At 43.3% G+C, this 122,379-nt stretch overlaps 2 protein-coding genes and 1 long non-coding RNA gene across 5 annotated transcripts; 1 reads left to right on the forward strand and 2 right to left on the reverse strand.

The window, feature by feature from the left end:
* Window positions 1-19,195: 19,195 nt before the first annotated feature.
* LOC141986762 (ADP-ribosyl cyclase/cyclic ADP-ribose hydrolase 1-like) lies at window positions 19,196-70,441 on the reverse strand. Of its 2 annotated transcripts, XM_074951655.1 has the most exons (9): window positions 70,366-70,441; window positions 57,895-58,113; window positions 32,286-32,415; window positions 31,383-31,518; window positions 29,460-29,542; window positions 26,981-27,057; window positions 26,111-26,203; window positions 21,786-21,872; window positions 19,196-19,605 (listed from the first exon to the last, which is right to left on the reverse strand). In XM_074951655.1, the coding sequence occupies exons 2-9, from the start codon at window positions 58,068-58,070 to the stop codon at window positions 19,530-19,532; spliced, it is 858 nt and encodes a 285-aa protein (XP_074807756.1). In that variant the 5' UTR covers window positions 58,071-58,113; window positions 70,366-70,441; the 3' UTR covers window positions 19,196-19,529. The 2 variants fall into 2 exon arrangements, with proteins under 2 accessions (XP_074807756.1, XP_074807755.1); XM_074951654.1 differs by lacking the exon at window positions 70,366-70,441 and having other exon boundaries at window positions 19,198-19,605; window positions 57,895-58,254.
* A 4,832-nt stretch (window positions 70,442-75,273) lies between these two features.
* On the forward strand, window positions 75,274-121,114 carry LOC141985966 (uncharacterized). Its single transcript, XR_012639078.1, has 3 exons — window positions 75,274-75,379; window positions 120,825-120,908; window positions 121,066-121,114. It is a non-coding gene; the product is annotated as an uncharacterized LOC141985966 (long non-coding RNA).
* Window positions 90,603-119,745, reverse strand: LOC141986763 (ADP-ribosyl cyclase/cyclic ADP-ribose hydrolase 2-like). 2 transcript variants are annotated; one of them, XM_074951657.1, is made up of 10 exons: window positions 119,362-119,745; window positions 107,464-107,593; window positions 106,067-106,202; window positions 105,414-105,496; window positions 103,876-103,952; window positions 99,758-99,850; window positions 97,647-97,733; window positions 97,035-97,094; window positions 92,119-92,244; window positions 90,603-90,742 (listed from the first exon to the last, which is right to left on the reverse strand). In XM_074951657.1, the coding sequence occupies exons 1-9, from the start codon at window positions 119,538-119,540 to the stop codon at window positions 92,124-92,126; spliced, it is 966 nt and encodes a 321-aa protein (XP_074807758.1). In that variant the 5' UTR covers window positions 119,541-119,745; the 3' UTR covers window positions 90,603-90,742; window positions 92,119-92,123. The 2 variants fall into 2 exon arrangements, with proteins under 2 accessions (XP_074807758.1, XP_074807759.1); XM_074951658.1 differs by having other exon boundaries at window positions 90,611-90,742; window positions 92,166-92,244.
* Window positions 121,115-122,379: the final 1,265 nt, after the last annotated feature.

Below are 122,379 nucleotides of genomic sequence, written 5' to 3' on the forward strand. Positions count from 1 at the left end.
AGCTTACATGCGAAGACAGTCCATAGAATTGTTGCTACGTGGCTGGTTTTTAACTGGGTCAGACTTTGATCATATCTATCACTGTGCAGTCATGATACATTTAATTAACCTGAAGTTTCCAGTCCACCATGGAAATCACAAACTGACTTACAGGTAGTAGACACCTCAAAAAGACTACGTGAAAGTCTGAAACATGTTCAAAACTGTTTATTTGTACCACAGCTCTGTGATGTGTTCACATGTGTCAGGCTGGAAAAGGGTTGCACCAGTAAGCCAGAATGGTTTAAACTAGATATTAAATGAAAACCCAGAAATTCTTTCTGTCAAATAGTATCTTTTAAAGGTGACATATTCTGTATTTCTATGATATTCAAACAGAGTGAGAGTAATAGGATATTATATATAAAAACTAAGATCAGGTAATAAGGTATTTGAGGTATGTGAAGGTAGAGGAGATGCTATAATTCTTTTTGCGGTGTGGTGCACTTTTAAATGTGAAGAGACTTCGTGCCTCTCTGCTGGGTTAGGTAAAACCATGAAGTGAATCAAGATGATGGTTTTTATAGGCTACTTTCTCTTCATGGGGTATTCTGGTGGTTTTGTTCTCTGTTGTTTTTTTCCCCGTGATCTGAAGTAAACCACCCCTGTGGAAAGTCACATTTTGGCTAAGAATCTGTGCTGTGCCTTCAGGAGGGGCAGCCTGGGGAGAGGAAAGGCAAAGGTGGCTTTAGGTCGCCCTTGTGCCTGTCCCATTCTGGGTTGCTATGGGGGTGCTGTGCCCCTGGCCAAGTCTAGGACTGCCTTTGGGCTATTCTGCAGGAGCTGAGAATACCCTCAGCTGTGGATGCTTTAGGAACTCCCCTCCTGCCCCTCGTCCAAAGGTTTATGAGATGGTATCCTGTGCAGTGCCTGCATTGGGGGAGTTGTCTCCTGGTCAGCTAAGGGACTTTGTACAACTGCAGCAGTGTACAATGGCTGTAGTAGGAGGGAGAATCCCACTCTTTGTGTATGGAAAGCATAGCAGTGTTAACATGCTGTACTGTGCATTCCAGGAAAGCTTTGAATTCACAAACTTTGCATTTCTTAAACCCTGTGCAAATGACACAGAAGCAAGATGATAATGATGGTGCCAGTTTATGGACAGGGGAAGCAGGAGGTTGACATTAGGATGTTAGAGTTCCATCCGATATAAAATGGAGTCCCTCTCTTCTGAATTGATACTGAATTGAGCTTCTGATACAGAAACAATTCTCTAGCACAGTGTTAGAAGGTCACACTGCTACAGACGGAGTCTTTTAGATAATGACATATAAAAAGCAAAGTATTGATGGAACTGTGGTTATCAGAGACCTCATGTTGCTAGCTTTGTCAGAGTAAAGAAGTTACCCTATGATGTCCTGGCCAAAGTCCAACTGGGTAATTACATCCTGCTAACTAAATTTCCCTTAGAGTTTCAGTTGCATTCTTCACTGCCTGTACTATTTTGTAGTGATGTGCTCTAACAGCTGACGCTTTTAAGCCCAGATGAGGGCAATTTACCACAGCCCATAAAGCTGAGGGAGGACCACCTATTTAGAAGGAATGAAAGAAGACAATAAAAGGAAGAAAGGTGTAAAAAGGAAGAAAAAAACCCAACCATGTGGTTAGAGGTCTTAATATTGTAAGCTAGAGTCACAATGTTGTCAACTTGCAATTTTCTTTCAAGTCTTGTCATCTTTGGTGTTTCTCTAAAAGGTCCAACTCCTGAAGTGCTGTGATTAGGGGAGAATTTACAAATTCAGTAAAATAAAGTAAGATTTTAGCTTTTATGATTAAACAGAAAAGCTGGAAAAGGTGACCAAATGCACCCTGTCGGCTCAAAAACCAGAAGGCAAATGAAAAGAAGTCCAAATCTATTCATTTTTTAAAATGGCATGATTTGTAAGCCAATCTCATGATTTCTGAGCATGTAGGATATGTCTACGCTACAGTGGGAGGTCTGGTTGCAACACATATAAGCTGGCTGTTCTAAAATTACCAGGTGAGGGCCACCTTCATGCCAAATAGACAGGGCTTCGAGCCCAAATACGTCCCTGGCTCGTGCCCCTCTCCACTCTCCAAAGTCCATGCCCTGGAGGCACTGTCAAGCTGGCAACTTGAGTATTCTGTCACCTCAGGCTTCTCCAGAAGAAGTGATTTCTTTCCAGTGAGGGCAGGAGAGGCACATCAAGAGGGCTTGTCTGACCATGGAATGTAACTATGGGGAAGAATCAACCTCCTCCGGCGCTAACAGACCGCACAGTGTTTTTAAGGTAATGACAGTTGTACAAATTAATGAACTGACATAACAAGCGTTAGTGGATTTGGGCTGTGATAAGGGAAGGCCTGTGAAAAGAGGAGGGGAATGGTGGGGGGGGGGGCGCTTCCAAGGTGGAACAATGGCCTCAGTTCCTGGACAGTAGAGTGGAGGGGGTTCTCCTCAAATTGATACTTCCCCTTCAGCACTGAGTTCAGGTTGGCAGCCTGCAGTGGAGCAATGGCCTTCACACAGTTGCTACTAGTACAGGAATGGCCAAACTGTGGCTCTTTTGTCATTAAAGTGCAGCTTGCAGAGCCCCCACTTCCACCCCCATTCTCCACCTAACAGAATGGGTGAGGGGAGCTCAGGACCTCTGCCTTGCAGTGTGGTGGTGGGGTAGGAGCTTCTGCCCAGCAGGGAGCGGGGTCTCAGGGCTTCAGCCCTGCAGGGTGCACCTGCCAGGGGTTGGGGCTTCAGCAGGAGCAGGGCCCCAGTCCTCGAACTTCTGAAGACTGTCATATGTGGTTCGAAGGGCCAGTAATTTTGGCCACCCTGTGCTAGTATATCACAATATCCTTCCTAATTTACATTCAGAAGCAGAGTTTGTTTGTATCAGGGTTCAGAAAGTTTGTTCCCATTAGACAGGTTTAAACCAGTCTAAATACATCATTTTGGTAGAGCAAACAGCAAGCAATCTTCTCCAATTGCAAGCTTTCACTGGCTTGTTACAATCACCTCACATTTCATCTGCCAATTGCAGGAGCATAGGAGATGACAGTTTAATCTCCTGATTGTTAGAAACACCTTGTGACTACAGCATTTGTTTGATGTATTGTTTCTCATGTGCTTGGGGTGATGTCCAATTCTGTGATTGGAAAAAGGTGCTTTTATCTTTTTATAGAGCCTGATTCAAAGCCTACATTGACGACAATGGTGCTTTGGATCAGGCCCATAGTGACTATAATATTTAATGAGTTTCTTCAAACAAGTCCAGTTGCAGAAGATCTAATCCTGGTCTCTAGGATCTGTGAAGGCCATATGAAAAATAAAGTGTATCCTTCTAAAATCCAGGAGGCTTTGAGCTTGATCCATCTGCTAGTGTAGTGCGAATGTTTGAGTTCTGTTGTTGTCTCTTCGAATGCTAGGAGCTCTCTGGAGCAGAGATCATCTCCTTATATAGTTCTAGAGCACCAAGCACACTGATGGTGCTCAATAAACAACAAATAATGGGCAGCTTTTGGAAGGTGCATTTTTGCATGCACAAAGCAGGAGTTTTCAGTGCTCAAGCTGGCGATGTGTAAAACCTCTCCTTGAAAAATCAGAGTAGGCAACATATCACTATGCCACGCTGGGAAAATATTATTAACATATCCTCTCCAAGATTACTTATCGCAAGTAGGGCATAAATTCAGCCAGAGCTGTCCGAAGCAGAGCTCTGGTAAATATTTTCAGACTCGCGGGAGCCAAGGCGTGCCCACAGGGCTGGAACTGTGGGGTTCCAGGAAATATTTAGTGATAATTTAAGCCCTGATTGCAAGCCAGATGCACCCCCTGTTGCCCATATTTTCAAAAATGTGCATACAGTATAACCGTAGAGGTATAAACACCTTGGGAATGCAGCTTGTTCGTAACTCTGAAATGTTCATAACTCTGAACAAAATGTTATAGTTGTTCTTTCAAAAGTTTACAACTGAACATTGACTTAAACTTTACTATTCAGAAGAAAAATGCTGATTTTAACCATCTTAACTTAAATGAAACAAGCACAGAAACAGTTTCCTTGCCTTGTCACATCTTTTTTTAAACTTTCCCTTTTTTTAGTAGTTTATGTTTAACACAGTACTGTACTGTATTTGCTTTTTTGTCGCTGCTGCTGCCTGACTCCGTATTTCTGGTTCCAAATGAGGGGTGTGGTTGACCAGTCAGTTCATAACTCTGCTGTTCATAACTCTGAGGTTCTACTGTATATTTACTAGAGCTGCGTGTGAAATTATTTTTGCATACATGGATTATTGCTGTTACATAGTTTTGAACATTTGGCCCTGTCTGTTATACTGTACTGTCTTACTCTGGCGCCATCATACAGAGTGGCACCTTCCAGGGAGGTGTACCAAAACACACCTTACTTCAGAGAAACTCTCAGCTAGGTAGGGGGAGCATGTCCACCATCATACTCTTTCAAGTTGGGCACAGATTGCTGCTGCAGCAGAGAGGACATGGTTTCCCTGGGTTCAGCTTTAAGACAGTCTGAGTATCAGACATACCACAGTTCATTCTCTACTGAAAATCTTATAATAAGAAATAACGGTGGCAACAGTGTGATACCTGTTGCCAAGTGTTGCATTTTCAATGGCAACCACTGTTAGTAGAAATGGGTCTGATTAGGAATTCAACATCCAAACAGCCAGCACTTTGGGGGAAGTTTAGATTCAAAGCCTAAAATTGCAAATCTAGCTCATCTCAAATGACAAAGCAATGGTTTTATTATAATTATTTATTATTTGTATTACTGCACTGCCAAAGAGCCCTAGTCATGGACCAGAACTGTGATGCTAGGTGCTGTACAAATAAGTACGTGCTGTCGTCTGAATTGCCTTTGGGCTCTACAAGGATGCACAGCAAACATATAGTGCACTGATGAATTTACAGTCTCCTCAGAACACAGTGACCCAAATTCTCATCTAATTCATGCCACTCACAGTTTGGATTAATGCCATTGCATAGTGTGCTTGTCTGGGTGGTGTTTGTCTTGTTGCCTGTAGATAATAGAAGAAAAGGCCCAGTTTCATCCTGAGACACACCTGTGTGAGACCAATGGAAGGACTAGTCCAAAACATAAAATGTTCCTTAGGCTTTACTGCTAATTTTATAGACAGAAACACCCCAAGAAACATGTTTGTTTTTTTCCAGTTGCAAGCAGACACTGGTGTTTCTGTTGCTAAGTGTGATGAGGCATTGCACCCATTACAGGGAAATAAAGTAGCTGTAATAATGTAAGAGTTGTACATGCTTGCCAAGACAGGCAGTCATTAAACCTAATTCTCATGCTAGTAGACTTTATTAAGGCATTCAATTCAGATTTAACTTCTAGATCTAGATTTAACTTAACATCAACATTCTGAGTGTCTCACAAATATCTCCAAGAATGTATGAAAAATGCTGAATTGTTACAAAACCACAAACCAGCCTGATCAGCTGAGCTCCTCAATCAGCCAAAAAGCCTGCAGGGTCATCGTAGCCATGTATATCATTCCCAGGATATGAAAGAGACAAGCTGGGAGAGGTAATATCTTTTATGGACCAACTTCTGTTGGAGCGAGGCAAGCTGCGATGCTCAGAGTACCTTTCCCAAACCTGAAGAAGAGCTCTGTGTGGCTCAAAAGCTTGTCTTTCTCACCAACAGCAGTTGGTCCAATAAAAGACAATTACCTCACCCACCTTGTCTCTCTACAGATTTTGTGGGCAGTTTTGCCTGATTAAGGTCTACATGATGAAACTCTACAGTTTATAAGGTTGCGCACTTATAAAAAACTTTCTAATGCTATATCTAGGACCTCTAAATCCTTACGGATATTGCCATTCCTAGTTTCCAACAATGGTATACAAAAATATATCAAAAGATGGCTGAAAATCCTGGTACAGATTTAATGGGAAAAATACAGTACTACCGCTACATTTTACTCCTCCATTTTCTGTCAATGTTGCAAACCACAAAAGGGCACTCAGGCTTTTCATTGCTGGAAAATAAAGGGCCAGATCCTCAGCTATGTTGCTGCACTATAGGAACCGTATGAGGCCACTGGAGGAGTTTCCAGCATAGGAAAAGCCAGGGTGGCTCCTATTTTGTCCCTTCTCACCCCCTGGATACCAGCACAGGTGGTGTAACCAGAGAAAAAGGGGCATGGTGAAGTAGGGTTGCCAACCCTCCCGGACTGGTCTGGTCACCCTAGGTGGGGGTAATTGGTGCCTATATAAGACAAAGCCCCAAATATCGGGACTGGCCCTATAAAATCAGGACATCTAGTCACCCTAGCTGGGGAGTGCGTCTCTCCCCTGGGCTGGCAGCGATCCATCTCATCCTGGGGGGGGGAACTGCGCAGGGCAGGATGAGCTGCTGTGGCTCCGTGGGTGTCCCGTCCCTGAGATCAGATGCTGTGCTAACTTCACCATGGTCCATTGGGCTGGCGGTGGTGCCTATTGGCGTGTGATCGGACCTGAGGGTTTGCTGCTGCTGTTGCCTCTCTGCACCCCAAGAGGTGGATTTTGGGGTACTACAGTTTTCCACCTATCTCCTCCTCTACTGCAGCTGTTGAACCAGCAGGCTGGGGGGTGAGTGAGCCAAGCATGAAAGCAGTACTGTGTTGCCATTTAGATTGTCATTTAACAACTTTGTTTGCCAGAAATGCTTGTTAATAATCCTGAATCCAATTTCAATATTTTTTTAAAAAAAATCCGTATCTTAGCCAAAAACAGAAAATTAAGTTGTTGACAATTATTTTTGACAAGTTTGGTTTGCAGCAGAGAGTGGGCCAGTTTTCATCAGAAAAACAAAAAATGTTGACTGGCTTTCCTATTGCCGTGTTACTGCTGAGTAGAGCCCTCCAACAACTGTAATATGCTCATCTCCTTACTAGTGTATAGAGTGATCATAGGGTGTACTCAGATTCTCTTACTTTTTTTCCCAGTGAGTCAGTATAGCTTTTGCCAGCCCAGAGGTTGGGCAGCCAACGTCTTACGTTTTCACAATATTTTTTTGTCCAACTTTCATAAAGTAAATACACGGTTAATATGAGTTTAAAAAGGCCAGGGACGCTTCCTTGTGAAGAATCTGTGCAGCAGATCATGCTAGAGCTGTGAAAATGTCAGTTTTTGATGGAACTTTAGAGGCAGCGATTTATCATGTATTTCCGGCCGTGCCCAAAATGTGCTGCTATTGCTAATGTCTTTCCAAACAAAAATAAGGCACAACAGGACTCCTGTCACATTTCTGTGCTGCCTTAATCGAGAGGAGATGATTCTGTGCTGACTTCATTTTGGTCACTTTGTGCTTTACCTAGGAGTAAAACTAGGGTTATATTTTGCCACTGTTTGGAAACCCAGCTTATTAAACTGGATAATGCCGTTGATCTATTTACAGTATAAGGTGGATATAGAGTTGTAACTAACATTAAGACTGATGCCCACTATACATTTAAAACTAAAAAGTGGCTTTGTAAAAATGACATGGGTTTCCAACTCTCAGTCAGGGTGGAGCACCTTGTGAGGTGTCTGCACACTAGCTCAAGGTCATAGACTCACGACTATCCTATATTAGTTATTTTAAATAATATTTCTGATAATCTGACAATTTAAACAGTTATTTCTTTAAAAAACACCCTTATAAGTTATGTCATATCGAAAACAACTTTCCGGGTCACAAAAAAGAAAAAGGAAGAATGAAATAGGATTAGGCTGTACAAGCACAGAAGGGTTCTATACTTAAGTTTGTACGTCATGAAAACAACGAAGTTGATCAAGATCATCAAGTAACTGCCGAAGAAAATTTTTATGCCGATGAAGCTCAAGAAATGTAACAACACACAGAACAATCATTTGAAACAGATGCAGACACAAAACAAGAAATTACAACAGTCGAAACTGTACTAGCATGGGATATAGATGACATTGGCACATGTCCGCAATCTTTAAACAACGAATTCTGTGCCATTATCCTTGAGAAAGGCCCTGGGAGAATAAAAGGTCTTGAATATCCTAAAGACATTAGAGGTAGGAAATTCACAGAAAACAATTACTACAAAGACTTTCTAATGGTGAAATTGTCAACAGACGGTGGCTTGTGTACTCTAAATGCAAGGATGCTATATTTTGTTTCCCATGCAAGCTTTTCAATAGTTGCAATTTTAAGATAGCAACCATGGGTATTAATGATTGGAAAAATCTTAGTCACATATTACCGCAACATGAAAAGGCACAACACCACATTGCAAGTATATCTATCAACAAACAATCTGGCTTTTAGAGGAAGCGTTTGGGCCTTGTACAACTGCTGCGAAAATTTGACACAGTGATGAGTGAACATCTCCGAAGAGTAACTGAAAATGAAATACATGACCACTATTTGGGATCAAGAATTCAAAATGAACTGATAATGCTAATGAGCGATAAAGTGAGAGACAAAATTGTTTCATTGGTTACTTTGGCAAAATATTTTGCCGTAATTCTAGATTGCACTCCTGACATAAGTCATCAAGAACAGATGTCATTAGTAGTGACATTTGTCGACATTAGTGATTCAGCACAGATTACAGTTAAGGAATCATTTATCACATTTTTAGAAGTAGAGGACACTACAGGTTTTGGACTTCTTCAAGCTCTCCTTGATGAACTAAAACGAATGGGATTGTCCGTAATGAACATTAGAGGACAAAGCTATGATAATGGTGCCAATATGAGAGGATGCATTTCTGGCATGCAAGCTAGATTCCTGGCAGAAAATCCACAAGCCTTTTTTGTTCCGTGTGCATGCCGCAACCTTAATTTGATTTTGTGTGATATGGCCAAGTCTTCTGTAGAAGCTATTTCTTTTTTTGGTTTGCTGCAACACATTTACATGCTCTTTTCAGCTTCCACTCAATGATGACAAATATTCAAAGCACATATCAATGGTATTACTGTTAAGCCTCTATCTGAGACACGCTGGGAAAGCAGAGTAGAAAGTGCAAAAACACTGAGATATCAGTCTGAGGAAGTTTACGAAGCACTGGTTGCTATTTTGGAAGAAGCCAGAGATCCAAAAGTGAAGCACAGTCATTGGCCTCTGAAATATCCAGCTTTAAGTTTCTAACATCTGTTGTAAGCTGGTATGAGATTCTTGTTAAAATCTCAAGTGTAAGCAAAATAATGCAGAGTCCAATGATGCAGCTTGATTCAACACATACCTTACTAAACAATACACGAGACTTTTTAGTGAAATACAGAGAAAATGGATTCAAAGAAGAACAGGTTACAGCAAGAGAGCTTGCACAGGCACTCGGTGTAGAACCAAAATTTCCATGTCTGAACGTGAAACGAGTTTCAAGGAAAAAACGGCAAGCGAAATATGAAGGTGCAGATGAGCCCATAGACAATCCAGAAAAGAAATTTGAGGTTGAATTTTTTAATGTTGTGATGGATAAAGCAATATCTGCCGTTGATGAAAGGTTTAATACCTTATGAGCACACCATGAACAGTTTGGATTTTTGTATGACTGTCATAAATATGAAGGGAAGGGTAAACACCTTTAAATCCCTCCTGGCCAGAGGAAAAACCCTTTCACCTGTAAAGGGTTAAGAAGCTAGGATAACCTCGCTGGCACCTGACCAAAATGACCAATGAGGAGACAAGGTACTTTCAAAGCTGGAGGGGGGGAGAAACAAAGGTTCTCTCGGTCTGTGTGTTGCTTTTGCCAGGACCAGAGCAGGAATGCAGGTCAGAACTCCTGTAAAGGGCTAATAAGCAATCTAGTTAGATATGCGTTAGATTCTGTTTTGTTTAAATGGCTGATAAAATAAGTTGTGCTGAATGGAATGTATATTCCTGTTTTTGTGTCTTTTTGTAACTTAAGGTTTTGCCTAGAGGGATTCTCTATGTTTTGAATCTGATTACCCTGTAAGGTATTTACCATCCTGATTTTACAGAGGTGATTCTTTTACTTTTTCTTCAATTAAAATTCTTCTTTTAAGAACCTGATTACTTTTTCATTGTTCTTAAGATCCAAGAGTTTGGGTCTGTGTTCACCTATGCAAATTGGTGAGGATTTTTATTAAGCCTTCCCCAGGAAAGGGGGTGTAGGGTTTGAGAGGATTTTGGGGGGAAAGACGTTTCCAAGCGGGCTCTTTCCCTGTTATATATTTCTTAGACGCTTGGTGGTGGGAGCAATAAAGTCCGGGGCAGAAGGTAAAATAGTTTGTACCTTGGGGAAGTTTTAACCTAAGCTTGTAAAAATAAGCTTAGGGGTTTTTTCATGCAGGTCCCCACATCTGTATCCTAGAGATCAGAGTGGGGAAGGAACCTTGACAATGACATAACTAAATTCAATGAAATAGGAAAACGAGCAGCAAATGACAAAGTGCAAGAACCTAGAGAGCCTCCTGAAGCACGGTGATAGTTTTGATTTAAATGGACTTGAACTGTACAAAGAATTGAGTACATTGTCATCAATGTAGCCACATGCAAAATCGGTGATGGACATTGTACAGTTTATTCATATCAGCAAACTTGTTGACATATATCCTAATGTGTACATTGCCACTCGTATTCTACTGACAATTCCTGTAACAGTAGCATCAGCAGAACGGAGTTTCTCAAAACTAAAGCTCATTAAAAACTATTTCCATTCTACAATGTGTCAGGAATGACTGACTGGTCTTTCACTCGATTCTTGCAATTGAACAAGACATCACTTTGTCTTTGTCATACGATGACATTATTACTGATTTTGCAGCCAAAAAAGCCAGAAAGGTCGCTTCTAATTAAAAACAAATCCTTGTTTCAATACCTCGTCATAGAAATTTCTAATAAAATGTTGACAAATTAAAAAAAAAATTATTTGCATCATTCTGTCAATAAATCAGAATTTTTTCTATAGCGTTACTTCTTTAGTGCTAGTCCATCAGCATTACAGTGTGCTTAATTAAGTGAAATGGTTTTTAATAAAGTGCATGTGACAAGTTTTCCGGTATTGTAAGCTTATGTTTGTGTTGCTAAGAGCAAGTCAGGCATAGGGGCACCAGTTTAATAATCCCGCCTAGGGCACCATAAATCCTAAGGATGGCCCTGCTTCCGAGAGACACCTGAGGTGAGCACTGCCCGGCCAGAGCCTGCTTCCCGCACCCCCTCCCACAGCCCAAACCCCAGTCCCAGCCCTGAGCCCCCTTCCATACCCAAACTCCCTCCCAGACCTTCCACCACTCACCTCCCCCCCACACCCTAACCCCCTGCCCCAGCCCTGAGCCCCCTCCACAAAACTACGCCGTCTGCTCAAGAAACTCCCTGAAAAAGCACAAGAACAAATCTGCACAGTCACACCCCTAGAACCCCAACCAGGGATATTCTATCTGCTACACAAGATCCATAAACCTGGAAATCCTGGACGCCCCATCATCTCAGGCATTGGCATCCTGACAGCAGGATTGTCTGGCTATGTAGACTCCCTCCTCAGGCCCTACGCTACCAGCACTCCCAGCTATCTTAGAGACACCACTGACTTCCTGAGGAAACTACAATCCAGCAGTGATCTTCCTGAAAACACCATCCTAGCCACTATGGATGTAGAAGCCCTCTATACCAACATTCCACACAAAGATGGACTACAAGCCGTCAGGAACAGTATCCCTGATAATGTCACGGCAAACCTGGTGGCTGAACTTTGTGACTTTGTCATCACCCATAACTATTTCACATTTTATGGCTGACTTAGAACAACGCTTCCTCAGCTCTCGTCCCCTAATACCCCTACTCTACTTGCGCTACACTGATGTCATCTTCATCATCTGGACCCATGGAAAAGAAGCCCTTGAGGAATTTCACCATGATTTCAACAATTTCCATCCCACCATCAACCTCAGCCTGGACCAGTCCACTTCCTGGACACAACGGTGCTAATAAGCGATGGTCACATAAACACCACCCTATACTGGAAACCTACTGACCGCTGTGCTTACCTACATGCCTCCAGCTTTCATCCAGACCACACACCATGATCCATTATCTACAGCCAAGCTCTTCAACACAAAAGCATTTGCTCCAACCCCTCAGACAGAGACAAACACCTACAAGATCTCTATCAAGCGTTTTTACAACTACAATACCCACCTGCTGAAGTGAAGAAACAGATTGACAGAGACAGAGCCAGAAGAGTACCCAGAAGTTACCTACTACAGGACAGGCCCAACAAAGAAAATAACAGAACGCCACTAATCATCACCTTCAGCCCCCAATTAAAACCTCTCCAACGCATCATCAAGAATCTACAACCTATCTTGAAGGATGACCCATCACTCTCACAGATCTTGGGAAACAGGCCAGACCTTGCTTACAGACAGTCCCCCAACCTGAAGTAAATACTCACCAGCAACCACCCACCACACAACGGAACCACTAACCCAGGAACCTATCCTTGCAACAAAGCCCGTTGCCAGCTGTGTCCACATATCTATTCAGAGGACACCATCATAGGGCCTAATCACATCAGCCACACTATCAGAGGCTCGTTCACCTGCACATCTACCAATGTGATATATGCCATCATGTGCCAGCAATGCCCCTCTGCCATGTACATTGGCCAAACTGGACAGTCTCTATGTAAAAGAATCAAAGGACACAAATCAGATGTCAAGAATTATAACATTCAAAAACCAGTCGGAGAACACTTCAGTCTCTTTGGTCACTCGATTACAGACCTAAAAGTGGCAATTCTTCAAAAACAGACTCCAATGAGAGACTGCTGAATTGGAATTAATTTGCAAACTGGATACAATTAACTTAGGCTTGAATAAAGACTGGGAGTGGATGTGTCATTACACAAAGTAAAACTATTTCCCCATGTTTATCCTCCCTCCCTCCCCCCACTGTTCCTCAGACATTCTTGTCAACTGCTGGAAATGGCCCACCTTGATTATCACTACAAAAGGTCCCCCCCACACCCTGCTCTCCTGCTGGTAATAGCTCACCTGTATATAAAATCTCCCCACTGTATTTTCCACTGCATGCATCCGATGAAGTGAGCTGTAGCTCACGAAAGCTTATGCTCAAATAAATTTGTTAGTCTCTAAGGTGCCACAAGTACTCCTTTTCTTTTTGCTGATATTTTTGCTCCTACACCCAAACTCACTCCCAGAGCTCGCACCACTCACCACCCACACCCCAACCCCCTGCCTCAGCCCTGAGCCCCCTCCTACATGCAAACTCCCTCCCAGAGCCCGCACCCCTTTCTGCACTCCAACCCCATGTCCCAGGCTCAGTCCAGAGCTCCCTCCCACACTTTGAATCCCTTGGCCTCACCCCCCAGCCTGCACCCCCTACTGCACCCCAACCTCCTTAGGGATCTGAGGGGAGAAAGGGGCAACACACTAATGTTTTGCTTAGGGTGGCAGATTGTTCTGAGCGACCTCTGTCTTAATGCTACCACCTTCATGAAATTTCAGTTCTAATCATCGGCTGGTGAAAATGTTAATGTTATTATAAGTCATTTCTCCCATTTCTGACTCACTGCATTAAGCATGACAGTGCTAAGAAACACCCAACATAACTTTGCCTAAGCCAATTGAACATAACATCAGTGAACACACTGGCAATTTTAGGAATGCAAAATGATGAATTTCTGCTATGACTGTACAATTTTCCGGATGTGGTAATTAGCTATTAAAAAGCACTTACCTTGCGGTCCTGACATATTTTGTGATGCTGTCCATCTGGGGATCAAATTCAACCAGAACCACACACAAAAAAAGGCCATTAACTTCTTTAAGATAAGGTTGTTATACTCTATATACCACCAGCCCAAACAGTAAAAAGCATGGGAATAAGCAATGAAATCATTCAGCTCCCCATCTACACTTTGCTGATCCATTCATTGGCTCAACCTCAACTGCTTTCCAGTATCCACAACCCACCTAGCTCCACCCGCCACCTGAACTCCCACTGGGCACCCTTGAACTCCAGACTTTGACGGGGGAAGGTGAGGAGGAAGCAGGAATTTGGTGTGGGCAGGTAGAGTAACTGAGGCAAACTCCTCAGGCCAAGTTTTGCCCATTCTTACATCTTTGAAGCCCCAATGAAATCAATGGAGTTGTGTAACTATTGGACCAAAGACCTCCAGAGCTGAAATATGCGTGTCTCGAGCTGGAGCTAAAGGACTAAATTCCATATGTGAGAGCTGTAGCATACTCGTATCCTCTGTAGATCAGGCAGAGAGAGGGATACATGATACACACTGAAGAATGGATTACAGGTACTCTGGTGTACCTGAGGAACAAATCTGGCCGCATCTTCACAGCTAACTCTGGTGGTTGAAGTATGTTACACAGGAGGTGTGAGTTGGCCAGAAAACAGGTGGATGGTCCTGATGCTGATCCCACTGAAGACAAACTCCCATCAAGTTCAGTGTGAGGCTGTATCTACATTTACATAGTCGGATGCCAGCAGGAGAGGGCTGCAAAGGGTGGTAGGCAGAAGTGACTCACCCAAAGGACAGAGTACTATTAAACCACTGCTTTCCTCCTTCTCATAAAGTTCCTGGTTCAGTGTTGGAAGAAAGTGACACTTTTGGTGATTTATTACTAGGGATGCATGACTTTCAATGGACATAGGACTGGGCTCTAGCATAAATGCTGTAAGTGCTAAAGTAGAGTAACGTGCCCCACATTATAATATGAGGGAGATTACAGTGGCTGCAAAGTTACTCCTGCACTGCTGGAACCCTCTGTTAATAAATCCACCATATTTCTCTTGGCAAACAGCTGTTCGCCAGTGGGTAAAGCATAGTGTGCAGTCAGGAGGTCTGGCTGCTATTGCCAGTTCTGTCACTGATTTGCAGCAGGGCCTTGGGCAAGGCATTTAACTGCCTTGCCGCGGATTTCCTGTCCGTGAAGCAGGATGCTTACTTTACATGCTTACCTGAATTGGCAGAGATTTGACAGGGATAAGAAGCAGTTTCCAGTCTTGTGTTCTGGGTAGGAGGTGCACAGCTGTGTAGGTGACTGGGACTGAAGGGCATCCAATGCACTGAAGCAGCAGTTTGTGGAGAGACCTTTAGGTAGCAATACCTCAGTGCAGAGACATTAATCTGCTCCAGTTTTGCTGAGTCAGCTCACCGGCACACAGAGGAAGCAGGCTGATGAACGAAGTATCTCTTCACCAAGGTGCCGGCACATCATGGGCTTCCTATGTAACTGGTGCACTGGGGAGCTAAGGCAACAGTGCTGTGGAGCCATTGATTCACAAGTTCTCCCCTAACCCATATCACCCACACAGTTCTGTTCCATCCTCTCTACAAAGCCCCACCAGCTACCCATGCCTCCTCCCCCCACCAGTCCCCTCCCCCTTGCCCCAGAGCTGCTGAACTCTATAAGAATGTTCAAACAATGTAATAAGAAAGGTCAGTCTGTCAGTACATTTCATCTGCATCTCAACCCATATTGTCAAAGGAATTGCTTCTGAGTTCAGCATCTTTTCATTCTCTCCCTGGCACAGTTTCCAACAAGGATGGGGCTTGCTGGTCTGATCTTCTTACTCCCTCTGTTGAACATTTTTGTGAGAGTAGGTTTGAGAGATGATTTTTTTGGATGCCCAGTGGAGCTTCTAGGGCCATGCATGGAGGGCATCCTGTGCCAACTGATCTGGGAGAAGGTTCTGCTTCTGTACCAGTCCCTGCTGCAGGTATGTGAGGAATCCCATTTATAATCCCCTGTTGTCAGTTGCTCATCACTATCTGAAAATCTCACGTTTTGGGGTGGAAAGTTTCTATACCTGGTCTCGGCCCAGTGGTGAATTCTTCTGAGTAACATTCAGTGAGTCATTATAGGTGAATATATACACACACATACACACACTTTCCCCATTTTAACTAATTTTACTGTTTTAGTTTCTGCTTGCACACAACTCAAAATAGCTAAGCCCTGACATGCCTACTCTGTGTTCCAGCCTGCCCAGTCTGCACCACATCCCCTTGGCAACACTGTCATTCTAAATATAAGATGAGACAGTAGGTGAATAGACCAAATCTCTCTGTGCTTCAGTTCCCTAAATGCAAAATGGGGATAATAGAACTTCTGTTTAGCTCAGGGCTCTTGTAAGGATAAATATATTAAAGATAGGGAGATGCTTAGTTGCTATGGTACTGGGGGGCCATATAAGTACCCTTGATAGGTTATATATGCTCCTGGGAGCTCAGGTGCATTATACCTCCCTCCTGCATGATCCTCCTAAGGTTTTTGAGTAATGCACCTCTGCACAACTCCCCATGTGGGGCTGAGACTTTGTCCCACAATCCAGCCTTGTTATCTTTAATATAATCTGTACAAATTACAAGAAGGATTAGTTTCAGTGTATTCAATGCATATGTAAAATACTGACTATACTTTGTACATGTTTTGAACTATATGAATATATGTTTCTCTATTTCAAAAGGGCAGTGGAATTTATGAATTATAGTACTAGATGGAGCAGACAAGTCAAATGTTTAATACTTTCATAATTTTATTTTGTTTTTCTGCCAAGTCTATCTGTAAATGATCCCTCTTAAAGAAATATTACTGATAGCACAATGGTATGCCTGACACCTGTGCCCAAAAGCTGTCATTAATTAAAGCACAGTTGTCAGAGTTAATTGTTCACTGTTGCCTTGAAATGTGTATTTCCTGATGAGTTTGCTCAACAGTTTGCTAGACAGGTTTTATTGTGTAATCAGTGATAACCACCATAAATCCTCCTCAGCTATTGTGAATAAGTGCTAATTATATAATCAGATTGTCCATGTGCCATCAAGGCTGGCTAACGGCAATGCACTTCATTCTGAGCAACACAAATGGCTGATCGACTGTCTGCAACAGGTGCAGAATTTGTCAGCAGATTTGTTTGGTGTAGAGAGAGGGGATTTGTGATGTGGTGCCTCTGCTAAATGCTCATGTGGGTATAAGTATAGTTTAATATTTTGAGAGGTTATGAGGTTTTCTTTTTCCAGAGTATTTAACACCAGGAAGAGATGCTAGACAGACAGTCCTGAAGAATAGAATCCTCTATCTACAGACCAGGTACATATAAGCAAGCTTCCCCACACTCTCTCATCACTATGCCTCAACCATGTTATAGAAGAGTGGTTCTCAAACTTTTGTATTGGTGACTCCTTTCACACCTCCCCTTATAAGTTAAAAACACATTTTTTAATATATTTAACACAATTACAAATGCTGAAAGCAAACTTTGGGGGGTGGAGGTTGACAGCTCATGATCCCGACATAATAACCTCATGACCTCCTGAGGGCTCACAACCCCCAGTTTGAGAAACTGTTCTAGAAGAGCCATCTGTAGGGTTGAGAGGGTAATTCACTCTTCATGGCCCAGTCAGTCCCTGGCTTCTCCACTAACATTCATCAAGGGTGCCAAATGTTGAAACTACTTCTAAGTGTTAAAGGGTTAAAAACTCAACAATGAAATAATGGTCTGAAAAATCTTTCACAATCTATTACTGCCACTTTTTGGGAAGTTTTCCCCAATGGAATAGTGTATCCTAGATACACAAATGTTTCAAATATCAAGAATGTGTTGCTATACTTAATGTAAATGTTATAGTAGAATAGTACAGTGGAGATGTAAGTCTGAGAGCTATATTTCACTTAAAGGGGGCAGCCATTGGGAAGGATGGCATGGTACAGAAATGCACCAACCCCATAAGAATTCTTGGACAGAATACACCCTAGACTCTTAATATGTAGCAGTGTGTAGGCAAAACTAAAGACAGAGAGACAACAATAGAAATCATTTGTTGAAAAAGAAAAGCAATTCTTGGCTCTGCTGATTTTCTTTCTCTTCCTTATTCTCACAATGCAAGTATGTTTTCATAGAGAAACACTTGTGATTATTCCACTTTTCTGACTATTCTAATCCACGTGAAAATCTCTTAATAGATGACTCATTTTAAGTATCCAGTCCATGATTAACCAATGTGTGTAATAGAATTAGGAACATTTGCCATCAGCAATTTTATTGTACATTACCATTTTGTATTATGACATAATATGTACAAAAGCCAATATCATATTAAACTCTCCAACTCTCTTGTCAGAAATAACTGAATTAAAGTTATTGATGTAAGTCTGAGTTAATTGCAGTAACTACATACCAGAGTCCATATTCAGGAAACTCCAGCTCTCTTCCTATGTGTTATCAGAGTAGCTCAAAGGGAAGAGAGCCAAGGCCACCCTCTAGCCCTAAGTCTTCAGTTTCATATAGTTACTCCTGAATCTGAGTATCATGACAGCAAAAAAGAAATATAAGAAAACTCTTACCGTTTATGGTACTATGGTATGTGTGCTTGGAAATTGTATGCTACAAAGAAGTCACCGTCAACTTCAGAAGCTAAAGCAGCGACTACTTATTTGGGATCTTCCTGTCTGTCTCTCTCAGTGGTGTCCAAGCTGTGGCGTGGAGGCCACTTTGTAGACTGTGAGGGTGACTGTTTGCGAAGAAGAACATTTTATATTTGATTCTGAACTGAAAACGTGGTCCCTGAGCTGTGCCTGGTGACTTTTAAATGGAAGAGTTGGAATCGGCCCTGTTGCTGCCTCTTCCCCAGCTACCTCCCACCGCCTCTCCTGCAGCCTCAGAAGTAGGTCTGGGGGGAGCTGGAAGTGCTCTGAGAGCTGCTATCTCTTGCCTGCTTCAGCTGCTAAGCAGCTTCCCTGCTGGCCACCTGCTGCAATGCTGGGTAGGGCAATGAGCGTAGTTCTGGCTTTTCTGGTGCAGGCTTCCCTTCCAGGCTCTGAGAGAACAGGAGAGAAGCTCAGCTGGCTGTGCCAGAGCCTCAGGAAGTGCCTAGCAATGGAAAACTTCCCTCCCTCCCTCACACAACCAGACAGGGCAGCCTGAGAGAGGGAGAAACAGAGGAGAAGCTGTAACTGATTGATTGTGTGTCCCTGCCCTGGTACACTTCAGAGTACCTTGTGGGCTGCTGTAATTTGTATCATTTGGCAGCTGTCTTCTAAGAAACACATTCCCACTGGGGATAGCCAGAGCACAGCTGTTCCAGCCACTTTCCCTTCCCTCCTCCCACACTCCCCTGTGTGCCAGGAAGAAATGGCTATGGCTCTATGGCTTCTACTCCAGGGAATCCCCAGCAGGGGACTTGCAGGTGGCTTCTGTTCCCTTTGCACCACCTGCGCTGGTTAAAGGGAGCGGAGCCGGGCTGAGAATCTGACCCAAAAAATGTATTGTGGCCCTCTTGACCTTTCTGAAACAATATGTTTGGCCGTCAGGCTGAAGAGGTGGGAAGCCAGTGTGGGCAGTATGTGTGTTTGTGTACAGTAACCGCACCTAAAATATCATCTCCTTTCTTTCATTTATTAGTGTAACAGCCACAGCAAGGTTTTTTGGTAACAGAGAGTGTTTGTAGACACATTTATACTATATAGTACTCTATACAGTATATACACATACTCTTGTTCAGTATCATACACAGTTAAGGAATGATTTAAGCAATGTGGCGTATTGTGTGTTTCACTGTACACTATTGGGGCAAAGTGTGCAGTCTGCATGGTCAGGATCACTTGCACACTGAAGCAGCTGAACTGGCCTGTGATAAGACAAAAAAGAAACCCAAACATAAGTGGCTGTTTTGGATGTATGGTGTCATAACTCTATTGATCATTAAAAGCAGTTATCAAGTGCCACATGAAAGTCAAAGTACACATTACATAGTTCTGAGTCCATGAGATCTCCTTTCTTAAGGTGATATAAGTTTCTGCACAGACACAGCTAGGATGTTTTCTCCCTACTGCAGTCTACCACTGATGCTTTTTCAGTAACACATCTGAATAAATTTCAAACATACTTAGACTTGTGGGTTTGAAATTTCTTCACTGAACCAATTTTTTGAGTTATTAACAGAACATCATGTTGACTGGCTGACAAAAATAAGAATCATCCATCCATGCTATACTTGCTGTAAGTTATGAAAAGCCAAATGTGCAGCTGATTTAAATCAGCATAGCTCCATTTACAGTGGCTTCAGTGGAGCAATGCTGATTGCCAGCAGCTGAATATCTGGTCTGAAGAGTTTTACTGTACATTGAAAATACTACTACTTGCCCCCATTTCACCTAAAGTGGTCTAGTTAATTGTCGGTGTTGCTTTGGGCAGCTGGTTATTATTGATTGAGCTCTGACAGAAGCCCTAAATCATTATTGTCTTCCACCTTGGGGGGCCACTTCTGTAACCCACCAGTGAGTGTGTTACAGGTCCTCCTCTCCGCAAAGGATATGAGTTGTTACAGCCCCCAACTACAGATCCTTGTTCTGTTAGCTCCAGCCATTGTAGGTTTAATCCCCGGTGTTGGCCAGGGTTAGATTTACATGGGAACAAAGTGGATGCAAAATACCAAGACTCTCATTTGGCAGCATTTTACATCACAACAGTATAAATGACTCCACAAGGTGCTTATGAATCAGCCCCAGTAATGCATATTACAAAGAGGAAGAAATGGCTTTGTCTTCCAGAACGTTAAAATCTTAGTGCCAGATGATGCATTTGTCCAGTCATCCTCCTTTGCAAGTCAGTTAAAGATGACTAAAATTTAAATTATAAAACTCCCAATGGTTTATTGAAATGATTGTTTACTCAGGAAATATTCTTATCAATATACAAGTTCTGCTCTAAGGAAAGTTGTTCTCGATAAATAAGAATTATTCTTGTTCCTAGTTAACAACTTCACTCCCAGGACAGCACTGTCACTACCAAAACTTATTTCCTCCATTTGGATGAAACTGAATCAATATTAGAGAGTCTTAGCCTCTCTTTTTTCCCCCACCATCGCCATGAGCCCCTGAAAATGGATACCAGATTACTTCCATATTCTTCATCATGGCAACTGGAAGCGATGCCCTAATAAATGCCATTCCTTGCCAGTAGCCAGCTTGATGACTTGCAGGAATTGCCTATAATTATTCCTCAAGCTCATGATAAGCATGGGAGAGGATCACTACAGGTAGAAAAAACTGTAGGACCCCGATGCATTCCCACCCTAATATGCACACACTGCAAACATTCTGTTGTGTCTGCAAGTGAAGTGATCACGTGGCTCTTGGAAATTCTCCCACCTTCCCTCCATAATTCCATGTAGTTGGTTGCAAGCAGCTGCGATGTTCAGGCAGCAGCAGCTTTGAGTGGTGCCCATGGGTCCCCGCCCCCAGCATGCAGCCTTCTTCTGAGTAAGGGAATGGAGAGGGCAATCATAATAATTAATAATACTTAGCACTTCCAGCTATTGTTTCTCAGGCAAACCCTCACCAAATAGATGGGCCATATAGCAGGTCCAGAAGGTCAACCAGCAATAAAGGAAGCAAATTCCACAGTCAGAGGCCAGCCCCTGAAAATGCAATGCCCCCAGCAGATCAAATCTAGGCATTATGACAAGTGGGAGTGCATGTCTTGTTCTCTACTGCCACGGCAGAGCGTTAGGAGAGGGATTGACTTTAGTAGCGAGGACTGAACCACAGAGGACTTGAAAGAGGAGCACCAGCAGCTTGAATTTGCCTAGAAGTGGATCGGAAACGAGGGCAGTCTTTGGAGCAGAAGTGTAATATGAGTACTATTATGACATCAAACTTATGCCACTGATGTCATTTTCACAATGGCCACTGATACATTAGCATAATAAAACATGACCTATTTCCTTCAAAAAATATTCTGATTAGGAGGAAAACTGCCTCATTTTATACAAGTAGACTCCAACTCAAACCCAAAGCAGATAATTACCTATAATTGTCCTCACAGGAGACACTCAAGTTTCGTTCCTCTAAGATGCTTTTTAACCTTGTTATAGAGCGACCCGTGCAGGACTCACTGAAAAGAAAAACCTCAGGTTGTTACGTGTATCCTGCATGTGTATGAAGTTCACAACTGGCAGACACAGGTGGATTTTACACTATGCTGCCTCATGCTGTCTGACCACACATTTGGTTAAATGTACCTCACTCCTGCCAGCTAATCTGTGCCAGGGAGCCCCAGTGCCTCTGTGAAGTCCAGTGGCGTCAATGGAGCTCCGGGTGGTGGTGGGGTCTGACCACATGGATCAGGGCCTTACTGAGTAGAATTCTAGGGTGACCATCACTCTCTCCTGCAAAAAGTCTTTGCATGGGGAGCTAACTGTGTTGTGAGAAATAATTCAGTCCTTTTACACACCGGCAGGGCATGAGGGCTGCAGAACTTGCCCATTCACAGCTGCTATTCTAGACCCTGTGCCCTACAGCCTCAGTGGGCCTGATCTAAGGCTCACTGAAGTCAATGGAAAGCAACGTGATCAGTTCCTGTGTGCGTACAGTGGAGAAGGGAGACTGGCCATATATTCATGGATGTAGGTCCCTACTCCAGATCCCTCTCCTGCAGTTGGTCATTCCATCTACAGCTCCCTCTGTGTATCCCTCCCAAAGAGTTTAAGTCGTGTGGAGGACCCTGTGCTGCTCCTCTTCATCAAGGTGAATTTCTGCCTGTCTGAATAAATTCCATTGCTAATTGTTAAATGCTATCCAACACCGGGATTGGTGCTAATTTCCAGTGTGATGTGTTCAGAGCCCACTGATGCATACAACACAAGGCCAAACTGAAAATAAACCAAAACAGATGTCTGGGTTGGTCCACAAAATACACAAGTGCAGCTATAAATTAACATTTTTTTCCATCACAAACCATGTAATCAGCACTTGTCTGCACATCTGTCAATATATGTTTAGCAGGCAGTTTGCACATTTGCACCTGTGTGTGTATATTTTGCAGGTATAACTTAGTTGTCAGTTTCATGAAATTTGGTATGTAAGGAATTCAGAATTCATAGCCAGTGAGGACTGTTCTGATCTAGACTGGCCTCCTATACAGCACAGGCCATAGAATTTCATTTTGCAATCCCTGCATGAAGTCCATGATCTAAGGGTGAGTTTCCCATTTGTTAAAACTGGAAAAAACAGGTTTCCTCTTGTGAGTCCTACGCACCGTTTGGGAGTTGTCTAGACCAAAGTATTAGCAGCTAACACAGCTATTAGTGCAGCAAAGCACAGCAAGAGCAGGGATTAGAAAAGCCCGGGAAGGAGACAGGGAGAAGCAAAGTGGTGCTGGCTGCCTCACACGTTCCCGGTCTGTAGCAGCACAGTTAGCCCTCCTGCTCATTTAAGGCTCCAGTGATGTGGAAGTGAAGAAAGTGTGTGTGGGGGGGGAAAGCCCCTGAGTGGAAGGAGATGCAAACTGTAATAAAAAACCATCAATCCCAGTGGCCCAGCATGTGAGACAGATCAGTGAGGTAGGAAGTCATGGGGGCAAATGCAGGACTGCCCCACAAAACACAGGCCAGTTGACAAACAGAAACAATCCTCCTCATTCATAAGAGTTTCCTGAAGCTGTGGGCTGACACAACATGTAATGTGAATCAAATCAACATTCAGAGCTGATGTGCCAGAGATGTTAATTGGATAGTGAAGGGGAAACTGCTGTGAGGGTGTTGGAGGGGCCTCAGCACAGGAGGAAAGTGTGGGTCCAGAGGGACTGAGCAGGCTGCCAGAGCATGAGGTAAGAGCTGCTCGGTCTCTGCTGAGGAGGGAAATGTGGGTCATTCTGCTGCTGGGATGCCTCTAGAGAAGGGAGCAAAAACTATGCTGGTACCAAGTAAGTGTGGACAGTGACCAGTACGATGGGGGAGGGGCATTCAGGGAGGCTGTGTGTCTCTGTCAAAGTGGTCATCAAGCAGTTAACTGGGTGACTTCATCCCGTGCTCCACCCCTCCTTTACTTCCTGTTTGGTCAGTGGGGAAGTCCCCTGCCTTCTCCTCCGTTGTGATGCTGTTGAGCAAAAGCAGCAAGTTTCTAGCCTGCAGTCCTGTCAGGAGACTTTTTGTCGCACTACTAAGTGGTACCTTTACAAAGGCTGGGTGTGGGGAGAGGCAGCAGCATTGGGAGGGGTGAAGGGTGTGTGTAAGGAGGGGTCAGTGCAGATGTAGAGATATGCTGTTGTGGTTTATGTAGGGTTACCAACCCTGCCGGTGTCGCTGGGAGTCTCCTGGAATCAGGCCCTATCTCTTGGAGGCTACTGATGCCAAACAGGGATATTTTAGGATGCTAAAAGTCCAGTGGCACAGCAGGGGTAAGGCAGGCTCCTTGTCTGCCCTGGCCCTGGGCCACTCCCGGAAGCAGCTGACATGTCTCTGATCCCTGGTGGGGGAGGAAGGGGAAAGCAGGGGGTCTCAGCACTTGGGGGGTGGGCAGTGCACAGACTCCACAACTCTCATTGGCCGGGAACTGCAGCCAATGGAAGCTCCAAGGGCGCCACTTGCAGTGCACGGAGCCCCCTTCCCCAGGAGCTGCAGGTTGGAGCCACCCCAGGTAAGCACCTCCTGGCTGGAGCCTGAACCCCTTTCTGTGCTCCAGCCCTGAGCCCTCTCCCACACCCAACTCCCTCCCACAGCTTGCACCCCAAACCTCCTCCTGTACCCCAATCCCCTGTCCCAGCCCTGAGCCCCCCCCACACCCAAACTCCCTCCCATAGTTTGCACCCTGCACCCCTCCTGCACCCCAACCCAGGCTCAGCCTGGAGCCCCCTCCCACAGTCCAAACCCCTTGGCCCCAGCCCAGAGCCTGGACCCCAACCCCGTGTCCCAGCCCGGTGAAAGTGAGTGAGGGTGGGAGAGAGCGAGCAACGGCGGGAGGGGGGATGGAGTGAATGGGGTGGTGCCTCGGAGAAGGCGTGGGGCAGGGGTGGGGCAACAGTGTTTGGGTCTGTGTGATCCCACAGTTGGCAACCCTTGGTTTATGGAGTCTCTAGAGCCCCTCTACGGAATTTGTCTGTCCTGTGTGTCACTTGCCCCTCGTGGTTTGATTTTAGAAATCTGGATGTTTTGGGTTCTCTTAAAATAATGTTTATCTTGCTTTGGGGCTGAGCCCTTTGTGACCAGATGAATTCATTTGTTAGAATGCTTCCTGCTTATTCCCAGTCACGTCTCCCAGTTAATGGCCAGACACTCTAGTGGACTTAAGTAGTAAGCAGAGGTCCTCAACTGGTGGAAAGGCTTCCAAGGCTCAATTCTGATCTGTGTACTACTGGTGCAAATCAGGAGTAAGTAAATGGAGTTACTCTGTATTTACACCAGAGCAATTGAGATCAGAGGGCCAGATTCAGACACATTGCAGGCATGCTTTGCCAGTGCATCAGTGCAAAGTGTACACTCAAGGATCCATGTAGAAGATCCCCCTTGCCTACAGAGGACCCTCACAGATTGCATCACCTTCCACTCTAAGTGCAAGGTGCATTTCTTGACTGCCTTCTCTAACATAAACTTACAGGAATGTGTGTAATATAAAATTAAAATTCCAAAACAAAACACTCTGTTGTACGTACTTCTCCCCCTGTGGAGAGGATGAGAGAGCAGATGCGTGACAGATGTTAGTCATGTCACTTAATGCACTACTGGAAGGTGCTCAGATACTATGGTGATGAGCTCTTTATAAAACCTATATAGAATAGAAATTCTCTGGTGACTTATGAGCACTGTCTGGTATGAATAGTTAAAAATAAACATTTAAATTGTGGTTCTGTTGTTAAAGATTACTTGGAAAAACATGGCTTCATGGTTACTGTGCATTGATTGCCTCTCAGTGACCTGCATAGCATATTTGCTCGGTTTCCATGTAAAAAGATGCTTTCCAACTGCACAGATCTGCTAACTCAGCCAAACTGTGCTCTTTATGTCTGAGCACTACACAGATCTGTTGGGCCTCCGTAGGATTGCACAGACGTAAAGAGGAACAGAATTTGAAGACAAGAGGGTTGCGGAGATAACTATATCCAATTGCAAGGCTAACAGAAAGGAAACAGTTTTGCTCTTCCAGAGCTGTATTGGCTCAGCAGAGCTGGCAGTAATAATAATAATTTCATAAAAAGTGGTAAAAATCTTATTTCTACTCAAGTAAGTAGCTAATTGCATTCAAGGAGCAAAGTTGATGGGTAAGAGCGTGCTATTTTTAGTCATGTTTCAGAATTGCACTGCACTTTAAATTATAGAAACAAAGCATCTCACGCTATTTTGTACTAGCAAACTTTACCTTGGAGGTCCACCGATGTTCTGCATAAGCCAAATCTGCACTGTAGAAACTTTGTCTGGGTCTAAGTTAAAGATCTCAACGCTTCCAAAAATGCTGTAAGAATGGGAGCATGAAAAAGCAACACATCTTAGCTTTAGAACAAGATAAACAAAGTGTTTTCCAGTCACTACTACATACTCATATGAGTTATCATTATTCCCAGTGGAGAGAACGTGTAATTTTCCCATGGGATTTTCACAGACTATTTAATTTGTGGTAAAGGAATTTCCCCCCATTTTCATTCAGCTCTATTGAGAGCCTTTGGAGCTGTTTGCAGAATGAAACAGTCTGAGGTTCTTTCATTCCTAATGATTTTTCTCTTGTCTGGATTAACAGTGCCTCCCACTGCTAAAGGGAAAAAGAAACTTTCTGCTTGTGCTAACCACAAGTTTCTTCATCCCACAGAATTAGCAGAGGCAGCACCTCCTGTCAGTCACTGAAAGTATGTACTATCTCTGGGGGAGCATAACCCAAGAAATCCACTCTGAGGGTAGTTATATGTGTCGGTTATGTGAGTGTAATATAGCGGAGGAGTTCATTTTGGGCTTACTGCATAAAGTTCTGTGGATTGTGGCCATTTTCAGAAAAAAATCCAAATCAAATGCATCAGAAGATGCATAATAGAATGGGCTAGATCCTCAGCAAGTGTAAATTAGCATAGCTCCATAGAAGTCAACAGAGCAACACTGATTTAGCAAAGCTGAAGAAGATCTGGCCCTATAAGTCTCCAGTCTTCCACTGGGATTTACTATCACAGACACCGGCACCAGTACATATTCCCGAAGTGAGTAGTAAGACAGAGCCACAGGCAGTGACCGATTAAGTAGATACCTGTTACTTCTGAATGCTCCAGCATCGATTGATCCATTGAGCATCACTTGAACCACACCACATGCTCCTTCTGCAAACTAAACAAAGCAAATGTACATTGTACTTTAGCATTACATGAAACACAGGGTCAGATCCTTAGCTAGAGTAAATCAGCATAGCTCTTTTGACTTCAGTACAGCTGCACAAATGTTTACCAGCTCAGGATCTGGGTTCACTATTTTACCAGAAGATTCCAGTGAAAATAAAAGGCCACATCTTCTGTCACTGGTGCAAAGTTACCTAAAAGCTACGTTGACCAACCGCAACTGGATAACCCCATGTAGGGAGATCCTGTGATGGTGTAAAGTTGGCATAACAGCTCCTGTGCCACAGTTTTGCTGGCTGCTGGTGTAGAGGACATTGCTGCGACTTCCCTGAGCCCTGGCTTCTGTGTCAGACCATGGGTCTACTGGCAGCCAGTGCAAATTAGAGCAGCCCTCAGGCTGCTTAATTTATGCTGGGGAACTAACTGTGACCAACTGTGACCTGAATACCAACTGGCAAAGGGTTCACTGTTCTGTAGTAGCAACTTCTGTCAGGCCTGACAAACTGACTACACGAAACACACGATCCTTTTTGGATAAATACTGTGAAAGCAGTGTGAAATATCTAATAATGAGGTATCTTATGCCATACTGAACCACATAACTCTTGAGGGATGGATGGATGAATGATATGTAAGCAGTTGTATATATGTACTGAAAATATATTTTTAGAGTCTGTGTCCCAGGTAGCGTTGACAAACCAGTTTTGCTAGACACCTGTCTGCCGAGGTCCTTATATAGATTAAGCATTATAAGCCAACACAATAGAAGCCTGGTTTGAATATGGAGTCAACACAAGTCTGTGAGGGCAACTTGGAGCCAGCACACTAGGAAAGGAATCATAGGGGCCATCCTGACTCTGGGGACAAAACAAGAAGTTTGGGGAAATATAAGGAGACTTTGGTATGCATCATTGAGCGAGCAAGAAGGACAGTGTCTTTTGCATTTGTGAAAGGTGTATCCCAGCTACGCTGGTTGGTGATGCTGGGAGATTGCCTTCGGTGAGAAATTACTTGAGACAAGGATTTTAGCCTGTTAAAGGTTAAGTATAGTCTCTAAGACGGGTGTTATACTTTTTGTTTTACATATAACCATTTTTGTTTCTAATATCCTTACTCAGTGTCTCCTAAATCTTCAGATTTGATGATAAATTTAAATTACCTTTGATTTAGCCGGAAGAACCGCAACAGAATAGAGTTAAATAAGCATTCTGTAAGGCCCCAATTCAGCAAGGTACTGAAGCACATGCATCACTTTAAGCATATGGAGTCTCATTGAAGTCAATGGGGCTACTCATGTGCTTCAAGTTAGGCACCTACCTGTACACCTTGCTGAATCAGGGCTTCACAGAGGAGTTCTTCTCGTTATGTTAAAAAGGTACAAGGAGGCGCTCATTCTCTCAGTCAAGCTCTACAACAGTTTTCAGCATGCTTTTAGCATTCAGAGGTTTAAAAAGTCATTCATTTTAGCAATTGTGATCTTGTGTATTTGTATGAGGGAATGATTCCTATGATTACATTATGGTTGGTTAATGTTTGTTAAGCACTAATTGTGCTTGGTGCTGTTTGACACAAATATCAAGATGATCACTGATGGAGGGACGCATTCAAGTAAGAATAAGAGTGCCCAAATTATTGTGACATTAAATGTTGTGTGAAACATGAGACCTTGTGAAAGTCTTGGGAAACCTGTATTTCCAAAAACACATGGCACAACTTTCAATTCATAATAGTCTAATCGGTGTTCAAATTTGACCCATTCAACGTCTTTGGTGAAACCTGAGAGGAAAATGGCTTTTTGAGTAATTTGTGACATCACTCCTAACAGTTTGGGAGGAATTCACATCAGACCACTGAGCTGATCAGACTGTGTTCAAAGGTTTAACTGTTAACCACTTTTTCCTTTGCTGTATTTCTTTCATTGTTATAAACATGAATATTTTGATTAAAATTATTGTTCCAGGATGTAACTGATTATGATAAAAATATAGGGGAAAAAAAAGAGCACTGGCCATTAAAGTGGGGAGCCGTGGTTAATAGTTAAGGCCCCAATCCTGCAATTGGATCTGTGCAGGCAGCCTTCTGTGTCTGCACAGAGTCCCACTGAAGTCAATGCATCTTACAAAGGCTCAGGGATTCACACGCATGGATTTGGTTGTGGGATCAAAGTCTTTGTTTTCTAGCTAATGGAACAGACATACCAGACAAATTTGGATGTTCAGCATTTTAGCCCCAGATTTCCACAGTCTGGGTGAAACCCTGTCCCACTTAAGTCTATTGGAGTTTTACCACTGACTTGCTTGGGGCCAAGTTTTTACTCTCTTTCAACATCCCCAACCCCCAAAGGATAAATAAATTCTAACTGTGATCCTGGAGAAGTTGCTATATAATCCTTACCATTTTGGATGCCATTTTCCAGTACACAGAACTAGGGTTGCTCTCACATTCACTCCATTTTGGACAAGATTCATAGTTAATTCCTAAATAAATATATGATGCAGAATAACTAAGATTAGAGAAGAAATTGTCAGACACTTTAATACTGCCTGCAGTGCTGAATAAGAATGGCAAAAATAAACATTGCACCCAATGATGAGCTGCCAAAATCTTAACAACGGGTTCCCTCCTCACACCACGAGGGGGTCATTGCCCACCCCCGCAACCTGGGACTCCTGCCCCATCCAACCCCCCCCCCGGTGTTCCTTGACGCTCCCCCCCCCCCCCAGGACCCCTGCTCCATCCACCCCTGTCCCCTGACTGCCCCCAGAACCGGGCAGGAGGTCTTGTGGGCCACCGTAGTGGGTGCCCACCCCAACCCACCTCTAAGAGCCAGAGGCACCTGCTGGTGGGTGAGGTGGGGAGTCCTGGAGGTGCTTACCTGGGGCAGCTCCCAGGAAGCATCCGGCAGGTCCCTCTGGCTCCAAGGGGCAGGGGAGTGTAGCTGGGGGGGAGCAGGGGAAGCGGCCACTCCCCCACTGATCACGTCAAAAGCGGTGCCTTAGGCGCCGACTCCCTGGGTGCTCCGGGGCTGGAGCACCCACGGGGAAAAATTGGTGGGTGCAGAGCTCCCTGCCCAGCCCCAACTCACCTCACCTCCGCTCCGCCGCCTCCCCTGAACACGCCACCCTGCTCTGCTTCTCCGCCCCCACCCCCAGCTTCCTGCAAATCAGCTGTTCGGTGGGAAGCCGGGGAGGGCTGAGAAGCAGCCACGGCTTCCCACACAGGCCGAGGGTGGCGGAGGTGAGCTGGGGCGGGGAGCGATTCCCCTGCGCGCCCCCCCCTCCCCGGGTTACCTGCTGCGGCACGGGCGGCCCTCCTCGTGACCCCCTGCGGCAGCTCACCTCCACCTCCCTGGGCCTGAGCGGGAAGCCGCGGCCTGCTTCTCGGCCTGCCCCAGCTTCCCGTGCGAACAGCTGATTCGCGGGAAGCCTGGGGGGGGTGGGGGGGTGGAGAAGCAGAGCGGGGCGGCGCATTCAGGGGGAGGAGGCGGAGCAGAGGTGAGCTGGGACCGGTGGGGTGGGGAGCTGCTGGTGGGTGCTCTGCACCCACCAAATTTTCCCCTTGGATGCTCCAGGGCTGGAGCACCCATGGAGTCGGTGCCTAAGGCGCCACTTTTGGCTGGTTAAATTTAGAAGGCCTTTTAACCAGTTCTGAAAGGGCTTCTAAATTTAACAACCGGTTCTAGCGAACCGGTGTGAACCAGCTCCAGCTCACCACTGATTGCACCCCATCACAGCAACAGGCTTAGGTGACACTTCCCACATAATTTTTATTTTGTTTTTTATAAGTTTCCCTCAAATTTGGGGAGAGATTCTTACGTCTCTAGTCATTCTTAGACCCTTAGCCTGAACAGGCAACCCCCTTATATCTACATGGGGCCCCAATGACTTCTGTGCAAGTGCAGGAGTCTGCCTGAATGGAGCATATTGCAGGACTGGGGCCTTAGTTTACAAGTGGTCCCACTGGAATCACAGTAGGTTGCTGATTACTGTAAATAAGGGGGGCAATATGTGGCCTTTAGCTAGACGTGAGCACTAGTCACATGCCAAGTTTGATGTCCCTAGACTGAGCTCTCTTTGTGCTACTGGGAGCTAAGAAGTGTTGATAAAATTAAGCTGAAAATGGGTGTGTGTTTTTACTTTTCCATAACTGAGGCAGGGTAGAAAGGATCAACAGTTGTTTTGGGCTGAAACCAACAATCAAAAGTATCCTCTCCAAAAGAGATTTTCTTATTTTAGAAATTTGTGGCTGAAAGAGAACCTGGAGTTATAATCATTATATTAATTTTGTTTGTTTTGTTTTTTAAAAAGGAATCCTTACCTGGACTAGAAGGGTTTCCACACCATGAGACCCCGTCAGCCATATAGCCCAGCAAGGTGTCCTCCAGAGTGAGGAAGTTGTGATTGTTTTTTGTATAACGATGAACAAGGTCATTTGTCTTGCTCCAAAATAATGACTGTGAGGGAAAGGATGGTGTTTAAGAAATGGCATTGATATGAGAGCTGGTCAGGAAATTTTTTTGTTTGTTTTTTCCTGAAAAAGTTTTGATGATGAAAATGTTTGTTTTCATTTATATTTTGTGGGTTTTTTGTCAAAAGACCAAAATATGAATATTTTAAAATATATAAAAATTCCAGTGGGATTTCTAAGGAAAATAGAAATTTTCAGGGAAAAAAAATTAATTTGGTTGGGGAAAACAATTTTCCACTGAAAAAACATTTTGAAGGAAACTTTTTAACCAGCTCTAATTGCTGTCACTCCTCCATTTCTGCATGCATTTCAACCGCACCTGAGCAATAAAAAGCCGTGTGCCTCTAACTGCATGGCTGTTCTGACACAGAGCTTCACTTCTAAATAGCAATAACGGCCACAATGATTTTCCCATCATGGCCCAAAAATTTTTCCCTAGAAGGAATGCTCTGTGATCTTCATCACTGACCTATAATGAACAGGATTCTCTTGTTCTAAAAGAAGTAGCTTTGGGAGTAATGTTATCTCAAGCCTGCAGTCAGAGTACCTGTAGGTATTTGAGGGTTACTCATGACTGCCATCATTATTATTATTTGTGTTACCATAGTGCCTAGCAGCCTTAGTATTGGCCCAGGACCCCGTTGTGCTAAGGCACTTTACAAACACAGAACAAAACAAAGAATCTTCATTGTACTAGCATGTACAGACAAGCAGTCCCTACCCAGACAGCTCATCACACACAAATCTTGTTACCTTGTTACAGGGGATAGTATGATTCGCCAAATCCAGTAACGGCTGATAATCTTCTGTTGTAATATTACATGGGTTCTTGTAAATAAATGCCTTTTGCATTGTTTCCCATATTTTTTGGCAATCTTTGTCTCTGTCAAAAGGTTAAAATATAGTTAATGGGAGATCAACCGTTTAAAAAACAGGTAATCATCCAGAATCATCGTTCTATTTCTGTGAGTTGCTACTGTGTTACAAAGAGAAAATAAATAGTGGGGGAGGGGCTTACGAAAGGATTCCCTCCTTTCTGGTGTGTTTAGAAAGTCTGGCCGACAGTGCCTAAAGTGCTTCTCTCTCATTTAGGCACCAAAATAAATAGCCAGATTTTCAACAACAACAAAACCCCTCAGCATGTTGAGTATATGCTGGATGCTGAGTAATTTTGAAAATCAGCCCCTCTCTCTGTCTCCCCGTTTTAGGGATTTTATGCTGCGGCCCATCACTGTAGTCACTGAGCACCTTCCATGCTTCGCTGCCTAGAAGGGAGTGGAATTCTTTTGAAAATTTGGCCCCAGTTGTCAGTGCTGCGCACTTGAACATTTGGTCCTGAGTACTTTCAAATATCTGACTCCACACAAATAGAGGGTCCATATTCTACCCTCCTCATTCCTGCTGAGTAGTGCTGTGAGTTGTCCCACTGCAGTCAGTTGGACCGGTCACAAGGTCAGTGACTGCTCATCCTGAGCAGCAAGGGTGGCAGAATCTAGCCTGGAGATTGAACACTTTGTGGTACAGAGAAGTTGAATAATATTGCCGGTGTAGATATGTCAGTGGTGTCCAAAGCTTTTGTCATGCCCCCCTTACCAGTAATGTAATCTGTCTGTGCCCCACCCCCTCCATTACTGCACAGCTGGTTCAGCAGAAGAGGGTGGGCTGGGGGCTGAACTGGGGAAGGGGGAAGAGCTGGGACTAGAGGCAGAGCTGGGCTGGGGGTGGAGGGGGAATGAGGGCAGAGCTGGGCTGAGGGCAGAATGGGGCTGCAGCTGGGCTGGAGCTGAGGAGGGGATAGAGTGGAGCCAGGGGTGCTGGAACAATTGTTATAGTGGAGGTGCTGAGAGCCTTTGAACCAAACTGTCAACCCTGTATATAATGGAAACCACTTCAAGCCAGGGTGTGTGGCAGCACCCCCTGTACCCCTAGTTCCAGCACCTCTGAGTGGAGCTGCGGCTGGGGCCGGGCAGGATGCGGCGCTGCGGCTGGGGCCGGAGCAGGGCTTGGCGGCGCTCCCTCTCCATCTCCCGTGGGAGCTGACCTGGGCCCTGCCATGTGTGCGCCCCTTCCCCCAAATGTTCCTCCATGTCCCCCAGTTTGGGGATCAATGAGATATGTAGATCTTCTGTTAATCTGAAAATCAGCCTGTGAACCTTCCCAAGAGGAGACCTACATAGGTAGCATCAGTAATTTTATCCCCCAAAAAAGGAAGAAAACTTATAAGTATTTAGGGCCTGATTCTAATAACACACCAATTTTACAATGGTTTTATACCTGTTTACTTCAGTGGAATTACATGAGTTACTTGTTCTCCAACTTTTCAGCATCCTTTTACCTGCAGTACTGATTCTGGCCTTCTTGTTTGCACTGAAGTCAGGACTAACTCCACTGAAGTGAATGGAATTACACTGATGTAAAACTGATACATGCGGGAGCGTGCACAACCAAGTTGTCTGTGTCTAGCTTTGTTGCTTAAGCCATTGGCCCATCAGCTAAGTCATCAGTATGGGAAACACAACAAGTGAATGCTGACAGGTGCTGAGAGTTTCTCCTGTATTGCTAAATGGTAATTCATTGCACTGTGCCAGGCTGAGGGCATTTTTCAATATGTAGGCTTGGAGTGACATTTCTGAGACTTTTGTTGAGCTCCAGTGAAATGCTACTCTGTTCCATTTCTAAATCTTCACTATGTGAGTCTTGCTGATACTCTTGAGACTAATCAGCACCATCTGTTCTGTTGTATTTGAGGTATTGAATTAAGCTAATTAATTAAGCTAACACTTGTGGACAAACATCAACTCTCAATTCTTGTCCATCTAGTATATTTTTTCCATGTTGTCCCTGGTGGATGGAATACCCTTCCTTCTCTGCTCTGCCAAGGCACCAGCCCCTTGACATTTAAATTCCTTCTTGAAAACTCACCTCTTTCGTGCTGTTCATCATATGTTAGTCAGTAATAGTCACAATGTGGTAGCTTTATGTTGGTGCTTTTTATGAAAATTAAAAAACACCTGAATTGAGTCACCTTGAGATAAGCATGTCCAAACTGAGCAACTGCATAACTGTAACACTGTGACCTTTATCCTTTCCTGACTCATCCCTTCCCCATTATTTCTCACCACCACTCAGTGTCCCCCATGCAAAAGCTCTTTTAAGAAGGACTGGTTGTATATTTCCCCCACCACCATCACTTCTGTGAAGTGCCTAGTACTCCTCTGGGCAGTATAAAATTATACTGGCTGGTTAACTTGGAGAGGTGCCATTTATTTTAAGGAACTTGCACCACCGACAGCTTTACAGCATTGTTACCAGCGGATATCATGGGGACTATGCAGTTTGGTATTTGGTCATGGTGTGATTGTCAAAAATAGTCCTAAGTGGCCTAAGGAATGTAACACCATGATACTTTTCATCCAAGGATTTCAAAGCACTTTACAAACACACTATTGAATTAAGCTAAACAACAGCTCTGTGATGTAGGGAAGAATTATCGCTATTTCCCAAGTCAATCTAGGCTTTTATATGGTGCCGATCTGAGTATTAGATGGGCAAACTGAGACACAGTGTTGATTTCCGCAAGAACACACACTACCTCATTTCTGTGCTCTTTACACTAGACAGCACTGCCTCCATACCATTTGAAAAATAGATATATAGTCAGTTCACAGTCAATAGCACAATCTGTGGAAAAAACGTAGCCAGCAAGGACAGGGGAAGAGACCAAAGGACAGCAGTATTGGGTACATGATTCCATCCAAAGCCAACGGCAATTTGGAGAAATGCACTAGTAAATTTTGGGCTAAGCACCAATAACTTACAATTTGCTGTCCCCCACATGCTATACACTCTGCAGCAGCCTTAGGAGAATAAAATTCCCCCAAGCAAGCCACTAACCTTCAGTTTCTCCATCTGGAAAATGGGGATAATACTAAGATACTTATCTCAGAAATTACCTACCCGTTGCCCATCAATATAAAGAAAGCCTGATGTAGAAATCAAACGTTTGTAGTGTTGTTGTAGCCACACTGTTATCAAGATATGAGAGAGAAAAGGTAGGTGTGGGAATATCCTTTATTGGATCAAATCCTGTTGTGGAAGGTACAGGCTTTCAAACTTCACAGAGCTGAAAGAAGAGCTCTGTGAAGCTCAAAAGCTTGTACCTTCCACTCAGTTATTGCCTCATCTACTTTGTGTCTCTTATAGAAATTAGAGACATATTGAAACTACTCCAAAGCTGAAGCACTCGCATAACAGCTGGAGGGTGATAACCTAAACAGTTTCCAGTCCTGACTTTCTTCAGTGCAGCAGAAGTTGCCTTGTCTTCATGTGCACGCAATGGTTATCCCAAACTGAAAGGCACACAGTTAGACATACCGGAGGAGGGGAAATGCAGATGATTGCTTAAGTCCAGTTCCTATTGGAAACTTAAAAAGAAAAGGAGTACTTGTGGCACCTTAGAGACTAACAAGTTTATTAGAGCATAAGCTTTCATGAGCTACAGCTCACTTCACCGGATGCATACAGTGGAAAACATAGTGGGGAGATTTTATATACACAGAGAACATGAAACAATGGGTGTTACCATACGACTGTAACACGATCCTGTTACACGTGTAGACGATCCATTGTCTACAGCCAAGCTCTATGGAACAACCGCATTTGCTCCAACCCCTCAGACAGAGACAAACACCTACAAGATCTCTATCAAGTGTCCTTACAACTACAATACCCACCTGCTGAAGTGAAGAAACAGATTGACAGAGCCCGAAGAGTACCCAGAAGTTACCTACTACAGGACAGACCAAACAAAGAAAAGAACAGAACGCCACTAGCCATCACCTTCAGCCCCCAACTAAAACCTCTCCAACGCATCATCAAGAATCTACAACCTATCCTGAAGGAGGACCCATTACTCTCACAGATCTTGGGAGACAGGCCAGTCCTTGCTTACAGACAGCCCCCCACCCTGAAGCAAATACACACCAGCAACCACCCACCACACAACAAAAACACTAACCCAGGAACCTATCCTTGCAACAAAACACGTTGCCAACTGTGTCCACATATCTATTCAGGGGACACCATCATAGGGCCTAATCACATCAGCCACACTATCAGAGGCTCGTTCACCTGCACATCTACCAATGTGATATATGCCATCATGTGCCAGCAATGCCCCTCTGCCATGTACATTGGCCAAACTGGACAGTCTCTACGTAAAAGAATCAATGGACACAAATCAGACGTCAAGAATTATAACATTCAAAAACCAGACAGAGAACACTTCAATCTCTCTGGTCATTCGATTACGGACCTAAAAGTGGCAATATTACAACAAAAAACCTTGAAAAACAGACTCCAATGAGAGACTGCTGAATTGGAATTAATTTGCAAACTGGATACAATTAACTTAGGCTTGAATAAAGACTGGGAGTGGATGTGTCATTACACAAAGGAAAACTATTTCCCCTCCTACTGTTCTTGTAAAGTGCTGGAAATGGCCCACCTTGATTATCACTACAAAAGGTTCCCCTTCCCCCCCCCCCCCCCCGCTGATAATAGCTCACCTTTCCCGATCACTCGTGTTACAGTCTGTATGGTAACACCCATTGTTTCATGTTCTCTGTGTATATTAAAATTTCCCCACTATATTTTCCACTGTATGCATCCGATGAAGTGAGCTATAGCGCACAAAAGCTTATGCGCTAATAAACTTGTTAGTCTCTAAGGTGCCACAAGTACTCCTTTTCTTTTTACAGATACAGACTAACACGGCTGCTACTCTGAAACCTATTGGAAACTTGACACATTGCACAATCCATCAATACAAATGGCATTAACTAGCCACCCCTATTTTCAGCAGTCTCAGCAGAAAGGCTAATAGGTATGAAGGCTGAGACTTATACTATTGCATTGTTGAGAAAGTGTGGGGAAAGCTTAAACTATCATTACTCAGACTGTCTCTCTCCAATGGAGGATCTAAGGGTGTGTTTAGACTAAGGGTTTGATCCTGATCTCCTAGAATTCAATGGCAAATCTCACACTGACTTTACCATTGCTGAATGTTAATGAAAGCAGGACAGAAGTCCCATCTAGTGTGTCGGTGAGATCCTTCACTGTAGTGCTACACAGTGCAAGAAGGAAACTTTCTCCCTCATTGCCAAAAGAATTATTCATATTCATGAGACATATTCTGAATAAGAAATGTGTTCAGAAAACTTCATTGAGGGCTCTGTATTGTAGAGACACACTGTACTGGTATGTTTGCCCCAGCCTGGACAAGACTGTATTTAAAGTCTAGTGGGACTGAGAGCATTAGCTGAGAGCATCTTGTTTGACTGCTCCAAATCAAACTACCACTAATACTCCTGCAAAAGAGGAGAAAGTAGGTAACACCAGCTGCTCAGCATCAGAATGAGTTCTGAGAGCCGTATTTAACATAGCTGCTGGCAGCAGCATGCATGCCAAAGACGACAGCCACTGTACTGGCGTGTTTCCAGCTATACTGGAATAAGCGTGAGTTACTTCGCTACTTTGCTGACTGTCCAGTATGGACGGGAGGGTCCCAAGTTTAGACACTTATCCCAGGAACAAACATTGTGTCCAAGCCAGTTCCTAGGGCTCCCATGATAAAAGAGCAGATGTGCAGAGATAAGCGGTTGCACTGGAGGCTGGAAACTGTCGCTGAGGCACAGTCTGGCAAAGACCCTGTTTTACAGCTGACTCTGCTTCGCCCCCCACACTTGATGATCGTTGCTGCCCAGCTGAATTTTCTTCCCCTGCCCTCCTTGGTGCAGTTCACCTGCTGAAACTCCTGGTAGCACTTGTGGGAAGAGGGCCAGATCGTTTAGGAAATGCTGAATGAGAGAGAGAGATCTCGGGACAGCTCCTTCCCACCCATCTCGTGATGACTCAGACTGACCTGCAGTGGAATAGCAGGCTGGGAAGAAGGGGATTTGAGTGAGGGAAGGAGGGTCCAGTGGTTTCGATGCTAGCGTGGAACTTGGGAGGCATGGGTTCGGACTTATTGTATGATCTTGGCCATATCACTTTAGCCTCTCTGTGCCTCAGTTCCTCACCTGTAAAATGGGGATAATAGCACCGCACTACATTCCAGGATAAATACATCAAAGATTACTATGGGAATGAGGGTCATATAAGTACCTTAGCTTTCTAGAAGATAGATGACGTGCTACAGCTCGCAGACATATGATGCCAGCTGATCTACGTGCAATTGTTCAGGAGGAGAGGGGATGAGCCTTACAGCTGAGGAGTGGACCAGTGCTTTGGAACTCTGCCATAGAAGTAGAGACAGTGTCTATACCACTGTGGTCAACAAGATTGTCAGCCTGAAAGTGTCAGGGTCACACCCACCAGGTCGAAGGCATTCTAGCAGTGTGGCCCAGTATGGTAGCAATTTATTGGTTTGATATTACATCATCCCATCATGACGTAACATTACACCATGATCATGTTGAATCAGCCCATACCGTTTAAAGGGTAACATTCCATAATGGGCACATGGACCCTTTTTACTGCAGGTGTCAACTGTTTCGTGAAAGAGACTTGTGGGGATAGGATTAAAATATTGTTACATGGAAAAGATCATGTGGATGGCTTACTATTTCTAACTTGGGAAATCTTTGTCCTTCTAAGGGGTCCTTATTTTTTAAAGCTATGCCTCAAATCCCTTATATATCATACAGTGAAGTAACCTGCCATCCTTGAAATCCGATTAACATTATGGCTGAGTTCAAAAACAAATGTTTGTGATTGCAAAATGAAAATGACCAGGAGACCAAAGTTGTGGAGGGTCTCTCACTGATTAAGATGAAAACCTGATTTTTATTTCCAAAATGGGGAGTTAACAATAGATTCAATCCAGAGCATTCCTGCTACCAGACTGTGGCTGTGATCACAATTATTAGAGAGATGAAGCAACAGCCATCAGGATGCTTAGTCTTTTAAAATATTAGAAAACCAAAAGTCAAGTTCTGCCTGCAGCTGTGTTTGTGCAAATCCCACTAACATCAGGCAGAACTGTGCATATTTGGGATCAGGTGGGAAGGAGGCAGAACTTAAACTGTAAACTCTTTGGGGTAGTGACTGTCTTTTCGTTCTGTGTTGTACAGTGCCCAGCACAATGGAGTCCTGGTCCATGACTGGGACCCTACAACAATACAAATAATAAGTAGTAATGATAATTGAACTGTAAATATTTAAAATCATTGAAGAGGTAGGATTTAGATGTCCACATCTGTGGAACATTCCTGCTTCTTTTACTATGAAGCAGCCACTCTATTGGGTGGCAAATAAAAATGAGACACCAGAATGGGTATTTTAGAAATAAGATCATGTCAATACAGTATTTTTAAAAAAGGAAAAACCCGGACCCTCAACATGCAAATAGATCCAGCCGGCTATAAAATATGTTTCAGTCTATAAAAGGATAACTCAGTCTATAAAACTGAGCAACAAAATTATTTCATTGGTTTGCTTTGAGAAGGACTATCTTACTTTGAATCAACTCTCTTGTGGAACACAGATTCTACCTCAAATCCTTTTTAAAAAACAAAAAACTGTACATTACATGGGATTGTATTTATAGTTGGCATATACAAATCATGTAGTTAAAAATCAATTTTTTCAAAGATAATCTAGATAAGCCCCAACTCCTAGAATATCTAGAATTCCTAGGAGTCCTGCTATTGACCTTGAAGTTCTGAACTACATAGGCGTTCTGAAGCCTTCCTTTGTACCGCACAGAAGGTAACTGCTATCTACTGTGAGGTGCTCATTGACTAAAATTAGAGAAGATAGAACTAGAAACTTGGGACATGATATAGATGAAATGGTGATAACACGCACAAAAAGAAAACTGTAAAATCTACTAAAGACTTAAAACTTGAGTCGTGATTCTGCAGGCCTGTCTCTCTCTCTTAAAGGTTGTAGAATTGGGCTCTTTGACTTACTGTACAGAGTACAACATCAAACAAGAGCTAGCTAGAAATTGGTAACTGTCCAATTAAATGGAGTAGGTACTGTAAGTATATTTTCAGATTGTCCTTATGTCTGTGCAATTTGGGGGAAAGCATTAGCTTATATTTGGTCATGAATTTGGATATTTCTAGTCATCCACATTTTTAAAAGATTTTAGTAATACGCCATATCTAAATTAGAGCCAAGAACATTTCAAGTAGGAGCTATTTTAGTGGCCAGATGTAATACGCACTTTAGAAAAATGGAAAGCCTCTGGAACATTGTATATTGCAAATCTGTATGGGAGTCTGATTGAACTGGCTAAGCTTGAAAGGGTATCTCTTCATTTGAAGAACAGCAAGAGCAATTTTAGGAGGTGGTGGTCTGGAGGCTCATGATTAATATAGTTCTTGGTATTTTTTTCACTTAAACTGAACATACAGAACCAAATTCATCCCTAGTGTAATTAAATTGATTTTAAAAGTAGTTACACCAAGGATGAATTTGGCCTTGTAGGGTTTCATTTGCTTCATGAAAAGTCTGCAGTTTTAAACGCAGCTTTGGAAAATGCATTTTTAGGGCATCGTGCTGTCAGGTGCTGAGTGCCCCCTGTCAGGCAGAGAGCATCCTCCCCTCCTGCTGACAGCGGTTTTGCTGATTACACTGTAAAAATGTTATGGCAATGGAACTGAGTTTAAATTCACAACAAACAGTGAAAGTGCTCCTGTGCCCAGCATGTCTGGTTTCATTATGAGGATTTCACTCCCCTCTGATGGGGTGGCTGCAATGACTCAACATAGCATAAGGACCTTCTTAACTGGGGGGCCTGTGACTTTGGACTGCTCTCCTCCATGCTCAGCAGAGACTTCCAGCAAGGCTAACAACTTCTTTCCTTTGTCATACTCACTGATAGCAAAAGGCCAAATTTTATTTTAATTGTGGTCCCTGGGAGAGAGCTACAAAGTAGCAGCCATAAAGAATCCCCACTGTCAGTGGGTGGTTTACCAACATGTCAAAGGTAGAATATGGACCATTTGTAGTTACTAAACTTTCAGGGCCAGATCCTCATGTGGTTTAAGCTGGTGAAGGGCCATTGTAGAGGATCTGGCCTTCAGTTAGTAGAGCTGCTGTTGCATTTGGTATCACTTTGGGGGGGAGGAGGAAAGGGGGAAAATAACGCTTGATGCTTTTAGGGGCACTCATTTATGCTCTTTGTTTATCTGGTCCTTTGTGCATGCATTTATCCAACTTGCCTTCTCAACCACTGTCATTGGTCACCAAAATTAGAAATGCAGTTGTGCATCTTTGTTATTTGGAAATCTGGCCCATAAAGAGCCATCATTAGGCTTCAGAATAAATCCATGATTTTGATGAATGGGAGCAGTTCACACCTCTCTAAGAACTTTAGTTTACTGTCAGAGTTATTTGCACAGCCAGAAGAGTGAGAACCACATATATATATATATATATAATTATATAATTTTTTTAAAGGAAAAATTGTACCCTAAAAGGTCTTAATCCATCATGAGCTAGGATTTCTACATCACATGGACCCCATCTGGTCCAGGGGCTCAGTTTGTCAACCTTCTATTAATTATTATTATTTGTTATGGTAATCCTGAAGGGCTATCCAAGAATGGGCCCCATTGTGCGAGGCACTGTACAAACAGAAACAATGAGGAGTACTTGTGGCACCTTCGAGACTAACAAATTTATTTGGGCATAAGCTTTTGTGGGCTAGAACCCACTTCATCAGATGCATGGAGTGGAAAGTACAGTAGCAGGTATAAATACACAGCACATACCTGCTACTGTACTTTCCACTCCATGCATCTGATGAAGTGGGTTCTAGCCCACAAAAGCTTATGCCCAAATAAATGTGTTCGTCTCGAAGGTGCCACAAGTACTCCTCATTGTTTTTGCTGATACAGACTAACACGGCTACAACTCTGAAACCCATACAAACAGAGTAGTAGATGGTTCATGCCCTGAAGGGCTTACAATCTAAATAGACAGGACAGGCACATGGTGGAAGAATGGAGGTAACCCACAAGCAGAGGGAACAATGTGATGGCAGCAAACATCATGTTAGTACCACAGTAATTTTTTATGAGGAGGGGTATTTAGGAGAGGATCAGCTGAAGGGAAGGGAGTCCAGGGGACAGGGCAGAGGAGAAGAGGGTAAGGGGGCAGGTGGGGACTGAAGGTGAGATGAAGGTAACGTGAGGGAGTGGAGGGGCGGGGAGGGTCAGAGCAAACAGCCAATCAGCACAAGGCAGAGAAAGTCCAGTCAAAACTGTAGAAAATTTTCTGAATGCCCAGAGACACCTCCTTTGTGCTGGAGTCTCTGGCTGGCTCCTCTCTGCAGCTTTCCCCTAAGGCCACAGGAGAGAGGGAGGGGAGGCACCACCTCAATCCCAGTGCCCCTAGAGTGTGCAAGGGGTTCCCTTACACAGTTCTGGGTCCAGGAGGATGCTGGGGGAGAGGTGGCCCTAGCTGGGCCCCAATTTACCCCGGCTCCCCAGTGCAGCAGTCCCTGCTTTTGGCTGCTTCCGCTTCTACTGGCTGGAGACTCACCCTGCTTTAGGTGCTTGTACTGCTGTGGTTGTGGGTTAATAGTGGACTTTTATACCAGATTCGTGTTCTTTTTAAACTTTGGCCTGATGAGTTGGTGTCTGGGTATGAGATGCTCAGAAACTATAAAATGCATTTTTAAAGTACCATTAGTCTTTACATCTTACATTGGAGCACTCTCTAGCCTGCACACTAACTGTTGCTTTTTTTTCTATGGACTGTTAAACTTTTTATTTTCTTTCACCACACCTTCACCCTTCAGGACCTGCTCTGTCTCATCACTCTGGGGCAGTCTCAAAACCCAGCCACAGTGTAGGTGTATTTTAGTTTTTCTATGCTCTATTTTAAAGGTTTACAGACATTAGAGCTGAATTTAAGGTGAAGACTGCCACCTTGTGGGAGAAGTGAGGGATCCTAAGGAGGAGAAGTACAGAAGGGACAATTAAGCTGTATTATGTGTATGGAATGTTATATGGAAGTCAAAAGAAAACACTCTAGAGAACTTTGCTTATCTTCGTTGACACTATCACAAAAATGGGTACGTGCACACAACGGTTTATTTGAGAGTTCATTCAATATGTGTATGAATGTAGCGCCTAAAAGCCTCAGTCAGGAGTAGGATGTCATTGTGCTAGGGACTGTACAAATGGATATGAAGAGTGGCCAGCCAATACTTTTCATCACTGAATATACAAGGAGGCTTATATCACTTAGGGCACGTCTACACTGGCAAAGTTAAAGCACCAGCAGCTACAGCGCCGCTCAGAGAGCACTGAAGGGAAACCACTGTTATGTGTTCAACTGCCTGCACAATAGTGGGTTCACACTTGCAGCAGTATTCGGAGCAGTGCACTCTAGGTAGCTATCCCACAGAGCACCTCTTTCTCTTCTGCTGCTAAGACATGGGAAGGCAGAGGGGGTTGCGGTGCATCCTGGGTCCTGTCCCAATGACCCAGGATACACTGCTTCACATCCCAGCAATCCCTGTGCTTCCGTCCGCATTTGGCGCCATCTTTCAACCGTTTGTGTACTGTGTGCCCTGCCTCTTTGGGCTGCAGGAATGGATCCCAAACTGCTGACCAGTATGCTGCTCGCTCTGACCAACACGTCACGAGTGGCAGTGGAGTTATTCCTTAAACTACAAAGGCAAGAGGAGTGCGACCTTGATCTCGCCTTGCGTAGTAGCTATGACACGAGATTGCTTGTGACATTCACAGAGGTGCTGACCGCGGTGGAACGCGACTTTTGGGCTCGGGAAACAAGCACTGAGTGGTGGGATCACATCGTCCTGCACGTCTGGGATGACGAGCAGAGGCTGCAGAATTTTCAGATGTGAAAAACCACATTCATGGGACTGTGTGATAAGCTCGCCGCAGCCCTGCAGCGCAAGGACACAAGAATGAGAGCTGCCCTGTCACTGGAGAAGCGCGTGGCGATTGCACTGTGGAAGCCGGCTACTCCAGACTGCTACCGATCGGTCGCTAACCAGTTCTGAGTGGGGAAAGTTGATGGTTGGACTAGTGTTGATGGAAGTGTGCAGGGCCATTAATCGCATCCTGCTCTGAAAGACCACGCATGTTGCCCAGAGTCATGACCTTGTAGATGGCTTTGCACAAATGGGCTTCCCTAACTGCAGAGGAGTGATAGATGGCACGTATATTCCAATTCTGGCCCCAGACCACCTAGCGACAGAGTACATTAATCACAAGGGGTATTTCTCAATGGTTCTCCAGGTGCTTGTGGTTCACCATGGGCATTTCACAGACATTAACGCAGGCTGTTCTGGAAAGGTGCATGACGCATGCATCTTCAAGAAGCTGCAAGCAGGGACTTTCTTCTGGACCAGAAGATGACTGTAGGGGAAGTCAAAATACCCACTGTGATCCTGGGAGACCCCGCCTACCCCTTAATGCATTGGCTTGCGAAGCCATAGAATCATAGAATATCAGGGTTGGAAGGGACCTCAGGAGGTCATCTAGTCCAACCCCCTGCTCAAAGCAGGACCAATCCCCAATTAAATCATCCCAGCCAGGGCTTTGTCAAGCCTGACCTTAAAAACTTCTAAGGAAGGAGATTCTACCACCTCCCTAGGTAACGCATTCCAGTGTTTCACCACCCTCTTGGTGAAAAAGTTTTTCCTAATATCCAACCTAAACCTCCCCCACTGCAACTTGAGACCATTACTCCTTGTCCTATCCTCTTCTACCACTGAGAATAGTCTAGAACCATCCTCTCTGGAACCACCTCTCAGGTAGTTGAAAGTAGCTATCAAATCCCCCCTCATTCTTCTCTTCTGCAGACTAAACAATCCCCAGTTCCCTCAGCCTCTCCTCATAAGTCATGTGTTCCAGACCCCTAATCATTTTTGTTGCCCTTCGCTGGACTCTCTCCAATTTATACACATCCTTCTTGTAGTGTGGGGCCCAAAACTCGACACAGTACTCCAGATGAGGCCTCACCAATGTCGAATAGAGGGGAACGATCACGTCCCTCGATCTGCTGGCTATGCCCCTACTTATACATCCCAAAATGCCATTGGCCTTCTTGGCAACAAGGGCACACTGCTGACTCATATCCAGCTTCTCGTCCACTGTAACCCCTAGGTCCTTTTCCGCAGAACTGCTGCCTAGCCATTCGGTCCCTAGTCTGTAGCGGTGCATTGGGTTCTTCCGTCCTAAGTGCAGGACCCTGCACTTATCCTTATTGAACCTCATCAGATTTCTTTTGGCCCAATCCTCCAATTTGTCTAGGTCCCTCTGTATCCTATCCCTGCCCTCCAGCATATCTACCACTCCTCCCAGTTTAGTATCATCCGCAGACTTGCTGAGGGTGCAATCCACACCATCCTCCAGATCATTTATGAAGATATTGAACAAAACCGGCCCCAGGACCGACCCCTGGGGCACTCCACTTGACACCGGCTGCCAACTAGACATGGAGCCATTGATCACTACCCGTTGAGCCCGACAATCTAGCCAACTTTCTATCCACCTTATAGTGCATTCATCCAGACCATACTTCTTTAACTTGCTGACAAGAATACTGTGGGAGACCGTGTCAAAAGCTTTGCTAAAGTCAAGAAACAATACATCCACTGCTTTCCCTTCATCCACAGAACCAGTAATCTCATCATAGAAGGCGATTAGATTAGTCAGGCATGACCTTCCCTTGGTGAATCCATGCTGACTGTTCCTGATCACTTTCCTCTCATGTAAGTGCTTCAGGATTGATTCTTTGAGGACCTGCTCCATGATTTTTCCAGGGACTGAGGTGAGGCTGACTGGCCTGTAGTTCTCAGGATCCTCCTTCTTCCCTTTTTTAAAGATTGGCACTACATTAGCCTTTTTCCAGTCATCCGGGACTTCCCCCGTTCGCCACGAGTTTTCAAAGATAACGGCCAATGGTTCTGCAATCACAGCCGCCAATTCCTTTAGCGCTCTCGGATGCAACTCGTCCGGCCCCATGGACTTGTGCACGTCCAGCTTTTCTAAATAGTCCTTAACCACCTCTTTCTCCACTGAGGGCTGGCCATCTACTCCCCATGCTGTGATGCCCAGCGCAGCAGTCTGGGAGCTGACCTTGTTCGTGAAGACAGAGGCAAAAAAAGCATTGAGTACATTAGCTTTTTCCACATCCTCTGTCACTAGGTTGCCTCCCTCATTCAGTAAGGGGCCCACACTTTCCTTGGCTTTGTTCTTGTTGCCAACATATCTGAAGAAACCCTTCTTGTTACTCTTGACATCTCTTGCTAGCTGCAGCTTCAGGTGCGATTTGGCCCTCCTGATTTCATTCCTACATGCCCGAGCAATATTTTTATACTCATCCCTGGTCATATGTCCAACCTTCCACTTCTTGTAAGCTTCTTTTTTATGTTTAAGATCCGCTAGGATTTCACTGTTAAGCCAAGCTGGTCGCCTGCCCTATTTACTATTCTTTCGACTCATCGGGATGGTTTGTCCCTGTAACCTCAACAGGGATTCCTTGAAATACAGCCAGCTCTCCTGGACTCCTTTCCCCTTCATGTTAGTCCCCCAGGGGATCCTACCCATCCGTTCCCTGAGGGAGTCGAAGTCTGCTTTCCTGAAGTCCAGGGTCCGTATCCTGCTGCTTACCTTTCTTCCCTGCGTCAGGATCCTGAACTCAACCAACTCATGGTCACTGCCCCCCAGATTCCCATCCACTTTTGCTTCCCCCACTAATTCTTCCTGGTTTGTGAGCAGCAGGTCAAGAAAAGCTCCCCCCCTAGTTGGGTCCTCTAGCACTTGCACCAGGAAATTGTCCCCTACGCTTTCCAAAAACTTCCTGGATTGTCTATGCACCGCTGTATTGCTCTCCCAGCAGATATCAGGAAAATTAAAGTCACCCATGAGAACCAGGGCGTGCGAGCTAGTAGCTTCTGCGAGTTGCTGGAAGAAAGCCTCATCCACCTCATCCCCCTGGTCCGGTGGTCTGTAGCAGACTCCCACCACTACATCACTCTTGTTGCTCACACTTCTAAACTTAATCCATAGACGCTCAGGTTTTACTGCAGTTTCGTACCAGAGCTCTGAGCATTCATACTGCTCCCTTACATACAGTGGTACTCCCCCACCTTTTCTGCCCTGCCTGTTCTTCCTGAACAGTTTATAACCATCCATGACAGTACTCCAGTCATACACGGGGCAACTTGAGAGCAACAAGTAGCTGTTTAATAACAGACTGAGCAAGTGAAAAACAACTGCTGAGTGTGCTTTTTGGCCATTTTAAAGGCCCGCTGGCACTGCCTATATGGGACGCTGGACCTGGCCAATGACCACATTCCTAGGCTGATATCCACGTGCTGTACCCTCCATAATATTTGTGAAGGGAAGGGTGAAAGCTTCACTCAGGGCTGGACCACAGAGGCTCAGTGCCTGGAGGCTGAGTTTGAACAGCCGGAGACCAGGGCTATTAGAGGGGCACAGCACAGGTCCTTAAGGATCAAGGATGCCTTGAGGCAGCAATTTGAAGCTGAAAGCCCCTAATATTTGTTGCTGTGCTCAGGATTGCAGTCCTTGTAATGCTAGGAGGTGATTGGTGCACATGATGCAATAATTGTATGTTGCTTTGCAGGGCTCTTTTTGCTTACAAGATCTTCCACGATCTTCCTGCTAGCCTGCAGGGGGCGGGCATTAGGGTGTCTGTCTGTTTGCGTCAGGGAAGCCTGGCTGTTTAAAAATAGCCAGAGCCTCGCGAACCAGCTGAGCGGCAGCGAACCAGCTGAGCAGCGGGGACAGCAGAGCAGCTCACAGCAGGAGTTTGCCTGGGAGTTCGCCTGGAGTGAGCCCAGTGAGGCTTACGTCTTGCAAACGTCTCTGAGGAAGCTCATAGTAGGTAGGTGATATGGAAGGGGGGGGTTCAGCTGTTGTGACCTGCACTGGATGTGCCATGTTTGTCTTTCTTCCACAGGACAGAAGCGGCTTTGTCTGTACAAAGTGCAAGCTGGTCTCCATATTGGAAGAGAAGATTGAAGGTCTGGAACAACAGATAACGACCCTGCGTTGTATACGAGAAACTGAGGATTTTCTGGACAAAACACAGGATAGGCTTCTAGGGGCACAAAGCTCTAAAGATATAGAGCAGGTTGCACAGAGGAGCCAAGAGGCCAGTGAAGAAGCTTGGCAACATGTGACCTCCAGAAGAGGTAAGCGGAATGTCCGGGTTCCAGTAACACAGACACAGGTAACCAACCGCTTTCATGTTCTCCTCACAGGTACCATTGCGGAGAGTGGACCAGATGATATGTCTGGGGGGAGAAAGCAGAAGGAGACTCCGCTGGTTGGAAGGCATGAGATGCGATGTCCTGAGGTTGGGGGTTCCACGACCACCACTCCCAAGAGGAGAAGGCGGGTGCTGGTGGTCGGGGACTCTCTCCTCCGGGGGACTGAGTCATCTATCTGCCGCCCTGACCGGGAAAACCGAGAAGTCTGCTGCTTGCCAGGGGCTAAGATTCGCGATGTGACGGAGAGACTGCCGAGACTCATCAAGCCCTCGGATCGCTACCCCTTCCTGCTTCTCCACGTGGGCACCAATGATACTGCCAAGAATGACCTTGAGCGGATCACTGCGGACTACGTGGCTCTAGGAAGAAGGATAAAGGAGTTGGAGGCGCAAGTGGTCTTCTCGTCCATCCTCCCCGTGGAAGGAAAAGGCCTGGGTAGGGACCGTCGAATCGTGGAAGTCAACGAATGGCTACGCAGGTGGTGTCGGAGAGAAGGCTTTGGATTCTTTGACCATGGGATGGTGTTCCATGAAGGAGGAGTGCTGGGCAGAGACAGGCTCCATCTTACGAAGAGAGGGAAGAGCATCTTTGCCAGCAGGCTGGCTAACCTAGTGAGGAGGGCTTTAAACTAGGTTCACCGGGGGAAGGAGACCAAAGCCCTGAGGTAAGTGGGAAAGCGGGATACCGGGAGGAAGCACAGGCAGGAATGTCTGTGAGGGGAGGGCTCCTGCCTCATACTGGGAATGAGGGGCGATCAACAGGTTATCTCAAGTGCTTATATACAAATGCACAAAGCCTTGGAAACAAGCATGGAGAACTGGAGGTCCTGGTGATGTCAAGGAACTATGACGTGATTGGAATAACAGAGACTTGGTGGGATAACTCACATGACTGGAGTACAGTCATGGATGGTTATAAACTGTTCAGGAAGGACAGGCAGGGCAGAAAAGGTGGGGGAGTAGCACTGTATGTAAGGGAGCAGTATGACTGCTCAGAGCTCCGGTACGAAACTGTGGAAAAACCTGAGTGTCTCTGGATTAAGTTTAGAAGTGTGTGCAACAAGAGTGATGTAGTGGTGGGAGTCTGCTATAGACCACCGGACCAGGGGGATGAGGTGGATGAGGCTTTCTTCCGGCAACTCACGGAAGCTACTAGATCGCATGCCCTGATTCTCATGGGTGACTTTAATTTTCCTGATATCTGCTGGGAGAGCAATACAGCGGTGCATAGACAATCCAGGAAGTTTTTGGAAAGCGTAGGGGACAATTTCCTGGCGCAAGTGCTAGGGGAGCCAACTAGGGGGGGCGCTTTTCTTGACCTGCTGCTCACAAACCGGGTAGAATTAGTGGGGGAAGCAAAAGTGGATGGGAATCTGGGAGGCAGTGACCATGAGTTGGTTGAGTTCAGGATCCTGACGCAGGGAAGAAAGGTAAGCAGCAGGATACGGACCCTGGACTTCAGGAAAGCAGACTTCGACTCCCTCAGGGAACAGATGGCCAGGATCCCCTGGAGGACTAACATGAAGGGGAAGGGAGTCCAGGAGAGCTGGCTGTATTTCAAGGAATCCCTGTTGAGGTTACAGGGACAAACCATCCCGATGAGTCGAAAGAATAGTAAACATGGCAAGCGACCAGCTTGGCTTAATGGTGAAATCCTAGCGGATCTTAAACATAAAAAAGAAGCTTACAAGAAGTGGAAGGTTGGACATATGACCAGGGATGAGTATAAAAATATTGCTCGGGCATGTAGGAAAGATATCAGGAGGGCCAAATCGCACCTGGAGCTGCAGCTAGCAAGAGATGTCAAGAGTAACAAGAAGGGTTTCTTCAGGTATGTTGGCAACAAGAAGAAAGCCAAGGAAAGTGTGGGCCCCTTACTGAATGAGGGAGGCAACCTAGTGACAGAGGATGTGGAAAAAGCTAATGTACTCAATGCTTTTTTTGCCTCTGTTTTCACTAACAAGGTCAGCTCCCAGACTGCTGCGCTGGGCATCACAGAATGGGGAAGAGATGGCCAGCCCTCTGTGGAGATAGAGGTGGTTAGGGACTATTTAGAAAAGCTGGACGTGCACAAGTCCATGGGGCCGGACGAGTTACATCCGAGAGTGCTGAAGGAATTGGCGGCTGTGATTGCAGAGCCCTTGGCCATTATCTTTGAAAACTCGTTGCGAACGGGGGAAGTCCCGGATGACTGGAAAAAGGCTAATGTAGTGCCAATCTTTAAAAAAGGGAAGAAGGAGGATCCTGGGAACTACAGGCCAGTCAGCCTCACCTCAGTCCCTGGAAAAATCATGGAGCAGGTCCTCAAAGAATCAATCCTGAAGCACTTACATGAGAGGAAAGTGATCAGGAACAGTCAGCATGGATTCACCAAGGGAAGGTCATGCCTGACTAATCTAATCGCCTTTTATGATGAGATTACTGGTTCTGTGGATGAAGGGAAAGCAGTGGATGTATTGTTTCTTGACTTTAGCAAAGCTTTTGACACGGTCTCCCACAGTATTCTTGTCAGCAAGTTAAGGAAGTATGGGCTAGATGAATGCACTATAAGGTGGGTAGAAAGCTGGCTAGATTGTCGGGCTCAACGGGTAGTGATCAATGGCTCCATGTCTAGTTGGCAGCCGGTGTCAAGTGGAGTGCCCCAGGGGTCGGTCCTGGGGCCGGTTTTGTTCAATATCTTCATAAATGATCTGGAGGATGGTGTGGATTGCACTCTCAGCAAATTTGCAGATGATACTAAACTGGGAGGAGTGGTAGATACGCTGGAGGGGAGGGATAGGATACAGAAGGACCTAGACAAATTGGAGGATTGGGCCAAAAGAAATCTGATGAGGTTCAATAAGGATAAGTGCAGGGTCCTGCACTTAGGATGGAAGAATCCAATGCACCGCTACAGACTAGGGACCGAATGGCTAGGCAGCAGTTCTGCGGAAAAGGACCTAGGGGTGACAGTGGACGAGAAGCTGGATATGAGTCAACAGTGTGCCCTTGTTGCCAAGAAGGCCAATGGCATTTTGGGATGTATAAGTAGGGGCATAGCCAGCAGATCGAGGGATGTGATCGTTCCCCTCTATTCGACACTGGTGAGGCCTCATCTGGAGTACTGTGTCCAGTTTTGGGCCCCACACTACAAGAAGGATGTGGATAAATTGGAGAGAGTCCAGCGAAGGGCAACAAAAATGATTAGGGGTCTAGAGCACGTGACTTATGAAGAGAGGCTGAGGGAGCTGGGATTGTTTAGTCTGCAGAAGAGAAGAATGAGGGGGGATTTGATAGCTGCTTTCAACTACCTGAAAGGGGGTTCCAAAGAGGATGGCTCTAGACTGTTCTCAATGGTAGCAGATGACAGAACGAGGAGTAATGGTCTCAAGTTGCAATGGGGGAGGTTTAGATTGGATATTAGGAAAAACTTTTTCACTAAGAGGGTGGTGAAACACTGGAATGCGTTACCTAGGGAGGTGGTAGAATCTCCTTCCTTAGAGGTTTTTAAGGTCAGGCTTGACAAAGCCCTAGCTGGGATGATTTAACTGGGAATTGGTCCTGCTTCGAGCAGGGGGTTGGACTAGATGACCTTCTGGGGTCCCTTCCAACCCTGATATTCTATGATTCTATGATTCTATGATCTCTATCAAGCATTCTTACAACTACAATACCCACCTGCGGAAGTGAAGAAACAGATTGATAGAGCCAGAAGAGTTCCCAGAAGTCACCTACTACAGGACAGGCCTAACAAAGAAAATAACAGAACGCCACTAGCCGTCACCTTCAGCCCCCAACTAAAACCCCTCCAACGCATTATTAAGGATCTACAACCTATCCTGAAGGATGACCCAACACTCTCACAAATCTTGGGAGAAAGGCCAGTCCTTGCCTACAGACAGCCCCCCAACCTGAAGCGAATACTCACCAACAACCACATACCACACAACAGAACCACTAACCCAGGAACCTATCCTTGCAACAAAGCCTGTTGCCAACTGTGCCCACATATCTATTCAGGGGACACCATCACAGGGCCTAATCACATCAGCCACACTATCAGAGGCTCGTTCACCTGCACATCCACCAATGTGATATGTGCCAGCAATGCCCCTCTGCCATGTACATTGGTCAAACTGGACAGTCTCTACGTAAAAGAATAAATGGACACAAATCAGATGTTAAGAATTATAACATTCATAAACCAGTCGGAGAACACTTCAATCTCTCTGGTCACGCAATCACAGACATGAGGGTCGCTATCTTAAAGCAAAAAAACTTCAAATCCAGACTCCAGCGAGAAACTGCTGGAATGGAATTCATTTGCAAATTGGATACTATTAATTTGGGCTTGAATAGAGACTGGGAGTGGCTAAGTCATTATGCAAGGTAGCCTATCTCCCCTTGTTTTTTTCCTACAAAACCCCCCCCAAGACGTTCTGGTTAAACTTGGATTATTGCTGTGCACATTGTAAGATGAGCTATTGCCAGCAGGAGAGTGAGTTTGTGTGTGTGGTTTTTGGAGGGGGGTGTGGGGGGGTGTGTGTGAGAAAACCTGGATTAGTGCTGGAAATGACCCACCTTGATTATCATGCGCATTATAAAGAGAGGTTTCAAAGAGGGATGGGCTATTACCAGCAGGAGAGTGAGTTTGTATGTGTGTATGTGGGGGGGGGGGGGAAGGGTGAGAGAACCTGGATTTGTGCTGGAAATGGCCCTACTTGAAGATCACTTTAGATAAGCTGTTACCAGCAGGAGAGTGGGGTGGGAGGAAGTTTTGTTTCATGGTCTCTGTGTGTATATAATGTCTTCTGCAGTTTCCACGATATGCTATGCATCCGATGAAGTGAGCTGTAGCTCACGAAAGCTCATGCTCAAATAAACTGGTTAGTCTCTAAGGTGCCACAAGTACTCCTTTTCTTTTTTCTTTTTACGAATACAGACTAACACGGCTGTTACTCTGAAACCTGGAATAAATATTGCTTTCAAACCAACACAATTCTTTTATTAAAAAACAACAACCGGAGGGGAGAGTCACACAAATCTTTAGCCGTCCCAGAACCCCTCCTCCTCTTGGGACCTTCCCTTCCCCCATTCGCCTCCCTGCTGATGTATTTTTTTGTTTATGTCCAGGGATTGTCTCCAACCTTCTTCTCTGGAGTACAATGCAGCGGGTGCTTGTGCTTCAGCAGGACCAAACTGCAGAGGGATGGGTGTTGAATGCAGTAGGTAGTGGGAGTCCACAGTGCTGGACTGTGAGGCAGGGAGGAGTGGAATGCCGCAGGTAGAGACTGGAGCCAGGAGGTTGATAAGAGAGTGTGTTGGCGGTGTCTGCGGGGTGCATGGGAAAGAGTTTTTTGCAATAGTTTGGAGGAGATGGCGGGCATGGAGTTCCTCAGTTTGAAGAGCTTGTATCACCTGGAGCGTGTCTGCTTGGCGCTCCATAACGTTTAAGAGCTGCTCCATGGCTTCACTCTGGCATGCCGCGTTCTCCTTTCGGTCCCACTTCTTGCTGTCCCGCCACTCCTTCAGTTCCTGTTTCTCAGCAGCAGAGTGCATCATAACATGAGGCAGAAAGTCCTCCTTAGTTCTTCTTGGCAGCTTTCTAATTCTGTGCAGCCATTCAGCCTCCGATAACAAAGAGGGAGGATGGGCTCCCAAGGTCATCTCTGTAAAGTTTAAATGCAACATTTTACAGAAGCAGTATTGTTTGCAACACAGAGAACACTGATTCGGTGCTTTAAAACACAGCCAGTACTCACACACCTGTCACTAACTGGCTGACCCCAGGCAATCACACATGAGCCACAAGACCCCCAAAATGGTAAGTAGCCACAGGGGCAGGGTAAATCATTCTTACCAGACCCTGCTGTACACTGGGCATGTGGCTCTTGCGGAGAGCCAGCACTGTAGGGGGGGCCTGCTAATCATTCCTGTCCCCACACTTTCCACAGGATGTGATCTTTATTGAAGGTATCTCGCTGCCGAGGATGAGCAGGGAATCAAGGGAGGGTCATCAAGGAGGGTCTTCTCCAGGACTGTGGCTTCCACTCTGGCCGCTCTTCTCTTCCCCCCACCCGCCCCCGTGACAGCAGAGTGACATGGGAAGGTTTCTGTTAATGGGGCAAGAAACAAAGCAGCTCTGCCGAAGAACCTGTGGCAGCAGATTGCCCAGTATCTCCACAAGAGTTTCCTGGAGATCTGAGGGAGGTTCCCGTGAAGTGAGGGAGTCAACCAACAGCCTATTCCACCGCTCAGACTAAGCATGCGGTGGGAGACCAGCCTTATTTCTGCAATCCTCCTGCCCCCAACAACTCACTTCAGCAAGTCTGAAGATCAGATCCACATACCAGGGGCCTCTTCTGTTTGCGCCTCGCCAGTCTTCAACAGTTGTGACTGGCTAGGCTCTTCTGGGGTAGAAAAGAGCTCCTGACTGCATGCATCTCTGGCCTCTGAGCCATCTTCTGCCTCTGGGTCCCCCTCCCCCTCCTCATCCAAGATTTCCTCCTCCAGGCTCAGTCCACTCTCGACTGGCATGCAAGCCAATGACGTATCCACAGGGGCCTTCACAGTGGAGGTGGGGTCGCTGCCGAGTATCGCGTCCAGCTCTTTGTAGAACCAGCAGCTAGTGGGCGCAGCACTGGAGTGGCAGTTTGCCTCCTGCACTTTGTGGTAGGCATTCCGCAGCTTCTTCACTTTGACCCTACGTTGCAGTGTGTCCCGGTCATGGCTCCTTTCTGTCATGCATCGTGAAATCTGTCTGTAGGTATCATAATTCCTACAGCTGGAGCACAGCTGGGACCGGACAGCCTCCTCCTCCCCAAATGTTGTTGAGGTCCAGCAGCTCGGCACTGCTCCAAGCGGGGGATCGCCTGGTGCGTGGAGCAGGCATGGCCACCTGGAAAGGTGTGCTGAGACCACTGCACGCATCACCGAGCAAACAGGAAAGGGACTTGCAAAATTCCAAAGGAATTTACAGGGTGGGGATGACAGTTGGTCACCTGAGTGCAGGGCAGTAGAGTTCAAACCGATGACCAGAGAGGCAAGAACAGGCATTGTGGGACACCTCCCAGAGGCCAATCACAGCACTGTAATCGACCAGGGTGTATATGCTGGCACTGCAGCACTGTAGCCCCGGCACAGAAAGCTGTACGTATTTCATTGGGGTGGGTTTTTTAAAGCACTACAGCTGTGCAGTTTTTGCGCACTAAGTGGCTTGGCAGTGTGTACACCTCAGGAGTTACAACACAGAAAGCTGCTTTACTGCACAGAAACTTGCAAGTGTAGACAGGGCCTCACAGTGTTAACACACAACAGCGGTTTTCCTTCAGCACCCTCTGAGTGGCGCTGTAACTCTGCCAGTGCAGACATGCCCTGACTGTACACTTTCAGTGCCCTTATTAAAAAGTAAGTAAATAATATACCTATTGAAAAGACTGTTAGGTTTTAAAAGTTATTTCAGTTTAATAATTGAATGTGTTTTTAGTAACATTGGCAAGGAAGCTTTTTTTCTTTCCTTTTTTACTAGGATGTCCTGATCCTGCAAACACTTGGCTTAATTTTACACATCTGAATAGCTTCGTTGACTTCAGTGATACTACTCACATGCTTAAAATTAAGCTTATGCTTAAATTTTCACGAGATCAGGGTCAAGGCTTTTTATCATGACAGTTTCCCTTCAAATACTGCAGATTTTAGATTGTTTATACAGTAGTCTCAGCACTGGACAGAAGAAGGCAAGATTTGTTGATTGCTGCAATCTAGCAGGAAACTAGTTAATATTTTGCTAGGTTTAAATTATGTCCGTGCCATTATGGAGCAGGGGCAGGCACATAAGTTAAACATGACAGCACTTCCGTGGGAAAATGTTGACTCTGTGGGTGTAAGGGTGGAACTGTACTGTGTAGAGAGACTGTCCTGCCTCAGCCCTGCTCCCTCCCACAATACAGTGACCAATCCATGTTGAATTCCGGGGGGTGGGGTATTTTGCAGGGCCTGGGAAAAGGCAGGATGATGCTTCCCTTGCCAGACTCCCTCTCCAACAAGGAATCTCTGGGTTTTCAACCTCTGTCTCCATGGAGGAAGAGAAGTTGCGTCGTCCTCCCCTTCAAGACTCTGCACAGCTCTGTCCTGGACTACAGTCTCTGCTTTCATATCCTTCTTTCATGTTCCCCCTTCTGCTGCAAGAGCTGTTCCCAGCTGCTTCTCTAAATGCCACTTCTATATCTTCTCCCACTTTTGTCTGTGCCCCTTCAGTGCAAGCCTTTACACTTGAAATGCCCTCTCCAATATGCTTTAAGTAACCTTTCCCTTCATTCAAATCCTAAGCTCCTTAGGGTAGGAATTGTTTCATCTTCTGTATAATGTACAGCACCAAGCACACTAATGGAGTTCAGTAAATGTGTACAGAAGATTTTGCAGCACATCCCCCGCACTAATCCTATGACCAGCTGCAATCAATCTTTTTACACAAGCCTGAAAGCCCCATGTGCTTACAGTGAACCTGGGCAAGTCTTCTGACCCACATTACCACAACATGTGTTTTACATATTTTAAAGGAATTTCTCAATGTTCTTCTCATTCCCAGAAGGAAAAAAGTAGCTGAATAGCAATATCTGTCTTAAAAATGACTTCCCAGCCTCCTGCTGTCTCTTTCACATACACTCACATACTTGGTTATATGGGTTAAATGTTATAGGGTACATAGTTCTTCACGGATTGCAGTTAAACTTCGCTGCGGTCACATCCACATATTAAAACTTACTAGACTCTGACCCAGAGTTTAGATGTTTAGTTCTATGAGATTTCTGAAGGAGTTGCACATTTATATGTGTGGGCAGAACTTGGTCCCAAATTACAGTTGTTTCACACTCTCATTTGCTGTGCTGTTTTGCGCACCCTCAATCCTCTCCCAAAAATGTTGTGGCCAATTTTAAATCTGACTTTATATGTTTTGCTCCAAAATACTTACAGGAAGTTCTAATTCCTGTTTTCCTTGTTCAGCTGATAACACGGGATATTGTTTCAGTTGACTTAGTACCAGGCTCTTTGCCGTTACACACTATTATGCATGACCATAATTATTACTCACCTCAGCTCCGGGTTCACTGTTGTGATGTAGTTATAACACCTCCCAAGGATGACTTCTCGCAGATTTTTAGTGGTCCCTCTGCCTTTCCACTGTAGCAGCTGCATGCTAGTCTCTTTCCTTCCATTTGCCAGCAGCACAGCTGCCAGCACAGCAACAATTGTCAGTATCAGGACCATGATGCCCACTAAAAGGATGGTACTCTGCCGCGTCCTGGAGGACCTGGTTTGGAAGGGCATCGTAGAGAAAGTTAGTGAACAGCAGCAGCAACTGCTCTCCTGGTCATGACAGAAAAGTAGCTTTTTTTTATGTGCCAAACAGCACTCCCCGCCCTGCCCCCGCGCTCTGCCTTCACACACTGACTGATTTGGAAGCTAACCGTGACCTGCTGCTTGCTGGGTTGAAATACCACAGAGGAAAAAGGAACAGCCCTATTGATTCAGACTGGAGCACAAAATTTACACAAAGCAGTGGGACGGTTTATGCACATTTGCGATCTTATTAGCAGCATCTGTGAAATTAAAGGGTGTTGCAGTGATAGGATAGTGTCACAGGAGTTTCCTTGCCTAAATAGATTAATGGGTTGCGTAGTGTGAAAGACCCGCCTCTGATAGTAGCCTGTCCCTGATGCTTCAGAGGAAGGCCATCTCCCGCCCATCCCCTCTCTATAACCTCCCAGCTCCCCACCATACATGCAGTACTGCGGGCAGACTGAGCAAAAAAAAGTGGAAATTATTTTGTGCCTTGAAGCGGGAGGATTTGCCCGTCTTGTAACTTTTTTATTCTAGCTATTACAAAGTGATTGCAGAGTAACAGCCGTGTTAGTCTGTATTCGCAAAAAGAAAAGGAGTACTTGTGGCATCTTAGAGACTAACCAATTTATTTGAGCATGAGCTTTCGTGAGCTACAGCTTTGTAGCTCACGAAAGCTCATGCTCAAAGTGGTTGCAGATACTTTTGTTGCTCTTCTGTGTTTTAATCCTCTCTGAAGCAGAACCCTGTTAATTGTGAAGTGCTATGGCTATGCTAGAAAAGCTGATAGGGTGCAAACTGTTCTCTCTAAGGTTGAAATTGGTTTCTTATCCACAGTTCCCTATTCAAAGGCTAAAAAATTTTAAAAATCATCAATGCAAGATTTTTTTTAAAAAAAATTACACTAAAATGTGATTGCATTTTATTGCCATTTATATTAGTAATTAACTATAGATTAACGAATACATATTTATGTATGCAGTTCAGTTGCAGCCATGTCGGTCCCGGGATATTAGAGAGACAAGGTGTCTGAGGTAATATCTTTTATTGGATCAACTTCTGTTAGTGAGAGAGACAAGCTTTCCAGCTACATGGAGCTCTTCTTCATGCAGGGGAAAGGAACTCTGACTCACAGCAAAATGCAAAGGTGGAAGAAATTGTTTAGCATAAGTAGTTAGCACATATTGTAAGGGGCCATTCAAGGTACAGTGGCCCATTAACACCCCTCAGTCATAGGACAAAAAGGAGGGGGTTAGTGGGTAAGCCATAAATCCAGTGTCTCTGTTCAGTCCATGATTTTTGGTGTCTTAACAGAGTAAAAAGCTTATGCTCAAATAAATGTGTTAGTCTCTAAGGTGCCACAAGTACTCCTTTTCTTTTTGCGAATACAGACTAACACGGCTGCTACTCTGAAACTTAACAGAGTAATGAATTTAAGCTCCTAGGCTCATCTTTTGAAAGCGTTATGCAGGTTTCCTGTGAGGATGAGGACTGAAAGCTCAGATATAGAGTTCAGAGTAACAGCCGTGTTAGTCTGTATGCGCAAAAAGAAAAGGAGTACTTGTGGCACCTTAGAGACTAACCAATTTATTTATGAAGTGAGCTGTAGCTCACGAAAGCTTATGCTCAGATAAATTGGTTAGTCTCTAAGGTGCCACAAGTACTCCTTTTCTTTTTGCAGATATAGAGTGATCACTTTGTGAAAAGTGTTCACCCCTCAGGTGATGGGATATTTTTGTCTAATCATTTTCCTGTGCGAGTTCATTTGAGAGCAGAGTGAGGGTCTGGTTTCACCCACATACTTGTTGTTAGGGCATTTAATACACTACACTCAGGAATGAACTATATGTGCTAACTACTCTCTCTCTCCAACAGAAGTTGGTCCAATAAAAGATATTACCTCACTCTCTCTAGTACAGGGGTGGGCAAACTTTTTGGCCCGAGGGCTACATCAGGGTGAAAAACTGTATGGAGGGCCGGGTAGGGAAGGCTGTACCCCCGCAAACAGCCTGGCCCCCATGCCCTATCCACCCCCACCCACTTCCCACCCACTGACTGCCCCCTCCCCAACTCATCCAACCTCCTCCCCCCCCCCCGCTCCCTGTCACCTGACTGCCCAGACCCGTATCCACACCCCGCCCCCTGACAGGCCCCCTGGGACTCCCACGCTCTGTCCAAACCCCCCAACCCCGTTCCCTAACCCCTGACCGCCCCATCCCAGAACCTCCACCCCATCCAACCGCTCCCTGCTCCCTGTCCCTTACCATGCCATTCAGAGCAGCAGGAGCTCGCAAGAAGTATATTGTCACACAAAGCCAGTCAAAAGCCTAGTTCCTTACTAGAGGCATTATTAATTAATTATGTATATAAATTATTATAGAATTCAACCACATTTATTTTGATGACATTTCTAAACATTTTATCTTCTGTTGATAAATTTTTGAAAAACGTTGACCTTTTGAATATGGAACTGGGAACAGTAAATAAGGAACCATCTTCAGCCTCATCTGTTTTCCCAGTTATGTCAGACGTCTTACTTCAGGAGTTTTGATCAACTAGTTTGATCGAGTCTCTGTGGAGGGTGGGGAGCATTACTTATGGTCTAATCTTTAGAGGAGCTGAGTACCTGTAGCTACCCTTGAAGTCAGCAGGAGATACCCCATGCTCAGAAAATCAGATCCATAGTAGGTTTGGAGGCAAATTGACTTATGTAGGCACTCCTGCTGAAAGCAATGTAATCCTGGTTTTTAGCAATGTGCTTTGTAGTCTTCTAATTTACAACTAGAAAACGGAACAATGTTCTCTGTATAATCATAGGAATGCTGGAATTGCCATAGTAGGTAAGGCTGATAGCCCACTTTATCTGGTATCTTGTCTCCCAACAGTGGCCGGTATCTGATGCTTCAGAGGAAGGAAACCCCTTCATAGACAATTAAGGGATAACTGGCCCATAAGGAAAGCTTTTCCTACCCCCTCTCAGTTAGCAACTGGCTAATGTCCTGAAGAATGAGGATAAATGTCCCCTATTTGTATCTTATTCTAATAAATACTCTCATTTAACCACATTCATGTCTAATCTGTTGGTTTTTTGGTTTTTTTACTAAATTCATGGTCATAATGATATCTTGTGAATTAATTTTACTGGTTCCTAATCATTTGAGGATTTTTTTTTTATTTAAGTATTTTCTTTTTTATCAGCTTTAAACTTGTTACCTTTCAGTTTCAGTAAATAAAAGACCCAAGACAAGTAAACAAACCACACTAGGTCATTTCCAGCATTTGAGTTTTGCAAATTGTCAGGGCCGGCCCTAGACCAAATAGTGCCCCAGGCAAGGAGTGTCTTCGGTGCCCTCCCATCCATTTGCTAAACTTTTGAATACCTTATTTTTATTGTATTTGTAGCCCATTTCATGACTTTGATGCATGATTTGCCTGAATGATTTATCCCTGTCATATAAGAGGATAAATTTACATACTCGTAAATCTGCTAGTATTCATAATATTCATGCCATACATAAGCAAATAAAAAATTGTTTCCTCTAAGCTAATAGAAACTCTTTTTAATTTAAGAATAACTGAAATGTACTAACATCAAGAAATTGAACTCTGCACCAACATTGGGTGGACCAATATTAAATAGTGTTAAAGTAGATGACAGCCTTAGAATGTTAACCGTAGTCCTTTAGTTCAAAAGTCACTTTTCTCACTGATCCCTTGTGAACTGAAGCAGAATGTCAGAGAGTCGCTACTTACAATGTTCGTCTTAAATGGCAGGTACACTTTCATAATAAAACAAGGTTCACAATACCACAGCTGAACTCTCACTTCACTTTAGTTCATTCTTTTGTCTCATTGACTGACTGGTGATGCTCCACCCCTTATATACCCTCAGGGGCATGGCTGACAACATTCTTGGAGGTTCAAGGAAAATGTAGTTCTCAGAAAGTCTGGAGGGTTCCGCAAGAGTCTACAAAGGTCCAGAACATTCTAGGAGGTTATTAAAAAATGAATCCACACATGGAATACCTGAATCATAGAATATCAGGGTTGGAAGGGACCTCAGGAGGTCATCTAGTCCAACCCCCTGCTCAAAGCAGGACTGATCCCCAACTAAATCATCCCAGCCAGGGCTTTGTCAAGCCTGACCTTAAAAACTTCTAAGGAAGAAGATTCCACCACCGCCCTAGGTAATGCATTCCAGTGTTTCACCACCCTCCTAGTGAAAAAGTTTTTCCTAATATCCAACCTAAACCTCCCCCACTGCAACTTGAGACCATTACTCCTTGTTCTGTCATCTGCTACCACTGAGAACAGTCTAGAGCCATCCTCTTTGGAACCCCCTTTCAGGTAGTTGAAAGCAGCTATCAAATCCCCCCTCATTCTTCTCTTCCGCAGACTAAACAATCCCAATTCCCTCAACCTCTCCTCATAAGTCATATGTTCCAGTCCCCTAATCATTTTTGTTGCCCTCCGCTGGACGTTTTCCAATTTTTCCACATCCTTCTTGTAGTGTGGGGCCCAAAACTAGACACAGTACTCCAGATGAGGCCTCACCAATGTCGAATAGAGGGGAACAATCACGTCCCTCGATCTGCTGGCAATGCCCCTACTTATACATCCCAAAATGCCATTGGCCTTCTTGGCAACAAGGGCACACTGTTGACTCATATCCAGCTTCTCATCCACTGTGTAACCCCTAGGTCCTTTTCTGCAGAACTGCTGCCTAGCCATTCAGTCCCTAGTCTGTAGCAGTGCATGGGATTCTTCCATCCAAAGTGCAGGACTCTGCACTTGTCCTTGTTGAACCTCATCAGATTTCTTTTGGCCCAATCCTCTAATTTGTCTAGGTCCCTCTGTATCCTATCCCTACCCTCCAGCGTATCTACCTCTCCTCCCAGTTTAGTGTCATCTGCAAATTTGATGAGGGTGCAATCCACACCATCCTCCAGATCATTTATGAAGATATTGAACAAAACCGGCCCCAGAACCGACCCTTGGGGCACTCTACTTGATACCGGCTGCCAACTAGACATGGAGCCATTGATCACTACCCATTGAGCCGGACAATCTAGCCAACTTTCTATCCACCTTATTGTCCATTCATCCAGCCACTACTTCTTTAACTTGCTGGCAAGAATACTGTGGGAGACCGTGTCAAAAGCTTTGCTAAAGTCAAGGAACAACACGTCCACCGCTTTCCCCTCATCCACAGAGCCAGTTATCTCGTCATAGAAGGCAATTAGATTAGTCAGGCATGAATTGCCCTTGGTGAATCCATGGTGACTGTTCCTGATCACTTTCCTCTCGTGTAAGTGCTTCACAATTGATTCCTTGAGGACCTGTTCCATGATTTTTCCAGGGACTGAGGTGAGGCTGACTGGCCTGTAGTTCCCAGGATCCTCCTCCTTCCCTTTTTTAAAGATGGGCACTACATTAGCCTTTTTCCAGTCATCCGGGACTTCCCCTGATCGCCATGAGTTTTCAAAGATAATGGCCAATGGCTCTGCAATCACATCCGCCAACTCCTTTAGCACTCTTGGATGCAACGCATCCAGCCTCATGGACTTGTGCTCGTCCAGCTTTTCTAAATAGTCCCGAACCACTTCTTTCTCCACAGAGGGCTGGTCATCTCCTCCCCATGCTGTGCTGCCCAGTGCAGCAGTCTGGGAGCTGACCTTGTTTGTGAAGACAGAGGCAAAAAAAGCATTGAGTACATTAGCTTTTTCCACATCCTCTGTCACTAGATTGCCTCCCTCGTTCAGTAAGGGGCCCACACTTTCCTTGACTTTCTTCTTGTTGCTAACATACCTGAAGAAACCGTTCTCGTTACTCTTAACATCTCTTGCTAGCTGCAACTCCAGGTGTGATTTGGCCTTCCTGATTTCACTCCTGCATGCCCGAGCAATATTTTTATCCTCTTCCCTGGTCATTTGTCCAGTCTTCCACTTCTGAAACATGTTGATTCAAACATTCTGTTTTCCCTTTTGTCACTAACAGAAACAGCACCCTGAGCCTGGTGCTCCCCAAGCCCAGCACGCTAAAAGGTCACCTGGATTGTCTGCCCCTAAATCCGGCCCTGCAACTTGTAACCTACTGCCTGTCATGCTGTCAGCAAAATGGCAAACTTTGCCTACTCTGGATGTTGAAGAAATCTGTCTCCAGTAGGTGTACATTGCCCTAACCCTTAGACAGGAGAAAATCTCCAAAGAGGTCAAGATGGAAAGTATTCAGATATTCGTAAAAACACAGATCTTGATGCTGAAAAGAGCTTCAGTTCTGCACAGGATACCAGCACTACTCCATTTAAAAAAGATAATAACACCAGTACAGAATCAATTTGGAATGAACACAGAATAGCCAAACTGGGTCAGACCAGTGATCCATCTAGTCTAGTACCCTGCCTTCCGACAGTGTTCAGTGCCACGTGCTTCAGAGGGAATGAACAGAACAGGCAATTTTGAGTGATCCATCCCCTGTCGTCCAGTCCCAGCATCTGGCAGTCAAAGGCTTAGGAACACCCGCAGCATGGGGTTTAGTCCCTGACCAGTAGCCATTGATGGACCTATCCTCCATTGAGCTTATCCAATTCGTTTTTGAATCCAGTTATACTTTGAGCCTTCACAACATCCCCTATCACTTTCATTGGGTAACCCCTAGGTGTTCACTGTGTCATGTGAAAGTGAATAGGGAAGTGCTGTTTATCCTTTGTCCACACCTTTCATGGTACAGACCTCCATCATATCCTCCCCTAAGTTATCTCTTTTTCTAAAATGAAGAGTCTTTTTAATCTCTCCTTTTCAATCTCTTTAAGACGTCCCATACTCCTGAACGCTTTTGTTGCCCTTTTCTGTATTTTTATTTTTTTTAATTCTAAAATATCTTATTTTTTTAAATGGGGCAACCAGAACGGCACGTGGTATTCAAAGTGTAGGTGTGTTATGGACTTATATAGTGGAATCATGATAGTTTCTATTTTAATATCTATCCTTTTCCTAATGGTCCCTAACATTCTGGTGTTTTTTTGTTTTGTTTTGACTGCCACTAAACATTGAGCAGATGTTTTCGGAGAACTATCCATGTTGACTCCAAGATATTTCTTTTTTCTCAAGTGGTAACAGCTAATTTAGACCCCATCATTTTGTATGTATAGTTGGGATTATGTTTTCCAATGTGCATTACTTTTCCCCTGTCCACATTGAATTTCATCTGCTGTTTTGCTTTCTGCAAGTCCAAGTACATTACATTGACTGGTCACCCTGGTCCACATGCTTGTTGACCCCTCAAAGAATTCTAATAGATTGATGAGGCATGATATCCCTTTACAATGCCATGGTGACTCTTCCCCCAACAGATAATTCTGCTCTTTACAGTAGTTTTGATCAAATTGCATGGTAATGAAGTTAGATTTAGCAGGGTGTAATTGCCGCGATCGCCTCTGGAGTCTTTTTTTTTTTAAATTCAGTGTTATATTAGCTAGCCTCCACTCATCTGGTACAGGGGCTGATTTAAGCAATAGGTTACAAACCACAGTTAGAGTCCTGCAATTTCATGTACGAGTTCCTTCAGAACTCTTGGGGGAAGACCATCTGGTCCTGGTGACTTATTACGGTTTAATTTATCAATTTGTTCCAAAACCTCCTCTACTGACACCTCTATCGGGGACAGTGCCTCAGGGCTTGTCTACACAGGCACTTTACAGGACTGCAACTTTCTCACTCAGGGTTGTGAAAAAACACCCTCCTGAGAGCAGCAAGTTTCAGCGCTGTAAAGCACCAGTGTAGACAGTGCACCTGCACTGGTAGCTAAGCCCCACGTGGAGCTTGGTGGGTTTTTTTGTTTTTTTTTTGTTTGTTTTTTTTTTAAGAGCACCGAGAGAGCTCTCTCCCAGAGCTCACGCTCTGCTGAGACCATACAAGCCATGTGCAGTGCTTTAACATTGCCAGTGTAGACTAGCCCTCATATTTGTCGCCTAAAAAGAACGGCTCAGGAGTGTGAAGACTGATGCAAAGAATTCATTTAGCTTCTCCACAATGGCCTAGTCTTCACTGAGTGCTCCTTTAGCACCTCCATTGTCCAGTGGCCCCGCTGATTGTTTATCAGGCTTCCTGCTTCTGATGTACTTTAAAAAAAAAAAAAAAATTACTGTTAGTTTTTGTGTCTCTTGAGAATTGTTCTTCAAATTCTTTCTTGACCTGCCTAATTATACTTTTACACTTGACTTGTATGCTCCTTTCTATTTTCCTCACTAGGATTTAACTGCCAATTTTTAAAGGATGCCTTTTTGCCTCTAACTTGCCTCCTTTACTTTGCTGTTTAGCCATGGTGGCACTGTTTGGTCCTCTTACTGTTTTGTTTTATTTGGAGTATGTGATGTTGGCAAACCAAGGGCCAGCTTATGCCAAGGTGCCTGTGCCTCCTGTGAATATTGACAAACACATAGCTGGAATCAGTCTGGTTCACTTGTGTGTTTAGTATTGTTAAAATAGATATTTGAATTATAAAAATGGGCTTAGTGTTTAGACTTTATTAAATGCCTGTAAGTTGTTGCATGCATTAATCTCACTTATAACATCTATATCCCATATTGTAAGGCAGTGGTTCTCAACCTTTACTCATTGAGGACCCCTAAAAATTTTCAAATGGAGGTGCAGCCTGCTTTGGAAATCTGTTGTCTGTATATAGTTGAATTCTGTTCAGTCAGTTTTCAGTCAATCTTTCATTGACCCCTTAAACATAGTCCGTGGACCCGTGGACCCCCAGGGGTCTGTGGACCACAGGTTGAGAATCACTGTTGTAAGGAGTACTTGTGGCACCTTAGAGACTAACTAATTTATTTGAGCATAAGCTGTAGCTCACGAAAGCTTATGCTCAGATAAATTGGTTAGTCTCTAAGGTGCCACAAGTACTCCTTTTCTTTTTGCGAATACAGACTAACACGGCTGTTACTCTGAAAACTGTTGTAAGGCAACATTTAATGGTTTGTATTATACGGCTATGGCTACACGAGAGAACTTAGTGGTGCAGCTGTACTGATGCAACTGTGCTGCTATAAGCTCTCTGTGTAGCCACTCTAAGCTGATGAGAGAGAGCTCTCCCATTGCCTTAATTACTTTAGCCCCTGCGAGTAGGGGTAGCTATGTCTCCTGCTGACATAGTGCTGTTCACACTAGGCTTAAGTCATAGAAGCTTCTATTACTTTTTGAAACTTAGATTGGAACTCATTTGTGTGTATATATGTCCACCTGTGTTAACCTTGTCAATAACTCTCGTTTCCTTTTCCTATATAATAAATCTTAAAATAGTTTATTATAGGATTGACTGCAAGCATTATCTTTGATATGAGATTTAAGGTGCAATTGACCTAGGGTAAGTGACTGGTCCTTTGGGACTAGGAGTAACCTGAATATTGCTGTGATCTTTGGTGGAAGCAACCATCCATCACAAAGGCAAGCTTACCTGGGTGGCAAGACAGATTGGAGTACCTCAGGGGACTGTCTGTGACTCCATGTTCAAGATGTTATAGTGCCTGAGGAGTTTACATTTAATAATTGGCTAGTGAAATTGAAGTATAGAACTCACAGCCAATTTGGGGTTTGTGCTCTGTTTCCTAACAGACTGGCCTGAGTTTGATACCCATGCTCTTGAGCCACTGGAGGACAGCTTGATAGGGTACACATTTAGTTTGAACCTCTATGATGGTCTTTTTAAAATAGTCTCCATGCAGCTTGCAGGTATTTTAATTTGTGACTATTCCTTTTAATTTCCATTTAACTAGCTTCCTCATTTTGTGTAGTTCCCCTTTTTGAAGTGAAATGCTACTGTGATGGGTTTTTTGGCATTTTCCCCATACAAAGATGGTAAATTTAATTACATTATGGTCACTATTGCCAAGCAGTTCAGCTATTACCTCTTGTGGTGATGTACACCATTTAGGAGTAAATCAAGAATTGCCTCTCCCCAAGACAATCTGCTCCAAGAAGCAGTCATTTGTGATGTCTAGAAATTTTCTCTCTACATCCATTCCTGAGGTGACATGTACCCAGTCAATATGAGGATAGTTGAAATCCCCCATTGTTGTTGGGCTTTCGGCTTTTGTAGCCTCTCTAATCTTCCTGAGCATATCACAATCACTGTCAACATCCTGGTCAGGTGGTCAGTAGTATATTCCTACCGCTACACTCTTATTGTTCAAATACGGAATTTCTATCCATAGAGATTCTATGGCACAGTTTGATTCATTTAAGATTTTTACTTTGACTTTGCTTTCTTTCACATATAGTGTCACTCCCCCACCAATATGACCTACTCTGACATTACTATATATTTTGTATCCTGGTATTATCATGTCCTATTGATTATCCTCTTTCCACTAAGTTTCCGTAATGCCTTGTATGTCAATATCCTCATTTGATGGGAGGCACTCTCATTCACCCATCTTAGTTTTTAGACATCTAGCATGATTTGTACATTTTGTCAATATTCAGTTGTTTGCCTTCATATGTTATATTTAAATGGGACACTCTTATGTTTGACTGTTCCTCATTAGCTCCTACCTGTACTTTACCAACTTCTTTCCTATTCTGAATCATGTGCTCTTCCACACCTGTCAGCTTTTCCCCAGCCCTTAGTTTAAAAACTCCTCCACAATCTTTTAAATTTTACATGCCAGCAATCTGGTTCCTTATTTGTTTAGGTGGAGCTCATCCTTCCTCTGTAGGCTCCTCCTTTCCCAAAAGATTCCCCAGTTCCTAATAAAACCTAAAACCCTCCTCCTTATGCCATAGTCTTAACCATGCATTGAGACCCTGCAGTTCTGACTGTCTTTCTGGCCCTGCACGTGGAACTGGGAGCATTTCAGAAAATGCTACCATGGAGCTCCTGGACTTTCATTTCTTACCTAGCAGCCTAAATTTGGCATCTCTCTTACCTTTTCCTATGTCATTGATACCTACATGTATCACAATCCCTGGCTCCTCCAGCAGCGCACATAAGTCTGTCCTAGATGTCTCATGAGATCTGCCACCTTTGCGCCCATCAGGCAATATACCATGTGGGTTCTCCTGGTCATCATAAACCCAACTATCTATCTTTCTAATAATCAGATCGCCCATTATTATTATTATCTGTGTCTTCCTAATAACTGGGTTCCCCCTTCCCACAAGGGTATATTCAATGCAAGAGGATACCATGACCTCATCTGGAAGGAGGCTCCCAACTATGGGACTGTTTCCTTCTGCTCCAGCTTGAAGTTCTCCTTCTGTAAGATTGTCATTCTCCTTAACAGCACAGAAACTGTCAGACTGGGGGTGGGACCGCTCTATTGTGTCCCTGAAAGTCTTCTCCATGTACCTCTGTCTTCCTTAGCTTCTCCAGTTCAGCCACTCTGCCCTCAGGAGCCTGTATTGTGTCTCTGAGAGCCACTGAGTTGCTTGTACCATATGCGCACATTCTCCACCTGTCCACAAACCAGTAATCATACATGCTACATTCAGTGCAACAAACTGGATAGCCCCACTCTGCTGCTAGACTCTCTGCATTATTTTTATTCTTGCAGGGTTTGTTGTTGTTTGGGGGTATTTTGCGGGGGGGAGAGGGTTGCTTTTTTTTCTTTCTCTCACTATCTCTCTCCCTCCTTTTTTCTTTTTCTTTTTTTTATTTTTGGTAGGGACTTTTCTGGTGCCCTTCCAGTAATTAGGTTATAGTTCCTCAGCCACCTTCTCCCCCTGCCACTGAACCCTCAGTGCAACCAAACTCTCCTAACCTTGGTAGCTCACTCAGTCGAGTGCTCTCCCCCTCTGCTCGATAACTGAACCTGGAAGGAATGCCTCTCACACTCCCTCTCTAAACTCCCCTGTTTGCTGCTGCTGGTTACTTAGGAGCTGGATTTTTAAACGCCTGTTCTCCCAGAGTTAGCCTGGCCTCCTTGTCAAGGGACCCTAAAGGGGTTATGGATCAAGGGATAGCAGGCTAGAGCCTGGCTAGTGTAAACTCAGCCTAGCCAACCACCTGGCTCAGCACACAGCCCCTAAACCAGAGCACACTACAATCTTCAGTCAAGCAGGCACACAGCAAGCAAACCAGCACACAACAAACAAACTAACAGGCAAATAAAGTTAAGAGACAAGGTGAGTGAAGTAAAACACTATACCATACAATTCTGTGTAACTTAAAACCTTGTCTCTTTCACCAACAGAACTTGGTCCAATAAAAGATATTAACTCACCCACTGTGTCTCTCTAGGATCCTGGGACCTGCACAGTTACAACAAACAGACAGCCTCACCCCAAGGATCACATATTTTCTCCTGACTCCTCCCTCACCTGGAGAAGTTCCTCATAAAACTCCCTTGTTTATTGTGCCTGTTCACCAGTGAATAGTTAATTCTGTAGTACCTTAGCATTGTGCTAGGTGCTTTTCAAAACAACTGATAAGACTCCTGCCCCCAAGAGTTTACAGTCTAATCTTAAATGTGACACATGAGTAAGGATAACAAAAGGGGGTTGTGGCAGAGGGTGATGAAGGTATCACTTAGATCAAAGGGATTCTCTGTTTAAGAATGTGATGATTCTGCTCTTGATTTAATTCACACATACTCACCACTTCTTGAAGTGAGTGCTCTGGCAGAAGGGAATTTTAGGAGGGAACTGAATAAGGAGAAGATAGTGGTTCAGAATCAGCAAGCAGGGAGAGGGAAGTATTTCATGGGCAGGAAAAGCATGGAAGTGGGACAAAAAAATAAAGAGGGGGTTAATTGTGTTTTTTCTTGTAAGGCTCACAGATACTAGAATAACTTGTGGATACCTAGGTATTCCCTGCCCCTTTTCTAAACAAAACAAAACAAAACAAAAATAAATAAAATATTGGGCAAGGTCAAACAACTCAAACACAAGAGTAGAGTGTTGCATTTTCAGATTATCTACTTCCCGATAACAAAACTCCTGGGAGGGGCCACCCAGAAACTCAACTGGTTGGAACAGAAACAGGCAACTGTAGCAGCTACAAGGAAGCAGGGAGCTGAGACCCAACCAGAGTTACCCCTCCCCTCGAGCATCCTGGACCCAGAACTCTGCAGGGGAGAGCCCCACTCTGGGGACACCAAGGCCATGTGGTGGCTGCTCCCCACCATGTGAGCTCAAGAAAGAGAGAAACCGCTGGGAGGCCAGGCCTCATCCAGATACGCAGCCAGGAGGAGCAGCTGCAGCATGGACTGGGTGTATCATCAGTGCCCAACTGCTTTCCTTCCTCTGTTCCCTTCCACTCACTCATGCCCCTTCCTTCATGGTCTCTCCATGTCAGTCTCACGGCACCAGCCTTCCATGCGCCAAGTTCCTCTTGTCCCTACTTTCTCTCTATTTAGCTACTCCCCTCCCCATAAAACCTCACCCCAAACTGTAAAAGTAAAAAGAAACCAATGAAAAAATTTATGGCACGAAAATTGTGTTTACCAACCACCACATAGTTCACTTGTTTGGTTGCTATATCCCTTCCCCCCCATCCCTTCGTTTCTCTTATCTATACAGGCCGTGTCTACACTGCAAACTTATGTCAAGACAAATTACGTCAGCATACAACTGTCGCAGTTAGTACATCACTTGTGTGCATGCATATGTGGCTCCTTGTGTCGGCAGTGCATGCCCTCATCAGGAGTTCTTGTATCGATGCAGAGTGCAGTTCATCATGGAGAGAGATCCCACTGTGCAACTTGCCATCATCCAGTGTACGTCCAGGGTTGAATTGAGTTGCGTGGGGTGACTGGGAGCATGGGGTTTCCAGTTTTCAGCTGTCTCCATCACATGTTATCTGTGTCCCATAATTTTTGCACCTTTTTTCAAAATCCCACAAACCTGTGTGGCTCTCCTCGCTGTCCACCATCTCTGACAGGAGCATGGATCATGCACAGTTCTGCACTAGTGTCATGAGCCTTGTAAGCACAGAGCACACAGTCCTGGAGTATTTGCAGAGCCACAAGAAGAACTGAATCAGTGGAGAACATGATGATTCCTTGGAGAAGAAATCGCTGTGGGACATAGCGAGAACCAATCAAGGTTGTTGGTGGCATTCAAGGAGCAGCTGCAGATGGGGAGAAACAAGCACTGACTGGTCAGGTCACATTGTAATGCCGGTTTGGGATGATGAGCAGTGATTGCAGAACTTTTGGATGCGCAAGGCCACATTCCTGGATCTGTGTGCTGAGCTTGCCCCAGCCCTTGAGTGCAGGGACACCAAAATGGGAGCTGCACTTGTGACAGATTTGTTACAATCTGCCTGAGGGGGCCATTGCGTTGTGACACACTGACAGTGGAGAAGTGAGTGGAGATCACACTGTGGAAACTTGCAACACTAGATTGCTACCAGTCAGTCAGGAGTCAGTTTCAAGTCAGAAAATCCACTGTGGGGGCCATTGTAATGCAAGTTTGCAGGGTCCTTAACCTTCAGCAGTGTAATGGATGGATTTGTAGCAGCACTGTTCCCAAACTGTAGTGGAGTGATAGATGGCATGCATAGCTCTATTTTTGCACCAGAGTACATCAACAGAAAAGACTACTTTTCTGTGGTTATGCAAGCATTGGTAGATCACCAGGGATGCTTCACTGACACCAATGTGGGCTGGTCGGGGAGGGTGCAAGGCACTCACATCTTTAAAACAGTTTTTGAAAGCTTGTCTCTTTCACCAGCAGAAGTTGGTGTAATGCTCACCCACCTTGTCTCTATATTTTCAGAGGCATTTTCAAAGGTCATTTTATTTGGGTATTGGTTCTGAATATCTGATCAGACAGATATGTGCACAGACACTGGTGTATGTGTGTGGTCAGAATCTGAACACAGAGTACACGTGTGCACACCTGTCTGTGTGTATGCTTTACTGGGGTTTCAGAAGGGTTTGTGGATGTTGTGTGCACCTTTGAAATGCTTTTGTGCAGTCTTGTATCAGTCTTGTTGTTATATGTAGGTAAGGTTCCTGCACTTCTCATGGACGTTTCAGTGCTACAATGCTTTTTATTTTATAAACAGGTGGTACTATGACAAATATAACATTGCATGTGCTGATGATTTTCCTGACTTCTGATTTGTGGCTCTAACAAAGACTGGAGGGCCTGTGGCTAATCAACCCTGGGTACACCTGGATTGGATCATATGCTTCCTTGTAAAGAGCAACAAGGAAGCTGCAGAGAATGAGAAGGGTTTTTTGTAGGCAATACCTAGGGCATTTGGGAGCGAGAGTTGGAAGGCTGAGCTCCAGCCAAGTAAAACCTGAGAGTGGTAGTTGAAACCGAGGAGGGACGACAGGCAGGAAAGAAGAGCTAGGCCTGGCTGGGCCCAGTTTAAAAACGAGTTAAATACTTTGTTTGTGTTTGTTTTTGTGGTAGTAGGGAGAGACTGCACTGAGTTTTCTACATGACCGACTTTGTGGCCAACCTGAGTGGAACTGGTGAAGGGTGAATCAAAGGGACCAGGGAGAAGAATAGCCCAAGTTCCAGAAGGAGGGCTGTGGGGTTCCCTTAGTCAAGAGAGGGTTTGGCCTATTGGGCCACTGGGGACTATGTGCAAGACTAAATAAACTAGACCCCATCCAGAAGGGGTAATTTTGTTTGAAATACTGTGGACTGTGCAGTTCTTAAGGGGCCTTGAAGAGAAGGAAATGGGGGCAAGAGTGCTGCAGAGTGATCTCTGCCCATGAGGGGGTGCTCAGGAGGGTACTGGCCCTGGTACAGGGCTTAAGATATTTGTGTTTACATACCTATTCATCTTTGAAAATCCAGGCCAGAATCCTCAGTTCCAGTGAGAGAGAGGTGCCACCACAGGGGCTGATGGAGGTTACGGTGCAACAGTATCAGGTTTGGTTTCAATTATTGAATTTGTCTTTGATAATTCTCATCTTTCTGGTCTCACTGTCATGACCTGCTTAGAGTGGGCACCATCACTTGGGTCTGAACTGCTTTGTCTGTGTCTAACCTCATTTGAAAGCTCCTTGGGATAGGGCCCAGGACTTTGGTTGTCAGCCGAGTTTGAATTTAGGTCCTTCAGTGCTAAGGGTGTGAGCTGCTTGAACCGAAAGAGTAACTCCATTAGCTGAAAGCTATAATAAATTTTTATCCCCATATGTGGATTAGCCGCTAGAAGGGGACAAAGACATACTGTGTTCTACTTTGGGTTACACACAAGCACAATGCTGACTGAACAAATAATAAACCCAATACTCTTCCACCCACTCTTATTTTGATAGTCCTATATATTAACCTCTTCATGTTTTTTCTTTAAGATGCTCATTTAAATAAAAATGAAATCTAAAAGAGAAATTTTCCACTCCCTACTAAGAGAGAACAGGATACCAAATATTGCAATGCTGAAGCAAAATGCTATGTTGTGTAAATAAAAGCACATACAGTAAGGTTATGCTATCTATTTCCTTGAAACAAAAGATTCCTTGTGAAGTAAAATATATAAATGTTTGTAGATTAACAAGGCAGTTGGGTTTGATGGCCTTGTTCACTAATCGGGCATTGCAGTGTTTCATCACTTTATGCCTTTGTCATGTAATTTGTTTTGTTTTTAATTCTTGGAAAACATACTTAAGCATTTTACCTATTTGCTTGATTGTAACGAAGAAGCTGGCTGGGTAATTGCAAATCTGGCCTAGCTTTTTTAGCAAGGTTTGAATACTAAATAAGTGACACTTGTTGTTATTGGCAACAAACGACAAAAACGGTATTTGTGAAATCACACGCCAGGAATAGAAATCAACTTTGCTTCCTTTGCAGCTGAGGTTCTTGAAACTGTGCCTTTTTTCTTAGAACCTTGATTTCAGCTTTTACTGTGCTCTTTGGAGAGTAACTTGTTTTGTGTCTGATTTATATCTAGTTAATTATTTATGAAACAACAGCGGCTACTATAGTAGTTAAGGTTTTGTGAACATTTCCATTGTAACCTTCTGTTTTTGAGTCACCTTCAACTTTCTATGACTGTCACATTTCAGGTTTTGGGGCGGGGGGGGTGGGTCTATGCTTTCAGGTGACTTATTGTGGAAAGGTTGTACAAAATCAGTTCAGCAGCAGTGTTTTGGAGTAGGAGGATGGTGGGGTGAGGAGGGGCGGCGGGAAGAAGAAATAGAGTTCCCCATTCAAAAAAATCTCGGACAGCGCTACAGCTGAAAGAGTGAGGAGTATTAAGCTATAGCTTCTATAGCTATAGAAATAGTACCCGCTGAAGAGATGCCTTGGAATGTTGTAGTAAAAATGGTAAGTCTTTGATTTGACAGAGTTATGAACCTATTAAATAACTGTGGTGCCAACACTTGTGATTTTATCATGAGTTCCACAATATCTGGTGTTTTGCTCCAATCTCCAGCTCCTGGAATCATATTATACACAAATCGCAGCTTGCTTTTTTTTTTTTTTTTCAATTAATATTTTCATAAGTTATTCCTGATTTAGATTGCAATAAGTGAGAGGAGAATAAGACATGATGTTTGAATATAGGGTATGTTCCATCAGCAACATGATAAAATACAAGGTTCCCAGCCGTACACGCCACCATTACTCAGTGATGATAATTCTTTGATAATTCTTGCAGCGTGCTGGCAATGTCATGCAGACTGCTCCAAGCCCCAGTCTTGAGACAGAATTGTTAGAATGTAGGTTAGAATGTGCTTGAGTGGTGAGTCAAAAACTGGTGTAGCTTAGGTCTTAGGCCATGTCTACGCTATAGTACTACACAGCATAGCTTAGCTGTGGCACCGTAGCTATGCCAATGTAAGCCTATAGTGTAGACAGTACACAGACTATGGTGATGGAAGGAGTTTTTTCCATCACTGTAGGAACTCCACCTCCCTGAGTGACAGCGTCTACACTTAAAGCTGGATTTTTCACACCCCTGAGCCCGATAGCTATGCTGACCTCAGCTTTAGCTTGCCAGACTAAAGCCTGATCTAAGTCTATGTTCAGAAGGCTACAATCCCCAGATGTCACAAATATAATTAAATTGTAAAATGGCAGCACAAACTTATTATTTGCACTTCCCACAGTACAAGCCATAATATTTGCTTCTGAGATAGTTACACAATTTTTTCCCCCATTCATCCTGGTTCCTTTTGAGAAGCCTGACCTTAGATATGAAAGATCTACATACTAATTCGTGCACTGCCAGTGTTTAAGACAGAGGAGGTGGTTTGAGAATGTAGACAAGCAGGAAGCCTACCTTTTTTTCAGTAAAATGTTGACTGTTTTGATTGCAGTGTGCTACCCTTTTCTATGCATTCTGCTACATTGTGGGGAAAGCGTGAAAGGAGCAAAGACAAATAATGTTACCATTTTCCTCTCATGGTGGCAGCGACCTTTTCATTGTCCTGCATACATTCTTAGATGGGGCGTGTGGGTGGGGAAAAGAGAACCTAACCTAACTTCTTTCTTTAGCAGTGTCACGTGAGAGAACAAATGGTTGGAAAAAAATAATTTGGGTAAAGTCTATTAAATTAAATAGAGCAGTGTTTCTGTTGCGTAAATAATTGTCAGCCATGCATGTTCTGAGGGCCTGGCTCTGATTTCAATATTGTTAATTTTATACACGTATAATTCCATTGGCTTCAGTGGAGCTACTCCTGATTTACATTGATGTCCTGAGCGCAGAATCTACTCCTGAGTGTTTACATTGACAATGTTTTTGAACGTGTAATTATTTGGGGAAGAAAACACTTTAAAAGAAAAAAAGTTATTGTGTCACTTACAAGAGAGTGGTGTATTTTTACATTGCACATAGTACTATTATTACTCTGGTTAGTCTGCCAGGAACACTAAGATGATCTTCTTAGGGTAAAACCCCTGAAAAATCCAGGCATTTTTAAGGCATAGAAAAATGTTTATTAGATAGGGCTGCCAACCGTCCCGGTTTTGCTGGGAGTCTCCTGGGATAAGACCCTATCTCCTGGCAGGAGATTTTAGGCTGCTAAAAGTCTGGCGCCGCAGTGGGGCTAAGGCAGGCTCCCTGAGCCCCTTCCTGCACTCAAACTCCCTCCCAGAACCCGCACCCACTCCTGCATCCCAACCCCCTGCCCCAGCGCTAAGCCCCCTCCAGCACCCAAATTCCTTCCCAGAGCTTGCACCCTGTACCCCAACCCCCTGCTCCAGCCTGGTGAAAGTGAGTGAGGGTGGGGAAGGGGGCAGTATGCAGAGCCACCTTCTGCCCAGGGGCCACAGAGACGTGCCAGCAGCCAGCCACTTCTGGGAGCGGCATGGGGCCAGGGCAGGCAGGCAACCTGCACCTCCGGACTTTCAGCAGCTGGAGATTGCGATCAACTGGCAGAGGCTCCAGGATCGACCAGTCAATTGCGATTGATCGGTTAGTTACCACTGCTGTAACTCTTCTTAGGGTTACAGGATATGCTGGGAAACTGAGCAAAGGCAGTAGGCAACTTGTATTAGAAAAGGGATTTTGATCTAATGTACAAGTGCAAAGCCTGCAGTTGTCTGTTTATTTTCTGTGTAACCTGTATGTGTTTGCTTTTCCACAGTATTTCATCTTTGAATCTGTGGCTTTTCTATTAAAGAAACCTTTTTTTTTTATTTTTACCCCAAGCAGGTCCCTATTGTGCAAACTGTGTGCAGTGTTTGTCCCAATGTGAATTGATAACTGGGGAGCAGTTCTACGGAGGTGATGAACCAGAGTGGGAAAGTCCAAGTGTCTGGTATTCAAAAACGCGGGATAGATGGATTTGGGGGAGGCTCAGGACCGGAAGGGTTGTGGAGGTTATCCTCTAAGGAGTAACTAGGCTGGTGGTAACCAGGGTGAGATCTTTCTGCTTATAGGCTGGCTACTGGTGTCAGGGCTTTGAGCCATAGCAGCATAGCATTGAGGTACCCAAGATTACAGGGCAGATGGTGGCGGAACCCCTTACTGGTGTGAGTGATCTCCACAACATTACCAACGTAATTCACCAGTTGGGCCTATGAATGCAGTGACCTTTCCTTTCATGCGCTGGTAATGGGCTACACCGAAATGAAGACTGGACAATGGGATAGAAGACAACTTGTATTAAGAGTACTGCAGTGTCTATAATGAAAAATTCCAAACCGTATTGTTCTGTATTTTCCTCCCTACAAACTATATCTAATAATAGGGATGCCAACTGTCTAACCACACAAACCCAAATACCCTTCCCCTCCCTGCTCACTCCATCCCCACTCCCTCCATTGCTCCCTCCATTGCTCAAACAGCAGGAGAGTGAGTTTGTGTGTGTGTGGGGGGGGGGGGGGTGAGAAAACCTGGATCTGTGCTGGAAATGGCCCACCTTGATTATCATACACATTGTAAGGAGAGTGATCACTTTAGATAAGCTATTACCAGCAGGAGAGTGGGGTGGGAGGAGGTATTTTTTCATGCTTTGTGTGTATATAATAAGATCTTCTAAACTTTCCACAGTATGCATCCGATGAAGTGAGCTGTAGCTCAGGAAACCTTATGCTCAAATAAATTGGTTAGTCTCTAAGGTGCCACAAGTACTCCTTTTCTTTTTGCTTCATTTCTTAGTTTTCCACAACAGAGGTTTTCTCTTTGAAGTTGTTGGGTGTTCTCCCATTATCTTTAATGGCCTATCATTTCTTTTCCTGGGTTGTGCAATGCTAGGTACTTACAGTTAGTCTCCTCTGGGAGGAGAGGCAGCTCCTCCCTGCCTGGCTGACCACCTTCCTGTTATGAGATGGAGCAGCTGAATGTGGCAGCACAAATTATGAGCATAGTTTTATATTTATACAAATACATAAATGTATAACCACAGACTCGATACATCTCTTAATGACCATCAGGTTCAGAACATTACGAGCTTTCATAAAAGACTTTACTTGACATATCTTTATACCTGTATACCACCAATTGATTCAGTTGCTTATTCTTTGGGGTTCAGATCTCCTGTTTTCCCCCTGGGGTATCTGGACCCTGAGTGTCACAGCCATTGACCTTGTATTGAGTTATTTTAGTGTGACTTTGGCCTGTACAGGTGTTATACCAAAAAAATAAAAACCAGCAGGATCTTATTAAAGGGAAAAAGGCAAAATACCACATTTATTGTGAATACAGAAAGAATCATAGTAAGCAGTTAGTTATAGCTATAACATTCCATTCAATCTCATATTTATTCACACATTCATTCATACAAACACACACACACAGGTTCTGCAAGGTTGTTATCATAGTTACCAGCCTTAGAGTTGCTCATGTCAAGCCACTGGCCAGGTGGCCTGGACATGAGGAGGGAGCAGGGCCTTGTCAGATGCTCATCTGATGCTCCTGGAAGTTGGTTTGCAGAATCAGACCCCAAAGTTCTCACTTTTTAAAGTCTATTTTTATAGGAATTTCTTCCTATGCCAGTCTATGGGAATTGCTGCTTCATGCTGTTGCTGAATCAGTGTGCTATCTGCTGATTCCTGACGGCTCCGTGCTGCTAGATGTTATCTTGTTCTTTGGTTCTCCCATTCTTGAGGCTGTTGGGTGGATTCCAGTCTGCCCTCCGGGGGTCCTCTGGTTATTTCCACTTGACGCCTTCTTCCGCCAATGGACACTGGATTCTTAGGCTGGCACCTCCCTGATCATTCAGTTATTATCCACACCAAGCATCCATCCACATACATCCTCTATCTCTATTTTAATCACAATTGTTAATACAACAAAAGGGCGGGGAGTCTCTGGGTGCTGTTTCTGTTGTTAGAGTATTGCTTTGAGTCTCTCTCTCTGTGAATTGCTTTGAGAACAGACTCTGTCTTAGAATGTACTAACACAATTAGCAGCTTGCAAGTTTCACACATAGAGGGAGAGAAACCGTACCAAAAACCAAGAGACCTCTTAATTAGTAATACCCTGGAATTTAAACTATGGGGAATCAAACTCATTTGTGATTTTAATACAGAACTTCTTTAATATGATCCAACACAGGGTTCCCCAAACTTTCAGAGTTAGTGCCCCTCTTATAGATTGACATGTTTTGTTTGCTGCTCCCCAAGACCTCTACCCCTAATCATGAACAGATGGAATTACCAGAAATTACCAGCTATGAATTGGTGAAAAGTGAACTTTAATAAGGAAGGAAATGTAGAATATGACACATGCCTGCCAACCACCTGCATGGAGGCAGCCGCATCCAGTATTTCCATTCTTTTGGACCTTTGGAGCATAACCTCTCTGGTTTGATTGACTGCTCCACAGAACAGCTATTGAGCCTTTGGATGAGCCAGAGCTTTTTGGGAGACGTCATTATTGCACAAAAAGGCCTGTCTCAAAGTGCTCTGGTGCATCTTTTATATCAGGGTTTCTGAAGCTGTCCCACCAGCCATCTCGAAAACATTCAAAAATGATTTAAGCTTCTCCAGACATAAATACTTCTGAAGAAAGTAGGAGGATTTTCTCCTAAGGAGAAGAATAACATAATGCAGTTCAGCATGTTTTTTACAGAAGGGGAAGTTTCTGGTCCAGAAACTTCCCCTTCTGTAAAAAACATGCTTTGTGCCTCTAGCAGTGCAAAGAAGCCTTAAAGCTGGCAGAACTGGCTCTACGGTGATTCTCCTGGCATAGGGGTTGTGGCTGAAGAGGGGAATGGTATGTACTGATGCAGTGATATATGCTGGCAATCTTTGGCTGAGGAATGGCCGCTTGGTGAAGGGCCACTACAGTTGGGTATAGTTTTGGAATAGGTCTGACACTGCTCTAAATCATGCTGGGAATTGAACAGGCTCCCACAGTGGTTCTCAACCTATTTACCATTGTGGGCCACATATATGGGCCGCATCCAATACTACCTCTGTGGCCCTGAGGATGTCACATCGGCCACAGCTCTCTGCTGATTGGGCCGCAGGTTGAGAACCACTGTGGCCTAGCCCTAAGGATCAACGAAGTGCAAAGGTGGCTTAGAACCACCGTTCCTGCCATCCTAGCTGTGCTGAACATAATTATGACATACTTGAAAATCTGCTGCAAGCACTGGGCAGCCTGTTAACTTGTCTGCTTTATTAGGTCTCTTCCACCTAGGACTTAGCAGAAGCAGAACAGGCTGGAATATTCGGTGCCCTTTGAGTCCTAAATGATCAGAACTGAGATCTTCCCCTCTACCCCCCCATGTCTTTACTTCAACCTCAAATGGGAGGTCAAAAGCAGAGAAACTAAAGTTAGATGAAAAGTGTCTTTACTTCTCATCAAGATTTTTGCTTGACGCCCAGGGACACAATTTCATTTTCATCATCAGTTGCTGAACTTTCCTGGCTGATCTAGAGCCTTCCTACTCCTTACGTTGTTGGTAGGTTGTTCAGCGTTGTGTTTTTTATGGAAGAATATTGCTGTCCACCTACTTGACTTAAGAACCATGACAGCACTGCACAGCAATGTCTGCAGTGATATTTTGAAATACTTCTCCTTGGTAAAAGTGGTATTTATCACTTTTTCTCTAAGCCTGCTTGATCAGGGACATCTTACCAAATCCTGTGCACAATTCTAGTGTGTTTACATTTCTGTGTTTCACAATGGATTGCAGATGGTGCGATGGGATTGATAACCCAAAACTTTAATTAATGCACTCACTTGATAGGCTTAAAGGAGTGCCCTGTCTTTTTCTTGTGCTGTGTTCCTGAAAGGGCACTGGGGTAGCTTCAGACCTTAAATTATACATTTAGGGGAAATGATTTCGTGAACTGGTCAGGTTAACGTGACAGTAATGAGCATCAGATGAAATTTGCTAACTAGATACATGCCAAATACTCTGATTTTTGTCAGAAGTCATGTGACCTATTCTGCAGCTCATATGTCCCAACCACCCACAAGACCTCTTTTGCTAGTTTCTGCCCAGCTCTGTGCTTATGTAGGGCCTGATTCTGTCACCCTTGCTGACACTGATAGCACCTCACTGAGAGAGCAGTCCCATTTTACTGGAAGCATGATGTACTTCTGAATGTGAGCAAGGGTGACAGACTGACTTTTACATAAGTCTGCAACCAAAACCTCTGAACAAACTTTCCAGAGTTGCAGATATCCGCTTCCCTCTTTCCCACCCAGTTCCCTAGCTGGTCCTCTGGAGTGTCAGAAATGGCCTTTGCTGTGTCCAGTTCAGCAATGTGCAACCAGACACTTAGAGAGGTGTCTAGAATCCTTTGTGCTGCTTATTGAATTCACTGCTGTCACTGCTAGCCCTCTGTACCTTTCAGATGTTCCTTCCTGTCCTGTGTAAGGGACAAATGCTATCTCCTCCCCTGTACAAGATACTGGCTGCAGCACAACTGGAACGTGTGTGAGAAAATGGAGTCCTGGCAGGGGTCTGCACACCTTGTGTACCACTGTGCATAGCGCTTGGGGTGGGGGTGGGGGGCTTGCTGCATATAAACATGAGGGAGGCTTGGGGGTGGGAGCTAGTCAGTACATAGAGGCTGAGCAGGAGCCTTGAAACAGGTGGAGGGAGGATTCCATTTCTCCCTGTCACCTGACCATGCCATTCCCTGATACCTCCCCATGTCTAGAGCATTTTTTCAGGTTCAGTGCAGGGTGGAAGGTTTAGTCCTAAGAGCAGATGGAATGGTCATGAACGATAAGTGTAAAACTAGACAACAGCCCTTGGAAAGTGTGTTTTTGTTTTTCAGATCAGTCCCATCCCTGGAGTCATTTTAAAGACTAGATTAGGCAAAGAATGAAGAGTGTAAGTGTCTCAGAGCCGTGCCAGTGTCTACCTTTTAAGTCTGTATGATACTTAGCACTGTGGTGTTTCTGGGTGCTACTGAAACAGAATCCTGAACTAGAAAAATTATAGACTAGAGGACCTAACAGGTCTCTTCCCAGCTCTAACTTTTTACCATAAATTGTTACATAGATTGTATACTTGATTTATTCTTGAAAATATAAGCCAAATCATATAAGGCAAGACTGGAGGGGACCTTGAGAGGTCATCTAGTCCAGTCCCCTGGACTCATAGCAAGGACTAAGTATTCTCTAGACCATCCCTGACAGGTGTATGTCTAACCTGCTCTTAAAAATCTCCAATGATGGAGATTCCACAACCTTCCTGGGTATTTTATTCCAGTGCTTAACCACCCTGACAGGAAGTTTTTCCTAATGTCCAACCTAAACCTCCCTTGCTGCAATTTAAGCCCATTGCTTCTTGTCCTATCCTCAGAGGTTAAGGAGAACAATTTTTCTCTCTCCTCCTTGTAACCTTTTATGTACTTGAAAACTGTTATCATGTCCCCTTTCAGTCTTCTCTTCTCCAGACTAAACAAACCCAATTTTTTCCATCTTCCCTCATAGGTCATGTTTTCTAGACCTTTACTCATTTTTGTTGCTCTTCTCTGGACTTTCTCCAGTTTGTCCACATCTTTCCAAAAATGTGGTGTCCAGAACTGGACACAATACTCCAGTTGAGGCCTAATCAGTGTGGAGTAGAGCAGAAGAATTACTACTTGTGTCTTGCTTACAACACTCCTGCAAATACATCCCAGAATGATGTTTGCTTTTTTTGCAACAGTGTTACACTGTTGACTCATATTTAGCTTGTGATCCACTATGACTGTGAGATGTTATGGGCCAGCTCCTCAGCCAGTGTAACTTGACTTCAGTGGAGCTATGCCAACTTACAGCCATTGAGAATTTTGCCCATATTTCAGAATATAGTGAGAAAGGCAATACAAAAAGGATTTTCTTCAGTTATTTTGGCTGTGTTTTGAAGGATACAAGTGTTAGACTTCAGACCGCTGTTTACTCAGGAGTTACAGATCACATGAGTAATTGTTCCTATTGCAGTAGTCATTGAGATTTCAAATGGTTTGACATGTGTATGAAAATGCTTTCTCTTCAAACCCAGGCACAGGGGTGGGGTTTGGGCCTGGCTTATCTGAATGTATTGTAGGATTTTTAAGCAGACTCATGGAGAAGCTTCAGCGGGTATAACTTGAAGCGCACAGGCTTAGGAATCTGATTTCTCTGCCCTGAGGCATCTTGAGGTGTCATGGCTATAAAGTTATAGCTTGTTGTTTGCTCCAAAACAATGTCTAGTGTCTGGCAGATTGGTCCTGGTTATGGAGAAACAGACAGAAAGAGATTTTTAAGGTCAGATCTTCCAGAAGAACTCCATCCCCCAATGGTTGTGGAAACACTGTTAGCAAAAACGTGGTATAAAGAAAATGGGAGATCTGTATTTTTTTAATAAATACTGTGGATACCTATCTTTATTTGACTATGATCATTCTGTCTGCCATATGGTGCAAAGAATTGACTCAGTCTTGGGTGTGTTTTACAGGTCCACAGGAAGCAAAGTCAGTTGTAGATAGACCAATTACTGGTGCTTAACTGACAATACACTTGTCGGTTCCTGTTAATGCCCCACACCAAGCTCTGATCATCTGGCTGATGACCCGGAGGAGAGAGAAGGGGGAAATCCAAACAGGGAAAAAAGGAAATAAAGGTTGAGGGGTTAAAATCCGTGTTCGTAAAATGTAAGAGGGAAACAGAAGGGGATAGTGACTTCTGGGGAGACAATGACCCTCCCATCTCAGATGTCAGGGTACCTGGCATAAGCTGGGCCTATGTAAGTCTTGAAGGAAAGGCTACATTTTATGTGAAATAATATGCATGTAGGCCCTTCTGTTTTAACCCTTTCCCTCTGTTTATGTGTCTATGGATAAATAATACTTTGTTTGGAAGAAGTTGTTCTGAGTCACTGCATCTTCATACTGTTCACAGGCCGCAAAGGAAAGTATCTGGCAGGTCCCAAACTCAGGCTTGCTAAGGCAACATAGTTGGTAAACAGAGGCTCTGTAAGCTGGAGACCCAGTCTAAGAGTGGGGGTGAATTGCAGGATTCCACCCTGAGAGAAGTACAAGTCCTGACACTTGGAAAGGGTGCCCACAGGAAAACTGAGTGAAGGGTTATAATACAACTTATGTAACCCATGACACCTGGCAAAGGAGATTTCCCATCTTCACCTGCATAAAATAAACCTTTGTGTGTATGTTTAAATATTTGCGCAGTCTGCTGCTCTGAGTCACACTTACTCTTAACCTCTCTTCCATATGACACATCATATAGTTTGCTTGTCTTTGCTTTTCTTAAAAAAACATCCTAGCAGCTATTTGCTTATTCAACCCAATGCAGGTGAGTGGTACTGAGAGGGCCTTGAAAGCAAGCTCACAATGGGAGTCCAGAGAATTCATCTTTCTTTCTGGAAATATCAGCATCAGTCAGAGAGCAGAATGCATTGAGGATTCAAGGAGGGAAGGCAGCTGGTTGGAGTGAAAGGGATGCTTGGCTGTTGCCACTTTTCACTAAAAGTTAGGAAAAATAAAACTCTTGAAGAAAGGCGGCCCATGACGTCAATATGGGAATATTCCAGAAACTAAGCAAATAGCAGCACATTCAAGGGTTTGGATTTTTTGAGATTGAAGTTCCCCAAAATAGTGATTCTCTGCATGTTTTCTTGTCAGTCTTCAGCTGACGTGTTGGAAGTTACGCAGCCAGCTGCAGTTCATGTCACCGTCTCTCTCTATAATAGACAGTATGGGGCACTCTGTATTTCATTAACTACTGCTACTGGTTTGCTGTACCTCGGCAAAACACACCATCCCACAGAACTGGTGACTGGGACCATGCTGTCTATATGTACTGTGAGATGCCTAGATAGTCTTTGGCATAGTACAAATAATCTCAGTCTCCAGAGATCAGGATAACTACTATACTTCAAAGTCTGTTTTTTAAATTCAGTGTATATTATTAAATATAACCTACTGTGTGTTTTCCCTTCTGTAAAATTCCAGCTTTCATTATGCTGGTGTAAATGTTGAGGAACTGGTTTGAAGTGAATAGTATTACATCAGTGTAGAACTGATGTGAGAGGAGAAGCTCTGTAAAGGAAAGCCATATAGGCTTTCCTTTACAACTGATTTCAGTGGGGATTGCATGAGCGTAATTGAGGGAGAATCTGATGGATCAAATTAGTCCTGCTCTTAGAAGAAAGGCCAGGTTTAGGAATGGGAGTTTCTCAAACTGAGGCTGCACAAAAACTGGAATTAGGAAACACCTGTAAACCAGAAAAACTTGTAAACTGCGAGAACCACCCTGGAATCTGCCTAAACTAAGATGCAGCACCCTTATCTCAGCTTACACCAACTATGACTAAAGCAGAACAAATCTGAATTATTTTTGGCAAGCCACCTCAATAAAAAATGCCTTTTATTCTAACAGTGTCTATCCTATCCCTTCTTGCTCAGTTCAGCTGCAAGTTTCAGTGCATTGGAGGTTGAGACACCCACGCGTCACTTCACTGACTGTACATCTCTCCAAAGCCAATGTGATGATAATAAACTTTAGCTGCATATAAAGTACAGGAAGGTTGATAAACTGTCCTTGCTTTTTGGCCTCCTGCTTGTATGGTTTCCTCATCTTATTGGTTATACTTAACAGCAGACAGAAATGCGTGTGGTGGAAGAATCAGTTCCACTTTTATTAAATATGAAAGTAGTAATTTAGTAACGTATTAAATAGAAAAATGTAGGATTAAGAGAGAGGGTGACTAATCTCTTTCATTATAAGAGATTAATAAATGGGTAGAGATGGGAGACATGACAGATATTGCAACCCCCCCCCCCCAAGAAGTGGGTATAACTAGGGTACTAGACCAATATCCTAGGGGGACCCACAGCTTATTCCCTGGATGGCATTTCTGCTATTACCTTTACTAATTTTACATTTCAACTTTTCATATAATAAACATTCTGCTAACAAGCCAGCATACATCATTCATAAATTTGTACAGTTGTTTGACGACCATCCTGTATATTTTCTCTTTAGAACTTATGGGGTAGATCTGTCACCCCAAAACCTTTGGGTATGAACTTGAGACCTGGTCCTCTCACTTCCAGCTCCCATCTGGTTTCTGAGGAATGTGTGTGGTATGTGACAGATATTGAAACCCCATGCAGTATCTTTGGGGACCATGTTGTATGCTTATGAATAGTTTAAATATCACTGTTGGCCAGGGACTGTGTGCAACCCCAGCAGGATGAGGAGTGTTACCGCAGCTCCTCCAAGAACTAAAAACAATGGGGTGTCTGTGTGTGTGTGTGGGTGATTAACGTGAATCTGGAAAACCCAGTTTGAACCAGTCTATGCACACCCCTCGGGAGTGGCATCTTTCGGGGGTTGTTTACTACCCGACTGATTAAGAACATAAGAATTGCCATACTGGGTCAGACTGATGGTCCATCTATCCCAGTATCCACTGTCAGAAGACAGTGGCCATTCTTATGTTCTTAATCACGCAGATAGTAAAGACCTCCAGAGAGGTACTTCCCGCTAGCGTGGTATGAATATACCAATTCAAACTGGGTTTTCTGGAGACCAACAGACAAAGCAAGGGCTTTTGATATTAAAAGGTTGCATTTAAACTGACTAAGAACTTTCTGATCCAGCAAAGGGAAAGGACATCCTATCCATGAGCAGCCCCAATGATTGCTGAAGCTTGGAAAGACTTTGGCCTACTAGGGCCCCATAAGACTGATGGGTGACCTGAGGTATGTTCAGTGTGTATTTAAATCTGTTTGTTGTTTTAATATGTTTTCTCTGTAATGCTTTTACCTTTGAGAATAAAGATGCTTGCTTAGAAAGAGTTGTGTGGTAACTTGTAACTGCTGACAATATACAGTTGATAGCCCTCAGAAAGAGAGAGAGGAAAGCACAGGCTCTGATGTTTAGGTAGACTGCTTGCTGGGATATCACAAAGTAAGACCAGGAGCTGTTCACCCTTAAAACCTTGGTCAGAAGGGAGTGGGGCAAGGGTCCCTGTCCAGAGACAGGTGATACCTGGAGACCTGAGACCTGACTGGGAACTCCTGGAGTGGACCACAGAGGGGAGGATACAGGTACAGTTACCTGAAACTATGACAGTTAGTATTTATACAGCACTCTAAACACTTAAAACACAGTAAGACATTAACTAATGGATTCTCTCCACCTTCTTGGGAGATAAGTATATAAGCATTATTATCCCAACTTTTTAGACTGGGAAACTTGAGGCACAAAGAGATGACTTGTCCAAGGCCACACAGCAATATGTCACTGGCCAAGTCAAGATTATAACTCAGGACTGCCTTACTCCAGCTCTCTGCTTATTGCTTCCAGACACATTGGCTCCTCTAAGGGAGTTGTTTTTAAAGTAGCTCTTGCTGCTGGATGCAGCTTAAAATTCTCATTTTTTCATGTTTTCTTCTTTTTTCACAAGTGTCTTTATTGTACATCTGCATACATTGTCTTTTGCTAGTAGGGTAGCAGACCATGGGTCATTGTGATGCCTATTTATAAATATAAACGTGGTCCAGGTAAAGAGTTTCTTATGAAGCTTGAGTACCATAATTGCTGGTGACTTGAGTGATGGTTTAATTTCACATTATAGAGAACAACAATCAGTGATTCCCTGAAGAAACTGCAGTACCCAAATGTCTTTTACTTGCATTGCTGGTCTGCTGGCAGTGTCTGCCTCTTGGGTTCAGTTTTCCACTGTTTGTGAATTTGCTATATGGGTGGTATCTTTGTGTGATTTGTGCAACTGGATTCTAATCCTAAAAAATGCTGAATCCACACCACTCCCAGAGATTTTGAACAGTCCACTTGGTATTGGGATGGAGGGTACTCCGCACCTCTCAGAATTAGGCTTCTGGGGAGCTTTTTTCAACAAATTTATCAAGCACTTTACCCTTGTCTAAGAAGTTTTGTAATAAATCACATCTATCTCTACTACTTATTTGAGGAAACGTGTGGGGAACTCGTTGGAAATAGTAACCTGATGCAACATGATTCTCAGTATAGTGGAATCTTCTTGATGCTATACAGTAAGTTTTCAGTATTAACATTTCCTTAGATTAGTTGAACTAAATCTACATTTTTACACTTGAACACACATTATTCATATAGAACTTCTCAGCACTTCCTACAATGCATCTGATGTCATGTGGGACTGGCAGTAATGGCTGCACTTCTAGGTAAAATGTACAAGTGTATTCACATGAACGTACGAAACGGCCATACTGGGTCCGACCAATGGTCCGTCTAGCCCAGTATCCTGTCATCCAACAGTGGCCAGTGCCAGGTGCTTGAGTGGGAATGAACAGAACAGGCAATCATCAAGTGATCCATCATCCATTCCCAGCTTCTGGCAATCAGAGGCTAGGAACACTCAGAGCATAGAGAAAGGGGGACTTGTGGCACCTTAGAGACGAACAAATTTATTTGAGCATCCGATGAAGTGAGCTGTAGCTCACGTCAGCTTATGCTCAAATAAATTTGTTAGTCTCTAAGGTGCCACAAGTACTCCTCTTCTTTTTGCGAATACAGACTAACACGGCTGCTACTCTGAAACCTGTCAGAGCTTAGGTTTGCATTCCTGACCATTTTGGCTAATAGCCACTGATGGACCTATCCTCCATGAACTTATCTAATTCTGTTTTGAACCCTGTTATAGTTTTGGCCTTCACAATGAGTTCCATAGGTTCACTGTGTATTGTGTGAAGAAGTATTTTCTTCTGTTTGTTTTAAACCTGCTGCCTATTCAGATTCTTAAAACCAAAAGGTGGCTAGTTAGAATGCTTAGGTAGTGTAGGTTGCTTACGAGTCCTGGGCCTGATATTGCTGGTGTTTAGCTAATCTCTGGATCAGTTCCATGGCAGAACACACAAAGCAGTGGGGCATGACAATTTCTGACTAAAGGATAGTTTGGATATGTGATTGTCATTAGAGGAGGAAAAGGAGACAATATCTGTTCCTCACAGCTCCCAGTGTAATATGGTGCAACATGCAAGTGTGCTAGTAAGAGACTGACCTTCATGTCCTTGCTCTGGTCATATGAGATGTGTCAAGGTTATAGAATGTTAATACCCCTGTGACTCTACTGGCTATTGTTAGGGAGAGAGTTTAGAGAAAAGCAACAAAAATGAGCAGGGTGCAGAAAGAATGTTTCAAAGGGCTATCTAAGGTGCACATGACAGCCCAAATTTTCAAACATATACATGCCTTTTGCGGTCTACACTTTTGCAAGTGTCTGAATTACATGCACAAAACCCTAATGCATAAGCCCATGCAGGGTATTTGAAAAATACAGGCTGGTACGGCTATAAATATTTGAAGTGTGTAAACACCAAGGCCCCTGAGATGGAATTGACTTGATTACTACTAGAATCAAGACTAGAAAAATAAGTTACAATATAACTTTGCTTGCTATTGAATCTTTCATGCACACCATATGACAGAGTAGGAGAGTTAAATAATATCAGAGTGGGAGGAAGGAAACTTCTTGCTAAGCTAAATGAGAACATGAACATTCCAATAGCTCACAATCAGCTTCATTGCTAACAAACATACATAGAAATTAGTAGTGAATATGCAAAAAGTAATAAATGTGTAAAATTCTCTTAGGAAAATGCAAGTATTTTAATTTTCTTAGATATATCCCACATTGTACAGCCTCAGTCTGGAGGTTTCAGTGGTTGGGGATAGACAGACACCCTGGACCTTCAGATTGTAGATGGCACTGGCTCAGCAGACAGTCAAGACTGCGTTTGGTGTCTCCTCATTGCAGCTGGATTGAAAACAGTTTTTCAGTCCTGCAAAAAAAATAGAGATTTCAAGAAAATTTCCTGTCTCAAATCAGGACAAAAACCTCAAAATCTTGAAAATGTTTATGAACAGAAGATATATGAGAGAGAGAGAGAGAGAGAGAGAAAGGAGGGAGGAAAAAAAAGGGGGTTGGGTCAACTGAAACATTGCATTTAAATTTTGAGCATTTTTAATTTACTCCTCCCACCCCCCCCCCCCATCCCCCCGATAAACTAGCATTTCAAAACAAGGTTGTTTTGAACTGGAAAAATTTGAATTTTTCATTTCAAAGCATTCAAGAAAAACTCTGCTGATGTGACAGGCCTCGGGCAAGTCAACTGGCTGTTGGTAATCCAAACAGCAGGAAGCAACCATCTGAGGAACTTTGATAGTGATGGATATACCCCATGTGAAAACAATGGGCCAAATTCTCCATTGCCTTACTCCTTGTTTTGTTAAACTCACTTTTTACAAATGTAAATAAGATGCTACCCAAAACACCCATCACACAAGGGATAGCATTTTACATTCAGTCTGCACTCACTTCACAGAGGTGCAGATAACATAAGGTGCATGGCAGGGGAAAACGAAGCCCAAGGTCCTAAGGCAGAAGGAAGCCTTTTAAAAATAAGGCGGCAGTTTTCAAATAGATCCAGAAATGGGTGGGGGAGACAATGAAGCTATTTGTGAATAGGGGTGATGTGGCCCTCGTCCCTAATATGTGAATAAAGGGGCAGTGCCATTCCTCATGGGATTCTGGAGAACTGGAATAGGGTGAGGCCACAGACAAGGAGGGAGTTACCCAGATAAGGAGAGATGAAGGCATGTATGAGGATTCCAGCAGCAGAAGAGTCAAAGGCAATGTTACATAGGTTTCAGAGTAACAGCCATGTTAGTCTGTATTCACAAAAAGAAAAGGAGTACTTGTGGCACCTTAGAGACTAACCAATTTATTTGAGCATAAGCTTTCGTGAGCTACAGCTCACTTCATCGGATGCATACTGTGCATCCGATGAAGTGAGCTGTAGCTCACGAAAGCTTATGCTCAAATAAATTGGTTAGTCTCTAAGGTGCCAAATGTTACATAGGTTATTTTTTTAATTTATTTTTATTTTTATTTTTTAAACAAGTCACTTTATTGGATGTAAGTTGTTACAAACACAAAGAAACAAAGGTGTGATTTTTGGTACAGAATGACATTATCTAAACAGTACATGCATGCACTGCTGGGCAGCAAGCTAGGAGACTTAGTGAAACCCGTGGGTGGCCTATGATGAGGTTTAATAGGCATTCTTGCAATCCCAGGAATTAAGGGAGGAATTACATTGAGACAGGATAATGCCAAATTTACAGACAATGGAGGCAAACAGAAGGATTGAATTACGTAGATTAATTCTGTGGGTTAAAGCAGATCTCAAAAACAAATACTACAAAAATAGTGTAAATGAGCCTGCTCCAGCTGCCGTCTCTGTCTGGAGATACAAGTCCTTTTTGTGTTGAAGGTGCAGACCTAAAGAAAAAAACAGGATTTTAAGTACATATCCTTTGAAATACCAGAGCTTTGCTGAAGTTTGAAGTCTAAAAATTAAGCTGAAAATTCAGCTTCAGAAATCTTTGTACAATAACTCTTGAAATGACTCTCAATACTGCTCAGCTGTCATGGTTTTATAAACAGGAAATTTGTGCACAGAATCCTGCATTAACTGTATGTTCTTAGTACCAGACTGCATTTGAAGTACTTTCTGCTGATGATTGTACGCCACCTACTAGTCAATTTCAATGCCACAGTGTCACAGATGATGATTACAGCCTGAGTCTCCTCACAAGAGGCACAGCCAAACTGTGGAGGCAGTAAAAGGGCATTTATCCACCTTTTGGACTTCCAGGATTCTGAGGTTGAGCATGGCCCTCAGTGTAAGTTAGAGCGGTGCCACACAGCAGCCTCTGGTCACTGCCATTCCTGCTCTGACATGGCCACTTCCCTCAGTATGCCTATGTGACAAGGGTTTTAAGTGCAGAATAAAGCCACCTAAATCACTTTACCTGACCGATGTGCTGAGGTTGTTGCCTAGACACCACTTAAGCCAGCTGTTCAGCTGCTTTATGGCACTGAGCCACTGTAAAAGAGGCTGCAGGAGAGCTTGTAATAAAGACCTGAATACCTAGCTTCAATGTTTATTCTTTAAGTGTAATAATGTTAGTTGTGCTCTTGACTGGAATGTGTCTTTAACAGTGAAACAACAATTTCTGTAAAAGCTATTTGTCAATAAATTAAATTATCAGCATATTTAATAATTGGGATCTATTCATGGAGTTAACAAAATCTGGACGTGTACTCAGAAAAAGTTCTAACAGCTTAGGCATTCGAACAAATCACAGTCTGCTTGGTGGATCTTCTGCAGGGGAGAGAAGAAGCTAAGATTACCAAGGAGGTCATCTGTTGCAGATTTTTAAGCTATTGCTACATGGGAGTATCTTTTTGCTTTGATATCTCATTTTAGCCTACTCATGTCTCAGGTGGAGCAGTGACTGAGCAGCCATCACCACTCAGCGTGTCCTACGGGATGTCCTTATTCCTAGTCATCACCAGTGGTGAGAGCTGTGGGGGCTATGCAATGATGTGGAGGAAGGCCGTCGTGGTGGGCCCTGAAGCCAAGGGCACAGGCCATGGTGGAGCTGCCACAGGTGCAGAACTCAGTGGTAGTAGCAAATATTCAAAAGAGCACTTTAAAGGCCAAAGTGGAAAAGGGTTCCATGTGAACAGCAGTTGAACATGGGTCAGGATTTCAGAATGATCACACACAGCTGAATATAAAAGAAGGTGTAGAAAGCTTAGGAGGGATGTACCAAGGAAGGGAAGTAAGACCCATTCGTGCAAGGCAGGTTAGTGGGAGTTGAGACATTCAGTAACATGCAGAATCGGGGCCAGCACAAGGAAGGTGCTTTGTTATTACAGACCTGCTCAGATACTGTGGTGATTGTGGTCAGATAAGTACTGAGACAGATAGAAGGGAACAGGCAGGTCCCATGCTTGCAGTGACGGGTAGTACTGAAGAGATGATATATTCAGCACTTAGGTGAAAAGAACAAGACACTAACTGTTTCCAAAAGGTTTCCTATCCAGATTTCCTCAGTTAAGGAAATTGCCCACAACACAAGACTTTGAGTAATATGGTCTAAATCTGTGGAGAAGAGAGAAACGACTGGAGGATAGCTAATGTGATGCCAATTTTTATAAAAGGTTCCAGAGGCGATCCCAGCAATTACAGTCCAGTGAGCCTAACTTCAGTACCAGGCAAACTGGTTGAAATTATAGTGAAAAACAGAATTATCAGACACATAGATGAACTTGATATGATGGGGAAGAGTCAACATGGTTTTTGTAAAGAGAAATCATGCCTCACCAATCTACTACAGTTCTTTGTGGGGGTCAACAAGTATGTGGACAAGGGTGATCCAGGGGATATAGTGTACTTAAGACTTTCAGAAAGCCTTTGACAAGGTCCCGCACCAAAGGCTCTTAAGCAAAGTAAGCAGTCATGGGTTAAAACAGAAGGTCCTCTCACAGATCAGTACCTGGTTAAAAGATAGGAAACAAAGAATAGGAATAAATGGTCAGTTTTCAGAATGGAGAGAGGTAAACAGTGGTGTACCCCATGGGTCTATACTGGGACCCATACTGTTCAAAATATTCATAAATGATCTGGAAAAAGGGGTAAACAGTGAGATGGCAAAATTTGCAGATAATACAAAACTACTCAAGATAGTTAAGTCCAAAGCAGACTGCGAAGAGTTACAAAGGGACTGGGCAACAAAATGACAGATAAAATTCATTATTGATAAATGCAAAGTCATGCACATTGAAAAACATAATCCCAATTATACATATAAATGATGGGGTCTAAATTAGCTGTTACCAGTCAAGAAAGAGATCCTGGAGTCATTGTGGATAGTTCTCTTAAAAACATCCATTCAATATGCAGCGGCAGGAAAAAAGCAAACAGAATGTTGGAATCATTAGGAAAGGGCTAGATAATAAGACAGAAAATATCATATTGCCTCTATATAAATCCATGGTACACCCACATCTTGAATACTGCGTGCAGATGTGGTCTCTCCATCTCAGAAAAGATGTATTCGAATTGGAAAAGGTACAAAATTATTAGGGATATGGAACAGCTTCCATATGGGGAGAGATTAATAAGACTGGGACTTTTGGAAAAGAGACGACTAAGAGGGGATATGATAGAGTTCTGTAAAATCATGACTGGTGTGGAGAAATTAAATAAGGAAGTGTTATTTACTCCTTCTCTTAACACAAGAACTAGGGGTCACCAAATGAAATTAATAGGCAGCAGGTTTAAAACAAACAAAAGGATGTATTTGCTCACACAACCCATAGTCAACCTGTGGAACTCTTTGCCAGAGGATGTTGTGAAGGCCAAGACTATAACAGGGTTCAAAAAAGAACTAGATAAGTTCATGGAGTTTAAGTCCATCAATGGCATTTAGTCAGCAGGGGCAGGGATGCAAAACCATGCTGTGAAGTGTCCCTAGCCTTTGTTTTCCAGAAGCTAGGAATGGGCAACGGGATGGATTGCTTGAACCTGTTCTGTTCATTCCCTCTGAAGCACCTGGCACTGGCCACTGTTGAAAGACAGGATGCTGGGCTAGATCGACCACTGGTCTGACCTAGTCTAGCCATTCTTATACTCTTAAATCATCCATTAAGAACTCAGAGCATCCAAAAGAAGAGCCCCATTAAGCTCAGATTTCTCTAGCTAGCTAATATTGTCAGTTCACAAAATTACTGGCTTTTTGGGGCTGTGGGTTTCCCAAGTTGGGTAAAGACTGGCAATCACAATTTCTTTTCTACTTAGGAGCAAAAACCTTGTCAATCACTCAGAGAATAAGAAATCAATTTCTTTTAAATCACATCGGCTCATACAGTATTACAACCCTGTACATGGTATACACACAGCAATAAAGAAATGTCTCTGTAAGCTTGGAAAGGTTGACGATCTGCTACCTCAACACAATCTGCTCATATTGATGTGAGCATTTGTTGTCTCTCAAATGCTGTTTTTACATGTTCAGTGGTTGGTGCCAGGGCATAATTTTGGGTGATGGAACCAAAGGGAACGCTCTTGTGACTGTCATATGCCAAGACAGGGAAAAGCTATCCAACAGAGAACGCTGCTGGGTCAGAACACCACTACCAGTTTCTCTAAGATACAGGAGCTTTAAAGATGAATCTTCTATCAAAGGCCTGTGGAAGGCTGTTGAAGCACTATCGCTGCACTCTCGTGCATATCCTTCTCTTCTCTGTGCTGAGTGAAGTGCTCTTCGAACACCTGCTCAGTGCAGGAGAGGGTAGAGTGTGCCCAACCCAGCAGCAATAGCATTCCTCTGCCGCCTGAGCGTGGGAGAGCCATGTGATGTTGAACAATAGACAGTCCTATGTACTCTGTGCTTGATGCACAAACCTAATTTCTGTATATTATATACTTGTCCTAGGCCAATGGATTATCACTACAAAATACAGGTCACTTAGGAGATATGGCCTTCTTAATCACCTGAGCTCAAATTCAGCACTAGATATTGGCATTTTTCCTTTCAACCTCAGGTGTTTCTGAGTTGGGAAACATTTTTGCAGTTAATACAAAGAATTCTCCCGCCCACCCCTTGGGTTTAATTTACCCATGATGTACTTTGCTGGACTTACAGCAAAGATGAATGTGTCCGCTTGTGTTTAAGTTTCCATATGTTTCTCATAAAAGTGTATTGGTGAAATATTGGATCTCTGAATGTTTGGATAGGAATACTGTACCTCCTTGAAATTGGGAATTGAAAGTTATATTGCACATAATTGGACAGGTGCTGTTATTTAGATTTGCAGTCTTATAGTTGATTTATGATCTCAATTTTATTGGAGAATGTTTGTGGAAAGCAAATTTTGCATTTCTAACTGAGTATATGCAAGAGATACTTGATTCTAAGAGTTATGCTCAGGCAATCAGTGGACAGCAATATACCATGTGGTCTGTGTGTTCAATCAAAACTAATCAACACTGCTTTAATTATGAATATCAGATACTTGCAACTAAATTGTGCACAATTTATAGAGCAGGAATTGTTTCCTGAATAATTTCAAAATAATATATTTCGATACAGCTGTCATGGACAAATTGCAATCAGTAGAACAGGTGAAATCTGTTGAATAAATTATTAGCTGTGAATTATTCATTTGGCTCTAATAGCATAGAAGTTGGATTGATTTTATTTACTATGTTTACTTACGAAACAATGGAACAATCAGGGTGATTAAGATAATCCAGGCACTTTAACAGCAGTACAGATCTGTAATGTAATTATTTTATTTAGCATCACTCAGTAAGAAAACTAAGCAAAACAAAAGAGGAAGTGAAACAAATTGAACGATGTTATAAAATGAAGAGATGCACAATCTGGATGCCTAGACCTTCCCTTCTTAATGGTATTTAATTTAGAATGAAGCTCTGGGTATCACAGTAAGTACAGCTACCATAAGTAATTCTGCGGACATGAGAAGGGAATGTTAATGTATAACTGTTGTTCAGATTTTAATTTCCTATTTGAACTGATAGCTCTAAGTGGAAGGGACCACGCCATCTTCTGTGTCTGATACCGAGTGAGGACACTGTTGCATTTAATAATAAAATTACAAACTGTACAATTGCCATATCAGTGGAGGTGTGCTCAGATGGCTGAGGAAAGTGGCATTATCACTTCCAGATGTCAATTTCTTACAAAAGCTACAGCATAGTAGATTAGTGGGTCCCCTGGTATGGGAATACTCATGGGTAGAAGTAGGTTAAAATTTCTGAAAAACCATAGCAAATACCTCATATTTATTAAAGAAATTCCACTTACTTGTAATTGTCAATGCAGGTGATGTCATAACCCATGGTTTTGAGTCTCTCTTCTAATATTTGTACACTGCCTCTCCCACAGGAATCCCTGTAAAAAGAGATTAGTTAACAAAGTCTTTTATTAGTTAACTGTTTATTTTGCTAATTTCCATAGTGTCAATTGCTATGGCAGCTAGGGCTTTAATTGCAGAACCTTAATGTTCCACAATTAGAGCAGATTTTTTTAGGGAATTTAATAGTAGGTTATAGGACAATTTCAGCAAGCTGGCCAGACTCTGGTATCTTGCAACCAAACAGCAATTACCTAGAAAAACAAGTCTACTACCAGAGGGCAGCTGCCTGTTGGACTAATACAAATTTAGGGGCCTGATTCACCTCTACTTTGTATGTTGTGCACTCATTTACACCCATGCAAAGTTGATGTAAAATGCTACCAAATCAGAATTCACCATACACTTGCATCAGTGATAGTGTTTTATATTTACTTTGCAACAACTGGAACTTTGGCCTAGACTCCACAAACCATGCTTGAGTCCTTCCTCAATCACTTAGAACTCCTGCTGTTGGACATGAGCATTCAGACTTAAACTCCAATAATGGAGTGCTTCCCCGACCACCTCAGCTCCTGTGGCTGGGTAAAAATTTACTTCAATTAACTGAATAAAATAGTAATGGCTGATCAAGAGTTTTGGTCCAAATAAGCATCTTAAACGTGCCGATGAATATTTAAATCTCCAAGGATTGCAGAATTGGGCAGGCAACCTCCCAAATTCAGGCTCTCAAAACTACTAGTAGTTCTTTTTGTTGGATTAGTCACAAGTACCATGAGAAGAGACCTTCTTATGGCATTTCACCACTTCTACTAATTTCCAGAACCATGAACTGCAGAGAGGTGTAAACCTGAAAAATAATGCACTGGGGACAGTGAAAAGACTTTTTTAAACCTCAGTTTGATTTGGGATTTAGATGGTTCTTATTTAATCTAACCTGTACTTGCGTTGCCCTGACTTAAGGCCTGCTTCTATAACTGCTTCTTACATAGACCTTGTCATAAATATAAAGGGAAGGGTAAACACCTTTAAAATCCCTCCTGGCCAGAGGAAAAACCCTTTCACCTGTAAAGGGTTAAGAAGCTAAGATAACCTCGCTGGCACCTGACCAAAATGACCAATGAGGAGACAAGATACTTTCAAAAGCTGGGAGGAGGGAGAAACAAAGCCCCTCTCTCTGTCTGTGTGATGCTTTTGCTGGGGACAGAACAGGAATGGAGTCTTAGAACTTAGTAAGTAATCTAGCTAGATATGCGTTGGATTCTGATTCCTTTAAACGGCTGAGAAAATAAGCTGTGCTGAATGGAATGTAGATTCCTGTTTTTGTGTCTTTTTGTAACTTAAGGTTTTGCCTAGAGGGATTCTCTGTGTCTTGAATCTAATTACCCGGTAAGGTATTTACCATCCTGATTTCACAGAGGTGATTCTTTTTACTTTTTCTTCTATTAAAATTCTTCTTTTACGAATCTGAATGCTTTTTCATTGTTCTTAAGATCCAATGGTTTGGGTCTGTGTTCACCTATGCAAATTGGTGAGGATTTTTATCAAACCTTCCCCAGGAAAGGGGGTGTAAGGTTTGGTAGGATTTTTTGGGGAAAGACGTTTCCAAATGGGCTCTTTCCCAGTTATATACCTGTTAGACGTTTGGTGGTAGCAGCAATAAAGTCCAAGGGCAAAAGGTAAAATAGTTTGTATCCTGGGGAAGTTTGAACCTAAGCTAGTAAAAGTAAGCTTAGGAGGTTTTCATGCAGGTCCCCACATCTGTACCCTAGAGTTCAGAGTGGGGAAGGAACCCTGAAAGACCTACTGACTCAGCAGATTTAGGGCCTTACATTATTTTTGATTGTGCCTAATTCTGGTCACATCAACTGTATATTTTAAAAAGACTGTACACCCTCCAAGGAAGGCACTGTGGTTTCTTTTGTGTTTGGAATGCATCAAACATATTTTGAGTATTACTGCAATCTAATAATAGAGAAAAATAAAGTGAAAATTGTAAAAACAGATTCAAAAGAGGAAAAACAAGATTAGGTTTTGGTTTTTTTTAAGACCTATAACTTACAAGTCAGGTCCCCCAATGTCATCCATGACCCAGATTTCAATTCGTGAAATTCTGTCTTTTTGGAAGTTAGGCACTTCATAGTCTGCAAAAAAACTGGTTAAAGAAAACAAATCTTTAAAATTACATAGAACAGAAAAGATCATTCGCCTTCTCCGTAACCAGGGCTCTGATTCTGTTCCCACTGATTTCAATGGGATATCTGGGTCCAGGTCATTTGTACCTATGGTTTCTTTTGGGCTCATTATCAGAGGCAGAACCCAAGATACAAAATTCTGATTCCAATTTTGAGTATTCACAAAGTTTATGGCGTGTCTGGATCCTAAGTTTGTTGTTTTATTGATTGATGATCTTAGCAGGGTGGAGCAGGAATAAGACTCTATTAATAAAGATGTGAGTGGAATAAGGGTTTAAAATGCAGCACTTATAACAAACCACTTGGTATTTAGTAAAAAATAAAAAAAAACAAAAAAAACCCCTACAAGAGCAGCCTTTCTTCAGGCACAGCATGGGATTTGTTTTTTTTAAAATAGAAGGAAGAGTAACAACCACAAGACAAATATATTTGTAGATATAAAATCACAGCAGTAAGTCAAAAGGGTATAAAATACCTAGCATGGGAACAAGTAGGACCATAAGAGAGGGTTTTTAAAAAAAAATCTGTCCATTCTGACCTGGGAAGAATCCTCCATAGGCAGGTTTGCTGTTTGTTAAATACTGTAATATTCAGAAGTCCAGGTATAGGAAGGCCCAAATTCTCTGCTGGAATAATTCCACTGAAGTCAATGGAGTTACACCAACTGATCTCACATCTGACCAGGAGTATGTAAATAGTAAAATATTAAACCACATTTTTCGTTTTACATACAATCAGCCTTACTGCTGCAAGGTTAAGGTCTGTGGTTTTAGGGAGTGATTTATCAGAGCAAATTGAGTCATTAAGATGGGATCTTTTTTACTGGCAAAGAGTAGAGGAAGTTATCTGTATTTATGTTGTGTGACTTTCCTGTCATAAGTTCTGAGAACTTTTGTATCAGAAAAAAGGTCTTCTATATTCCTGTGTCTAAGTCTTTGTGACTGCTAGTTGTACTATCCAAGGCATATCCAAAAATAATTTCAATTAAATCTGATGATGGCCTAATGGAAAAAATGTCTTTAAATAGAATAATAAAAGCACAAAGTGTGAGCTGAGAGTTCTCTAAATCAAATGGAGGGTGCCAAATCAAAAGGAACAGTTTAACATATTGCATTAAAATATGTTCTAAAGCATCGGTCTTTAAAAAACAAAAATAAAACAAAAATGTATAAATTAAGGATTCAGGCCTGATTTTGAATGAAGTCTCATCCCAGCTTTCCTGTTCATCCATGTAATTATGCTAGGGCAAATAATGATGGGTGCAGTTATGTGCAGGAGAAACTGATGTAACTTAGATCATCTAAGTTAGATGTCTAATTGCTTGATATAAAGGCAGCTGCATGATATCTGTTGTGCCTGCGTAACTCTTTTAAAAAAAAAAAAAAAGTTACCTGTGATTATTTGCATCTACAATTGTTTTTTTGAAAATCTGGCCTGTTGTCTTTTGAAATATAGTTTGTCTTGACAGAAGAAAGCAAGGATTCTACAGGAATTATTTGAAGTATTTTGATTTCTGTACTGTACCAGCTATGTGACCTAGAACAGAAGAAATTTTAGGCCAGAATGGACCACTTTGATTATCCTATCTGAAGTCCTGCAGAACACAGATCACAGAATTTCATATAGTAATTCCTGCAGTGGAGAGAAGTATTTTTACATACTACATAAGTGAACACTATCACACTCAATAACCTGTGGTTGAACTCCTGCATATCTTTTAGAGAGACATTCAATCTTGATTAAAGACTCCAAGCAATGCTGAATTTGCTACTTTCCTTGATAATCTGTTCCAAAGGTTAAACTGAGAGTATTATGTTGGACAAGAATGGCTGTTTTAACCACTGTTAAATTAACCACAGCCTATTGTTTAAAAAAGAAACAGATTTTACTTTGTGCCAACAAGGGAAGTCACCTGCTCTAATCATCATTCAGACAGGAGCTGTATTCCCTGTGCCCTGACCTATATAATCAGATTGTCACTTGGACCTTAGAATTTGTTAAAACGTGTCTCTGTTCTTTATCAAAAGTCTCTATTCCTTTTCCTTGTGATTTGTGAATTACCTAATATTAGAGAGCAAATGAATCAGGCCTTGTGTACAGCAACACAAGCAACCACTTGGGACCTATTGTTTTTAGAGTCTCCTTGTGTTTTGTTTTCTCATTTGGGCCTAATTAAGGAAAGAACTTAAGTTTTGTCAAGTTCCACTTCAGTGAAAAATAAACAAGTGCTTAAAGTCAAGCATGTGTAGGGTAACCATATGTCCGTATTTTCCCGGACATGTCTGGCTTTTTGGTTCTTAAATCGCTGTCTGAGAGGAATGTTTTAAATATCTAAAAACGTCCGGGATTTTGCCATTATTATTTTTCCCCAAAGAAGAGTTGATCATTCAAGAAAGAGAGTGAATGTCGATCACTCGAGAGAGTGCCCGCTTTTTTCCCCCTAGCTCCCAGCACTTGCGCCACGAAACAGCTGTTTCGTGTGGCTGGGAGGGAGGAGGAGTGGGAATGTGGCCCACTCAGGGCAGGAGGCAGGGCCGGGGCGGGGATTTGGGGAAGGGGTCCAATGGGGCAGGGACTTTGGGGAAAGGGTTGGAATGGGGGTGGGGAAGTGGTGGAGTTGGGGTGGGGCCGGGGGAGGGGGGTGTGAGCAAATACCCCTCCTCCTCCCCCCCCCCCCATGGAGTGTCCTCTTTTTTGAATGTTCAAATATGGTAACCCTAAGCATGTGCTTTGCTGAACAGACATCTTGACAAGTGAGGTATTCCATCTCCATGGAATACATGGGCCCAGAGAGTCAAAGCTGTTAACATGACTCTGTTACTTTACAACATCAAGAGTTCTAAACAGGATTTGGGCTTCCAAGTATAGAGATCTCAGCCTGCTTAGTCTCATGGCAACAGTCACCTTTAAAAACCCTTTTAACACAAAAGGGGAGAAAAAAATAGTAAAGATAAAAAATGCAGCTCCTGTCTTTGATGCTGACTCTTACTAGCCATCTCACTGCTGGAGAAATACAAATATAGCATACTATCTTATCAGCCAATGGGAGACCTGGCAAACTTGTACCAGAGTAGGGCTGTTTAAGACATTGCTTTTAGTTGCCTTGATGGTCACAGCTTCAGAATAGTGTTGCAGAAGATGTTGCCTGCTAACCCAGACTCTTTTTAAACAGAAGGCAAAAAGAGAGAAACAGGAAAGAGGAGGCAAGGAAGAAAAAAAGACACTTGAGGGAGGAGAGGAGAGCGGGAAACCAAGTTTCACATTCCACGTGGTGTTCAGGATGTATCTGAAGTCAATGAAGTTGCTGAAGTATGTAATCTGGGTCCCTCTCTGGCCTGGTCAGGTCAGGACAGCGCTCTCTGGATCAGGATGATGCAGGTCCAATAGTGTCATGAGACTCCAGGAATCCACTATTAGACAATGGGGGTAGCAGCCATGATGGTTGAACTCTCTCCTTTCAGTCCACCTGTCCTCTTGCATTTTGATCTCTCTCTCCCAAAGTCTCTTTTAAGGACCCTAAAAGGGGGTGATGGATGGAATCACCCTTCCCTGTCATTATTTTGTCCTCCAATTAGGCCTACTTTCTAACACAGCAATTTTGATCCATTAATTTCTGATTCCATTCTTCTCTTGTTTACTAGTCATAATCTCAACACAGTCCTTGGGTGGTAGCAATAGACCTTTTTGTCTGGACAAATTCAGTGTTTTTGCTTTTATAAACAATGTTGTGTAACAGTCAAGTTTTACTTCTGTTGCCTTTGACAAATTAGAATACAGGACTCTGCACAACAGGTACCTAAGTGCTTTGTAAAATTTTACTCCAGGTCTAGTTTAAAAAAAATAAGTAAATAAAAAGATTGGCTTTGATGCCACAGACTTCTGAAAATTATTACTTCCACAGCTTTGTGTGGTACAATAGCCAAATGTTTGATTTTTCTCAATCAAACCCTAAAATATTAACACAATATTACTTTATTTCTCTTACCCTTTGACTGGATAGGCGCCCCCTATCGCAGAACCATTCAGCATAACGTATATTACCCCCGAGCTCTGCTTTGCATACTGCAATAGATAACGGAAGATTATTCTTCAGAACATCCCCTATATATTTTTATATACAGATTATAAACTGTAACTAAATAGTCATGGCCAGTGGAGGGGGCCATAAGTGAAAATGTCCAAGTTGCAAAACCACCATCAAAACTGGTTCCCTAGCTGGCAGTTGCAGTAGAGAGGATTAGAACTTAATGGCTATAAAAGGTGATCTGTCTTCTCAACCCTAGAAGTGGTTCCTCCAGGGCAAGGTTGGGGCACTTTAACAGATCACTATGAGAAGTTTTGCACTGCAACTCTGTGTTGTACTTGCTGTATTTTCATCTTCAAGACTGTCAATCTGGCACCTTTCGTCAGCAGTAAGATCTCCTAGGCCTTGTTTTCGCTAGAAAAAGGTCTATTTTAACATGTTCACTAACACATTAAAATCCTAGGCAATCTGTGGTTGATCTGGACACAGTGGTGAAATGAGGACATGGATGGATTTTAAACTATGGGCCACACCTTTTGTTAACTTGAACACATGGAAAGGGTACTAACTGCATAACCCATACTCTCATATACCAGTCATGTAAGTGGTTCCAGTGCAGGGGTTACAGCTTAGATCATCTGCTTAGTCAGCCTTAGTCAGCTTTTACCATGTAACCCGTAACTCAGGGTGGCGGCTCTCCTCAGCCTACCTGCCCTGGACTCAGCTCACTCTAAGTCTACCCACTCCCACACCCCCATGAGGGAAACAGAGGGTGCAAAAGGGTGGGAACCCCAGCCTGCAAGGGCCACAAGGTCTGACTCTATCCCCTGAGCCCAAGGTCCATCACCAAAATCCCTGGTCTTTTACCTAGGGGAACTGTTCATTGTATCCTTTTAACGGCACTGAAAACAGTCCACAAATTGTGACAAATTAACAACTCAAGCAAGTACCTCAGTTAGGTACTAAGCACATTCTTAATTAACCTACTGTGGACTGAGGGTGCTGCGAAAAAGGTGAAAAAACTCCCCAGCCCCACTCGGAACACAGGTGCAAGAGGCTTCACATGGTCTGTGCTCAAAGTCAAATCTCTGAGCTGGGGGATGCAGGTCAATCAGCACCCTTCCCTCCAGCTGGCCAATAGGTGCCACAGACTATAAGTGGGGGGGGGGGGGGAAGGGGAAGGGGAGGAGGGAGGAGCTACCCAGTGTCCCTCATCGAATGTCTCCCTCTGTTGCTGCTGGAGCTGTCCTCTTTTGCTGCCTGCCCAGTCATCTTCCTCCAACCACTGAGGTGGGTGGATGGCATTTTTAACACATAAGGTAGTCAACCTTATGCTTTTCTTCCTTACATCATACCTTTAAGTTATAGTCTATACAAGATCTTAAGGGTATGCCTACGCTAGAGGTACGAACTCCAGAAAAAAAAATCTTTTGGCCCTACTAAAGCTTTCTGAACTATCTCCATGGACATGCTTAATGAACGTAAACAGTATGATTTACAGTGATTGATGCAATCTTCCAGAATGTTTCTACTGCATTATTTTCACACTCTTCTATGGTAGGGCAGGAATCATAATTAAATCCTGTGGGAAGAAACATAGTGCTCATTATTAAAGATATGATGACAGGTGGAAACAGAAAATCCAAAGTGGCTTTACAATATATATATTGTGTGTTTTTTGTTCTAGGTTCTGCATGGTTGGAGATCTGATAGTATATCCATCCATGACAGTACTGCACCATTTCTCTCCTCCTTTTCACCAGCCCTTACATTTTGTACAAACCATGACATGCTATGGTCTCAAAGCATAGACCCCATAGAGTCTGTGGAAACTGCTCTAACTCATGTCATAAAACTGGTCTGGTGCACAGAAAGCCCCAGAATCTGGGAAATGAAAAGGTGACTTAAATCCACCATCATAACACCTCCCTCAAAATTTCACTGTATGCTTCAGCTGCAGCTGAAGTGTAAATGTCTATACAGTACAAGCCAGGGGAGAATCAGGACACTCAGTTCAGGGGAGTTGCCCACATCAACTGGGAATATGAGAGCAGAATCCGACCCATAGCTCCAGTACAAAGCAATCAGTCTATCTTTTTAGCCCCACCATGAATTTATAACCAACTTTTTATTATATCAGTTCTTTTCTGACCAGTATCGTTTGCTTGTCCACACCAGTTCAGGAAATCTCCAAATGAACCAATTAAAGTATCACAAAGAGGCATGTAGCGACGAGTTCTATCAGAATAGCTAGTGACCAGCAGATGGTTATTTTCCCAGAAAAGAGACTAAGGAAAGAAAAGAAAAAAAACAAACCATCTTTTGGATGTGTGTGCATGATGCCGTCACTTCTACGTGGCCGGGAAAACATTTTAAATCATGTTTTGAAATGATTTCTAAATACTTCAGACTCTCACAGATGGCTTGTTCTAATCAAACTACTGTCCATTAAATACTTTAAAAACAATTCTATACTTCAACTAAAAGTTATAGGGACAAAGTTTGCCCTCACAATGGTGTAAATCTGGCATAACTTGATAGTGGATTTTTGGGGGGGATTTACACCACTGTGAGAACAGAACTTGAGCTATAGAAAGACTCAAGCCTTCTAGAATTTGCCTGCCTTAAGCTGACAGGTTTAGGAAAAGCTAGGTATATAGACACTAAGGACTTGTCTATATGGAGACTTAGTGTGCAGCAAGCCAGGGTGTGAAACTACAGTGCACTAAGTGACCATGTGAACCCTGCTGCCATGCAGTGAAAGTAGCACTATGGAACTTTTAGTGTGTGGCAGCAGGGTCCACATGACCACTTTGTGTGTGGCAGGCTGGCAGGCTGTAGATTTACACACCAACTTGCTGCGCACAAGTTGCCATATAGACAAGCCCTAAATACAAGTAAAACAAAACTAAGGTCTGATCTACACTACAAACTTAGGTTGGCTTAACTACTTACCTTGTGCAATGTAATTGTCAACCTAAGCCCTGGTGCAGACTCTGCTAGATGGTGGAAAAATTCTTCTGTCGACCTAGTTACTGCTTCTCAGAGAGATGGATTTACTACAGCGATGGAAGAACCTCTCCTGTCCCTGTAGTGTCTACCACTGTAGGGTTTCTAGTATAAACATATCCTTCACAATGGTGACATTGAAATTAGAGAGCTCACTTGACAGAGTTGAATGAAGATATTTACTCTTAAACATGCATAAGATGGGTTTTGAGGTTGGTTTAATTAAAGTGCTTTGAGGGCTTTTATACACTTTCAGCTGTTTAACTGGACACATACTTATCTGTAATAGTGCTGACCAGCTTAAAATCATAATTATTTGGCTGCAAGTTCAGTATTGTAGCAACTAATTCTAGACCATGTTACATCTCTCTGACACTTCATTGCTGTGGGGTCAAGGACTAGAACACTGGTTCTCAACCTTTTGGTCTGCAACCCACAAAGTGGGCAGAAAATCATTGCATGGCCCACCATATCAAATCTGGTCAAGATGATGGAGGAGAGATGGTGGATGATCATTAACACACCATTGATAATCAGTACCTTGTTAGGGGGAATTGTATGCAGTGACAGGTTAATAAATAACTCATAGTCCGATGGTAAAATGTTGCAAGGATCCTTATTCATGAAAGCCTTTTTGAAAGCTTCCCACATCTTTGTACAGTTCTTCTCACTGTAATAATTAAAACAAATAGTAATATTATTTTCCCATAGCAGACCTGCCATATGTGTTTTGTTCACAACCTCCCACAATCCCCAAAAGGAAATAAAACTAAGATTATTAAGGGGGGAAAAGTTTGTGATAAATTAATAAAATCATTAGCCCATCAACTAGTATCTAAGACATGAGGATTTGCACTAGGGTTATTCAGCTAGACTCTTATAGTAATTCAGCAAAAAACATGGACGGCATAGTATTCATAATGAGACTTGCTATGCAGTACTGTAGAAGTAGTGAAAATGGGATTTATTACTTAGAAATGTTCTAACCCCAAAAGAACCATTTGTAGCAGAGTTTGGCCACAGCGATCAAAGCTCTAAGTGACCCTAGATTACAACTGAAACATAGGATTCAGGGATCTCATTATCCCTTTTCCTGCTAGATCAAAGACCCGTCTACTATAAGAAATCTCTTCCCTATGTAGGTACTTGTAGACTGTGATCAGGTCACCACTTAACATCTTCACTGACTTCAATGGGAATTTAAGTAAATACCTGAACAATTCATTTACTGCATAGTTTTCTTTTCATCGCTCGTCATCTCATGTTTGAGCAGCATGTAATACAAAATCAAAAGTATTATTCTGCTCCCCTACTGAAGATATTTTAATTAGCAACTACAAAACTATGGGGTGGAGGTAGGGAAGGCACATATATAAGGGTGATTCCTGGCAAACTTAATACAGACAGCAACAAGTTATACAGGATTTGTTTTGTAGTAGTCAGCTAAAGAATGAGAAGTAATCTACACTGCCAGCCAATGGAATTTATAGAACCATTGTATATGTATTACAGAAGCGTGTGTGTGCTTGAATATAGCATTTGCTTGTTAGAAACCTCCATTATAGTGACAGTGAGACTTTCATTATAATCCTTTATTTTCACATGTTGATAACATTCTGAAAAATTCTCCTTTTTTGTCTGAAATTTTTCCATGCTTGGTCTTAATCTGAAGGTAATTTGTGTAAATGTTTGAACAAACTCTATACATCCATTTATGAGTTATGTGAGAATGGAAAAAAATCCTTAGGGGTTTTTGTATATGCATATGCACAGGACTTTATAAGTAGAAACTGTCCAGGTGGCTCCTCCTCAGTAAGAACTAGTTTTGGGCCAATTTGCAAATAAACAAGAAATAATTTACAGTTATAAAGAATAAATATGTTTTGTACTTGCAGTATGAAATTTCCACTTTGTTTAGATTTACAGTATTCACTTATAGGTTAGGTTAAGATTTTGTCACGGTTACTTTTAGTAAAAGTCACAGACAGGTTTGGGGAAATAAACAAAAATTCACGGACGCCTGTGATCTGTCTGGGACTTTTACTCAAAATAATTTGGGGTTGGGGGGGAACTGACAATTTTGCCCCTCCGCCCCTGCTGCCCACAACAGTGGTTGACAGCTGCAGGGCCAGCGGCTCAGAGTTCTGGGGCTAGTGCAGCCTGTGGAAGCTCAGAGTTCTGGGGCCAGCACCTGACAACTGTGGGGCCCCCACCACCCACAGTGGTTGACAGCTCCGGGGCCTTTGCTGAAGATGTCATGGAAGCCTGAAAGTCACAGAATCTGTGACAAAATTTTATCTTTACTTATGGGCCTATGGGAAAACACAAAAATACATAATATTGACAGTAATTCTGTAGCTGCGCTTTTTATAATGCTAGTTTAGGTTCCAATTCAGGAAAGAACTTGAGCATGTGTTAATTTCCATCCTTATTTCAATCATTCCTACTTCAGTGGGACTCATGTTAGGCAGTCTGCCTATCTGAGTCACAATGCAAGATCAGAGCCTTAGATCTTATATAAATGTGAGCAACATAAAGGTATTATGAGATCCTTACCTTTTGCATTTCTTGACTTGTTTAAAATGACCTTTGTGTTACATTTACTTAAGTTCCTGTAATTTATAATTATAGGTGGAGCCGGTAGTGCCATCTAAAGTTAAGGTTGCTTGACACTTCCCATTATAAAACCCTGTTTTTAATTGTTTATGAATTTGCCAAACTTCAACCATTCAGGCTGAAACTTTCCAAGGCAGGTGTCTGCCCTGGGTTGAATATTTTCGGGAAGCTTCAGCCAAAATGGTTCACGTATTTCTGAGAATGTGATTAAGGGAAAAAACCGTTTTGCCTATATAAAAAACACCAGTTGTATTGGGAAGCCCTAGTTTTCATGGTTTGGAGCAGGAAACAGAAATTTGGCAGGGAGTGAAATGTCAGTTCACACGTGCTTAGCAGAAACATATTACAGTTTAGCAGCTCAATTATCCAAAGATTCTGTCTGTGCTGAGCATGCTCCATCTCCTCACAGCTCCTGTGTGCCAGCTGGACTGCACATACACCTCCCTCCTCACAAAGCAATTGAGTATGCTCCAGTCCAGACCAGGGCTGCAGGGGACAAGCTGAATCTGCAGTTGTTACACCTGGCTGCCAGGGGCACTGTGCTATCGGGCACTGGAAATGAGAGTAGGGAGACTGTCTCACCTATGTTCTTAATGTTGCACTGCTGATGCACAGGTAGTGAGGAGGAAGCAGCCACGTTGGAATGCAGAGGGATGAGAAAGGGTGATGGGGAGAAGAGGGTTTCAGGAATCACGGAGTGCAGAGTGGGAGGGTGGACGAGAGCCAGAGAGGGAAAGGGACAAACACTGATTGTGGAGGTGGATAGGAGCTGAGGTGATGGCTGCAAAAGCAAGTGGTGAGAGGTTAGGAGAAAAAGGGGGGCAGGATCTCAGGAGTGAGGAAGGATGGATAGGAAGAGAGGGAGATGGGAGGGATAGATAGGACCAGAAGGGAAAAGGGGGCAGGAACTTGGGGTGTGTGCATGTGTTGGGGTTGGAAAGGGAGAGAGGGGGTCAGAGGCAAAGATGGGACCTAAGGTAGAACCCTTTATTATAACTTATAATATAATCTATAATCACTAGAGCATGCTTCTCTACAGAACCTGGGATTGAATCAGTAAATCCTCAATCTGTACATTCCTTTTGTCAGAGAACTGTGAAACCCACTAATAAACTGTCTCATCTCTCTCTACTGGTTGGTCCACATAAATGATGACAGCCTATTACTACTGCTATTTACTACCTTAGCTCAAGTGCTAGAGATCTCTACTGTGGATCCAAAGGTCTAAACCTTGCTGATGATTTAAATTGGAGGTCAGTGTGGCTCCACAGGATGGAATATCTGATTTTTCAGGTTTTTCTAAATGTAGGAAATTACATTTAAAAAATCCCTACATTAAAAGAATGTTGAGGTTACCAAGTCAAACACTAAAAAAATAGGAAATGTCAGAATAAAGGTTGCCTGTGTAACCTTAATTCAGCCCCTTTGTGCATATGCATTATGATAAAATCTTTAACTCACACCTACTGTTTTTTTCCACATGGCCCCTGCCTTATTAGTGCACAGGCTGGATGATGCTCTGGGGATGAATCAGGGCTGTGTAGTAAATGAGGCTGTTGCCTGTAGGACCCCTGCCTCATGTGATACATAAATTGGAAGTTGTGAACTGCAGGGGATTACAGGAAGAGAAAGGATGGTCTATTTAAGGAAGCTGAATGCCATACTGGAGAATTAGGTTCTATACTGACTGTGCCACAGAGTTACTGTGTGATGCTGGGCACCCTTAATTCTGGCATTTCCTAACTTTTGAGTGGTTGACTTTGCAATCTTAATATTGTTTTAATGTTGTTTTGGGATACATATATGGCTATATTATATGTGTGTGGGATCCCAGACACTAAGATGGCATTACAACAGACATATGCTATCTAAAGTTGCAGTTCATAAAATATAACATTTCAATGTGTAGTTTCATAAATATTGTTCAAAAATGTTTACCAGACTAGTTTTAATCATATGGGGTAAAATTTTCAAAAGAACCTAAGTCCCACGCACACTATGTTAACTCTAAATTTTGAAATATAATTTGGTGGATATGAAAAGGAAGAAGAGGAGAGAAGACTGAAGATTCAGTAGGGGCAATTAGTCATTTGAAACTCAAATTAAACAAAGTCTTAAACTTCTGAAAAGTTTTATTAGAAGGCTGACAATTGCTACAGAAAAAGAGCCTGAATGTACAGTATTAGCATTCAGTAAGGCCCAAGACGGAGGGTGCAGGACTCCATCCATGTAGTAAACTAAATTCTACTTTTATTAATACCTATTAATAGCAAGAAATCAAAAGGTCATATCACAACACAGTGTAGTTCTATAGTTGATACACTGCACTGCAACACTAACTGTGGAGGTACCCTCCCCAAGGTCAGGGCTCAGTGCCCCTCGCCGGCTCTGGCTACGGGTCACAACCAGGGCGGTCTGGGGGTTGCTTGGCCAGTCCTCTAGGTTCCCCCCCTCCCCCCATCAAAATTTAGATTATGGAGCATTTCTCATTTTATTCAGCTAACAGCATTCATTATCAATTAAAGAAATAACAAGCTCAACCTAGGCAAAAGTTTCTTATTGCATTACTCGAGTAAGAGTTATTCTATCTTTTCTCCAGCATGCTGCAGAGGCTTTCAAATTACAACCTTGGAATTTGTGTATCTTAAAGAATTCTCGGCTGGATATTAAGGTAGAAATTCTTAGATGTTACTCCAGCCAGGCATTTAATAACGAGTAGTAACTGGCTGATATAAGATTGAATCCTTCACTTCTTAAATCTGACTTGACTAGGTTCTTCTCCCAAGATTGGTCTTGGGTATTAGGTGCGTGGGTTTCTCCCTCTGGATTCAATCTCAGATTCTGAAACTGATGAGCAACAGCTAATGTCCTAAATAATTCTCTTAAGGTACAAAGAATTTTCTCTGACTCAGGGGTAATTCTACCTCTTGCTAAACTGCATTATTACTTCTCAGCTTCTGCTGAACAAGGTCTGAGAAGAATATTTAACTTCCAGCCTGGAATAATCTTTTGTAGATGCAGACTAGCTGGTCCAGTTACTAGATTTATATCTATTACTTTCATCCCGATACTCTTTGTCACATTCTGTTTCTCCTTGTTTCTTTCTTCTAGAAATCTTTCTTAGTCTCTTTCCAGAAGCCTTCTGCTCTAATCTCCTTGGAACTAGCTTTTTGTTCCCCCCGCTTCCTACAAAATGTTACATTATTCAGAACAGATGAGTGTCTTATAACAAGACACTTGTTTTTTGTCAGAAAGGTGCATGTCATGGAGTGTGGGGGAGTCCGGGGCCTGCACCCCTCTTCCTGGGATTCACTGTGACTCTCAGCCAGCCAGTAAAACAGAAGGTTTACTGGACAATAGGAACAGAGTCTACAACGGAGCTTGTGGGTACAACCAGGACCCCTCAGTCAAGTCCTTCTGGGGGAGCAGGAAGCTTAGACCCCAGCCCTGGGGTTCCCTGCGTTCCACCACCCAGCACCAAACTGAAACTAACCCCCCCGCCCCACCCCAAGCAGGCTCTCTCCTGCAGCCTTTGTCCACATTCCCCGGGCAGAGGTGTTACCTAGCCCTCCCCCTCCTGGCTCAGGTTACAGGCTCTCAGGTATCCCATCCCCAGTGAAACTCCCCTGCCACATTCCCAGGTCAACACTCCCCGGTCCCTGCTGCGTCACAGTGCATAAGCCTTGTTTTAATCTAAACATTCCAGTCAATCCCTAACTTGTTGCAGGATGAGCTCAGAATCTTAGTCTTTGTTAAAATGTGTTCTAATGAAACCCTGGGTCACACCAATTTCAGCCAAAATCTTATTTAATTCTCATCTCACCCGTTTCAACATGTTTTCACCATTGTTATTCATATGGGTCCACAAGTCTATTGTATCATTCATTGGAACTAGAATTTAGGGTTAAAGTAATACAGTTAAAGTTACTATAAGAAACATGTCAATATGGCCAGGTTTTGGCTCTCAGAAATTCATACATTACAACATAAAGCACAAGAGGGTTAAATTAGATATCCTGTCCCTTCAGCTTTTTTCATTAAGGTTCCTAAAGTATAAAAGAAAAGATCAGCTAAAATCTGAAGAACTCCTGACAATATTATGTTGGATCATATTAAAGAAGTTCTGTATTAAAATCACAAATGAGTTTGATTCCCCATAGTTTAAATTCCAGGGTATTACTAATTAAGAGGTCTCTTGGTTTTTGGTACTGTTTCTCTCCCTCTATGTGTGAAACTTGCAAGCTGCTAATTGTGTTAGTACATTCTAAGACAGAGTCTGTTCTCAAAGCAATTCACAGAGAGAGAGACTCAAAGCAATACTCTAACAACAGAAACAGCACCCAGAGACTCCCCGCCCTTTTGTTGTATTAACAATTGTGATTAAAATAGAGATAGAGGATGTATGTGGATGGATGCTTGGTGTGGATAATAACTGAATGATCAGCGAGGTGCCAGCCTAAGAATCCAGTGTCCATTGGCTGAAGAAGGTGTCAAGTGGAAATAAGCAGAGGACCCCCGGAAGGCAGACTGGAATCCACCCAACAGCCTCAAGAATGGGAGAACCAACGAACAAGATAACATCTAGCAGCACGGAGCCGTCAGGAATGTGCTATCTGCTGATTGATTCAGCAACAGCATGATGAAGCAATTCTCATAGACTGGCATAGGAAGAAATTCCTATAAAAATAGACTCTAAAAAGTGAGAACTTTGGGGTCTGATTCTGCAAACCAACTTCCAGGAGCATCAGATGAGCATCTGACAAGGCCCTGCTCCCTCCTCATGTCCAGGCCACCTGGCCAGTGGCTTGGCATGAGCAACTCTAAGGCTGGTAACTATGATAACAACCTTGCAGAACCTGTGTGTGTGTGTGTGTGTATGAATGAATGAATGAATGTGTGAATAAATATGAGATTGAATGGAATGTTATAGCTGTAACTAACTGCTTACTATGATAACAACCTTGCAGAACCTGTGTCTGTGTGTGTGTGTGTGTGTGTGTGTATGAATGAATGTGTGAATAAATATGAGATTGAATGGAATGTTATAGCTGTAACTAACTGCTTACTATGATTCTTTCTGTATTCACAATAAATGTGGTATTTTGCCTTTTTCCCTTTAATAAGATCCTGCTGGTTTTTAATTTATTGGTATAACATTTTGGTGGAGAATTGCGAAAGGGGGAATATTGGTAAAAAAAAAACCCCTCAGTTATTGTAAATATTGGTGTGCACACCGCCAGCTCTATTGAGCTAGGCATTTCTATTAGGTTAACCAGACCTGCTGGCCTCCGGGAAGGTAGCAGGGGACCTGCTGGCCTCCAGGAAGGTAGCAGGGAAAACAGATTAAACTAGACCTGCTGGCCTCCGGGAAGGTAGCAGGGGACCTGCTGGCCTCCGGGAAGGTAGCAGGGGAGAACAGGTTAACCGGACCTGCTGGCCTCCGAGAAGGCAGCAGGGAGAAATAGGTTAACCAGACCTGCTGGCCTCCGGGAAGGTAGCAGGGGACCTGCTGGCCTCCGGGAAGGTAGCAGGGGAAAAACGCATAGATTAAGCTATGATTTCAGAATCTAGGCTGTGTCACTTGCTAAGTAATACCAGGAGTGACAAAGAGATTGAAATATCCATGTTAAGGTGTTTAAAAGAAAACAGGGTAAGCCAGTACCAGAGGGAGGAATGGAGTCAGAAGGAACTCCAACCTCACCTTTTGTTAAAGAAATTACACCTTTTAAACAAATCCTTCAAAAATTTGGGCACAGTCCTTGGACTAAACAAGCCCTAGCTGATGTCTGCACTATTTCGGAACTAGAGGATAGATTGGCTCAGTATATCCTCATATACAAACCTTCTAGTGCTGCCAAAAGAGATGCAGCAGCAATTTGGTTGTTGTGGGAGGCATGTAAGGATTCTTCCCTCCGCTTGTCTTCATGTAAAGAGGAAAAGGCACAAACGGAAAAGGGAGCAGACAATTGGAAGGTGCTGGCTACAAATACCCAAAGCCAGCTGAAAATAGTGAAAGAGAGGCACTCCAGGAATACAAAAAGAGTGAAAAAGTTAACTCTGCAGAGGCTGGAGGGAGGCAGGTAAAGGGGGAGAAGGTCCTATGTATGGCACCCCCAGGCATAATTACAAAGAGAAAGAGTAAAAAAAAAGTTAACTCTGCAGAGGCTGGAGGGAATGAAGCAGTTAAACTTTGTGAAAATGTTAAAAAGGAAAAAAGTGTTAGAGAGAGCATTCTTGGTTTCTTTGCAGCCATTCTGAAGGAAAAATGGGCCCTTTTCCAAAGGAATGTCTGTAAATTAGCCAGGCAAAAGAAACTATCTGATTAAAATCATTTGACTGGACAATTTAGTCAAATTTGCTAAAAGAACATAAGGGGGTTCTATTGGAACTTAACTGCCTCAAATGTATAAAGGGAATGTAAGATGTAAAAAACAGAGCAGTGTGGAAGGGATGTTAAAGAAAAGAAAATGTGTATGTATCTATCTGTGTGTGTGTACATATGTGAAGTTCTAAGGACCAGTTGGTTTTGTTTTTGTTTTAAATAATGCCACTAAAAATCCATTTGACTCTTTAATTCAAAGTTGCAAAACTGACAGACCTTTTTGCTAGACACAGGTAATTAGTGTTGTTTGGCTTTGGGATTTGGCATTTAACCCTTAAAAGTTAACTCAATGCTTTACAAAATTTAAAATGTTTTTAAGTTGTGGCTGCAGCAGGGCAGTCAAAATCAGGAGAATAGAAAAAAAAATTCTTGATTCTTTTTGTTTTTGTTTTTGTAACAAAATAGCAGATGAGAGTTGTAGTTAAAAAAAAAAAAAAGACAGTGCCCTTCTGAAGCAACAGCAGGGGTGAGGGTGCACAAAACAAAAAGAAGCAATGTTAGAAACGCTGAGTCTTAAAATGGCTCTGAGTAATCAGACTGTCACTTTGATAAAGGTACATGAAAACTCTGTAAGCAAAAAAAGAAATAGTTACACCTTATGTAAAAATTGATATGGATAATGTTATAGAAGTTAAACTATGGAAGGAATGTGCATTTGCCCCAGAACATGCGCAGGGTATATTGTAGAAGGGGCAAAAGAAATGCAAACATACCATGCTACTTAATTAAAATGCTATTAGGGCTCCAAAGGGAGCCACAACAGGTTGGGTTTTCTTTTTCAGATTGCTGTGTGTTTTGGAAGCAGAAGTTAAAAGTAATCAAAACTCTGGTGAAAGTTGATTGTGCCTCTTTTAAGATAGAGTCTCTGAGCTGCTGATGGCTTTAAATCCAAAAGCAGGAAGTGTCTGTGAAAATGCAAATTACCTAAATGATAAAGGAAGGAAAGAACTAGCAGCACAAAAGAGCTGCAGATAAAGGACACACCTGGTCAGCAAACAAATTGTTTAAATAAAAGACATGGGATCACAAGATAATTTTAATAAATTTAATGATAATAAGTATCCCTGTAACAACGTATAGTGTGTATGATTTTTAGAAAAACCCTTTAAGGTCGTATGGTAATGATGCTTCTCAGTTATTACCTGTAAATAAAACTTAAAGCTTAACACAGCAGGAAAAACATTATAAACTTGGTCTGCTGTATAAGAAGGAAAACTCAGGGATTTAATGACTAAACAGTGGGATAATTTCCCCATAACCCTTAAAAGATAAAAGCCATTGAAACCTGGCCTGCCTATAGAACAAAAACAGGAAAATGTGGGGGCAATTCCTCTGTTTTGCCTGCAATCAGCAAGGGTATTTGTAAAAGAAATATTTTAAGCAATAATCTGCCACCCCAAAAAGGGGTAGAAACATTTTCTTTTTGTCTTTCAGAAAATCAGGAAAAGCTGATGCCAGCTGAAAAGCAACCCAATACCATGAATCCACTGTCACAACAGAAATTGTGTTTTGTGTTCTATGTTTTGTCTTGTGTTTTGTCCTGTTGCTAGCACTGTTGTGTGTTTAAAAAAAAAAATACTGAAGACCTGCAGGAACTTAAAAATTAAGCTTTCTGTCCCAGCTACAGGACAGCCTGATACAAAAACAAGTACATGCCAATGTAGACTCAGTCCAAATTGGTCTGGGTAACCTAAAAGGCCGATGGAATCTTTGGTAATGGCTTAATACTACCACATAGCTTATCCATAAGAAAAAAAAAATTAGAAATAGGAAACTACACAGCCATAGCTCTGGGATGCACTGAAATGCAGATACTTGCACTAGCTACTTTGGAACACAAAATGTTCTGGGTCATATTGGGAAATATTAAGGGTTTGATGCATTTGTTAAAAAAGAAAGAGATCATTGTTTGACACTTATCAATATGAATGGATGCAATATGTTTCCAGTATTGTAAACCAGACTTGTTAATGGGAGAAACTGTTGTCAAAATTGCACACCAACAGTCCCTGGAGGCAAAGGTATTGAAGGTTAACCCACTCCCCATATTACACATGGGATCCTTCTGACTACCCTGGACCTTGAGCCAGTGGGCTGGGGAGGGAGGGAAGCTATTGGACACTAGAGGTTGTACCGAATGGACTCCTCAAAAGTGGGTGTGCCTCACCTTGCCTGTTGCCCCAGAACCTTGTAGTAAAGATACATCACTAGGATCATGTATGTGGCATGAATTGGAATCACAAACTCAAATTGCCTCACAGTACCTTCTCTTGAATAGGCTACATAGAAAGTGACACTGACAATTATAAATCTTAGTGTCAAAAGGGGGATTATGTTGGATCATATTAAAAAAGTTCTGTATTAAAATCACAAATGAGTTTGATTCCCCGTAGTTTAAATTCCAGGGTATTACTAATTAAGAGGTCTCTTGGTTTTTGGTACTGTTTCTCTCCCTCTATGTGTGAAACTTGCAAGCTGCTAATTGTGTTAGTACATTCTAAGACAGAGTCTGTTCTCAAAGCAATTCACAGAGAGAGAGACTCAAAGCAATACTCTAACAACAGAAACAGCACCCAGAGACTCCCCGCCCTTTTGTTGTATTAACAATTGTGATTAAAATAGAGATAGAGGGTGTATGTGGGTGGATGCTTGGTGTGGATAATAACTGAATGATCAGCGAGGTGCCAGCCTAAGAATCCAGTGTCCATCGGCTGAAGAAGGTGTCAAGTAGAAATAACCAGAGGACCCCCGGAGGGCAGACTGGAATCCACCCAACAGCCTCAAGAATGGGAGAACCAAAGAACAAGATAACATCTAGCAGCACGGAGCCGTCAGGAATGTGCTATCTGCTGATTGATTCAGCAACAGCATGATGAAGCAATTCTCATAGACTGGCATAGGAAGAAATTCCTATAAAAATAGACTCTAAAAAGTGAGAACTTTGGGGTCTGATTCTGCAAACCAACTTCCAGGAGCATTAGATGAGCATCTGACAAGGCCCTGCTCCCTCCTCATGTCCAGGCCACCTGGCCAGTGGCTTGGCATGAGCAACTCTAAGGCTGGTAACTATGATAACAACCTTGCAGAACCTCTGTGTGTGTGTATGAATGAATGTGTGAATAAATGAGAGATTGAATGGAATGTTATAGCTGTAACTAACTGCTTACTATGATTCTTTCTGTATTCACAATAAATGTGGTATTTTGCCTTTTTCCCTTTAATAAGATCTTGCTGGTTTTTAATTTATTGGTATAACAATTGCGCCCCCCCCCCGATCCCTTTAATGTATTTATTTTAAAGATGAATTTTGGATTTCTCAACAATTACAAATATGTTGGTTTCAACAGGACTACTCCTATGATTAAGACTGTCGTATCAGGCCTGTGATTTGTAAAACCATTAAAGTGTGGAGACTGATTCAGAAAGAGAAAATTACTTACCCAACACTTGGATTCACAATTCTAATATATTCATAACATCTTCCAATTACAATGCTCTCCAGGTTAAGTGTGGTACCTTCACCTTTCCATTTCTTCTTCCCATCTGTTTCAGTGGGTTTAACATAGTCTTTACTGAAAAGAAGACCTACTAACAGAGACAAGAAGAAGCTGTTCATCATGAAATTGTGAGAACCAAAGTCATAAAGAAATAAAATAATCAAATGTCCAAATGGAAAAGAGAAGACTGCAGTTTATATTTGTGTATCAATATAGGCTGTGGCCCTGCACTTAACTGATTCTAGGTGCAGAGTCCGGTAGAAAATGAACTTTATTGTGAAATGCAACAGCTTCCTGGGACTACTGCAGAGCTAAAAGTCATTAGAAAAATCCAGCTTGTAAAACTTTGTACTATTGCCATCTTGTGACTATTAGATAATATTACACCCCCTCTAAAGAAAACATATCACTGATGTACCATTAACAAAAATTCAGATTTGCTGAATACTCATTGCAATGCTACAATATACTGAACATGGCAATTTGCTCTAATGAAAATATTTTAATACCATTTGATTTCAAACAGTGTTACACTTCTTACATACCTTTTTCTACTAACTGCACAATTTGCTGAAATAGCAATGTCAAGAATAAACCAAGAGACAAGATGATTGAGGAAATACCTTTTATTGGTCCAACTTCTGTTGGTGAACAAGACAAACTTCTGACCTGAAGAAGTGTTCCGTGTAGCTTAAAAGCTTGTGTCTTTCACCAACAGAAGTTGGACCAATAAAAGATATTACCTCACTTACCTTGTCTCTAATATCCTGGGACCCACATGGCTACAACAACACTACAAAGAATAAACTGTGAAGGAATACATAACAATTAAAGCACTAACTTTATAACAAGAGTTCACACATCCTAACTCTCACAACACAATCAGTATAGGCGACATAAGTATTGTCCATATCTTTTCATTTCTCTATGGATTCTGGCAACAAAACTTGTGTTGTGATAAAACAGATTATAAAGTCTTCCTGCTGAAGAAAACTGCCTTGTGGTCTGGAATCAATTGTACTCAGAATCAAATGGATTAAACTTAATTTCCCATGTATTGAACAAATTAATTTATATATATATATATTCTCCGCCAACTGTCTGTCTGCCCTGGATAAGATCTTGGCCAGATCCTCAGCTGATGTAAATCAATGTAGCTCCATTGTCAATTTTCTTTCCTGTACATATTGATAGAAATGCTCACAAATGTGTAGTTTGCCTGTGGATGTGGGCGCCTGGGATATATACCATTGGTCTCCTTTCTTGTAGTAGCGCATCCCTAAATCCTCACTGAACACCTGAACTGTTAACCGTCTAGTTATATCACAGTATGCCTATATGCTTGCACTAGTAGGTTAACTGATTCATTTTGATGAAGATAATTCCTGTTAATCATCTTTCTTTAGGAGAACTCTTGGTGGGACCGAGATTTTCCACAAATAGTGGTAGAAACTTGGCAAGGTGATTTGCCATCTCCAATATATTCCCAGGTAAGCATGATTCTCGGGTAGCTTCACCTCAGAAATTCACGCCACTTTTTTGCACTGTTGGTCTTGATAAACTCCTGAGACAAAGTAGTCAATATACTGTACTTCTGCTGGTCTTATGATGCATTTATTCAGATTTCTCTTGACCCCTTTTCCCTAGATCTCTGGAGCACGGCATGAAGATTGACTTCAAACGTCAATATATTATCCACAATGCCTACAAGTGCGCCACGCCTGGCTTAGACTCATAGGGTGAAATCCTGGCTCCATTGAAGTCAATGGGAATTTTGCTATTTACTTCAGTGGAACCAGGATTTAACCAACAGATTTTAAGCCAGAATGAACCATTGTGATCATCTGGTGTGACCTCCTGCATAACACAGGCCATAAAACTTCACTAAATGATTCTTGTATCATACCCATAACCACTGGTAAAACTAGAGCATATCTTTTGGACAGACATCCAATCTTGATGTAAAGACTTCAAGTGATGGTGATGCTACCAAATCCCTGCATGTTGCTCGAATGGTTAATTACCCTCACCGTTAAAGAAATTGTGTCCTATTTCTAGTCTATCTAGCTTCAGCCACCAGATCTAATTATGCCTTTTTCTGTGAGATTTAAGTTACCTCTGAATCCTTTCTTTAAACAATTTAATAGATTGAGCTTTTTTAGGCTTTTACTGTTAGGTATTTGCTCTTGTAGCCACTGCATTACACTGGAAGTTCATGTTGAGTTGGTTATCCACTAGGACTCCTAAGCCCCTTTGTAAAATACAGTCCCCATCCTGTAAGAGTGCTATATATTCGTTGTTTCCAGAAGTATGACCTTGCCTTTGACTATATTAAAAAGTATATTGTTGAAGGAAGGGAGGGACGGATAGCTCAGTGTTTGAGCATTGGCCTGCTAAACCCAGGGTTGTGAGTTCAATCCTTGAGGGGCCATTTAGGGATCTGGGGCAAAAATTGGGGATTGGTCCTGCTTTGAGCAGGGGGTTGGACTAGATGACCTCCTGAGGTCCCTTCCAACCCTGATATTCTATGAAGTACAACTTACCAAGTGATCTACAGCAGTGTTTCTCAACTTTTTTGATATCAGGGATCAGCTTGCTGTCTTCCTAAACCAGTGGTCTCTAATCTTTTTATGCACAAGATCACTTTTTGAATTTAAGTGCAACCCAGGATCTACCCTGTCCTTTCCCCGCTCACTCCATCCTCCCTCTCTCCGTCGCTCGCTCTCCCCCACCCTCGCTCACTTTCACCAGGCTGTGGCAGGGGGTTGGGGTTCAGGAGGGGGTGAGGGCTCGGGGCTGGGGCCGAGGGGTTTGGAGTGTGGGAGGGGGCTTGGGGCTGAGTGTGGGACAGGGGGTTGAGGTGCAGGAGGGAGTGAGGGGTGCAAGCTCTGGGAGGGGGCTCAGGGCTGGGGCAGGGACTTGGGGTGCAGGAGGAGGTATGGGGTGCGGGCTCCTGCCAGG

This window comes from Natator depressus, chromosome 4 (genome assembly GCF_965152275.1).
Source record: "Natator depressus isolate rNatDep1 chromosome 4, rNatDep2.hap1, whole genome shotgun sequence".
NCBI classification, from domain to species: Eukaryota; Metazoa; Chordata; order Testudines; family Cheloniidae; genus Natator; species Natator depressus.

Excerpts from the sequence above, each read along its gene's own strand:
- LOC141986762 (XM_074951654.1), bottom strand. The coding sequence starts at position 58,130 with ATGCCCTTCCAAACCAGGTCCTCCAGGACGCGGCAGAGTACCATCCTT. Across the intron at positions 32,416-57,894 it reads ACAGTGAACCCGGAGCTGAG|AGACAAAGATTGCCAAAAAA; the intron begins GTGAGTAATAAT and ends ACCTTTTGACAG. Across the intron at positions 27,058-29,459 it reads GGAAAATGGCATCCAAAATG|TTTGCAGAAGGAGCATGTGG; the intron begins GTAAGGATTATA and ends TGCTTTGTTTAG.
- LOC141986763 (XM_074951657.1), bottom strand. The coding sequence starts at position 119,540 with ATGATGAACAGCTTCTTCTTGTCTCTGTTAGTAGGTCTTCTTTTCAGT. Across the intron at positions 105,497-106,066 it reads TGGACAAGCAAACGATACTG|GATTTAATTATGATTCCTGC; the intron begins GTCAGAAAAGAA and ends TTCTTCCCACAG. Across the intron at positions 99,851-103,875 it reads GGCGCCTATCCAGTCAAAGG|TTTTTTTGCAGACTATGAAG; the intron begins GTAAGAGAAATA and ends TTCTTTAACCAG.